The sequence below is a fragment of the Triturus cristatus genome, chromosome 7 (assembly GCF_964204655.1).
Source record: "Triturus cristatus chromosome 7, aTriCri1.1, whole genome shotgun sequence".
Classification (NCBI taxonomy): Eukaryota; Metazoa; Chordata; class Amphibia; order Caudata; family Salamandridae; genus Triturus; species Triturus cristatus.
Genome location: NC_140590.1, coordinates 1,859,158,642 through 1,859,302,820, shown reverse-complemented (window position 1 = coordinate 1,859,302,820; position 144,179 = coordinate 1,859,158,642).

Genomic DNA, 144,179 nt, shown 5'->3' with positions numbered 1-144,179 from the left:
ACCCCTTCAGCGCTGCGCGGATTCCCCCGCGGTGCTGAAGGGTTCGAGCGCGGGCGGGGCCATGACGGAACGGTTCCGTCATGAGCACAGCTCAACCGATGCTCATGACGGAATCGTTCCGTCATGAGCATGGAAGGGGTTAAGGACACAGAGGCGAGAATTATGCTTTTCAATCTTTACTACCCAAAAAACAGCAGCCAATCAAAAAGCAGTAAAACATAGTAAACACTACATTTCCCATGAGGCTTTCAACCACGCCTCCATAAACCACCAATCAACAGTGACCAGTATATACAAAATAGCAAGGCACCATCCTACTGCCTCTTGCTTTGCAACAAGCAGTCCAATCGTAACCGGATACAGTTCCAGCTCTCAATGGAGAGCCAATTCCACAGGGTCTCGGATGAGACCACTTCCATTGATCCGGCTTAGAAAGCCGCCAAAGTAGATATGAATCCTAGAGATTTAATTTTGCTTTGAATCCGCTCCTGAAATCCCAAAAATACATTTGAGTTTGAGCAAATCATTTTTCGTGAACATAACAAGGGAGGGAAGAAACCATGTCAAACATAAGCCATAGGGCGTGGCCAAGCCAAGCATGGAGTAAGACGTGGGCTGTTGGAGCTCCGGGCTGCCGCTGGGTAAACGAGCATCCCACGGCACTTTGGCGGCCGGTATACGGTCTCTTTTGGGGGCGAGAGGCCAGCAGACCGGAGTGGGCTGCCGCTGGATGTCGTGGTGGGCCCGAGGAGTGCAGCTGGAGGCGCCGGAGGCCGGACAGAGGAGAGATCCTGGGTGCAGAGGAGACGGCCGCCATCTTGGGCATCCCGCGCTGGAGGGCGGTGGAGAGTTTCCGCGGACTGCCCGGGTGCCTGAGCCTGCTGGAGGAGCTGCCTGGCCATTCTGGGAGTGATCGGAGGCGTCTGGGAGCGGGGGCCGGAGCTCCCTGGTACCGGCTGGAGGAGGAGGCGCTGGGTGGGCTGCTCCGGTAGGCGGGTCCGCCATTTTGTGACCCTGTGCCTCCGACGCTGCGGCCCCTGCAGTCGAGTGCTGGACGACTTCGCCTGAGGTGAGGAGGTCGGCGGGCGGCATCGGCCCGAGTGGCGGTTCGCCCGGACACCGGCGGGGGAGGATAGCCTGCGGTGGCGGGAGGAGCCCTGGCGGAGGTGGGCCCGACTGCTGGAGTACCCCTGGGAGTGCTGTCCTCGAGGTGGCGGCGACTGCGGTGGAGGCGCCCGGAGGCCTGGTGCGGGGGCTCTCCCTGCAGCCCTGAACTGGAGCCCCGGACCGGGGGCGGCCTGGCTGGTCGATTCTCGCGGGTGGTGGCCGTGTGCCCGAGCGCCGGACTGGTGGCTGCTGACCCCTGACCGTGTTTCAGGCCTGTTAGACGGGGTGTGCCCTTGCCCGGAGTTAGAGGAGTCCTGGGGGATACACTGGGTGCTGGTGGTGTCCCCGGCTGCTGGTTCGCCTCCCCTGCTGGACACTAGAGAGGAGAGGGGCTGAGCGGTGTGGCGTTAGCGGGACCTGGGACAGCGGGACTGCTTGGCCGTCGGGCCCCCCAGCGTGGTCGTTGTGCCTGCCCCTGCCTTCTGACCGGACCGTGTAGGCACACTGGGGGGGTACGTCGGAACTCCCTGGAGGCGCGGGAGGACCGCTGCGGAGACGGCGCGCCCCCCTGTACTGCTGAAGCTGTGCCGTTCGCTGCCTGAGAGAGTGGGGGAGGCCCTGGGTCGGAGCCTGGTGGGTTCAGGGACTGGAGGCATCCGTGCCCTGAGGGCGGACCGTATCGGTGTGGACCGCGGGACCCTGGTCCACCGCTGCACCTGGAACGCCTACACTGCGGCGCTGTGACCGGGCCTGCGGCCTGGAGTGTGGGACAGCCCTACGTTGGACGCGACGCGGCCTGGCTTGTGCGCCCCTCGACGCTGGCTGGCCCCCCGGTGGCCCTGAGTGGACTGCCTGATCTGCGGCCGGGGTCCCCCTGTGGAGGCGGCGTGTGACTGCATAATGACGCGCACCAAGCCGGGAAAAGACTCATCGGCGCCCACGAAAGATGCCACAGTGAAGGACCTTTGGAATAAGTCTGGAGGGGCGCCGACGGGCTCGCAGGCGCTGGGGGCTGTAGTGTCGGCGGAGCCAGTGACGCAGTCCTTTATGGCGCTCTTCATGCAGGACCTCAAGTCTGAAATCGGCTCGCTGCGCACGGAGGTTCAGGCCTGCGTCAAGGAGCTCCGGAGAGACGTGGGAGAGCTCGGGGACCGGGTAGACGATATGGAGAAGACCCTGGACGCTCGCACGGAGGACCAGGAGCGCTTATGGCAGAGAATAGCGGCCCTGGAGGAGCAGAATGTCGAGCTACAGATCAGGCAGGAGGACCTGGAAAATAGGGGGCGCCGCAACAACATCCGCATTCGGGGCGTTCCGATCGGAGCGGAGGGGGCGGATATAATGCCATTTGTGGCGGACCTTCTACATGAACTCCGGGGGGATGATGATGCCTCTCCGCCGACTTTGGATAGGGCCCACCGAGTCTCTGGACCGCCCGGGAGACCAGGCCTAGTTCCCGACATCCTGACGCGGGTCCACTTCTTTGTCGAAAAGGAGGCTATTATCAAGGCGACCAGGGACAGGACAGATATCAAATACAAGGGAGCTACGATCCAACTGTTCCAGGACCTGGCCCCCACGACCCTCCGGCGTAGGCGGGCCTTCCGGCCGGTTACGGACAAGTTGCGAGACCTCCACATTCGCTATCAATGGGGACATCCCTTCGCCCTCATCTTCCACTGGGAGTCCAGACGACGGGTGCTGCGGTCCTACAGGGAGGCCGCGCAGCTGCTTCAGATCCCGGACTCCCCTCCGGCCAGTCCGGTGCGCGGTGCCACGGGGCCTCGCGCCTCGCTCAAGCCTAGCTGGTCCAGGGTGCGCCGGGCGGGGCGATCTCCCTCTCCTGCGGCTAGTCGATCATCGAGGGACAAGCAGGACATCATACGCCACATTCGGTCCCTGGAAGCCGGTTCGTCGCCGGCGGGATCACAGGAGCCCGCTCCCCAGTGAACTTCCATGCTTGCAACTCTGGCTTCCCTTTTTGAGAATGCGAGGTGGCTCTCTCTGGGACTATTAGCCGCTTTTTGGGGAGAGAGAGTGCGGCCTACTCACTGAGGTCGCTGCTGCAGCTCCCGATGCCGGGCGGTAGCCCGGGGCTCCTCCTGACTTGGTGAATGGCGGCAGTGCCGACGGACCCCCACTCCTATTCCTGGGAGAGTGACATCTCCGGGATAGCCTGTGCCGCAGTGCCTGGCCACTCCCTAGACTGGAATAGACCTTGTTGGCCATGTTGGCCGTTCTGTGGTTTTGGTTCTTTTGTTTGCTCCTACTTTATTTCCTTTCTCCCTCTCTACTTCCTAACCCTCTGGCGGGGGGGCTCTGTAGCTGGGCTGGGGGAGGTGGGGGGGACAACTGCGCTTGTTGACCCATGTCTATGACTACAGTACCCTCCTGGAAGGTCGTCTCTTTGAATGTGAAGGGGCTCAACTCACCTAGCAAACGACATCAGATCTGGAGGTATTTGCTCCAACAGGGCGCCGACATAGTATTTCTGCAGGAGACACACCTTCTACGGGCTGATGTAGGTCGAATGGCTCATCCGCGCTTTCCCCATAGGTTTTGGGCATCCGCGGCCACTAAGACAGCGGGGGTTGCAATTTTTTGTCGGGCGGGATTCTGCCATGGGGACACACAGGTGCGTAGAGACACTGCGGGCCGGGTCCTGAGGGTAGAGCTAACGCGGGAACACCGTAGGCTCACGCTTTGTGATCTTTACGCTCCCAACCAGGGGCAGGACGTCTGCCTGCGCGGGGTCATCCGGGAGTATCTTGATCCGGTGAGCTCGGACCTTATAGTGGGGGGGGACTTCAACCTGGTTTGGGACGCGGAGCTGGATCGTTGTGGGGGAGGCTTTCATGGAGTGGGGGCCCTGTCGGCCACTGTGAAAAAATCCCTTACTGCTTTGAATTTGGTAGATGTGTGGCGTTACCACTCCCCGGGGCTGAAAGACTTCACCTTTTACTCACATGCACACCGCTCTTACTCTCGCATCAACATTCTCTTTGTCTCCCACTCCCTGCTCAAAGACACTTTGTCGGCTTCGCACTCGAGCATTTCGGTCTCTGACCATGCCCACGTGGAGGTGTTACTCCATGAGCGCCCCACTCGTACCTTCGGTCCACGCCGCTGGCGGTTCCCGGATCACGCCCTACGGGACCCGGTAGACAGGGAGGAAATAAAGACGGCCATACTGGAATACTTCGAACATAACGAGTTGCCGGAGACTCCCCTTCCCCTCTTATGGGATGCCTTCAAGGCCACGATACGGGGCACCCTCACGGCTATAGCTGCCGCCCGGACGCGGGAAGCCCAACTGTACGAAACCAGACTTACCCGCGAACTCAAGACGCTGGAAAAGATGGATCAGGCACGCCCGTTGGCGGCCCATAAGCGGCGTCTGGCGGTCCTTAGGGGACAGCTACGGGCACATAGGACGAATAAGGCGGAACGGGCGCTCCTTGCGCTCCGGCAGCGCTTTTACATCGGAGGGGATAAGGTGGGAGCAGTACTAGCGCGGCGGTTGCGTACGAGGGCGACCAGGGCCCATATCGCGAAGCTACAGGGGGCGGGGGGCACTTGGGCGACCACGGAAGCTGCGAAGCTCCAGGCGTTTCATGATTACTATTCCTCCCTATACATGAGAGACCCGCCGGACCCTGCATTGATCGCGGAGACCCTGGGAGAATGTGAATGGGAGCCGCTGAGTAAACATCACTCCGAGCTCTTAGAGGAGCCCATTACACTGGAAGAAATAGCGGGCGCCCTGGGCGATCTCCCGCTAGGCAAGACACCTGGGCCAGATGGGCTACCGGTGGCATTCTTCCGTGCCTTTCTGCCGCAGCTGCAGCCCTACCTCCTTTGGCTCTTTAACTCATTCGCGGATTCGGGAGGGCCCTCTCCGGACATGGCGATGGCTGAGATCGCCCTCATCCCAAAGCCGGGGAAGGACCACACCCTCTGCTCATCATACCGACCCATAGCCCTGTTGAATACAGATCTTAAACTGTATACCAAAATTCTTGCCAAACGACTCAGTGCACACCTCCCTCACCTCGTGGATCCAGATCAGGTGGGGTTCATCCACCAACGCCAGGGTGCGGACAATGTCCGTCGCATCGCCCACATTGTGGGTAAGGCCAGGCATTGGGGAATCCCGGCTTGCCTGTTATCCCTAGACGCTGAAAAAGCTTTCGACCGGGTAGATTGGGCGTTCCTTCGAGCGGTTTTACGGAAAATAGGAGTTGGGCCCAAAATGGAAGCGCGCATCATGGCCCCATACGCTGCCCCTGCAGCCCGGGTGCGAGTAAATGGCCAGCTTACACAGCCATTCCCCATCTGCAGGGGCACGCGGCAGGGTTGCCCCCTATCGCCCCTGCTCTTCGCCCTGGTAGCGGAGCCCCTGGCTATTCTCATTCGCCAGTCACCGGATGTCAAGGGCATTTCCCTTCGGGGACGTGACCACAAGGTTGCGCTCTTTGCCGACGATCTCCTTCTCACGCTGTCTGCGCCCTCAACCTCGCTCCCAGCCGCGCAATCGTTGCTCCACGCCTATGAGCGTGCCTCCGGGCTAAAAATTAATCACACTAAGTCTTGGGTGCTTAATCTCACGATTCCGGAGGCGGAGGTGGCGGCGCTGCGGACATGCACCCCATATCAATGGGCGAGCGACTCCGTGAGATACCTCGGCCTTAACTTGACACCGGACCTAGCTACCTGGACGCAGGCCAATTGGCCGGAGTGCAGGCGCTCGGTCCTAGCTGACTTGCGCACCTGGAAGGCACTGCCGCTTTCCTGGCTTGGTCGCCTCAATGCAATCAAGATGTCCGTGCTGCCAAAGATCCTCTACCTGTTTCAGACTCTGCCGACTCCCATACCGGAACATTACATCCAAGGGTTACAACGGGACTTGATCTCCTTTATTTGGGGAGGTAAGAAACCGCGATTCTCTAACAAAATATTAAAGCTCCCTCGGGATAGAGGTGGCCTTGCCTGTCCCAATCTAATGGACTACTACTGGGCGTCGCACCTCCGATATGTTCTGGAGTGGGGGGCGTGGGAAAGCGAAAAAATTTGGTTCCACATGGACAGGGCAGTTACCTGTCGCCCGATCTGGGATCACGCTTGGCTGCCCCGGGCGGCGCGCCACCGTAGTGCGTACATGGCGGTCCCCACTAGGACGGTCTTGGAGATCTGGGATAGGGTGGCGGTCCGCAGGGGCCTCACCACTTTCCCCTCGCCACACACCCCTCTAGCTCGCAACCCCCAGTTTCCGCCGGCCTGCCGCTCGCCATACTTTGAGAACTGGACGGAAAGTGGCTGTCGGACGATCCGAGATCTTTTTGTGGGAGGGAACTTCAAATCCTTCCAGCAATGCCAAAGGGACTTTGGGCTGACGGACAGGGACAAGTTCCAATACGTACAGCTTCGGCACTGGGTGCAGGGCTCTTCGCTGGTGCAGGCGGCCACGAGGCCTCTCACCCCGTTTGAGCACTTAGCGCGCACGTTTGGCACATATAAGGGCCTCGTCTCTCGCGTCTATAAAGTGCTCCAGCACTCCCAGCGTCCAGGACTACATCCGTACCAAGTACGATGGCAGAACCTCTCGGGCTCCGGGATCACCTCCGCGCAGTGGGCAAGGCTCTGGAGCGATATCCCTAAAACCTTCCGTAGCATCCCCCAGCAGGAATCGGCCTACAAGGTGATGACCCAGTGGTACTACACCCCTGTCCGACTGCAGAAGATGTTCCCTAAGGTTTCCCCGTTGTGCTGGCGCTGTGCCCAGGCGCCAGGGGACTTTATCCATGTTTGGTGGACATGCCCGAGTTTGACTACCTATTGGAAGGAAGTCCTCAGCCACATCAAAAGGGTACTAGGCTACCCCCTGCCGGAGGACCCCCTCACGATTATTTTGGGCCTCCGACCAACGTCGCGGCGGGCAATGACAGGTCGAGACTGGCACCTGAGCCTTCACATGCTAGGCGCAGCAAAACAAACAGTGGTGGTGTACTGGAAGAAGGCGGAGCCGCCATCCATCAACGTGTGGTTCGCCCGCCTCTGGCAGGTCTTGGCGATGGAGCTGCTTACAGCCCGCCTCCAGTTCAGGGAAACTAGGTTCAAGACCCTCTGGACTCCCTTGGTGGAACACTTGGGCAGGATAGAGCATGCACGATTGCAACCGCCGAGACTGCGGGCCCTAAAACTGTTCGACGACGAGATTACTCTGACGCGCTCCGAGATTCTCACGCGGCCTGTGGAGCTGACACCCTCATCGTTGGAGGGTCCCTAGCTCCAGGCGAATGCGCCGGGGTCGGATCTTCTCACTGCGCAGGCATACATCCCCACAGGGGTACCAGGGGCGTCGGGGGGCCGCCGGCCCAGCTTAAGCGAGACTAGTTGAATTCATTGGATTTCCCACTATCCCCCACTGCGGCACTTGGCGTTCTGCTTCCCCTCCCCCGCCGCCCTCCCCCGCCACTTCCCCCCGCTCCTTGTTTGTTTAGTTTGTCCTGTTTTCAGGATTTATAGAGGTTAAGCGATGTGATAGTGCCTTGGCGACACAGCAAGGTGGCGCTAAGCCACTCTGTCCAGTCCCTTCAAACACTGCACGTTTGCCTGGGGACACTGCACTGCATTACATGAGCTGTCCGGAGCATTGCATACGAACTTAGCATAGACCTGGCGTGGAGAGTAACACCTACTTGTCCTGGGCAGGGTTACGACACTCACTAGCCCCGGACTTGGGTCCTGTTGGCCTCCTACCGCGGGAACCCCGTTAGAGATTAGATTACACCACCAGCTGCATCTGCCCTATCTGACCCCCCCGCTGGTGCGAACATGGCTTTAGACAGGATGTGGGGCGGCGGGCACGTTGGGTGCGATGCGTTGACGGCAGGGACCTGGAGGGGAGATACATGAGTTATGCTATGCTTTACTGCCTCTGTTTGATGGAATTCGATTCTGTTCGCTGCCGGCCAGGATGGTTGTAGGCACACAGCTGTGTACATTGGCTAACCTCATCTTTCAATAAAAACAAAGTTGGTAAAAAAAAAAAAAAAACATAAGCCATATGACAGCCAGACATTCTAGATACAAATCTTACTTGTCCCAACGGGTGGGATAATCCTCACATCTGTGTCCTTAATAGAATCTAAAATTCTGGTTGTAAAGTTAAAAAAAGTTCTATGGCAGGACCAAAGGCTCCGATTTTGCTGGTTCAAAGCTCACCAACAACAATCAATGCAGCATGCACAATAGGTTTGTAATAAAAAATATTAAACATGGAGTCAGACGACCAATCTGCAGCTCAGAGAATATCTTCCAATCTAGACCCCATCACAAAGGCTTTAGAGGCCATAGCACATCTAGTTGAATGAGCACCATATAAAGAGATATCAATCCCAGCTTCAGCCATGACCCAGCGTACCCAACATGCTAAAGTAGCTGCCGATACAAGTCGGAACGGTTTCTGGATGGCCAGAAGTAGAGGACCCAAAGGAGCAGACATATGTGCCCAAGTACGTTCTTCATAAACCTTTAAACATTTTACAACACAAAGCTTGACAGTGTGAAGGAAAGCAGGATAATCAATGGAATGTGGCATAGTCGTTCGTTTGTAAATAATAAAAGAAACGCCATTTAGAGAAAACAACCTACCTGCTAGATTAACGCATGTACATCCGACACTTGTCGGCAAGAAATCAGACATAAAAGCATGGTTAATTTAGCTGAAAGCTGTTTCAAAGTTAAAACTTTATTTTCAGGCCAAGATTCCAATAATGAGAATACATTAGTAACATCCCATATCTGAGTGTATCTGGGTTACTGTGCCACCCTTATTCCTTTTAATAGCTTGCATACAGCCGGGTGCACACCCACCGGTTTACCGTCTATGGGATTATGTCCTGCTGATAACGCAGATCTAAAGTTGTTTACTGACCTGTAACATAAACCGTATTCAGCACATTCTGAAAGAAAATTTAGGACTTCTTTCAACTCTGATCTCGCGGGGTCCACGTCCCGTTGAAGACACCCACTCACCCATCATTTCCATGCTGAAGAATAACGTTTATGGGTGGAAGGAGCCCAAGCGTGTTGTATAAAGTCGCCACCTGCCGCTGAAATCCCTTCAATTTGGTCATGTCTCCTGAGATTTTCCAAATCATGAGCATCAGTTGGTCTTGAAGAACTAGCGGATGGGGAAACCCGACAGGGTCCAGGAGCATCTGAGGAATAACTGGGAGTCGAATGGGAAGAGCCACAGTCAATTCCAAGAGAGTTGGAAACCACGACTGTCTTCAACAATGGAGTAACTAACACCAATGTCGCTGATTGCCGGTGGACTTGGGCCGCCACTCTCGGGATCTTTGCAAACGGGGGAAAGGTGTAATTCGCCTGAGATACCCAGAAGTGAAGAAAAGTGTCTGTTCCTAACGCCATCGGGTCAGGTATCTAGCTGTAAAATCAAGGAAGCTGGGCACTAAGTCGAGATGCAAACAGGTCTATCTGACACGGGCCTTGAGTATCCATGATCTCTTGAAAGAGCGAAGTATGGAATTCCAATCCGCCACTAGATTTTCCTTGCCCAGAATGTATTCTGCCTTGACTGTGATCTTCTGCAACAGGCAAAATTGCCAGAAGTCTCGGGCTATGTTGGCCAGAAGACGAGATCTCGTACCTCCTAGGCGATTTATATATCAAACTGCTGACACAATGTCCATCGGAAGAAGGATGCAACAGTTGTTCTTTATAAGAGAAATCGACTTGATGGCAAAGGAACACGCCAAGAGTTCCAAACAGTTGAGATGAAGTTTCAACTCTTCGGCTGACCATCGACTGCCTGTAGCAAACTCTCTGCATCTTGCTCCCTAGCCCCAAGGACCGGCATTGGATTCGATGACCACGTCTAGGGATACTCCGAAGATGGCCTTGCTATTCCACACTTCCATATGCAGCAACCACAATTGAAGCTACTCTTGAGCTTCAGCTGTTATAAGGATCATTTGATCGTAGTTGAAGTTCGTTTGAAAATAATGAAATCCACCTGCTGAGACTGAGTCATCATGGGTTTCTTGCAATTTATTATAAAACCCAGATTTTGAGGAAGGGACACTGTCCAACTCCGATGTAGTAACAAGACTGAGCGATCTTGTGCCAGAAGAAGCATTTAGTCTAGGTAAACGATTATGCGGACCCCCATTTCTCTTAAGTGAATTCCTATTGATTTTAACAGTTTGGTGAACACCCATGGAGCTGACGAGAGGCCGATTGATATTGAAACTATTGGCCTTTCCATTGAAATTGAAGATAACATTGATGAGGAGGATAGATCAGGTCTGTCAGGTAAGCGTCTTTGAGATCTAATCAGACCATCCAGTCCTGCAACAAATCTCTCAGAAGATGGATGTCTTCCATCTTGAAATGACAGTAAATCACAAATGGGTTGAACATCCTGAGGCTCAGGACTAGTCTTTGACCACCTCCTTTCTTTTGAACCCAAAAGACATTGCTGCAAAACCCCTCTGGGTGCGGATCCACTGCGGCAATAGCATGTTTTGTTAAAAGCTCTTGCAGAGTCTGTAAAAGGCTTTTCTTGTTGGGAACATTGGAGGGGAGGAGGAATCTTGGACGGGGGGGACAATTCTATCTGATAACCTTGATTAGTATTCAGAGCTCAAGAGTCGGATGTCATTTTTGTCTAAGTGATCACAAAATGTTTCAATCTGCCCTCCAAAGGAAGTGTCAAAAGAACAGGATAAACCATTACCTGTGGACTGGCCAGTCGAGCGTCCTCTGCCACGACCGGCCCTGCCAGAAAGGGGATTAAACACTCTCTTGAGTGAGGTTTGATACTTGTCCAAAGAGGTGAATGTGTTCACAAATTTTGCTATGTCCTTGAAAAAAGCACTCACCAAATAACCGACGTCCTGCCATTGGGCCGGATTCTGCTGAGGCCAGTTGTACTAGCTGTGAATCTATGCGTAAGAGACCAGATTTGCGTCTTTCAGATGAGAGAGAGCAGTTGGAGTTGCCTATGAGGCATATCGCCCTTCAAGTGCAACCTGCTAGGACATCTGGGTGTATTGCCGCTCCCGTTTCCTGGGCTTGAAGGGCTAGTTCTAAGTCTTAGCTAGGGGCCTGGAAACGTCAAGTAGGTTATCTTGACCAGCTCTAAGCACTCTATCTATACTTTTTTTGTGGTCCTTGTTATATTTCTTTAAAAAGGTTTGCATGGAGGTGTAAATATCTGGCGTGATGGCAGTCTTGAGGGAGATCTATGCGGGGACATTCTGACCGAAGTCTCGAACGGACTTCTTTTTCAAAACTTTTGCACAAATTGCGCTGCATATATTCAGCCACAGCTGGGGCTGGGGACCAATCTGAGGACCTAGGGTGGACAATGCTTGTGGGGTCAAAGGTGACAGGGGATTGGAGAGATGGAGAAATGGAGTGCTTGCGCTTCTGGGAATGTTTGTGAGGTTGGGACTCGTGGGAAGAGGAGGTATCTGTGTCAGTATCAGTATGGGGTGCTGTGGCTGGAGGTAGAGCCTGTGGCGGGGGAAAGAGAATCCACACTGTAGGGGATGGTTTGTCGCCCCTTCAGTAACTCTCGCAATGAGTTTAACATGGGGCCAAGCAGGGGCAGAAGGATAGGATGGGGGAGGCTGGTTGGAGGGGTTGGGAAATGGGGCACGCCCTACCAGCTTGCCTAGGCGCTGGGATATGGGAAGGAGGGCTGAATACCAAGCCTTCTCTAATTTCTTAACCACCGTTTTATCAATCATGGATTCCATGCTTTCGTCATAGAAATAATCCTCATCTTCTCCTGGGCCATAGTAGCCATGACCCTGCACATAAGTCTCATATCAGACATGTCTCTCAAGGAGTTATGTACACTCCAATCAAAATCCCCAGAGGGAAGCCAATATTTTGCAGACCTGTTCAGCTCGGAAGCAGGGCATCAAGAGGGAGAAAAGGCCGGTGCAGGGAGGCCAAGGGTACCAACAACGATCACTGCAGGACTTAAGAAGGAGGTAGTTGCCCTTACATCCTGAAGGAGCAGTTTAGTATAATGCTAAATGTTAATTTGCAATATCAATTTATGTGAGAATTTCCAAAAATTATTCCTCTCTGGAGGAATTATATAAAGTTCAAATGGTTTAAATGTTCTAAAAACGGGTGAGGCCCGGTACCAGCACAACTCTGCAGATCCCCTGTTCTTCCAGCTTGGTGAGAGGGCGGCTCCAGTTTTCTCTCATGAAGCTGCTTCGCGTACACTGAAAACGCGTGCAGGGTTCCATACAGGTAGCGCATGTGTAGCCCAATTGGGCTGCACACGTGACCTCGCTCCCCGGAGGGGCTGCTCCCAAGTGGTAGCACGCGTACCTCATTGGCAAAGCCGCGGAGTAAACAATTAGGGAAAAACAAGCAAATAACTCTATACCAAATAAATTCTGTAATAGGGAATAAACTCAAATGAAGGCGCAACACATGCCGATTATCAACGAGACAGAGTGCACAGGGAGACCGCAAAAAGGTCAAAGCGCTGATCGTGCGGGCAGCACGATCCTGAGGATGCAATGAATACAGTAAGCAATACAAAGTGCAAGTTATTTCAAACAATAAAACTATGCGTTTCATGAACAGATATGCAAAATAGAGAGGCACTTATCTTGACGCGGAGCAGCAAAGTAAGATGGTGCCTCGCTATTTTGTATATACTGGTCACTGTTGATTGGTGGTTTATGGCGGCGTGGTTCAAAGCCTCATTGGAAATGTAGTGTTTACAATGTTTTACAGTTTTTTGATTGGCTGCTGTTTTTTGGGTAGTAAAGATTGAGAAGCATCATACCAAGCCTCCGTGGCCTGACATAGGATTGATGCTGCAATTCACACATGAGCGCTCTTGCCATGACTGGCTAGTGTTCCCGAAAACTGGCTCACCTTGAAAAAAACGGACTCGCTATAAGTAGTGGATTTTCCAAGCCTGGGTATTTCCTAAATCAAGGAACGAATCCGGCAAATCCTGTAGGCTAATATCACTTCTAAATTCTAATAGTCAAATTTTCCCAAACATTTAGGCTAAAGCTTACTATCAGGAACCAATCTGGGAAGATGAACGTTGGAACGTGTTCTTCTCTCTGCTGGACACGCAGAGGTAGCTGGACCCCATCAATCCCCAGAAATCATCCGACGAACACTGAACCAGAGACACCAGTGCTCATCCGATAATCTCAAGGGATGGGGGTGTGGGAATAAACTAAAATAAATAGTTAAAATAAAAAGCTAAAATATAGAAAGAAACAACTGGTGCGCGTTCGTGCCGGTGGAGAAGCAAACCCCGGATCACAGACCAATCTGGGACATCTGTCCCAAAGCTAGGAATGAGTAAGGAGACCAGCTCCTACAGCAGTAGTAAAAGACATCAATAAGAACACAAATAATCAATGACATATATCATGCATAAACATGTGCATTGGGTCACGATAAAAGAGGTCTTTTAGAATGATTAGAATAAATCAGAACTGCACTTACCATATGGCGCCAAAGATAAATACACACTCACACAATATTGCGCCAAAAGATACATACACACTCACACACTATTGCGCCAATGAAGATTACACATAAGTACACCATACATTCTTATTTCAATGAGATAAGACATAGGTGCCGATTACGATCCAGGAAAAACCGAGTACGAACCGTCGGTCGGAGCGTTTTCTCCGTCCGACTCGTACCCGGTTGTAAAACTTTACAAACATGGAAGTACGATTCGAACGGAAACACAATTTCTGTACGAATTGTAAAAAACACCCGATGGGGGTACGCACCGTACATACACGGGTGGGGGTACGACTCGAACGTACTCGGGTGTACATACACGGGGGGTTCGACACGTACACGGGTGTACATACACGGGGGGTTTGACACGTACACAGGTGTACATACACGGGTGGGGGTACGACTCAAACGTACACGGGTGTACATACACGGGGGGTTCGACACGTACACGGGTGTACATACACGGGTGGGGGTACAACTCGAACGTACACGGGTGTACATACACGGGGGGGTTCGACACGTACACGGGTGTACATACATGGGGGTTCGACACGTACACGGGTGTACATACACGGGTGGGGGTACGACTCGAACGTACACGGGTGTACATACACGGGGGGGTTCGACACGTACACGGGTGTACATACACGGGGGGGTTAGGCGTGTACGTACGGGGGCTGGGGGGGTGGTTCGGCGCGTATGCGGGCACATGTCTCCATGGTTGCAATGGGAGTTCGGTGCGGACGGTGGTTTTTCCATACGGTTGTGACATCGGACGCACGGGATGGATCGTACTTGCGCGGTCGGACTTCACTTTTCACGTTTGTACGGTAAATCATCCCGGGAAGTGTCGGACACATTTTCCGACCCGAGGACGTGTGGGGAATTATTCCCAATGCGACTCGTATGGAGTTTTTCCCATGCGAATCGTACTTGGCAGTTTGTACGGCACTTGTACGATTCGTACGGTAAAAAGACCGGATACGAGTCGTATGGGGAAAATTTTTCCAGGATCCTAATCGGCACCTTAATCTGTATCCTTCACCTGAAGTATGTCCAAGGCTTCAGAGCGTTACCAAGACCTTCTTTCAGCGAGAAAAAACAGAGACGTAACAGGATAACAATAAACACTGCAATAATAATATACACTTCTATCAGCAAGAACTATGCACGAATTACATAAATGATATGAGGAGGAAGTTACCAAAATCCAGGCAAGTAGCGTAAAGTAAGCTGAGCGGGAACAAAAGGGAACTGTGAAATAGGAAACGAAGTCAGGAAGTCTCTGACTGCGAAGAGTTTCGTATGCAGTTATCCAAGATCTCCCCGATAACCAGAAATTAGCCGTGAGTCAAAACAATGGAATTCCACTGAGCACAAGAGTTAAATGTAGCCCAAAAAGGATTTGAGACTTATCTGCGAGTAGCAGCAGCAAGGATGGAACAGGACTCCTCCGACCAGCCCCTGCAGATAAAAGCCGTCACGCCACAGGATCTTCAACAGGAAACTCAATGCAAAGCACTGAAGACGAGCCTGGGTAAGAGTTAAATACCTTGTGCCAGGCTGAGGAGTCGGATCACTGACATAATATCGATTACCAAAATATCGACTACTTAAAATATCGTTGCCAAATTATCGACTACAATATTATCGACTCACTATACTTATTAAAGAAAATACTAAAATATCGAGTACACAATATCGTCTTTACAAAATATCGTATATCATTATATCGAAATAATAAATATCGTTAACAAAAATATCGTCTACCCTTAAATGACTATGTAAATGACAAAATTATCGAAACCCGAAATATAGACAACCAAAATATAGAATATTTCACAATATCTACTATCTAAAAAACTATGAAGAAAATATACTTTTAGCACAACACCTACATTAGCATTGTAATACATAATAAAACACTTAAATAACATTAAACATTTTTGTTCAAACACATACATTTAAAAATAAACATTCCATAAGCAATAAGAATACATTTCACTACATAAATAATTTTATAATTATTATACATGCATTAAACCACATTTAAAAATATCTTTAAAGCATTTAATACTACAAATAAACAATCACTTACTACTAATAAGTTGCTAATTAGCGTTTCCCTTACATGGAAACAAACAGCCAGAAAAGAAAAGAAAATTCAAGGTGGACCAATGCAATGCTCACATTTCAAATTAAACCAATGAAATGAAGCAACTAATTAATTGCACACTATAAAAACACTACATTTCAACATCTCTTTCACACTACAAACTGAAAAGAACAAATAAGATGAAACTCTACTCAACTGTTTCCTGAAAGAAGATTTACAGTCCAAAAGAAAATTTTACAACTACAGAAAGTAAGTTAAACTCTATTTATAAAGCAACAAATCTAGAATGCTACAGCTGAAACTATTTCTATAAATGAATTTACTACACTTTATTTAATTACATTCATATCTCCTCTACAGATACCTTCTAAACAGACAGAAATATTTTGGACATCCCCACAACTCTAATATTAATCAATGTAAGTATATTTTAAACTTTTCCTACCCACCTAAAAGTTTAATTAAAAAAATAATTCTAAAACATATTTATTACTTATTTCTCTCCTCTACAGAAAACCACAAAACCATCCAAAACTACCTTCTACGCAATCACCTACTGGACCAAAGAAATAAGTAAGTATATAAACCTCAATCATTAAACAGCCTAAAATACGCAGCCAGAATGTTACTTTCCCCTTAAAACAGTATCACATTCCAAAAAATGTATCCAACTATTAACTAATTTTTTTCTCTTACCAACAGAAAATCTATCTCCAAGATTAAACTGAAAGCTTGAAATCAGCTAATTAACATCTTTCAACACATCAAATTAAACATTGTAAGTATATTCACTAAAATTTAAATATATTTAAAATATCTATAACATTGTTTATATTTACAAAATATTTTTCCATCTCCCCTAGCATAAAACAGAACAACATGAATGAAGGTGCAGAATTTATAACGTCTCAAAAAAATAAAATGTTGTTATGTTATATGGGTTATGTATATACACAGGAAAAGCAAAGTGGTCTGAAAATGTTTTAGAAATGTAGCAAATACTACTCAAACAAATGCTGTGGGAGAGCTATTACAAAAGAAACCACTGTTCTTTCTGTAAAAGAACATAATCACCCCCCCAATATAACAGAGATAGAAGTTAGAAATGCTCTTGAAAACATTAAAGAAGCAAGTACTAGCACTGATAAACCCACCACCCAAATACTCAAAGAACAATTATTAAAAATACCACACCATGCATCAGCACAATTACCCTCAATTGATTGTTTAAAAAGAACTATTGCTAAACAAAAAAAAAAAAACTACCAAAACTCTACCTACCCCTAAAACATTTGATACAGTAATCATTCCCCCAGAATTAAGCATAACTCACACTAATGAACCATTTATTTTTTTTGATAACAAATCTCCTGATAAAAGAATAATTATGTTTGCTACTGCAAACAATTTAGTGGAATTACAACAATGTCACACTTGGATGATGGATGGAACTTTTAAAGTTTGTCCAAAACCATTCTACCAGCTGTACACAGTGCATGGATTGTACCAACATTTTAACATTCCATTCATCTATGCCCTCTTACCAAATAAACAGCAAACAACATACATAGAAATGTTAACCAAAATTAAATAAGAAACAAATAATTATTTCCCACAAAAAATAATTATTGATTTCGAATTAGCCATGTTCAATTCAATACTAAAAAATTATCCACACACAGCAATCCAAGGTTGCTATTATCATTTTAACCAGAGTCTATGGAGACATCTGCAAAAGTCCACCCTAGGGGGCCGATTACGATCCTGGAAAAACCCGGTACAAACCGTGGGTCGGAGCTTTTTCTCCGTCCGACTCGTACCGGGTTGTAAAACTTTACAAACATGCAATTACGATTCTTACGGAAACACCATTTCCGTACGAATCGGAAAAAAGACCAACCGACAGAAAAATACATACAAATGTGATCCGGGACACCGCGGACGTGACGTCCGGACGGAGTTAGGCATGTTTTTACGTACCAGCAATTACGATTCGCACCGACTGCAGTCCGGATGGGAAAAATTTTACGGCACCTAAAAAGTGCCGGAAAAGCTAAGTACGCAGCGATGCGAGCTGATTAGGGGGCCCGGTACGCGCCGTACCCCCCCTGCCCCCCGTATGTACGGAGCGTACCCCCGTACCCCCCAGCCCCCGTATGTACGGAGCGTACCCCCCAGTCCCCCGTATGTACGGAGCGTACCCCCACCCCCGTATGTACGGTGCGGACCCCCAGCACGCGCTGGGGGTCCGCACCATACATACGGGGGTGGGGGTACGCTCCGTACATACGGGGGGCTGGGGGGTACGGGGGTACGCTCCGTACATACGGGGGACTGGGGGGTACGCTCCGTACATACGGGGGCTGGGGGCTGGGGGGTACGGGGGTACGCTCCGTACATAGGGGGGGCTGGGGGGTACGCTCCGTACATACGGGGGGCTGGGGGGTACGGGGGTATGCTCCGTACATACGGGGGGCTGGGGGTACGGCGCACCCATCCGCGGGGGGCTGGGGGTAAGGCGCACCCATCCGCGTGGGGGGCTGGGGGTACGGCGCGCCCATCCGCGGGGGGGCTGGGGGTACGGCGCGAACATACGGGGGCGGGGGGGTACGGCGCGTACCGGGCACTTGTTTGGACAGCTCCATGGTTGCTATGGGAGTTCGCTCCGGACGGTCTTTTTTCCATACAGTTGTACAATCGGACGGATGGGACGGATCGTACTTGCGCATTTGGACTTCAGTTTTCCCATTTGTACGTACAAATGTCCGGGGACGTGTCGGAGACTTTTCCCGACCCGAGGATGTGTGGGGGAATTTTCCCAATGCGATTTGTAAGGACTTTTTCCCATACGAATCGTACTTGGCAGTTTGTACGGCGCTTTTACCATTTGTACGGAAAAAAGTCCAGATTCAATTTGGTTGGGGAAATTTTTTCCAGGATCCTAATCGGCACCTAAGTGTACAATACGCTACAGATAGTACTTTTGCCTACCAGGTTAAAAAACTAATAGCACTAGCATACGTACCTGTAACAGATTTAGCAGAACACTATAATATTCTAATAGAAAGTCCCTATTACAAAAAGAACGAAGACAAATTAAGCCAACTCCTAGACTACTTTGAGGACACCTGGGTGGGAAGATTACACCGATCAGGACATAGAAGACAACCAAAGTTCCACATTCCTTGGTGGAATGTATACCTGAGTACCTTAAATAAACATCCAAAACAAACAATAGTGTTGAAGGATGGCATAATGCCTTTCAAGCAACTACAAGCAGAGTGAAACCTACCCTACAAAAACTCCTGGAATCTCTACAAAAAGAACAAAGCTACCAAGAATTACGGATGCAACAATCTGTTACTCAAATAGGTCCTAAATTAACTAAACAAACCAAACAAATGTTTGATCTACTACAAAGTCAAGTAAACCTATACCCATCAACAAGTGGCCTAGACTACCTATCACTAATAGCCAAAAGCATTTTATAATGAACATACCCACAGCTAATAAATGAAATTGGTCAATACAATAAATAATTGCAATCATATATTAATACTATATTTTCCTAAATAATATATAATTGTCAGATACATTTCTTTTTCATATAGGAAATATATATGTACAATTAAATATTATTTCTCTAAATATAATATATATAACAATAAACTATAATAACGTTTCCCACCCACATTATTAAAAAATATAACTTACCATTGATGTAGCCATAGAAGATGAATTCCACCAAGTAAGACTCCTTCCATGTGTATGTCAATCCATAGTAATAATAAAAATTTAGCCCCACCAAAAATGCAAAAAATCAACACATCCAATGTAAATCCATCCTCGACAAATCCAAAAACGTGAAACCCTCAAAAACCCGAAAAATAGGTCAAAATAGTAACAAACGCTCCTGGAAATCCCGGGGGAAAAAAAGTGTGATATCTTTATTAGTTTCATTAACTAAAACACACTTTTGTTAAAAAAAAAAATAACGTCTCTCTTTCCATCATAATATCCAAACCCTAAAAAACCCGAAAATATGTGAAAAATCAAAATAAACGTTCCATGAAATCCCGTGAAAAGTTAAAAAGTGTGTTAACAATATTACTTAAATCAAGTAACACACACTTAAAAAAAAAAAAAAACGTGTCTTGGTCTTCGAGAAAACATCGATCAAAATTTACCTGAAAAAAGAACAAAACATACCCACCCACACAATCACACCCAAATACATGAATTAAATACAATTACATCATTTCAAAACAACACATATTTAATCACAATATTTACTTCAAAAACTACGTCACAACCAGTAAACAACCACACGTAACTAAAACATTACTAACACCTCCAAAACACCCAAAACATTTTAAATTATCAATCAATACACTATAAACATCCTAACTACCCTAAACATAAGTATTTAATAACATTTAATACTTAAAACACCCCTTACCTTGCTCAACGCGACGCAGCTTCCAACCGCGAGCTTCCTCAGTCCAAAATGACCCAAAATAACATGAAGCGGTTACAAAATAATCCCTTTCAAATTAAAATCCCTACTTAAATCAGTGTAAATACATTAAAACAAGAAAAAACATCATTATAATCATATATAAATATAACATAAATTTATCTTAATTTATAAAAAGGAATTTCTAATAAACAATACCTTTAAAAATTATATTCATAATAATTATAAATACATTATTATGATTATAATACAGTAATTTTTTTTTCACAACTATACAAACTATAATCACTTTTATTTTATAATTTAAATTTTTTTTACAAAATTTACATGTTGAATTTTTTTTTTCCATATAATTATAAAATAGAAAAATTAATAATATTAATATTTCCTAAAATAATATTATTAATCATCATTAAAAATACATAGCATAAGAATATACTTTTTGTCATGTAGTAATTATGTACAACAACAACATAAAAATGACACAATATTCTTCAGAAATTAAATATGCTATGATTTATTTTATGTATATATCCAACAAAAACATTATTATATCAATACTGTAAGAATATGTTTATTTGCAAACAATGTAAGAAAGTTATAAATGTTATGTATGTTTTTTTTAATTATCAATACTTCTGTTATAAAATGTGATGATATCAATACATTTTATTTTCCTTAAAACATTGGAAAAATACATAAATGTATGGATATTTGCTGTATCTCTACTAATGTATACTCCATTCTGTAAATAAAAAAAGCAATCATCTCTCTACTTTCTTCAACAAAAATAAAGCTTATGTAAAAATATAAAATGTGTCATTGAATTTCATAATTTATTACTATCAAATATATAATTTAGCTAATTTAATTGTTTAAAAATGTTAATAATCACATTTTTTCCAACATTAAATCCAAAAACATACTTCATTAACACGATACATATACATTCTGCACACTAACCCTATACAAATTACTATTCCCATTTCACCTACATTAAAGTCAGGAAAAGTGCTGGACACTAAGGTGCCGATCACGATCCTGTAAAAACCGGGTACGAACCGTCGGACGGAGCATATTCTCCGTCCGACGCGTACCCGGTCGTAAAAATATACAAACATGGAAGTACGATTCGCACGGAAATACCATTTCCGTACGAATCGTGCAAAACCCCGACCGACGAAAATAAACATACAAATGTAATCCGGGAAAGCGCCGACGTGACGTCGGGATGCACGCAGCCTGCCATTCACGAACCAGGAATTACGATTCGCACCGACGTCATCCCTCACGGACAATATTTTCCGGCAGCCAAAAACTGCCGGGAAATCAGGACGACGCGAATAAGGAGTACCTGCACGCGACGGACAGACATGGACCCGAACCTACGTGTCATCCCGGCCCTCATAGCAGTCGACCTCCTCTACAGGTTACGATGCAGACGCCGCAGAAGGTCAGAACAACAAAGGGAGGGGGGAAAGGGGGGGGCAGGACCAGGGGCAGGCCACAAAACCCCCACCAAAGTCACACAGCACACATGCCCTGGACATACCTGACCCCCAGGCCCTGGTCACTACGAGGGGGTGGGGGCGTGTCCAGCAAAGCCAGCGTCCGCCACAACGGAAGTGCTTGACGACGCAAACCGGAAACACAACAATACAGGTACGTCCCGTACCCACGCCTTAAGAGCGTGGGTACGAGTCGTACCCCGCCCACACCTACGTCACCCCAACAATGGCGGGACGGCTGTACCCACGTGGCAAAGGCCTGGGTACGGCCCGCACAAGCATTACATAGCGTGGGTACGGATATGTACCCCCACCCCCGTATGCATGGAGCATACCCCCCACCCCAACAGTGTAAGTCCGACTCGTACCCTCACCCGTGTACGTATGGAGCGTACCCCCCACCCCAACAGTGTAAGTACGACCCGTACCCTCACCCGCGTACGTATGGAGCGTACTCCCCACCCCAACAGTGTAAGTACGACCCGTACCCTCACCCGCGTATGCATGGAGCGTACCCCCACCCCAACAGTGTATGTATGACCCGTACCCTCACCCGCGTACGTATGGAGCGTACCCCCCACCCCAACAGTGTAAGTACGACCCGTACCCTCACCCGCGTACGTATGGAGCGTACCCCCCACCCCAACAGCGTAAGTACGACCCGTACCCTCACCCGCGTACGTATGGAGCGTACCCCCCACCCCAACAGTGTAAGTACGACCCGTACCCTCACCCGCGTACGTATGGAGCGTACCCCCCACCCCAACAGTGTAAGTACGACCCGTACCCTCACCCGTGTATGCATGGAGCGTACCCCCACCCCAACCGTGTATGTACGACCCGTACCCTCACCTGCGTACGTATGGAGCGTACCCCCACCCCAACAGTGTAAGTACGACCCATACCCTCACCCGCGTACGTATGGAGTGTACCCCCCACCCCAACAGCGTAAGTACGACCCGTACCCTCACCCATGTATGTATGGAGCGTACCCCCCACCCCAACAGTGTAAGTACGACCCGTACCCTCACCTGCGTATGCATGGAGCGTACCCCCACCCCAACCGTGTATGTACGACCCGTACCCTCACCCGCGTACGTATGGAGCGTACCCCCCACCCCAACAGTGTAAGTACGACCCGTACCCTCACCCGCGTACGTATGGAGCGTACCCCCCACACCAACAGCGTAAGTACGACCCGTACCCTCACCCGCGTACGTATGGAGCGTACCCCCCACCCCAACAGTGTAAGTACGACCCGTACCCTCACCCACGTACGTATGGAGCGTACCCCCCACCCCAACAGTGTAAGTACGACCCGTACCCTCACCCGCGTATGCATGGAGCGTACCCCCCATGCCAACAGTGTACGTACGGACCGTACCCCCACCTCGTATGCATGGAGCGAACCCACACCCGTGTATGTTCTAAGCGTACATATCCTGAAATAGGAGGGGTGTGTGCAGAGTCCTCCCAGCAGTGCCCAAACACAGGAGGGGTGTGTGCAGAGTCCTCCCAGCAGTGCCCATACACAGGAGGGGTGTGTGCAGAGTCCTCCCAGCAGTGCCCAGACACAGGAGGGGTGGGTGCAGAGTCCTCCCAGCAGTGCCCAGACACAAGAGTGGTGTGTGCAGAGTCCTCCCAGCAGTGCCCAGACACAAGAGTGGTGTGTGCAGAGTCCTCCCAGCAGTGCCCAGACACAGGAGGGGTGTGTGCAGAGTCCTCCCAGCAGTGCCCAGACACAGGAGGGGTGTGTGCAGAGTCCTCCCAGCAGTGCCCAGTCACAAGAGGGGTGTGTGCAGAGTCCTCCCAGCAGTGCCCAGACACAGGAGGGGTGGGTGCCTAACACTCCCAGCAGTGCCCAGTCACAAGAGGGGTGTGTGCAGAGTCCTCCCAGCAGTGCCCAGTCACAAGAGGGGTGTGTGCAGAGTCCTCCCAGCAGTGCCCAGTCACAAGAGTGGTGTGTGCAGAGTCCTCCCAGCAGTTCCCAGACACAAGAGTGGTGGGTGCAGGGTCATCCCAGCAGTGCCCAGACACAAGAGTGGTGTGTGCAGAGTCCTCCCAGCAGTGCTCAGACACAAGAGTGGTGTGTGCAGAGTCCTCCCAGCAGTGCCCAGACACAGGAGGGGCGGGTGCCTAACACTCACAGCAGTGCCCCTGCAAAGAAAAGGGTGGAGTACCCACAGATCCAATGCCCACAAATGTCAGTCAGGTGCACAAAGATCCTGCAGTACATGTACCACATGTGTGCGAGGCTGGGAGTATACACATGCATAGCGCCAAAAAGAAAACATGTACACATGAAGTCATGGAAACAGTCTACATACACAAGTACAGTGACCACCAAGGATGCCACGAATGATGCAAGTGGAGACATCGCTCAGCATGCATCGCCCAAGTCTAACGAGTCCGTCACACACCCAGCCAATGTAGACACAGCTCAGCACCACATATTGGAAAGACCCTGCAGGGAAGAAGTCAGGTTACACAGAGGAAGGAACACACCTTGGGACGATGTCACCATGCAGTAACTGCTTACATGAATAAAGTTATGTAGCCAACAGCTTGTGATGGCACACAGATACCAGGATCCACCCTATGACCAGCACAAGACTACAATTCCCACACACCCAACACATTACCACCACCCAAAATAATGGGGCAGGTCCACCAACAGCAATACCAGACAGACAGTAGTGTACTAAGGAAAAATAAATTGCTTTAATCAGCATTCAAAAATCTGTTTGTCCCTTGAAAGTTCAAAATGTACAATGCCCATAGGGCAATACAAAGTTCGAATCCAGGTGGGGGACACAGTGGGACGCGTGTCCCCTAGCTTGCCTGCATAGTCAGACTCCTTCGTCTTCCAGAGCGGGGAGGGCATCATGTGGGGGGGAAGGACCAGGCACCGCAGGGACATGAGGGCGAAGGGTAGGCGTCGTGGGTGCAGGGATGGAGGACTCCACCACAGGGGGTTGGGCAGGGCCAAAGGCGGAGGCCAGGATGGCGCTGCACACCTTAGCAAGGTCCTCCAGCGACTCCCCTGCACCCGAAGGAACCACAGGCCCCAAGGAGGGGGGGGGCGGAGGGATGGGTCGCAGCGCCACTGGGGGAGGGTGTGGACAGGGGGGGGGGACTCAACCACCCTGACCGGGGACACCCTTGACCGCTTGCGGGGTGGTGTCACTGTGGGGCTCAGGGACAGAACGGCCATGAAGGAGTCTTTGCCGGATATGTGGCCAGGAGAGCTGAGGGGAGGGGATTTGGAGGGAGTGGATTTGGTGGAATGCGGACTCCCACTCTGGCTGCGTGGCTTACGTTTGCCCCCCAACCCAGTGGGTGTGCCTACTTCACCCTGTGTGTGCGTGCCAGGAGGTGTGCGTTTGACCTTCCCTGCTGGTGTGGTGCCTGTGTCTGTTGTGGTGGGTGCATGCTGACGTCTGGGTGTACGTGGGACAGGCATGGGAGTGGGAAGTGTGGATGGGTCAGGGGTAGGGGGTTGGACGTAGCGCTGCAGGAGACCCACTGCTGCAGTCAGTGTCGAGTCAATGGACCTCAGCAAGTAGCGTTGGTCAGCCTGCGATGAGAAAATGCCCTCCAAGTATGCCTCCATGTTGTTCAGCACTTGGCTGTGGCCATGGAGGACATTAAGCATCGCAGCCTGACCAACCTGCAACTGCCGCTGGATGTCCACAGACTCGGCATTGGCGGCAGCAGTGGAGACAGGGGCAGGGGGTGCGGTGCCTGGCAGGAAGGAGACATGTGGTGACTGGGCACGCTGAGAAGGGACACGAGCAAGTGGGAGGCGGCTGATGGCAATGGAGGGGGCGGGGAGAGATGTTGTGCCGCTGTCAGCTGCTGGTGCAGCCTCCGCCCACTCGGAGAGATCATCCTCGGACCCGTCAGCTTCATATTCTGTCGTGCCAGTGGACAGGTCCTCGGCCTCACTCTCCTCCGCCTCAGTTCCACTCGATGTGCCAGGCACGATGTCACCGCTGGCACTGGTGCTCGGTCCCTCCGCTCCGTCTGTGCTCATGTCTCCCTCCGTGTCCCCCGACGATGCTGTGGGCAAGGTGAAGAGACAGCAATTAATCATACACCTGTATACATATGTCACATGAGTCCAATCTACATAGGTTACAGTGCATAGCCTGAAAAGAAAGATCAGTAACATCTACAAAACAAGGTACAGATGTAGGGCATGCAACACACAGTTGGTTGAGCCACCATGCCACAGAAAAACTATGGAGAGCATGACACAATAGCAAATGACATGAAATGGAGTTTGACAGAGGAGCCAGGCCCTGGGGACAATCCAGCACTGCATCTGCACCACACAGCGTTGCCGAAAATAGGGATGAGCAGGGACCATATCCATGAACTTGAGGCACATGCTGCATAGGTAATACTGAGAACATGCCCACCATGACTGGCTCACTGCACCTTGAGTGTATGTGCAGACAAACATCACACACTGGCCAGACCTAGCAAGGAGATATCAGGTTTTGACATGTATGCTTTGCCCACACCAACCACCCCCTACATGAGACAATTTGTTGAGACACAGGAAGCACTTTCATCTCTTAGTCTGAGTGAGATACACATGGGCTGGATAAATGCAAGATTGGACACAAAATACCCAAGGTGCGCCTGTCCAAATAATCATGTACAAATGGTCATCATCAGATGATTGTAACAAGACACACAGGCAATGGCCACCGTGAGTATGAACAAGGAAAATCAGGTCAGGCTGTACAGTGGACACTTGTACTACATTTTACGTCAATTTACATGGTGCCAGGGGACAATGGCACAGAGCACAACCTATGCTGTAGACACTGAGAGTGTCCACGTTTTGTGATGACACACATGACACCTAGGAAAATATGCCCCAGGGGACAGTAGTGGCCACACAACTCCATGGTCCTGAATGGGAATGACTGCAACACACGCCACCATCCCTGCACTATGCGTATCGCACACTCATGCACAGCATGTCACAGGCCACAACATGGGACATGCGTGCTGTAAGGCATGACACTTGAGAGACTAACTCCCATGTCTGGACTCAGCATCAGTGCCAACTGACATGGAACCCACAAGTACTGAACTGGACAGGGCACAGGCAAGGTCCCAAAACCTGTTACACACCACCCCCACACATGATGCTACAGGCATAGTTCACGTGGAGAAAGTGCCAGCCTACATAACCTTGTGAAGGAGTGACTACACACAGACCAGGGAACACATTGCAAGGAGGGGAAGGGAGGCAGGAGAGCACCGCTATACTGTGGGTAACTGGATCTGCACAGCACCTTTAAACCCTGGCAGTGTATCCATGCAACTGAGCACTTACAAATGCTGGTGACACACAACAAACACACATGTACCTACCCCCTTCCTGCTGCTGCTTCTCCTGTAAGCGCCTGTCCAAGTCTGGAAATACCACCGCCAGCACACGCTTGTGGATGTGGGTCAGACGGCGGCACTCACGGTTCTTCTGGGTCTCAGATGAGTCCCCCAGCAGGACCCGTGCGATCCTCCGCGTCCAGCACCGGATATCCTGCCAGCGTTTCCTCACCTGGGCCAGGCGCTGCTTGCGACCCTCCGTCCTCCTCACGGCACTGACGGCGTTCATCCATATCTGCTTCTTGGCAGAGGCGCCTACCTGTGAGGATGAACAAGTGACATTACATCAATACACCTGGCACATGTCACAGAGACACATATTAGAACAAATTTGCTGTTTACAACAAGGCATAGTATGCATCCAACGCATTGCACCTTTGTCATAGGGACATGATCCTCTGGGGAAGGGCAAAAGCAGTACGTGCCATTGAAAGTACACAGGTGGAATGAGGGCAACGACACAATCAATGATCCAGGCTCACACTGTGCATCACAAGCTACACCAGGATAATGTGCAGCACCTCTAAGCAGTCACATGCCACAGGCCACTGACGCTACCGCAGCAGAGTACACAGACACACACAGGCACAGGACATTCACCTGCCATTGCCAAATGCAGCGACAAACCTCACTCTGCACATGTGCCACTAGACGGGGGTGGCTCACAGGTGTGGGGCTGGCTCTGCACGTCAGACACACAGCACTGCTCCCTGCTCACATCACATGGGCAGGGTATATCCATCCCTCATGCAGCCCGGGTGCCACACTCCACATATGCACCCACCCACATGACAGGGGACTTACACACACACCGATGTCCAGGGTACGAACACATCATGTGGACACTCTCAGCACAGGTACACAGAACTAACACACATCTGTGGGTACAGTCACCTGTCACACTGGGCTGACCACATAATCACATGAGGACTGTAGAGGCTACATTCCCAGGAGGACAAGACAGGCAGAATGTGGCATGCACCATGCAGTGATTGTCACAGTAAACACAATGCAAGTGAGGACGGCAGACATGCACCACAGCATGCACTGGCTGGGAGACATCAGGCATTCCCCCCCCTGGGACCCCCCCTACAGTACACAGCATGTGTGTCACACCTGGACACAATGCCAGAAGTCACAGTCACAAACAAGGGACACAGTCTGTGCTAGTAGACTCTGCACTCACCTGATACCCTGGTCGCCCATACAGCAGGGGGTACTGTGGGAGGATCACATCCAGCAAAGCCAGGTTCTCCTCCAGGGTGAAAGGCTGTGCCCTCTCCACAGACCTTGACATGGTTCCAGGGAATCAGTAGCAGCAGCTGGGTCGTAGAATCCAAAGATGTGCAGGCAAGTGCTCCCTCATGGGACCTGGCTGCCTTATATCTGCCTTGCTGGCCTGTTTCATGCACAGGAGTACAGAGTGATTGGTCACTCACATTTGCATCCTATGTTTCCTCCAATCCCTTCAAACCTAGCACAGTCAGTGGGTTCTTATTGTGTTTTTTTCTTGAGCATGATGTCAACTCCAGAACCACATTGCAACAAAGTAGATTCATTCAAACTGACTACTGCTGTGCACCTGCTGAAAAAAATTCAAACTTTAAACTTGGTCTCCATGACAACCAGCATGCATGTAGGCCTTTATACTTGTCCCTCATGTGTCCCCTATGTAATTTGGAGTTTCACACACAGGTACGGTGCGTACCGGGGCCCTAGGGCACCCCAAATGCATAGCAACGGCCCGTACAGGCGTGTGTATGGTCCGTATCACTATGGGTGTGCTCGCGTATGCGTACCCATAGTGATAGTGAGCCTACGTACGAGTGTACGGTCCGTACCACTATGGGTACGCATACGCGAGAACACCCATGGTGATAGTGAGCGTACGCACGCGTGTACGGTCCGTATCACTATGGGTACGCATACGCGAGAACACCCATAGTGATAGTGAGCGTACGCACGCGTGTACGGTCCGTATCACTATGGGTACGCATACGTGTCGTACATACACGGTTGGGGTGGGGGTACGGTCCGTACATGCACGGTTGGGGTGGGGGTGGGGGTGCGCTTCATACGTACGCGGGTGAGGGTATGGGTCGTACATACACGGTTGGGGTGGGGGTACGCTCCATGCATACGCGGGTGAAGGTACGGGTCGTACATGCACTGTTGGGGTGGGGGTACGCTCCATACGTATGCGGGTGAGGGTACGGGTCGTACATACACGGTTGGGGTGGGGGTACGGTCCGTACATACACGGTTGGGGTGGGGGTACGCTCCATGCATACGCGGGTGAGGGTACGTGTCGTACATACACGGTTGGGGTGGGGGTACAGTCCGTACATACACGGTTGGGGTGGGGGTGCGCTCCATACGTACGCGGGTGAGGGTACGGGTCGTAGATACACGGTTGGGGTGGGGGTACGCTCCATGCATACGCGGGTGAGGGTACGGGTCGTACATACACTGTTGGGGTGGGGGTACGCTCCATACATATGCGGGTGAGGGTACGGGTCGTACATACACTGTTGGGGTGGGGGTACGCTCCATACGTAAGCGGGTGAGGGTCGTACATACACGGTTGGGGTGGGGGTATGCTCCATGCATATGCGGGTGAGGGTACGGGTCGTACATACACTGTTGGGGTGGGGGTACGCTCCATACGTACGCGGGTGAGGGTACGGGTCGTACATACACGGTTGGGGTGGGGGTACGCTCCATACATTCACGGGTGGGGGTACGTCTCGTACATACACGGGTGTACATACACGGTGGGGATTCGACTCGTACATAGGAGGGCTGGGGGGAGTGTTGGGCGCGTATGCGGGCACATGTCTCCATGGTTGCTATGAGAGTTCGGTGCGGACGGTGTTTTTTCCATACGGTTGTAACATCGGATGCACAGGATGGATCGTACTTCCGCGGTCGGACTTCACTTTTCACATTTGTACGGTAAATCGTCCGAGGACGTGTCGGACACATTTTCCGACCCGAGGATGTGTGGGGAATAATTCCCAATGCGATTCGTATGGACTTTTTCCCATGCGAATAGTAGTTGGCAGTTTGTACGGCACTTGTATGATTCGTACGGTAAAAAGACCGGATACGAGTCGTACGGGGAATTTTTTTACAGGATCGTAATCGGCACCTAACCCTATATAATTTACTATTCCCACTCCAGTTAACATAAAGTCAAGGAAGGTGCTGGACAGTAACCCTATATAATTTACTATTCCCACTCCAGTTAACATAAATTCAGAGAAGGTGCTGGACAATAACCCTATATAATTTACTATTCCCACTCCAGTTAACATAAAGTCAGGAAAGGTGTTGGACACTAACCCTATATAATTTACTATTCCCACTCCAGTTAACATAAAGTCAGTAAAGGTGCTGGACACTAACCCTATATAATTTACTATTCCCACTCCAGTTAACATAAAGTCAAGGAAGGTGCTGGACAGTAACCCTATATAATTTACTATTCCCACTCCAGTTAACATAAACTCAGGGAAGATGCTGGACAGTAACCCTATTTAATTTACTATTCCCACTCCAGTTAACATAAAGTCAAGGAAGGTGCTGGACAGTAACCCTATATAATTTACTATTCCCACTCCACTTAACATAAAGTCAGGGAAGATGCTGGACACTAACCCTATATAATTTACTATTCCCACTCCAGTTAACATAAAGTCAGGGAAGGTGCTGGACAGTAACCCTATATAATTTACTATTCCCACTCCAGTTAACATAAATTCAGAGAAGGTGCTGGACACTAACCCTATATAATTTACTATTCCCACTCCAGTTAACATAAAGTCAAGGAAGGTGCTGGACAGTAACCCTATATAATTTACTATTCCCACTCCAGTTAACATAAAGTCAGGAAAGGTGCTGGACACTAACCCTATATAATTTACTATTCCCACTCCAGTTATCATAAAGTCAGGGAAGATGCTGGACACTAACCCTATATAATTTACTATTCCCACTCCAGTTAACATAAAGTCAGGGAAGGTGCTGGACAGTAACCCTATATAATTTACTATTCCCACTCCAGTTAACATAAATTCAGAGAAGGGGCTGGACAGTAACCCTATATAATTTACTATTCCCACTCCAGTTAAAATAAAGTCAATGAAGGTGCTGGACACTAACCCTATATAATTTACTATTCCCACTCCAGTTAACATAAATTCAGAGAAGGGGCTGGACAGTAACCCTATATAATTTACTATTCCCACTCCAGTTAAAATAAAGTCAATGAAGGTGGTGGACACTAACCCTATATAAGTTATTATTCCCACTCCAGTTAACATAAACTCAGGGAAGGTGCTGGACACTAACTATGAAATATAATTTAAAAACTATTGAATGTAACAATAATATAGTTACAACAATACCCACCCCTATCCCATATTAAAACTAATTCCATATAAATGTACAATATTTTTTCCCTAAAAATTGCAAATATATAATTATTTAATTATAATTGTTATTTAAAATGTTAAATTTCACAATATTTACTAATAAATTTAATTGTTTTATGATCTATTTTTAGACTATTATTTTTAAAAATTACTCCCCACCCTTCTCCCCTAATATACCCACATCCCACCCATAAATACAAAATAAAAATAGAAATTAGAATTTCCAATCAAAAGTATATAATTAGGATTTTACATTAAATTTTCACAAATTTAAAATATTTCCAATTAAAAATTTATTTATTAATCTATAATTTTGTAATAATAATTAAAATACACTCCACACCCTTACACCCTAATAACCCAACTTCCCAAACATGAAACAAAAATATAATTTCGAAATTAATTTGAATTTTTTTTTAAAAAAATTGTCAAAATTACATTAAAATGTATGAATTTCTAATTCTTTAATATTAATTTTTATAATTTATTATCTGATTTTACAGTAATATTTTAAAAACACTCCCCACCCTTATACACTAATAACCCTACATCCCACCCATAAAACAAAAATAAAATTTAATTATAATTTTCTAATTTTAAATTATATAATTTCGAATTTACATTAAAATTGAGAAATTTCTAATTCTTCAATATTAAATATTTTTACATTATTATCTGATTTTAAAGTAATATTTTTAAAACACTCCCCACCCTTATTCCCTAAAAACCCAACATCCCGCTGCTAAAACATAAATATAATTTCTACATTATTTACAAAAAAAATATATATAATTTCGAAATTACATTACAATTTAGAAATTTGGAATTATTTACAAATTAAAATTTGTATATTATTATCTGATTTTACACTAACATTTTTAAAACACTCCCCACCCTTATCCCCTAATAACCCAACATCCCGCTCCTAAAATATAAATATAATTTCGAAATTATTTTCTAAATTATAAATATTTAATTTCGAAATTTCATTACAATTTAAAAATCATAATTATTTATTATTTAATATTTTTAAATTATTATCTGATTTTACACTAATATTTTTAAAACACTCCCCACCCTTATCCCCTAATAACCCAACATCCCGCTCCTAAAACATATCATACAATAAATTACTTAACACTATTAATTATATTTTAAAAGATAATAAAAGTATTTTTACATATAATTAAACAATTTACTCATTCAATATACACTAAATAGACATTTTAAACATTATATATATTATATTTCGATATTTCTAACAAAAGTAATCAATCGATATTATCTACAAACGATATTACTACATCGATACTTCATACTTCGATATTTTACTAAACACAAAAAAAACGATATTACTTACCTCGATATTCTACACTTCGATATTAATGTTATATCGATATTTTAACTTTGATATTATTGTTGTTCGATATTAAATTTTCGATATTATGTCTATTTACCGAGGAGTCATGTAGGCTGTTGAGTCACGGAGACTGCTGAGTCATGGAGGTTGCTGAGTCATGGAGGTTGCTGAGTCATGGAGGCTGCTGAGTCATGGGGTTGATGAGTCACGGAGGCTTGTTGAGTCACAGAGGCTGCTGAGTCATGCTCTGGCATGGCCTGGGAAACAAAGATAAGGAAAACACCACCACATACCGGGCAGAGAATTAAAGAAATATGTCAGTTTTTCTTCTTCAGGGAACACGGGGAGTAAAAGAGGGGACGAGCCGAGGGCGAGAGGCATGTGTTGAGAGCCTGCTAGGAGCCCCCATCCTACAGGCAGTCGTCCTAGGTAGGATGTAAGTGAGCGAAATGCACCTAGCACCCTGGGGTTCCCCCACTACTGCTGGAGTGCGGAAGGCTGTAGGTAGTCCGATTGATCCTGACACTTACAAAAGGTTTTGTCAACATTAATTCATATTGTTTCATATTGAACAGCAGAGTTTTTGGTAATTTTATTGAGGAAGAAGTTTTATATTTAGGGCCTTTTAACATGGAATCTTTATCCCTGGCATCCCCCATCCATAAATACCTATCCTTGATGATGCAGAAAAGGCCTTTGACCTTTCAAATCCTATGAGCAATTTAGGGGGATATTCACAAGGACTTATCTCCGATTTATCTCCACCTTAACGCATCAAAGTGGAGATAGATTTAACTCCCCATTCACAAGCCGGTGCAAACTGCAGGCATCGGCAGTATTCCAGCGATAACTGCCCCAAAATTTATCTCCACGGTGGACACCACCAACTAACCTTAATGAGATGCAGAGTAGGCGTTACCATGCAAAAACACACGAAAAAACCACAACACCACTTTCACAACAAACTGCCAGATCTGCGATGTGAATCAAAAACAGGCGATAAGCTGCGGTAGCAGCAGGGAATTAACACCTGTTTTTTGCTGGTGTTAAGCAGGACGACTACCTGCAGCATAAAAGGGAGGCCAACCAAGAGCCATACCTGAAGACTCACAGATGCCATGGAGACAATGATCATGCAACGTGGATACCCATGAGCGCCACAACACCCACCGCAACCACACCAGGCCCGCCACCCCCCCCAGGAACCGTCCCCCCCCGGAACACCACAGAGGCAGCGTACACAAAGCCAGTGGACCCACCTGAAACGCACCTGCCGCCCAGACCCAATGCCAGAGGACACCAGCACCCCCACGTCACCCACACTGCACAGGAACAGCTGGAGATCAAGCAAGGCCCGTACGCCATAGCTGGATTCGCTCACGTGTCAGGGACAATCAACTGCACACATGTACCCCTCGTGCCCCCTGCCCACACTGCACACAACTACCACAATAGAAAGCACATGCATACCATGAATGTGCAGGCAAAAGTGGACCGCCCAGGACTCCTCAACAATGTCGTGGCCAACTCCCCAGGCAGAGTGCATGAAACTCACATCTCCCGGCAGTCCATCATCACCCAGCGCTCCCAGGAAGGTACACATGGAAATGCAGTGCCCGTTGGTAAGTCCAAAATAAACACACCACACACCTCCAGCCCACAGTCATGCAACTCACGACACTGCCAATAGGCACGCAGCACAACTACATTCAACATGACACACAATATGCCAACCGACCAGACACAACAACACGACTCCATTGGGAATACGGCCTTGCCATGCCCACATCCCAGCCACGGCATGGCACCACAGACACACAATAGCAGGATGTGAGGAGAGGCATGGAGCAGGCATGTGCGAGAGTGGCATGTGACTAAGGAAAGTGAATCTACCCAATGCCAGGTGTGGCGTGGAGGTGCCGGACAGACCACAGAGTGCAAACCACGGAAATGGCCATGTGGAGATCAACTGCTGGTGCATGGAGTGCAGTGGCCAGTGGACGCTACCATGTCCCCACAAGCTGTGGGGCTGAACGCTGAAATGTCGCATGTTACGTCCTCCCCTGCATGCACGTGCGTAGTGGGTTGGACCTGCGTACACCAGGCCTGCGTAGAGGTGTGAACAAAAAGCCCGTTGCACTGGTCGTGGTTCCCATTCGGAATGGACAACGCGCCTGCCAGGGTGGCGTCTCTAAGCTTGCCAACGAGTCCTGCGCCGCGCGTGGTGGGGCCTGCGTCCCTGTGCGCCTGCTGCACCCCAGGCGCTGGTCTCCAGACCCATCATGCCTGCCCCTATGCATCAATGAGGCTCCGCTCACCTGCCTATACCGGAACGTGTCAAAGAGGGCCCACCATGTGCCTGTGCAAGCTCCAAGCACCAGTCCCGCGCCCTCTGCAACCTCCGTAGACCATCACTGGCCGCTCCGACGCTGGCCCACATTCCTCCTTTCTCACTGACATACTCCACCTGCGTCCCCTTCGGCTCAGTAGGTCCCACATGTGGAACTGTGTCCTGAGTCCTGAATGGCAGTGACCCCAAGTCCGTGGCAGCGGCCACCGCACCAGACTCCCTTCGATCAGTGAGGCATAATGCCATATCGCAGGCCTGCGACACGTGATGCCACTAATCCTGTTCAACGCAAGCCGGCGACACGTGGTGCCACTAACCCTGTTCAACGCAAGCCGGTGACACGTGGATGAGGGCTCAGGCCTACCCTGAGGATCAGTAGGTCCCACGTCCAGCACTTTGTCTCGAATCAACACAACAGTGAGGAGTAAGAGGAGGATGCAGCTCAGTCCAGACGAAAGCCGGATCAGAGTCACGGAGGTGATCGAACACTATCAACAACTGACCTGGTGCCATCCTCCCTGTTCACCACAAGTCTGCGTCCCGTGGTGCCACTGAATCTGAACTGCGCAGGCCTGTGGGGCCATCCAACCTAAGCCGGCGACACTCGGTGAATGGCCTGTGCTGACCGCTGCCTCAGGCCTACACTGCGGTCCAGTAGATCACACATGTGGAACTGTGTTTTGGTTAAGATGTGGAGCAGTCCACACCATTGGACACGCCTCATCTCAGGTGGCATCCCCAAACAGCACTGGTGCCACTAACTCTGTGCGCAATGAGTCATGGGCACTATCTGGTTGGACCTTAGTGGCGTCTGAGTCCCTTGCCTGGTGGTTTGCTGCATCTTCATCTTGCTGGACCGGACTTGGTGTCAAACATGTGTCTGTTCCATTCATCTCCACCATAGTGACTGTTTCTGCGTGGTCCTGCCCTCTGCATCATGCCCTGGGGGTACACCTTCCACTGTCCACCGAAACACTCCGCGACAAGCCCCTTTGTCATCTACGGAAACCTGCTCTGCACTCGTGTCTCTGCCCCAGTGCCCCGCAAGTCAGCGACCCGTGGCGGTGAGCCTGTGCAGGACACTGTGCATCCGGGGCCACAAACTCTGTGCAGCAAAAGTCATGGGGCCTTTATGGTTGAATGGCTGTGTCCTTTACGATGTACACTGTTGTCGATTTCTGACTGCACCAGGCAGCCCTTGCTGGCTGGTGTGCACACACCCCACACACATCCAACACAGGTGTCACTCAGTATGTGTGCCTGCTAATAAATGTGGCTGTGCGCACGCGCCCTTAGCCATACACACCATCTGAGCAAGTGTGTCTGTGTGGTCATTGTGTCAGCATGATGGGCACGGGCCCTGCATCATCACAGCGTGCTGTCTTCAGAGGACGTTACCATGTCACCTTAGCGTTGGCAGTGATCCTGGACATGTAGCTTCGCTCGCACCCCCCTGCATGCACAAGCGGCGTGTGCTGGTCCAGCGTACGTCAGGTCAGCACAGGGGTGTGCTGATTCGGCAGGGGGAGCAGGGCGTGGCTCGGACCTGGCCTTGGGCAGGAAGTGCGGTAAGTGTGTCTCTGTGTTGAGGTGTAGTCGCCACCAGGCCACAATAGTCGATGTTGCAATGTAGCATGCACCAGGAGGGCGGGCCAGCACGTACAGGGACATGTAGGCGCTCAAGACCGCTCGGGGTCTTGGCACATGCATGCCAAGTGTTATGTGTGTCAGTCCTGCAGATGCATGAGTCAGTTGCCTGGCCTCATTCATTGCACGATCACAGCCAGCCATGGGCTGTACACCTGTGTCCGCCCTGTCCGGAACATTGGCCTACACTCACGTGACCGCACCCCTTCAATGGCCAGCGTCACTGTGTTGTTGGCATGCCGCTGGACATGCGCGAACAGGCATTACAATGGTGTGCCGTAGGAGTGCACATAATGCAACCACGCAGTGCACACAAGTGTGGGGGCTCGTGGGAGGGAGGAGCAGCTGTCTGGCAACGTAACACACAGTGAGGCCGCTCATGTGCCACGTGCTGGGCATATCATCCATGATTCCCAGGGTCGCAGACACCCCACCACACCCACGATAGGCCTCTGTACATCTCCTGTATGCAAGCAGATGGTGAAGTTACTGTAGGGATAAATGGTCCTTTGTCTGAGCTATCAGGCGGTAGCACATCTGCAGCTCCGAGCAGGAACTTGCATGTGGCCAGCACCCCCGACAGATACGATAGCATTTGCTTGAGACTCCCACACTACCCACTGCCCGACGTGAGACCAACATGTACACATCCCACACGCAGTAGTCCTTGGTCGTAGTTGGTGTGCGTGAAATGGCTTTCACGCGTACTCCCACCCCACCCCAGGCCTGCACCCGTTGCACACAGACACTGCTCATTGCACCGAGCTGTGCCATTTCATCCACAGGACTGGCGCAGGGCAAGCCAGTGCCACTTCAAGCAGAGCCACTGATGCAATGGCAGACCTTCCCGGACAGATGCTTGACTCCAGTCACGTGGAGCTGTACCGTGAGCGTCTGCTGCATGTACTGGGGGCACTGCCGTTGGCAGTGCTGCGGATCAGTTACCGGCTGAGCTTCCGCCTTGCGGACGTCACCTGCGTTCAGCCTGTGTTGCATTGTCGCTTGTGCTTATTCGAGTGGTCCATGGATGTCTGCCTTTCCAACGTAACGGTTGCTGACCTGCTGACTTGTGTTGGTGAGGGACTCCCCCGAGGTGGACATGTGGGATTTCCAATGTTCCTCATTCAGACATCCTGCTGCATTGCTCTGCATATTGTGACACTTCACTTGGCCGTACTGACACGCACTTGTTGATAAAGTGTCCGCACTTTCACTTGTCTCCAATTGTGTTGTATCTTGATTTGTATGCCAATGTGTGTGTCACAGACTCTCTGGCTCCCTGCCATACGTGCATTGCTACCCCATCAGGACTGTGGGTTTGTACTTGTGCATTATCATGTCCCTGTTTCATGCTTAGCCAGATGCGTTTGGCCATTTACCGGCCACAGGCGGGTGCACTTGTGTCCTGTGTTCGGTTGTGCAAATGTTGGTGTTTGTTCCACATTGCGTTCAATGTTGGGGGGCTCTGCTTCCTATGTGTGTGTGCTGCATTGTGTGTGAGATGTCCCTTCAGCTCTGATTTGGCTCATCCTTCTCCCATTCAGGCAGTGTGGTTTTCACTTCTGTGCTTGTTCAGTGCTGTGATATTGCCGGGTTGTGTGACTTGTTGTTAGAAAGGGTAGACGGACCGGGAGGGTCGGCCGGGGTCAGGAGGAGAGGTCTCCGGGGAGAGCCGTCTCCAGCGATCGTACAGACAAGTAACTTCCCCCCCCACAGACAGATACCACACACGGATAAGGTTCAGTGTTCTTTATAAGCACTTCTTAAGGTACGGTTGAATGGTACAAGGAGGTCTGGACTCAGGGGTCCCCTCGATTCAAGTCTCTCAAAGCAGGGTAAGGGGTAGCGGGACAGTCTGTTTACCAGTCAGGTAGTTCGGATGAGATGATGACTAGCTCACAATCCTCGAGCTTGGTGGTTTAATTGGTACGGGCCGCGGCAGCGCCAGCAGGTCCCGGTTGAGATGGTCGGTACACGGTCCGCGGCAGCGCCAGCAGGTCCCGGAAAGATGGTCGATGTACGGTCCGCGGCAGCGCCAGCAGGTCCCGGTGAGGATGGTCGTTACAACGGGCCGCGGCAGCGCCAGCAGGTCCCGACGAGGATGGTCGTTACAACGGGCCGCGGCAGCGCCAGCAGGTCCCGACGAGGATGGATGTTTCAGAAGGCCGCGGCAGCGCCAGCAGGCAGGACGATGGTTCACAAGAGCGGGCTACGGCAGCGCCAGTAGTCCGTCAAGGCTGAGTTCTCTCGGTGTCTCTCGACTCCAGGATACAACTGCCTTCCTGCTCCGGAGTTGCCCCAGTTATAGGGCAGGCGCCCTTTGATGTCCGGACCCTCGCACTTGGAGGTCGGAGGGCCCGGGATGAAGGTGTCCAGACACCCAGCAGGGGGTGGAGCCAGCGCCTGGGGGAGCTGGAGGCGATCGGCACCTGGCGGGGGAAGAGCTCTTGACACTTCGTTCTCCCATTGACCTGCCAAGTGGTCCGCTCACCTCCTGGGTGGAGGGTGGTGCCGGGATGTCGGGGCCGGCCAGGCCCGGGGTTAGGGTCGGGCCGAGGCCACGTGGCCTCGTGGTGCAGGGCCCAAGATGGCGGCTTGAACCGGCCGGGGGAGCCGGTGGGGCTGGGCCCCGTGATGAGTAGAGGTCCGAGGGCAGAAGATCCGTCGGGAGACGGGGTACAGGTGCTTTTCGTGGGTTATGCCTGGTGGGCCGGAGCTCGGGCCCTGTCGTGCGGGGAGGGAGCAAGCCCTTCGTGTGGCCTGTCCAACATGCGTCCCCCCAGCTGAAGGCGGGGAGAGTCACCCATCTCCTTGGGGACTCTCTTCGTCGAGGCGGAAAAAGCGGGACAGGCGATCCGCGTTGGCGTGGTCTTGGCCTGGTCGGTGCTCCACAGTGAAGTCCATTCCCTGCAGGGAAATGGACCAGCGCAAGAGTTTTGGGTTCTCCCCCCGCATCTGCATCAGCCACTGCAGGGGTCGATGGTCGGTTTGTACCCGGAAGTGGGTACCGAAGAGATAGGGCCGGAGCTTTTTGAGGGCCCACACCACTGCGAAGGCCTCCCTCTCGATGGTGCTCCAGCGCTGTTCTCGGGCCAGGAGACGTCGACTGATGAAGGCCACCGGCTGGTCATGACCTTCGGGGTTTAACTGAGAAAGGACGGCTCCGATGCCGTGGTCGGAGGCGTCGGTCTGTACCACGAATTCCCGACTGTAATCGGGGGCCTGGAGCACAGGGGCGGTGCACAGGGCGGCCTTCAGCTTCTCGAAGGCCGCTTGACAATCGGGGGTCCAGTTAATCCGCTTCGGCTGGTTCTTGGACGTGAGACCCGTGAGGGGCCCCACGATGCTGCCGTAGTCCTTCACGAACCGCCGGTAGTAGCCGGTGAGCCCCAAGAAGGCTCGGACCTCGGTCTGGGTGACGGGGGGCTGCCAGGACTGGATGGCAGCAATCTTAAGTTGTAGCGGGGCCACCAGCCCGCTTCCCACTTGGTGCCCAAGGTAGGTCACAGACCCTTGGCCAATTTGGCACTTGCCGGCCTTAATTGTGAGGCCGGCCCGCTGGAGGGCCTGTAGGACCTCTTGGAGGTGACGGAGGTGGTCGGGCCAGTGGCGGCTGTATACAGCGATATCGTCCAGGTAGGCAGCGCTGAACTCTTCGAGCCCCGCCAAGACCTGGTTCACGAGGCGTTGAAACGTGGCGGGGGCATTCTTCATGCCGAAGGGCATGACCTTGAATTGGTAGTGGCCATCGGGGGTAGAGAAGGCTGACCGTTCCTGAGCCCTGGGTGTGAGGCCGATCTGCCAGTAGCCCGCTGTTAGGTCGAAGATACTAAGGTAGCGGGCGGCCCCCAGCCGGTCGATCAGCTCGTCTGCTCGGGGGATCGGATGAGCGTCGGTCCGGGTGACAGCGTTCAAGCCCCGGTAGTCGACGCAGAATCTCAGTTCAGGTGCGGTGCCGGGGGCAGCGGCTTGGGGAACCAATACAACCGGACTGGCCCAGGGACTGTCCGAGGGCTCGATGACCCCGATTGTGAGCATCTTGGCCACTTCCTCCTGTATGCAGGCCCGTACCCGATCTGGTACGCGGTAGGCCCGGTGTCGGACAGGGGGACTGTCCCCGGTGTCCACGTCGTGCAAACACCAAGGGGTGACCCCGGGGGTGAGGGAGAACAGGGTAGCGAACTGCAGCAGGAGGTTCCGGCAGCCCTGGCGTTGCTCCGAAGTGAGGGCGTCAGAGAGCCGGACCCCGTCCACGGAGCCGTCATTCTCCTGAGTCTTCAGAGGATCCGGGAGGGGTTCGGAGTCTTCCTCTGCCCCACTGTCCGTAGCCATCAGGAGGCTGAGTTCTGAGCGCACAAAGTGTGGTTTGAGTCGGTTGGTGTGGAGGACCCGAAGGGGGTTCCGGGAGGTCCCCAGGTCGATGAGGTAAGTGACGGGGATTTTGCGCTCGACCACTTTGAAGGGCCCCGTCCACTTATCTTGCAAGGCACATGGTTCGGTGGGGGACATCACCCATACTTGTTGTCCAGGCTCGAACTCAACGGAGGAGGCATTGTGATCATACCACCTCTTCATGTCCTCCTGGCTGGCCTCGAGGTTCGCCTTGGCCATCTCTCTGAAGCGCCGGGTCTGATTGCGTAGGGCCAGGATGTATTTGAAGACGTCTGGAGGGGTCTTTAGGGGGGCCATCTCCCAACCTTCTTTTACTAGGCTGAGGGGCCCTCGCACAGGGTGCCCGTACAGGAGTTCGAAAGGGCTAAAACCGAGGGACTTCTGGGGAACTTCTCGGTAGGCGAAGAGGAGGCACGGGAGTAGTACATCCCACTGGCGACGGAGGGGCTCTTCCAATCCCCCAATCATCCCCTTGAGAGTGCGGTTAAAACGCTCCACTAGTCCGTTCCCTTGGGGGTGATAGGGGGTCGTGAATCTGTAGGTGACCCCGCATTGTTGCCAGAGGGACTTCATGTATTTGGATATAAAGTTCGTGCCTCGGTCGCTGACGACTTCTCGGGGGAAGCCTACCCGGGAGAAGATCCCCATTAGGGCCCGGCCAACCACCGGAGCTGTCACGGTCCGTAGGGGCACCGCCTCGGGGTAGCGGGTGGCATGGTCCACCAGTACTAAGATGAACCTGTGTCCTTGTGCCGTGCGGGGGTCCAGAGGCCCCACAATGTCTATCCCCACCCTCTCGAACGGGGTGGTGACCACAGGGAAGGGTTGCAGAGGGGCTTTCAGCTTCCGACCACTCTTCCCGCTGGCTTGGCATGTGGGGCAAGATCGGCAGTGGTTCAGGACGTCGTTCCTCATTTTCGGCCAGAAAAAGTGGGTCACTAGGCGGCTGTACGTTTTGTCCTGGCCCAGGTGTCCAGCCAGGGGGACATCGTGGGCCAGGTTGAGCAGAAAGTCTCTGAAGCGGAGAGGTACCACCAGTACTCGACCGGCCCCCAGCTCGGCGATTCTTTGCTCGCTGTATAGCAGGTCGTTATCCCAGTAGACCCAGTGAGTTCCGGTGGAGTCCCCTGCGTTCTGGGCGCTGGCTTGTTGGCGGAGTCCCTCGAGGGAGGGACAGGTCTTTTGTTCCTGGCGGAACTGTTCTTGGGTGGGCCCCCCTTCTTGACGCCACTGAGCCAGGTCAGGAAGGTCCTGGGGTTGCGCGTCCCCTTCGGTCGTCGGGTCTGGGAGGCTGGCCTCGTCGTTGTCTTCTACTGGGGCGACCGGGGGCGGAGGTGCTGGCCATTCCGGTTCTTCTGATTGGGGGACGGCACGGGCGGCCATGGACCGGGTGGTTATGCAGGCCCAGTCCGGGAGGCCCAGCATCCCCAGGTGCTCTCTTCTCTCAACGGTGGCCCACGGGGAACTCTCGAGGTCATTCCCCAGGAGGCAGTCCACGGGGGCATCGTCCCGGACCGTCACCTTCAACAGGCCGGAGACCCCTCCCCATTCGAATGGGACGCAGGCCATTTGACACATACTCTCAGAGTTGTCTGCCGAGCGGACGGGGCAGAGAATGTTCGGCAGGATCTGCTCGGGCTTCACCAGGTGACAGCGGACGGCCGTCACACTGGCGCCTGTGTCACGCAAGGCCTCGGCTCGCTGTCCATTAATGGTCACCCACTGACCGTATTTCCTGGTGTTAGCGGGTAGGGGAGCCCGCGGGACCATGTCTCTTCCCCCTAAGCACGCCAGGACCATGGCGGCCGGTTCCCACTCTTGCTGGGCCGGCTCATACTCTTCTGGTTCCTCCGATAATCGCTCTTCCCCCAGGGCGGCGGCAGCTACCTGGCGGGGCTTGGGTGTTTGGTTCTGCGGGCAGCTCGGGTCATTGGCGTAGTGGCCGACTCGCTGGCATCGGTGGCACGTGACGTTGGCTCGGACCCCAGGACGCCACGGGGGGTTGCCCCGGCCGGCCGGAGGCGGGGTGCTGGCCACGGGTGTTGCTGGCAAGGCGTCTCTCCCTCGCCCCTGGCCCCCTCCTCCTCCCCGAGGACGGTGCTGGCCTTGGTTGCTTCTGTTCTGTTCGTGTGGCCCCCTCCGGCCCACTCGGGTGCTTTCCCATCGGTCAGCTTCGGCGGCGAGCTGCCGGGGGTCAGTCAGCTTACTGTCGAGGAGGTGCTGCCTGAGCTCGACGAAACAGTTGTTCGACAGGTGCTCCCATACCATAAGGTTAAAGAGTTGTTCGTAGGTGGTGACATGGGTCCCCTTGATCCAACCCTCGAAGGCACGGCTGAAATAGTTCACGTATTCTACCCAAGTTGTACCTGGGATCCGGGTGCAATCTCTGAACCTCTGGCGGTACATCTCGGGTGTGAGGCCGTAGCGGGTGAGGAGGGCAGCCTTCATGTGGTCGTAGGACGACATTTGGTGATCTGGGAGCTGCAGTAGGGCATCGCGACCCTCGTTGATAAACCTCCCCCAAAGTCCGGCTCCCCAATCACTCCGGTCGATCCGGTGGGAGGTCATGGCGATCTTGTAGGCTTTAAACCACTGTTGTATGTCGTCTTCTCGGACATACTCGCGGACAACATCCTTGGGGATGTGGACTTTTTTCTCGATTGGCCCCGGGGTGTGTGGTCGCTCAGGCACCCCCAGTTCTTTATTCTGTTTCCGAAGTTCTATCTCCGCTAGTTGGCGCTCGTGCTCGAGCGTTATTTTTTTCTCCTCCAGCTCTCTCTGTCTCTGCTTCTCTTCTCGTTCTTCTCGGAGCCGCATATGCTCGAGGTTGAGTTTCTGTTCAGCTAACTTGAGTTCCCCATCCATCTTGAGTCGTGCCATTTCCAACTCGTGCAATCTGGTTCTTTCTCTTTCTCGGATCTCCTCCTGCGAGAGGCCCGTTCCCCGCTCCTCGGGAGCCGTGGCGTTCCCCTCTGGTGTGATGCTGCTTTGGTCGGAGGGTCCGGCGACCCCAGTTTCTGTCCACGACTCTAGGGCGTGCTTTAGATCATCCTTGGTACTCAGGCCGGTGGTAGCAATGCCAAGTTCTATGCAGAATTGTCTCAGTTCGCGGTGGTTGTATTCTTCTAATTTATCCATTTGGAATTTCTCGGTGGAGCTGCTATCTTTGGCTGACATCGTGTTTTTGTCGTGGGGTGAGCTACTCTCTGTACGATTACGCGTTGATTCGGATCGCGCCGCTGGCCACCAATGTTAGAAAGGGTAGACGGACCGGGAGGGTCGGCCGGGGTCAGGAGGAGAGGTCTCCGGGGAGAGCCGTCTCCAGCGATCGTACAGACAAGTAACTTCCCCCCCCACAGACAGATACCACACACGGATAAGGTTCAGTGTTCTTTATAAGCACTTCTTAAGGTACGGTTGAATGGTACAAGGAGGTCTGGACTCAGGGGTCCCCTCGATTCAAGTCTCTCAAAGCAGGGTAAGGGGTAGCGGGACAGTCTGTTTACCAGTCAGGTAGTTCGGATGAGATGATGACTAGCTCACAATCCTCGAGCTTGGTGGTTTAGTTGGTACGGGCCGCGGCAGCGCCAGCAGGTCCCGGTTGAGATGGTCGGTACGCGGTCCGCGGCAGCGCCAGCAGGTCCCGGAAAGATGGTCGATGTACGGTCCGCGGCAGCGCCAGCAGGTCCCGGTGAGGATGGTCGTTACAACGGGCCGCGGCAGCGCCAGCAGGTCCCGACGAGGATGGTCGTTACAACGGGCTGCGGCAGCGCCAGCAGGTCCCGACGAGGATGGATGTTGCAGAAGGCTGCGGCAGCGCCAGCAGGCAGGACGATGGTTCACAAGAGCGGGCTACGGCAGCGCCAGTAGTCCGTCAAGGCTGAGTTCTCTCGGTGTCTCTCGACTCCAGGATACAACTGCCTTCCTGCTCCGGAGTTGCCCCAGTTATAGGGCAGGCGCCCTTTGATGTCCGGACCCTCGCACTTGGAGGTCGGAGGGCCCGGGATGAAGGTGTCCAGACACCCAGCAGGGGGTGGAGCCAGCGCCTGGGGGAGCTGGAGGCGATCGGCACCTGGCGGGGGAAGAGCTCTTGACACTTCGTTCTCCCATTGACCTGCCAAGTGGTCCGCTCACCTCCTGGGTGGAGGGTGGTGCCGGGATGTCGGGGCCGGCCAGGCCCGGGGTTAGGGTCGGGCCGAGGCCACGCGGCCTCGTGGTGCAGGGCCCAAGATGGCGGCTTGAACCGGCCGGGGGAGCCGGTGGGGCTGGGCCCCGTGATGAGTAGAGGTCCGAGGGCAGAAGATCCGTCGGGAGACGGGGTACAGGTGCTTTTCGTGGGTTATGCCTGGTGGGCCGGAGCTCGGGCCCTGTCGTGCGGGGAGGGAGCAAGCCCTTCGTGTGGCCTGTCCAACACTTGTGCTCTTAGTTGGTGCTGTTACTCTTGGGCATGGTTTGTCTGCAGTTGTGCTGTGCTTAATTGTTCTTGTGTGCCAATGTGCCCATCTCCCCCATCCCCCCAGTTCCAGCTGGATCCTCTCCCTGTTGCTGTTGTGTCTGTTGTTTCGGGCAGTTTCCGGTCCCCGAGTCCTGCCACCATCTCCAGACTGATGTGGTGGACACCATTTCCTCCATGTCATCCAGCTCCTGGTGTGGCGCTGAACTCCCACCTCCGGTGTGCATTGCTTCCTTCTTGTTGTTGGCGTGTTTCTGCTTGTTTGTGCGTTTCGCATCATTCCAGATGTTCTGGTTTTCTTCCATTATCCTCCAGGCTGCATTCACCTTGTCCAAGATGGCCTGCCATGTACAATGTTTTGTGGACAATGGGGCTTGTGGGATTGTATACTGGCTCGGTTGCCGCCATTGTGCTTGGCAGTTGTTTTCTGTTTGGTTTGTCTGTTTGTCTTTCTTTTTCAGGTTTTTGTTTTGCTTATTCCCGCCTGCCATGTGTATATTGCAGGCCTGGCTCTGCTTATCGCTGATTTCCTCATCGCACTTTGGCCCATCGCATGTTTTTTCGCGTTGCGGTTTGCGTTTTTATCTCTGTCGAGGTGGTTGTATCGCAGACATTGGCCGCGTTTTTGCCAGACTATCGCATGGTACTGCCGTGTTGTGAATTCCACTTTAGTCAATAAAAGGGGGGGGGGGGCACTGTTCCAAAGGTGAGTAGTGCAAGAAGGCACTGCCTTGTGTGGAAATGTGGATTTTCCTGATCAGTTATGTCCCCTATCTTGGACCCCAACGGTTCTATATGCATGTTACAAGTACATGTATGTTCCCTCCAGTTCCAGTTTCTAAGACGCAAACATATGTGTGTCTACCGTCAACATGTTCTCTGTCAGATCCGCCATCAATGGGCTGGATATTCGATTCCTAAGTATGAAAGGCCACCGACTTTATATGGCTAAGTTACTTCATTTTTACAGTTCAGGCGAGTAGGCCCGATTCTGTCCTCAAAGCCTTTCCCTGCTCTCTGTCTCTGACAGCTTCAGCTTGAGCTCGCATCTGTATCCATGAACTTTGTCCTACTCCCTGTGCAGCGAACGGTGCCTGCCTCGGCCAGTTTTCGCCTGTCTGCCAAGAAGTTGTATTTCACCTTCGAATTATCTATTTTGCTCTTCAGCCGATGCATTCCTGTCCAGTGATTTAGGTAAACATTTCCTTTAGCTCACAAGCAAAGGACTCAGCCTTTCCGTCCTCCTGCAAGTGATTCATAGCCCTGTTGCCATGGAAAGTTTTCTGCCCCTCGCATCTCATATAGACACTTAGACGCTTGTACACGCACACAGTCAGTATAGAATAGATTCTGTCCGAGAGTCCTTCCTTGTGGATAACATAGTTCTTTAAACATAGGATGTTAGATATGATTTGGGATAAGGTTGACTTGACCCCAGACTTCTCGTCTCCACATGTAGAGCTAAATGTCAAGTCCCCTTCACCCCCTAGTTGCACGTCAATTACACGTCATGCTGCCGCGCGCGCATCTATGCCAAGTATTATCTTATAGATCCACCTATGTCTGATAATTCTAACCAATCATGTTTCTTTTATTCCTTATTACGCCTAGTTTCGATTATGTCACTGTTACGTCATTTTTCTTATCAAATGTTACGCCTTCTACATTCGTTTCATTGTAATGTACTTATTATAAAAATACATGTCTGTTAATAAATTATTGTACTTCACTTCCTGAACCTTCGTGGTGACGGAACCTGAGGGCCGCGACTCGAGTCGGCCATTTTGAATGGAATAAAGCCCATTAGAAAACCTCTTATACCACGGATTCTGCCTCTTGTTATTTTGAGCTATTTACTTTAATTTAAGATTCCGCATGAAATTCAGTCCGGTAATATTTATTTTATTTACCACATAATGGCGCCCGAATAGGGACACTTTCTCATCTCACGCGCCGGCGGTGCGTTGCAGGCCCGGTCTCCTGCCACAGCTGGACGGACCATAAACGCGTACCAGCAGGATTTCCTGTAAGCTCCCTCCGGTCAAGCGGGGGCGACTGAGGCTGCGATCAACCCAGACGAGGCGGTGAGAAGTGCGAAGTATCCCGACCAGAGCCTAGCTGAGAGAGCAAGATCCGAGGTATACAGAGGCCCACCAGGTTTTCCGAAATCCCGACGTGCAGAGGGTCCGATGTCCGCAGTTATCGAGTCCTGTCCATTCTCTGAGGCCTTCCGTTTCAAGGAGCTACTCGGTGAGTACCATCGCCGAGGAGGCGTGTTGACGCGCACATAGGTTGTGCCGGTCAAGACGGATTTGGGTACACAAATCCGGTCTGCACTGTTTAGCAGTGTATATGTACTGTTTAGCAGTATATCAAGTATTCCGAAGTATTCAGTTATTGTCAAGAATTCAGCGTGGTGATTAGTTAAGCAGACTGTCATCATTGTCGATCATTGTTATAATGTTTAATGTTTAATGTTTAAAGTATTCAGAAAATGTCTTGCATATTGTGGTATGAATGACTGTTCATTGTTCACTGTTCATTATTGTGTTTCTCGTATTAAGCAAGTTCAAGAGTAAGTATCAGATCAGTTGTCAATATGCCGCTCTTCTCGAAGTTAAGACAGATTACCACCAGAAAAGGGGTGCTTGAAGAAGCAGTTCCTATTCCTCCTAGAGACACTCCAGGACATTTCATGTACCATAAGCATGGCTTAGATGCCATATTGTTTCTTGATCTATGGGTAGATTATACCAAAGGATTACCGGAAAGTCAAAGGTGGCCCATAGCGGGAACCTGGGATGCAGAGTGCATCATGAAAGTGGAGGAAGAGTTATGGAAAAGAAAGGTCAGACAGTCACAGAAAGACGCTGTTGAGTTATGGCGTAAAGAATCTCATAGACGAACAGAAAAAGCACGTAGACAAGAAGAGAGGAGTAAAGAAAGTTCAAATAAAGTTCAAGAAAATCTATTAATTGAGGAAGGTATCCGAGTGAAATCAGAACAAGTGAATAGACAAAGAAATGCTCTTATGAATGGTATGTATCCCCTTCTAGCCGAAGGACTACCTAAGGCTGTTACGGAGGTGCCAAAAGACTTGCCACCCCCGTTATTTCCAATTAAGGTACATCCAAAGGGGCATCCCAGAACCGCAGAAGATGTTTTTCTTTCCTCATATCTAGACGATGCAGCCCCCGAGTATGCTAACGCCACACCACATAGACCGTCTGGCGGAGGGGTTCAACGTCAGGATCAGGTATCTGTCCCCGTGCAACAGCAAGTTCCGATACAAGCTTCGGCAAGCACATCTGTTTCCGCATCTGTCTCCGCAGTCGACTCTACAGGGGTATCGACACCCATAGTTGCTGTGTCACGTTCAACGAACCCATTCACACCCGACGCCCCAGATGGGGCCACGGGAGGTGCTAGCAGTACTTTCACACCACCTAGAATAAATAAACTTGTTTTTCAAGAGTCAGCGCATTCACGTACACCTAAATTCGTAAATGAACGTACGCTTAAGGAACTCCTTGTAAATTGTAGATATGACCCAGTGGTTGGTAAAGAGGACGAAATGGTCCTGGCATCATTACGTATCAGGCGAGCCGCAGAGTATTTAGCAAGGTTACCAGGGATGACTACGCATCTAGATAACATATATCATTTTGTTCAAACAGGACGAGATCCAGGATGTATTAACAGAGCTATGGAATTCCAGAAAGTAGAGATACAGGGGGAACTGTTACGTTTCCTCATAAACTGTGTGATCAGAAATCAAGATCGTCCGGGGGTAGACCGGAATGCAATGCTTATTCTTACAAGATGGAGTCAGAATATATCAGAAGGGAGACACGATAAGCAAAATTGTATAATAGCCATGTGCCGAAAAATACGTAAAGAAATAGAGCGTATTCATGAAGAGAGATTGGGAACAGACGAGTTTGAGCAAGATGAAGTGTCCGAATCAGGGAACTCCGCAAGACAGTCAGAGACCATAGCCTATGTAGGCAGAGGAAGATCTTGTGAAAATACTAGATGTTTTTCTGATCCAATACACTCTGTATGTCCAAATAATAGCAGAACGTATCCGACGCCTGTAATAAATCTGAAATCTCCTGAACATTCGTTTCAAGCCGCAGATAAAATACTACGAGAACGAAGAGGTTACCACCTCCTCGATTCCATGGATGAGCAAGAATTAGCCAGATCAGCCGTTCACTGGATTGTTAGTCCTGAAAAATACGGTGATGAGACCGTAGCACACACGTTTCTCAACCTCAGTACAGATGAACAACGTTTAGCTGGAATCTATATGATTCAGCAACTCCTCATATTATATAAGAGCCAACATGCTGACCCTGGTCCTTTACCTGATATATTAACGGAACTACTTACGGACAGATGGAGAGGTTCTAGTAACAAGCTAATTAAAGAGATATTAGTGTCACGTAAGCAGTACGTCCTTTTTGTAAGTCCAGATTCTCTCTCCTTGCCCCCCAGAGAAAGAGCACCGTACTATATGGATAGACAAAATCCCCTACGAGAAGTGCACCCAATAAAAGGCGAAGACAATGAGTTTCACCGTGTATTTGTTTACACACCCATATCAAAAATGGAATTATTAGAAATGAAGAAAGTAGTACCTAGTCATGACAAAGACCCAGCGGGTTTCCACCGAGAAATTAAAGACATGTTACTGATGGGAGAGTACACCTTTCCTGATATTATGACGATATTAAAGGTGCTTTTGCCTGCTGGCATATATGAAAAACTGAAAGAAAAAGAGTGGGAAGTGGGAGACCAAAAGATAGACTGGACAGCATTAGCAGAGGAAGAAAGGGGCCGAGCCGCAGGTTCAGGGCTCGGGGATAAAGTTAAACTATTACCAGGTTTACTAGTACAGGTACTGCCACGTTTATTAACTACAAAGAAGGAAGATTGGGGTGCAATCACAGCCTGTAAACAAAAGCAAGATGAAGACACAAGCGATTATTATGCTCGATTTGAAAAATGTTTTGGTATAAATAGTGGTATAAAAGCAAGTAGTGACTCATATCCACATCTATTTGTGACAAAATTAGTGGAAAATGCATTGCCTCCAGTGAAGAATAGAATATTGAAATTCGAGAGTACCTGGCAAAGTAACACTCCGTCGCAAATGCTACAAATGTTACAGTATCATCATAATAGAATTAGGGATGAACAAGAACACGAGCATAAACGCATGAAGGATACAAAAATGAAAATGCTAGTTTCTCAGACAGTACCAGCAGATGGTCACAAAAAGGGTGTGACACATTCTGGTGATTCTGCAGTTCCTGTAAAAGGAACCTGCAATTACTGTAAACAACTAGGCCATTATGTACATGATTGTCAAGTCCTGAAACGAAATATAGCTACAGGTATTGCAAAAGAGAGACCACGATTAGTTAGACAAGATCAGAATGAACAAGGAGCTATGCAGCATGGACAGTCCGTGCCAGTTCAGCAACAGTCCATGCCAGCCTCACAGCAACCCATACAGTTTGTGCCAGCTGCACCACCGTTGCCTGCTACTGCCACACAAACCACAACACAACAAATGTATCAGACTGCACAGTATGAATACCCTGAGTATCAGCGTTACGCATGAACCAGCCTAGAGAGGGAAGTTGACTTACCGCTTATCGAGATTCCGGTAGATCAAGAAGGACCTTATGTACATAGTGAATTATTAGGTCAAGATAGAAAATTCTTACTCGATACAGGGGCAAGTCGAACAACCATAAAACGTAGTGAGGTTCCAGGGGCACCCCTCTCAGGCTCTCAAAATGTTTCCCTTGGTTTTTCAGGAAAACCTATTGTTAATGAAGTATCACAGCCTCTACCACTTACGATAGGACCTTTGACACGAACTACAGATTTATTGCTTACTAAATCATGTCCAGAAAATTTGTTAGGAATTAAAACTCTGAAAGCACTAGGAGCCATAATATGTTGTTCTCCGGAAGGAGTAAGGTTGTTTTTGCGTGATTTTAAAGGTCACTATGTGTCTAGAGACATGGATCCCCGACTACAGACTTTACCAGTACATCTATGGGCACAAGGCCCTACGGATGTTGGCTGCATGAACATTACACCCTATCGAGTTACATTGAAAGCAGGAGTGGTACTACCACGAATGCGACAATACAAGTTACCGCATGATGCTGTAGTGGCTTTGTTGAAAATCATTGATGAGCTAATTGCCCAGGGAGTAGTTGTAGAAACAGACTCCAATGTATGTAATTCACCGATAATTCCGATTCTTAAACGAACTGATCCTACTGCTCCACTAGTGTACCGATTGGTTATTGATTTGCGTGAACTAAACAAGTGTATTGTACCACAATTCCCTGTGGTCCCTGATATATCATCATTGTTGACAGCAATTGATTCCGAAGCAACATTTTTTACTGTAATTGATCTCAAGAATGCCTTTTTCAGCGTCCCAATAGATCCGGAAAGCCAATACTTGTTCGGATTCAGTTTAAATGGGCGCAGCTTTAAATTCTCACGCGCTCCCCAAGGATTTACAGAAAGCCCCAGCATCTACAGCCAAGCATTGAAACGAGAACTTGACAGTATACACATGCCAGTCAATACTGCACTGCTTCAATATGTCGATGATCTGCTGATCACCGCGAGAAGCGAGCCAGAATGTGAAAAAGCTTCCCTGACAGTTTTACATTTCCTAGCCGACAAGGGGCACAAGGTGTCCCCTTCTAAGCTGCAATTCTGTGTTCAGCGAGTTATTTATCTTGGTCACTCGCTGTCCAAGGAGGGAAGGCAGCTTACACCAGATCGCATCCAGTTAATTGCTAACATGTCAATACCCCAGACACAAAAGGAGGTGCGGGCTTTCATAGGCCTCACTTCATATTGTAGGCAGTGGATCCCTCAGTACGCATTTCTAGCAAAACCACTCATTCAGTTAACCACACAGGAGGCAGCCACATCGACTGTTCTCCCTTGGACTCAGGAACATACACAAGCTTTTGAAAGCCTAAAGGAAGCTTTATGTCAAGCACCTGTTTTAGCAACACCATGTTATAGCAAACCTTTTACACTCTTTGTTACAGAACGCGAAGGTACTGCCTTGTCAGTACTCACTCAGGATCAAGCAGGATCACGCAAGCCATGTGCTTATTTTTCCAGTACATTAGATCCCGTAGCTCAGGCTTTGCCTGCATGCCTGAAATCAGTGGCAGCGACAGCTTTAGCAATCAGACAAAGCGATGCCATAGTATTAGGACACCCATTGACAGTTCAAGTACCACATGCAGTAGAGGTTCTTGTGAACCGAACACAAACGCAACACTTGACCATAGCAAGACTTACCGGTTATGAACTGACATTGTTTCAACCACACATAGAGATCCGACGGTGTAATACATTGAATCCTGCTACACTATTACCTGTAATTGGAACAGACCCACTAGCTCATGACTGTGTTGAAATCATTGAAATAAAGACGAAACCTAGACAAGACTTGACAGACGTTCCATTGTTAGATCCAGACCTGACGTTGTATGTAGACGGATCATGCATGAGAACAAGTAAAGGAGATTTAGTGGCCGCGTATGCAGTCACAACAGACACTGAAGTTATTGAGACACATTGTATAGATATTCTGTCAGCCCAAGCAGCAGAACTTATTGCTCTAACGCAAGCCTGTATTCAAGCCACAAATAAGAAAGTTAATGTATACACTGACTCACGTTATGCATTCGGAGTTGTACACGACTTCGGCGTGCTATGGCGAGAGAGAGGTTATTTAACGTCCCATGGTGCCCACATTCAGCACGGACCCCTCATTCATGCTTTGTTAGACGCAATACATCTACCCACTGCTATATCGATTATGAAATGTAAAGCACACACGAAGGTTACTGATACCATTTCTCAAGGCAATGATTTAGCTGACAGAACAGCTAAACAGACTGCTCAGAATCGCACATTAGACATGACAAAGCCAATAGTTCAGACACCAACACAGTGTATGACAATTAAGGATCCCACACTTGACGTAATTGACATACAGACACATGCCACAGCAGAAGAAATAAAGAAGTGGACTGAACTAGGAGGGATCCAGACAGATCAAGGATGGATGACGAAGGAGAAATCTGTATGGTTTCTCCCTGATTCCATGGTTCAAGCCATTATAGCTACAGTTCACAGTCCAGCACATTTAGGAGAGAAGGCTATGCTAGACAGCATTCAGCACATTTGGTTCAACAAACATTTACGAGCAGCAGCTAAACAAAAAGTTCGTACCTGTATGATATGTTGTCAGTTTAATCCAGGAAAGAGTGTTCCCGTAGAGCAGGGTGGATTTCAGCCTCCTGACCATCCTTTTGAAGTCCTCCAGATGGATTATATTCAGATGGAACGTTGTCGAGGATTCAAATATGTCCTCGTAGTTGTCTGCGCTCTCTCCCGTTGGACAGAGGCGTATCCCGTATCAGATTACACTGCCCCGACTACTGCCAAGCAGCTAGTTCGAGAATTCTTCCCACGGTACGGTTTACCACGTGTTGTATATTCAGATAACGGTCAGCCTTTCTCATCCGAATTAATGAAACATGTCTCACTCCTGTTGGGATATCAGTGGAAATTCCACTGTGTCCGACACCCCGAAGCAGCAGGTCTCGTAGAAAGACATAACCAGACACTGAAAATCAGACTGTCCAAAATATGTAGAGAGAAAGGTGTCGACTGGATAGTAGCATTACCAGTTGCACTCTTTTACATGAGAATGGTAGCACACTCTAGAACAGGGCTATCCCCGTATGAGGTGATCTTTGGTAGACCACCGAATATGTGGGGGACGCCTATACCACGTAAAATAACTGATGTTGACTGTAATATGCTGACAGATTACCTGGCTTCCTTGATGTCTGCACTACAATCTTCTCGTTCACAGGTAGCTGCAGCCTTTCCCGACAACACTGAGGCGAAACCCCATGACGTTGTTCCGGGTAATCTTGTCTTTGTGAGAAACTTCGACAGGAAAAGTCAATTGGAGCCCAGGTGGAAAGCACCCAAGTTGGTCCTGTTGACCACAAGAACAGCCGTGAAGATCGAGGGACGCAAAGGGTGGATTCACTCAAGTCACGTAAAAAAATTTCATGGACTTCCTCCTGACACAGACAGTACTGCCCGTGTGTCTTCCCCCATTGACTCAAAGCTACCTTTGGCTGAGGCCAGTAGCACCGAACTCTATAAACAGAAACTCAGGTCCAGATCTAAACTGTCGGACGATTTGATTGTTTAAGTCCTCTCCAAGGTGAAGCGGTTGAATCTGTCCCGACATGTACCCCTTAGGTCTGAATCATGTAGAGTCCAGAATCATAATGAAACGACATGCTTATTGTAAATTACTGCGTAACCACTGTATTGTGACATTATTAATTTTGTTTTTATTGAGTATTTTAGTAATTATTACGAGTATGATTTTGCACATGTATTATCCTGTTTCTAAACGTGTTTTCAATATAACTGATGAACATTCTTTTAGTGACCTACCGCCACATGAATTATCCTATAGACTTGCGCTGCGCAATAACACATTCATTAGTATGTTACATCATTCCCATCAGACTAGTAATGCGACCAATTGTTGGGTGTGTGGCCGACTCCCTCCCTATCAGAATAACAAAGGAGTTCTGCCTTTCTTTCCACATCCATTCACACACAATGGCTCCTGTGGAGCATGGTTTAGTTTATTAAATTCCATAGACCCAGACACAGCAGTTTATCAACAACATTGGATATGGGGAAATCTGAATCTAGTTTTATTCAAAGTCTGTCACCCTAATAAGGAGGGTCACCCCAGCAGAACAGGAACTGATTTAGAAAATGAAGTGTATAAATTAGGTAATTTTACGCCTAATCTTATGATTCTGAATGTCAAATCCGAAGTTGAACTAATTCTGCCCACTATGTCAGTATTTCCAGTTAAGGGTGAATTATGCGTAAGAAAAGTTGGTTCCATACATATGGGCCATAGCCAATGCGTTACTACAGTAGAATATAGTGATCAAGGGAAATCTTCATTTAGAGCTTCTCGCCATTCTTACTTCATATGTGGTCAGACGGCATATATGCGTCTGCCTCTAGATTGGGATGGTACCTGTTACATAGCATTCCTTTTGCCACCTGTTTTCCTAGCTCCCCCTGATTATTATCGAGATGTTCATTTAGTACACAATAGAGAGCGGAGAGATCTCCCAGTTGTCGATTATACTGAGACGGCATGGGACAAGTATGTAGATTTCAATAAAGGTATCTTTCCCTATATAGGTACAATATCAAATAGTAAGCTGATACGCAGACTCACCAAGACTCTTGAAGCTGTAGTAAACGAGACTATAGCCGCCCTAGGCAATCTGACAGAGGAACAATCAGTGATGAGAATTGTTGTTCTCCAGAATCGTCTTGTCCTTGACGTCATCCTGGCCGATAGGGGCGGAGCTTGCAGGGTCATCGGATCCAGCTGCTGTATATTCATACCAGAAAATTCGCCATCTGTATATAAAGCTATAACACGCCTTCATAAGATTGTAAGCCAGATACACGAGAATCCAGGCACTTGGACGTGGTCCGGGTGGTTTTGGAGTGTGATATCAGCCTGGGGATGGAGAGTTCTATCCTTCCTAGGTATTGGCCTTCTTATGCTCTTCAGTTGTTGTTTATGCCTACAATGTGGACCAGCGATTTGTGGTCTGTGTGCCACATCATGCATTCCACATCAAGGTTTTCGTTCAAGATCCCGGAAGAAGAAAGAAGAAGAAATGATGCTCCATGAGCAAATCGAAGGATTAATGAAGATTGATGTCTCGTGAAGGGCAAGAAGGGGACAAGGAGGGAATGTGGAAATGTGGATTTTCCTGATCAGTTATGTCCCCTATCTTGGACCCCAACGGTTCTATATGCATGTTACAAGTACATGTATGTTCCCTCCAGTTCCAGTTTCTAAGACGCAAACATATGTGTGTCTACCGTCAACATGTTCTCTGTCAGATCCGCCATCAATGGGCTGGATATTCGATTCCTAAGTATGAAAGGCCACCGACTTTATATGGCTAAGTTACTTCATTTTTACAGTTCAGGCGAGTAGGCCCGATTCTGTCCTCAAAGCCTTTCCCTGCTCTCTGTCTCTGACAGCTTCAGCTTGAGCTCGCATCTGTATCCATGAACTTTGTCCTACTCCCTGTGCAGCGAACGGTGCCTGCCTCGGCCAGTTTTCGCCTGTCTGCCAAGAAGTTGTATTTCACCTTCGAATTATCTATTTTGCTCTTCAGCCGATGCATTCCTGTCCAGTGATTTAGGTAAACATTTCCTTTAGCTCACAAGCAAAGGACTCAGCCTTTCCGTCCTCCTGCAAGTGATTCATAGCCCTGTTGCCATGGAAAGTTTTCTGCCCCTCGCATCTCATATAGACACTTAGACGCTTGTACACGCACACAGTCAGTATAGAATAGATTCTGTCCGAGAGTCCTTCCTTGTGGATAACATAGTTCTTTAAACATAGGATGTTAGATATGATTTGGGATAAGGTTGACTTGACCCCAGACTTCTCGTCTCCACATGTAGAGCTAAATGTCAAGTCCCCTTCACCCCCTAGTTGCACGTCAATTACACGTCATGCTGCCGCGCGCGCATCTATGCCAAGTATTATCTTATAGATCCACCTATGTCTGATAATTCTAACCAATCATGTTTCTTTTATTCCTTATTACGCCTAGTTTCGATTATGTCACTGTTACGTCATTTTTCTTATCAAATGTTACGCCTTCTACATTCGTTTCATTGTAATGTACTTATTATAAAAATACATGTCTGTTAATAAATTATTGTACTTCACTTCCTGAACCTTCGTGGTGACGGAACCTGAGGGCCGCGACTCGAGTCGGCCATTTTGAATGGAATAAAGCCCATTAGAAAACCTCTTATACCACGGATTCTGCCTCTTGTTATTTTGAGCTATTTACTTTAATTTAAGATTCCGCATGAAATTCAGTCCGGTAATATTTATTTTACTTGCTTCATGTATAGTAAGAGAAACAGGGAGGAAAGAGGTGTATCCTAGGTCTAGGACTCAGTGGGGAAGAGCAAGTCTTGTCTCTTGTTGCCCTCACCAACCTTCATCATTGAGTAGTTGCTCCTCGTCGGGCCGGCGGTGCAATGCTCTACGGGTCCCCCGAAAGGTCACTTTACCAGAGATCTTTTGAGAACTGCCGTTTGGTGCATGCGGGTGTGTGAAGTCTGATTAACCCAGATCTCTAGACTGGGGGTGAAAGTTTTGATTTGTTCTGCATTCCGTCCATCAAATTTGTGTCTTTAACTTCTTTAGGTGTGACATATCGAGAAACCTGTGATTGTGACTTGAAATCTTTATGATACCCTGATAATGCCAACACAGAACATGTTATCTCGGGGGAGAATTCCGCATAATCTGGACCAGCTATCTGATTACACTATTTACAGAATTGGGCTGCGATACAGAGGTTCTTGGTCAACATCACAGCTTGAATCAAAATATTACATTTTTTATATGACCAGGAGGGCTTGTTTGTTTCAGTATTTGCCTGTGTATGGCATTGTAGTTTTTCCATGAAGCTTAAATCAAAATTTTCACTTGGCTGCCCTAAACATCTCAGATTTCAGTGAAAAACTGAATGGTAGGGTGGGGCAAGCATGTCTCTTCCTACCGCATTTAAAGTACGTATACTGGCCAGCCACTTTACGCAGTTTTTTTTTTTTTGTTTTTTTTTTTTTGTTTGAAACCGTTTATTGCAATCTCAAATATATACAAGTATGGGCCTACAACCTTCCGGCCGGCCGCTAGAGTGACAGGAGCATATGACATACATACAAAAAAGGGCTCTTGGCGTTGCAGAGAGGTAAATAAGGAGGTATCAACGACGTGGGCCACATGACTCCGAGCCCGCAATACGGTTTCATTTTATAAAAACACAACAACACAAAAGAACCACACCCGCAAGGCAACCCGCAATCCGAAGTGACAGCACGTGCTCCTTAAGTGGGGGACCCCAACCATCCACTAGAATCTAAAGATGGGAACGGGAAGAGAACAAGGACTGGGGGACCCTGTGCCCGGGGCCGGGGGAGGGGGTCAACTAGGGGGACGGAGCTGGCGAGGCAGCCGGCAGCAGTGGTGGCTCACAAATACCCCCGCGGTAGGCGTTCCAGGGGCCCCAAACTTTCACCCACGCCCCAGGCTTACCTCTCGCCACGTACACCACCTTTTCTCGGAACATGCACCAATCCATGTGTTCTTTCCAGGCCGACACCGCCGGGGGCCTCTGGGACCCCCACAGCTGCGCGATGTCACGCTTAGCTATCATATATCCCAGAGTCACCCACCGTGTCTGCGGAACCGAGTAGTCAGTTGGTTCCCACACATTCAGCAAGCATCTCCTCGCTTCAGGCAACAGCGCGACACGCGTAACCACTCGCAGGACCTCATGCACACCACGCCAGAATCGCTCCACCTTCGGGCATTCCCACAGAATATGCAAAAAAGTCGCCAAAGCACCACACCCACGCTTACACAGCCCATCCTCGGCATAGCCCATACGCAGAAGCCTTGGCCCCGTCATGTAAACCCGGTGGAGGATCTTTAGCTGGACGAACCGAAGGCGGGCCGGTATGGCCACCTCCTTCGGAGAGGCCACCGCGGAAATCCAGTCCTCGTCATCCAACTCCAGCCCATCGGCAACCCAGGCCTCGCGGAGGTCAGTCAGCAGGCCCGAGCGATCATTAATCAGTTTTTTGTATATGAGGGAGATCGTGCTGTCCGGAACATGGCCATCCAGCACTCTATCCTCCAGGGGGGATGACTCCGGAATGGAGGCGACGTCTGGGAAGACGGAGCTCAGTGCGTGGCGGACCTGCAAGTACCGAAAGTATTCACTGCCCTGCAGCTGAAACTCCGTCTGCAGCATCTCGAATGTTTTAAATCCCCCCCTCGTCCAGAGGTCCCCCACTGTACTGATGCCGATGTTCCACTTCTCGAAGCCCTTCGAGGTCCACAGGGAGCCCAACCTCTCAGACGCATATAGCGGTGACGCCCGGGTCAAACGGTCCTTCCACCCCATAGCTGCGTTAGCCGCATGCCATACTCGCACCATGACACGCGTGGGTCCCGTCAGGCGGGGGTCGGGCGCGCCAGAGTAGAGCGCTCGATTGTAGTCGCCACCAGGCAGGAGCATCTTGTCCATTTCAAATGCCGGGTTTAAGGCGGGCCCGTAAAGGCCATGATTAATTGCAGCTAGCTGGGAGGCCCAGTAATACCGTTTAATATCCGGGAGGGCAACCCCCCCGTCGTACCACGGGAGCGTCAACTTCGCCAGGGCAATACGCGGCCTCCCGTCCCAGAACAAGCGACGCTGTAGACTCTCCACCTCACGGAAGTAGCGCGCCGGGACCAAGTCCATAGTGTTATGGAGAGCGTACAGGAAGCGTGGCAACGACATCATCATAAACAATGCCGCCCGGCCGAGCGGCGAAAGCGGCAGGCGCCGCCAACGCGCGACGTCCTCCCTCAGGCGCTGGAGGGGGGGAAGCAAATTCCGCTCGTAGCGGGCCTCCGGGTCCAGAGTGATATAGATACCCAGGTACCGGAACCCCTGAGAGGCAATCTGGATCGGACAGTCCCGCGGGAGGACGGGAGCCTCCCCGGAAAGCACATACACACATGATTTAGCCCAGTTGATGACAAGGCCTGAGTTGCGGCCGAATGAGCGCAAAACATCAACCAGGACAATCAATGATTTACGCGGGGAGGCGAGGTACAAAAGGATATCGTCAGCGTATAGGGGCACGCGGTCCTCATACTCGGGGGTCCAACGGAGACCACGGATGGAAGGGTGCCACCGCAGCCACTCCGCCAAGGGTTCCAAGGCCAGCGCAAACAGGAGAGGCGACAAGGGGCAACCCTGTCGCGTGCCTCGTCCCAGCGCGAATGGGGCCGAGACTCGTCCATTCACCACCACCTGCGCCAATGGGCCCGAATACAACAATTTGACCCAGCTGATGAATCCCGGTCCAAATCCAAATTTCGCCAGCATCGCCCAAATGTATGGCCACTCGAGTGTATCAAACGCCATGGTGGCGTCTAAGGACGCCAAGATGGTCGGCTCCCGCACAAACGGAACACGCGCGAGCACCCCGTGCAGGCGCCGCAGATTAAGGGCCGTGTTGCGATGGGGTATAAAGCCGGACTGGTCCTGGTGGACCAGATCGCCCACCACGCCGACCAGCCGGTTGGCGAGCACCTTGGCGAGGATTTTGGGCTCCGCATTCAAGAGCGAGATAGGCCTATAGGATGTGACCCGTTCTCGGGGTCTCCCCTCCTTGTGGATCACTACGATTGTAGCCAGACGCTGGTCCGGCGGGAGGGAGCCCCGCGAGTGGGCCGCCAGGAACATGTCACCTTAGCGTTGGCAGTGATCCTGGACATGTAGCTTCGCTCGCACCCCCCTGCATGCACAAGCGGCGTGTGCTGGTCCAGCGTACGTCAGGTCAGCACAGGGGTGTGCTGATTCGGCAGGGGGAGCAGGGCGTGGCTCGGACCTGGCCTTGGGCAGGAAGTGCGGTAAGTGTGTCTCTGTGTTGAGGTGTAGTCGCCACCAGGCCACAATAGTCGATGTTGCAATGTAGCATGCACCAGGAGGGCGGGCCAGCACGTACAGGGACATGTAGGCGCTCAAGACCGCTCGGGGTCTTGGCACATGCATGCCAAGTGTTATGTGTGTCAGTCCTGCAGATGCATGAGTCAGTTGCCTGGCCTCATTCATTGCACGATCACAGCCAGCCATGGGCTGTACACCTGTGTCCGCCCTGTCCGGAACATTGGCCTACACTCACGTGACCGCACCCCTTCAATGGCCAGCGTCACTGTGTTGTTGGCATGCCGCTGGACATGCGCGAACAGGCATTACAATGGTGTGCCGTAGGAGTGCACATAATGCAACCACGCAGTGCACACAAGTGTGGGGGCTCGTGGGAGGGAGGAGCAGCTGTCTGGCCACGTAACACACAGTGAGGCCGCTCATGTGCCACGTGCTGGGCATATCATCCATGATTCCCAGGGTCGCAGACACCCCACCACACCCACGATAGGCCTCTGTACATCTCCTGTATGCAAGCAGATGGTGAAGTTACTGTAGGGATAAATGGTCCTTTGTCTGAGCTATCAGGCGGTAGCACATCTGCAGCTCCGAGCAGGAACTTGCATGTGGCCAGCACCCCCGACAGATACGATAGCATTTGCTTGAGACTCCCACACTACCCACTGCCCGACGTGAGACCAACATGTACACATCCCACACGCAGTAGTCCTTGGTCGTAGTTGGTGTGCGTGAAATGGCTTTCACGCGTACTCCCACCCCACCCCAGGCCTGCACCCGTTGCACACAGACACTGCTCATTGCACCGAGCTGTGCCATTTCATCCACAGGACTGGCGCAGGGCAAGCCAGTGCCACTTCAAGCAGAGCCACTGATGCAATGGCAGACCTTCCCGGACAGATGCTTGACTCCAGTCACGTGGAGCTGTACCGTGAGCGTCTGCTGCATGTACTGGGGGCACTGCCGTTGGCAGTGCTGCGGATCAGTTACCGGCTGAGCTTCCGCCTTGCGGACGTCACCTGCGTTCAGCCTGTGTTGCATTGTCGCTTGTGCTTATTCGAGTGGTCCATGGATGTCTGCCTTTCCAACGTAACGGTTGCTGACCTGCTGACTTGTGTTGGTGAGGGACTCCCCCGAGGTGGACATGTGGGATTTCCAATGTTCCTCATTCAGACATCCTGCTGCATTGCTCTGCATATTGTGACACTTCACTTGGCCGTACTGACACGCACTTGTTGATAAAGTGTCCGCACTTTCACTTGTCTCCAATTGTGTTGTATCTTGATTTGTATGCCAATGTGTGTGTCACAGACTCTCTGGCTCCCTGCCATACGTGCATTGCTACCCCATCAGGACTGTGGGTTTGTACTTGTGCATTATCATGTCCCTGTTTCATGCTTAGCCAGATGCGTTTGGCCATTTACCGGCCACAGGCGGGTGCACTTGTGTCCTGTGTTCGGTTGTGCAAATGTTGGTGTTTGTTCCACATTGCGTTCAATGTTGGGGGGCTCTGCTTCCTATGTGTGTGTGCTGCATTGTGTGTGAGATGTCCCTTCAGCTCTGATTTGGCTCATCCTTCTCCCATTCAGGCAGTGTGGTTTTCACTTCTGTGCTTGTTCAGTGCTGTGATATTGCCGGGTTGTGTGACTTGTTGTTAGAAAGGGTAGACGGACCGGGAGGGTCGGCCGGGGTCAGGAGGAGAGGTCTCCGGGGAGAGCCGTCTCCAGCGATCGTACAGACAAGTAACTTCCCCCCCCACAGACAGATACCACACACGGATAAGGTTCAGTGTTCTTTATAAGCACTTCTTAAGGTACGGTTGAATGGTACAAGGAGGTCTGGACTCAGGGGTCCCCTCGATTCAAGTCTCTCAAAGCAGGGTAAGGGGTAGCGGGACAGTCTGTTTACCAGTCAGGTAGTTCGGATGAGATGATGACTAGCTCACAATCCTCGAGCTTGGTGGTTTAATTGGTACGGGCCGCGGCAGCGCCAGCAGGTCCCGGTTGAGATGGTCGGTACACGGTCCGCGGCAGCGCCAGCAGGTCCCGGAAAGATGGTCGATGTACGGTCCGCGGCAGCGCCAGCAGGTCCCGGTGAGGATGGTCGTTACAACGGGCCGCGGCAGCGCCAGCAGGTCCCGACGAGGATGGTCGTTACAACGGGCCGCGGCAGCGCCAGCAGGTCCCGACGAGGATGGATGTTGCAGAAGGCCGCGGCAGCGCCAGCAGGCAGGACGATGGTTCACAAGAGCGGGCTACGGCAGCGCCAGTAGTCCGTCAAGGCTGAGTTCTCTCGGTGTCTCTCGACTCCAGGATACAACTGCCTTCCTGCTCCGGAGTTGCCCCAGTTATAGGGCAGGCGCCCTTTGATGTCCGGACCCTCGCACTTGGAGGTCGGAGGGCCCGGGATGAAGGTGTCCAGACACCCAGCAGGGGGTGGAGCCAGCGCCTGGGGGAGCTGGAGGCGATCGGCACCTGGCGGGGGAAGAGCTCTTGACACTTCGTTCTCCCATTGACCTGCCAAGTGGTCCGCTCACCTCCTGGGTGGAGGGTGGTGCCGGGATGTCGGGGCCGGCCAGGCCCGGGGTTAGGGTCGGGCCGAGGCCACGTGGCCTCGTGGTGCAGGGCCCAAGATGGCGGCTTGAACCGGCCGGGGGAGCCGGTGGGGCTGGGCCCCGTGATGAGTAGAGGTCCGAGGGCAGAAGATCCGTCGGGAGACGGGGTACAGGTGCTTTTCGTGGGTTATGCCTGGTGGGCCGGAGCTCGGGCCCTGTCGTGCGGGGAGGGAGCAAGCCCTTCGTGTGGCCTGTCCAACATGCGTCCCCCCAGCTGAAGGCGGGGAGAGTCACCCATCTCCTTGGGGACTCTCTTCGTCGAGGCGGAAAAAGCGGGACAGGCGATCCGCGTTGGCGTGGTCTTGGCCTGGTCGGTGCTCCACAGTGAAGTCCATTCCCTGCAGGGAAATGGACCAGCGCAAGAGTTTTGGGTTCTCCCCCCGCATCTGCATCAGCCACTGCAGGGGTCGATGGTCGGTTTGTACCCGGAAGTGGGTACCGAAGAGATAGGGCCGGAGCTTTTTGAGGGCCCACACCACTGCGAAGGCCTCCCTCTCGATGGTGCTCCAGCGCTGTTCTCGGGCCAGGAGACGTCGACTGATGAAGGCCACCGGCTGGTCATGACCTTCGGGGTTTAACTGAGAAAGGACGGCTCCGATGCCGTGGTCGGAGGCGTCGGTCTGTACCACGAATTCCCGACTGTAATCGGGGGCCTGGAGCACAGGGGCGGTGCACAGGGCGGCCTTCAGCTTCTCGAAGGCCGCTTGACAATCGGGGGTCCAGTTAATCCGCTTCGGCTGGTTCTTGGACGTGAGACCCGTGAGGGGCCCCACGATGCTGCCGTAGTCCTTCACGAACCGCCGGTAGTAGCCGGTGAGCCCCAAGAAGGCTCGGACCTCGGTCTGGGTGACGGGGGGCTGCCAGGACTGGATGGCAGCAATCTTAAGTTGTAGCGGGGCCACCAGCCCGCTTCCCACTTGGTGCCCAAGGTAGGTCACAGACCCTTGGCCAATTTGGCACTTGCCGGCCTTAATTGTGAGGCCGGCCCGCTGGAGGGCCTGTAGGACCTCTTGGAGGTGACGGAGGTGGTCGGGCCAGTGGCGGCTGTATACAGCGATATCGTCCAGGTAGGCAGCGCTGAACTCTTCGAGCCCCGCCAAGACCTGGTTCACGAGGCGTTGAAACGTGGCGGGGGCATTCTTCATGCCGAAGGGCATGACCTTGAATTGGTAGTGGCCATCGGGGGTAGAGAAGGCTGACCGTTCCTGAGCCCTGGGTGTGAGGCCGATCTGCCAGTAGCCCGCTGTTAGGTCGAAGATACTAAGGTAGCGGGCGGCCCCCAGCCGGTCGATCAGCTCGTCTGCTCGGGGGATCGGATGAGCGTCGGTCCGGGTGACAGCGTTCAAGCCCCGGTAGTCGACGCAGAATCTCAGTTCAGGTGCGGTGCCGGGGGCAGCGGCTTGGGGAACCAATACAACCGGACTGGCCCAGGGACTGTCCGAGGGCTCGATGACCCCGATTGTGAGCATCTTGGCCACTTCCTCCTGTATGCAGGCCCGTACCCGATCTGGTACGCGGTAGGCCCGGTGTCGGACAGGGGGACTGTCCCCGGTGTCCACGTCGTGCAAACACCAAGGGGTGACCCCGGGGGTGAGGGAGAACAGGGTAGCGAACTGCAGCAGGAGGTTCCGGCAGCCCTGGCGTTGCTCCGAAGTGAGGGCGTCAGAGAGCCGGACCCCGTCCACGGAGCCGTCATTCTCCTGAGTCTTCAGAGGATCCGGGAGGGGTTCGGAGTCTTCCTCTGCCCCACTGTCCGTAGCCATCAGGAGGCTGAGTTCTGAGCGCACAAAGTGTGGTTTGAGTCGGTTGGTGTGGAGGACCCGAAGGGGGTTCCGGGAGGTCCCCAGGTCGATGAGGTAAGTGACGGGGATTTTGCGCTCGACCACTTTGAAGGGCCCCGTCCACTTATCTTGCAAGGCACATGGTTCGGTGGGGGACATCACCCATACTTGTTGTCCAGGCTCGAACTCAACGGAGGAGGCATTGTGATCATACCACCTCTTCATGTCCTCCTGGCTGGCCTCGAGGTTCGCCTTGGCCATCTCTCTGAAGCGCCGGGTCTGATTGCGTAGGGCCAGGATGTATTTGAAGACGTCTGGAGGGGTCTTTAGGGGGGCCATCTCCCAACCTTCTTTTACTAGGCTGAGGGGCCCTCGCACAGGGTGCCCGTACAGGAGTTCGAAAGGGCTAAAACCGAGGGACTTCTGGGGAACTTCTCGGTAGGCGAAGAGGAGGCACGGGAGTAGTACATCCCACTGGCGACGGAGGGGCTCTTCCAATCCCCCAATCATCCCCTTGAGAGTGCGGTTAAAACGCTCCACTAGTCCGTTCCCTTGGGGGTGATAGGGGGTCGTGAATCTGTAGGTGACCCCGCATTGTTGCCAGAGGGACTTCATGTATTTGGATATAAAGTTCGTGCCTCGGTCGCTGACGACTTCTCGGGGGAAGCCTACCCGGGAGAAGATCCCCATTAGGGCCCGGCCAACCACCGGAGCTGTCACGGTCCGTAGGGGCACCGCCTCGGGGTAGCGGGTGGCATGGTCCACCAGTACTAAGATGAACCTGTGTCCTTGTGCCGTGCGGGGGTCCAGAGGCCCCACAATGTCTATCCCCACCCTCTCGAACGGGGTGGTGACCACAGGGAAGGGTTGCAGAGGGGCTTTCAGCTTCCGACCACTCTTCCCGCTGGCTTGGCATGTGGGGCAAGATCGGCAGTGGTTCAGGACGTCGTTCCTCATTTTCGGCCAGAAAAAGTGGGTCACTAGGCGGCTGTACGTTTTGTCCTGGCCCAGGTGTCCAGCCAGGGGGACATCGTGGGCCAGGTTGAGCAGAAAGTCTCTGAAGCGGAGAGGTACCACCAGTACTCGACCGGCCCCCAGCTCGGCGATTCTTTGCTCGCTGTATAGCAGGTCGTTATCCCAGTAGACCCAGTGAGTTCCGGTGGAGTCCCCTGCGTTCTGGGCGCTGGCTTGTTGGCGGAGTCCCTCGAGGGAGGGACAGGTCTTTTGTTCCTGGCGGAACTGTTCTTGGGTGGGCCCCCCTTCTTGACGCCACTGAGCCAGGTCAGGAAGGTCCTGGGGTTGCGCGTCCCCTTCGGTCGTCGGGTCTGGGAGGCTGGCCTCGTCGTTGTCTTCTACTGGGGCGACCGGGGGCGGAGGTGCTGGCCATTCCGGTTCTTCTGATTGGGGGACGGCACGGGCGGCCATGGACCGGGTGGTTATGCAGGCCCAGTCCGGGAGGCCCAGCATCCCCAGGTGCTCTCTTCTCTCAACGGTGGCCCACGGGGAACTCTCGAGGTCATTCCCCAGGAGGCAGTCCACGGGGGCATCGTCCCGGACCGTCACCTTCAACAGGCCGGAGACCCCTCCCCATTCGAATGGGACGCAGGCCATTTGACACATACTCTCAGTTGTCTGCCGAGCGGACGGGGCAGAGAATGTTCGGCAGGATCTGCTCGGGCTTCACCAGGTGACAGCGGACGGCCGTCACACTGGCGCCTGTGTCACGCAAGGCCTCGGCTCGCTGTCCATTAATGGTCACCCACTGACCGTATTTCCTGGTGTTAGCGGGTAGGGGAGCCCGCGGGACCATGTCTCTTCCCCCTAAGCACGCCAGGACCATGGCGGCCGGTTCCCACTCTTGCTGGGCCGGCTCATACTCTTCTGGTTCCTCCGATAATCGCTCTTCCCCCAGGGCGGCGGCAGCTACCTGGCGGGGCTTGGGTGTTTGGTTCTGCGGGCAGCTCGGGTCATTGGCGTAGTGGCCGACTCGCTGGCATCGGTGGCACGTGACGTTGGCTCGGACCCCAGGACGCCACGGGGGGTTGCCCCGGCCGGCCGGAGGCGGGGTGCTGGCCACGGGTGTTGCTGGCAAGGCGTCTCTCCCTCGCCCCTGGCCCCCTCCTCCTCCCCGAGGACGGTGCTGGCCTTGGTTGCTTCTGTTCTGTTCGTGTGGCCCCCTCCGGCCCACTCGGGTGCTTTCCCATCGGTCAGCTTCGGCGGCGAGCTGCCGGGGGTCAGTCAGCTTACTGTCGAGGAGGTGCTGCCTGAGCTCGACGAAACAGTTGTTCGACAGGTGCTCCCATACCATAAGGTTAAAGAGTTGTTCGTAGGTGGTGACATGGGTCCCCTTGATCCAACCCTCGAAGGCACGGCTGAAATAGTTCACGTATTCTACCCAAGTTGTACCTGGGATCCGGGTGCAATCTCTGAACCTCTGGCGGTACATCTCGGGTGTGAGGCCGTAGCGGGTGAGGAGGGCAGCCTTCATGTGGTCGTAGGACGACATTTGGTGATCTGGGAGCTGCAGTAGGGCATCGCGACCCTCGTTGATAAACCTCCCCCAAAGTCCGGCTCCCCAATCACTCCGGTCGATCCGGTGGGAGGTCATGGCGATCTTGTAGGCTTTAAACCACTGTTGTATGTCGTCTTCTCGGACATACTCGCGGACAACATCCTTGGGGATGTGGACTTTTTTCTCGATTGGCCCCGGGGTGTGTGGTCGCTCAGGCACCCCCAGTTCTTTATTCTGTTTCCGAAGTTCTATCTCCGCTAGTTGGCGCTCGTGCTCGAGCGTTATTTTTTTCTCCTCCAGCTCTCTTTGTCTCTGCTTCTCTTCTCGTTCTTCTCGGAGCCGCATATGCTCGAGGTTGAGTTTCTGTTCAGCTAACTTGAGTTCCCCATCCATCTTGAGTCGTGCCATTTCCAACTCGTGCAATCTGGTTCTTTCTCTTTCTCGGATCTCCTCCTGCGAGAGGCCCGTTCCCCGCTCCTCGGGAGCCGTGGCGTTCCCCTCTGGTGTGATGCTGCTTTGGTCGGAGGGTCCGGCGACCCCAGTTTCTGTCCACGACTCTAGGGCGTGCTTTAGATCATCCTTGGTACTCAGGCCGGTGGTAGCAATGCCAAGTTCTATGCAGAATTGTCTCAGTTCGCGGTGGTTGTATTCTTCTAATTTATCCATTTGGAATTTCTCGGTGGAGCTGCTATCTTTGGCTGACATCGTGTTTTTGTCGTGGGGTGAGCTACTCTCTGTACGATTACGCGTTGATTCGGATCGCGCCGCTGGCCACCAATGTTAGAAAGGGTAGACGGACCGGGAGGGTCGGCCGGGGTCAGGAGGAGAGGTCTCCGGGGAGAGCCGTCTCCAGCGATCGTACAGACAAGTAACTTCCCCCCCCACAGACAGATACCACACACGGATAAGGTTCAGTGTTCTTTATAAGCACTTCTTAAGGTACGGTTGAATGGTACAAGGAGGTCTGGACTCAGGGGTCCCCTCGATTCAAGTCTCTCAAAGCAGGGTAAGGGGTAGCGGGACAGTCTGTTTACCAGTCAGGTAGTTCGGATGAGATGATGACTAGCTCACAATCCTCGAGCTTGGTGGTTTAGTTGGTACGGGCCGCGGCAGCGCCAGCAGGTCCCGGTTGAGATGGTCGGTACGCGGTCCGCGGCAGCGCCAGCAGGTCCCGGAAAGATGGTCGATGTACGGTCCGCGGCAGCGCCAGCAGGTCCCGGTGAGGATGGTCGTTACAACGGGCCGCGGCAGCGCCAGCAGGTCCCGACGAGGATGGTCGTTACAACGGGCTGCGGCAGCGCCAGCAGGTCCCGACGAGGATGGATGTTGCAGAAGGCCGCGGCAGCGCCAGCAGGCAGGACGATGGTTCACAAGAGCGGGCTACGGCAGCGCCAGTAGTCCGTCAAGGCTGAGTTCTCTCGGTGTCTCTCGACTCCAGGATACAACTGCCTTCCTGCTCCGGAGTTGCCCCAGTTATAGGGCAGGCGCCCTTTGATGTCCGGACCCTCGCACTTGGAGGTCGGAGGGCCCGGGATGAAGGTGTCCAGACACCCAGCAGGGGGTGGAGCCAGCGCCTGGGGGAGCTGGAGGCGATCGGCACCTGGCGGGGGAAGAGCTCTTGACACTTCGTTCTCCCATTGACCTGCCAAGTGGTCCGCTCACCTCCTGGGTGGAGGGTGGTGCCGGGATGTCGGGGCCGGCCAGGCCCGGGGTTAGGGTCGGGCCGAGGCCACGCGGCCTCGTGGTGCAGGGCCCAAGATGGCGGCTTGAACCGGCCGGGGGAGCCGGTGGGGCTGGGCCCCGTGATGAGTAGAGGTCCGAGGGCAGAAGATCCGTCGGGAGACGGGGTACAGGTGCTTTTCGTGGGTTATGCCTGGTGGGCCGGAGCTCGGGCCCTGTCGTGCGGGGAGGGAGCAAGCCCTTCGTGTGGCCTGTCCAACACTTGTGCTCTTAGTTGGTGCTGTTACTCTTGGGCATGGTTTGTCTGCAGTTGTGCTGTGCTTAATTGTTCTTGTGTGCCAATGTGCCCATCTCCCCCATCCCCCCAGTTCCAGCTGGATCCTCTCCCTGTTGCTGTTGTGTCTGTTGTTTCGGGCAGTTTCCGGTCCCCGAGTCCTGCCACCATCTCCAGACTGATGTGGTGGACACCATTTCCTCCATGTCATCCAGCTCCTGGTGTGGCGCTGAACTCCCACCTCCGGTGTGCATTGCTTCCTTCTTGTTGTTGGCGTGTTTCTGCTTGTTTGTGCGTTTCGCATCATTCCAGATGTTCTGGTTTTCTTCCATTATCCTCCAGGCTGCATTCACCTTGTCCAAGATGGCCTGCCATGTACAATGTTTTGTGGACAATGGGGCTTGTGGGATTGTATACTGGCTCGGTTGCCGCCATTGTGCTTGGCAGTTGTTTTCTGTTTGGTTTGTCTGTTTGTCTTTCTTTTTCAGGTTTTTGTTTTGCTTATTCCCGCCTGCCATGTGTATATTGCAGGCCTGGCTCTGCTTATCGCTGATTTCCTCATCGCACTTTGGCCCATCGCATGTTTTTTCGCGTTGCGGTTTGCGTTTTTATCTCTGTCGAGGTGGTTGTATCGCAGACATTGGCCGCGTTTTTGCCAGACTATCGCATGGTACTGCCGTGTTGTCAATTCCACTTTAGTCAATAAAAGGGGGGGGGGGGCACTGTTCCAAAGGTGAGTAGTGCAAGAAGGCACTGCCTTGCTTCATGTATAGTAAGAGAAACAGGGAGGAAAGAGGTGTATCCTAGGTCTAGGACTCAGTGGGGAAGAGCAAGTCTTGTCTCTTGTTGCCCTCACCAACCTTCATCATTGAGTAGTTGCTCCTCGTCGGGCCGGCGGTGCAATGCTCTACGGGTCCCCCGAAAGGTCACTTTACCAGAGATCTTTTGAGAACTGCCGTTTGGTGCATGCGGGTGTGTGAAGTCTGATTAACCCAGATCTCTAGACTGGGGGTGAAAGTTTTGATTTGTTCTGCATTCCGTCCATCAAATTTGTGTCTTTAACTTCTTTAGGTGTGACATATCGAGAAACCTGTGATTGTGACTTGAAATCTTTATGATACCCTGATAATGCCAACACAGAACATGTTATCTCGGGGGAGAATTCCGCATAATCTGGACCAGCTATCTGATTACACTATTTACAGAATTGGGCTGCGATACAGAGGTTCTTGGTCAACATCACAGCTTGAATCAAAATATTACATTTTTTATATGACCAGGAGGGCTTGTTTGTTTCAGTATTTGCCTGTGTATGGCATTGTAGTTTTTCCATGAAGCTTAAATCAAAATTTTCACTTGGCTGCCCTAAACATCTCAGATTTCAGTGAAAAACTGAATGGTAGGGTGGGGCAAGCATGTCTCTTCCTACCGCATTTAAAGTACGTATACTGGCCAGCCACTTTACGCAGTTTTTTTTTTTTTGTTTTTTTTTTTTTGTTTGAAACCGTTTATTGCAATCTCAAATATATACAAGTATGGGCCTACAACCTTCCGGCCGGCCGCTAGAGTGACAGGAGCATATGACATACATACAAAAAAGGGCTCTTGGCGTTGCAGAGAGGTAAATAAGGAGGTATCAACGACGTGGGCCACATGACTCCGAGCCCGCAATACGGTTTCATTTTATAAAAACACAACAACACAAAAGAACCACACCCGCAAGGCAACCCGCAATCCGAAGTGACAGCACGTGCTCCTTAAGTGGGGGACCCCAACCATCCACTAGAATCTAAAGATGGGAACGGGAAGAGAACAAGGACTGGGGGACCCTGTGCCCGGGGCCGGGGGAGGGGGTCAACTAGGGGGACGGAGCTGGCGAGGCAGCCGGCAGCAGTGGTGGCTCACAAATACCCCCGCGGTAGGCGTTCCAGGGGCCCCAAACTTTCACCCACGCCCCAGGCTTACCTCTCGCCACGTACACCACCTTTTCTCGGAACATGCACCAATCCATGTGTTCTTTCCAGGCCGACACCGCCGGGGGCCTCTGGGACCCCCACAGCTGCGCGATGTCACGCTTAGCTATCATATATCCCAGAGTCACCCACCGTGTCTGCGGAACCGAGTAGTCAGTTGGTTCCCACACATTCAGCAAGCATCTCCTCGCTTCAGGCAACAGCGCGACACGCGTAACCACTCGCAGGACCTCATGCACACCACGCCAGAATCGCTCCACCTTCGGGCATTCCCACAGAATATGCAAAAAAGTCGCCAAAGCACCACACCCACGCTTACACAGCCCATCCTCGGCATAGCCCATACGCAGAAGCCTTGGCCCCGTCATGTAAACCCGGTGGAGGATCTTTAGCTGGACGAACCGAAGGCGGGCCGGTATGGCCACCTCCTTCGGAGAGGCCACCGCGGAAATCCAGTCCTCGTCATCCAACTCCAGCCCATCGGCAACCCAGGCCTCGCGGAGGTCAGTCAGCAGGCCCGAGCGATCATTAATCAGTTTTTTGTATATGAGGGAGATCGTGCTGTCCGGAACATGGCCATCCAGCACTCTATCCTCCAGGGGGGATGACTCCGGAATGGAGGCGACGTCTGGGAAGACGGAGCTCAGTGCGTGGCGGACCTGCAAGTACCGAAAGTATTCACTGCCCTGCAGCTGAAACTCCGTCTGCAGCATCTCGAATGTTTTAAATCCCCCCCTCGTCCAGAGGTCCCCCACTGTACTGATGCCGATGTTCCACTTCTCGAAGCCCTTCGAGGTCCACAGGGAGCCCAACCTCTCAGACGCATATAGCGGTGACGCCCGGGTCAAACGGTCCTTCCACCCCATAGCTGCGTTAGCCGCATGCCATACTCGCACCATGACACGCGTGGGTCCCGTCAGGCGGGGGTCGGGCGCGCCAGAGTAGAGCGCTCGATTGTAGTCGCCACCAGGCAGGAGCATCTTGTCCATTTCAAATGCCGGGTTTAAGGCGGGCCCGTAAAGGCCATGATTAATTGCAGCTAGCTGGGAGGCCCAGTAATACCGTTTAATATCCGGGAGGGCAACCCCCCCGTCGTACCACGGGAGCGTCAACTTCGCCAGGGCAATACGCGGCCTCCCGTCCCAGAACAAGCGACGCTGTAGACTCTCCACCTCACGGAAGTAGCGCGCCGGGACCAAGTCCATAGTGTTATGGAGAGCGTACAGGAAGCGTGGCAACGACATCATCATAAACAATGCCGCCCGGCCGAGCGGCGAAAGCGGCAGGCGCCGCCAACGCGCGACGTCCTCCCTCAGGCGCTGGAGGGGGGGAAGCAAATTCCGCTCGTAGCGGGCCTCCGGGTCCAGAGTGATATAGATACCCAGGTACCGGAACCCCTGAGAGGCAATCTGGATCGGACAGTCCCGCGGGAGGACGGGAGCCTCCCCGGAAAGCACATACACACATGATTTAGCCCAGTTGATGACAAGGCCTGAGTTGCGGCCGAATGAGCGCAAAACATCAACCAGGACAATCAATGATTTACGCGGGGAGGCGAGGTACAAAAGGATATCGTCAGCGTATAGGGGCACGCGGTCCTCATACTCGGGGGTCCAACGGAGACCACGGATGGAAGGGTGCCACCGCAGCCACTCCGCCAAGGGTTCCAAGGCCAGCGCAAACAGGAGAGGCGACAAGGGGCAACCCTGTCGCGTGCCTCGTCCCAGCGCGAATGGGGCCGAGACTCGTCCATTCACCACCACCTGCGCCAATGGGCCCGAATACAACAATTTGACCCAGCTGATGAATCCCGGTCCAAATCCAAATTTCGCCAGCATCGCCCAAATGTATGGCCACTCGAGTGTATCAAACGCCATGGTGGCGTCTAAGGACGCCAAGATGGTCGGCTCCCGCACAAACGGAACACGCGCGAGCACCCCGTGCAGGCGCCGCAGATTAAGGGCCGTGTTGCGATGGGGTATAAAGCCGGACTGGTCCTGGTGGACCAGATCGCCCACCACGCCGACCAGCCGGTTGGCGAGCACCTTGGCGAGGATTTTGGGCTCCGCATTCAAGAGCGAGATAGGCCTATAGGATGTGACCCGTTCTCGGGGTCTCCCCTCCTTGTGGATCACTACGATTGTAGCCAGACGCTGGTCCGGCGGGAGGGAGCCCCGCGAGTGGGCCGCCAGGAACATCGCGCGAAGGTGGGGTGCCAGCACATCCGGTCGCAGCTTATACAGCTCGATAGGGATACCGTTTGGGCCCATGGCCTTGCCAGATGCGACCGAGCGTATTGCAAGGGCAATTTCATCCGAGGTGGGAGCAGCCTCCAACGACTCCCTGTCCTCCACCGAAAGGGAGGGCAGCGCGATGTCCCGAAGCAGGGCATGGGAATCCTCCTCCGAGCAGGGAGAAACCGGGGAATACACCTCGCGGAAATAATCCGCGAAGCAGGAGACAATGTCTTCTGGCTCGGTGACACGTACACCATCCATTCTCTCGATCAGCGGGACCACACGATTCGCTCTCTCCTTTTTATCCAACCACGCAATCAATTTACCAGCCTTATCACCCACATCATACAGTCGCCCCTGTTGCTCTCTACTGAGGCCCCTGGCCGCCTCCGTGACGAGGGCCCTATAGGCCGCCTGCTTAAGGTGTAGAACATGTAGTGCGGCCTCCGTCACCCCACTCCCCAGGTCACCCTCTAGTTCAGTAATTTCGGCTTCCACCCGGGTCACCTCCTCCTGCTCGCGCCTCCGGGCATGGGAGATAAAGGAGAGGGCCTCCCCTCTAAGAACTGTCTTGAAGGCTTCCCACAGGGAGATAGCCGAAGGGACAGACCCCACATTCTCCTCAAAATACCGCTGCAAGGATTTAATCAAGTCGGCACGAATAGTGGGGTCGCGCAGGTACCATGCATTGATTGGAGCTACCCTGCCCTCCCCCCTCGGGAAGACATCAAAATGCAACAGGAGCGGGGAGTGATCTGAAATACCCCGCGCCAGATGGCGCACCTCTCCCACCCTCCCAGCATAGGCCGCAGGGACAAGGACATGATCAAGCCGCGAGAGGCTACCATGGGTACCCGAATGAAAGGTGTACTGCAGCTGCGCGGGATGTTTTAGTCGCCAGCAGTCTACCAATCCCAATGTATCTAAGAGGCCGGGCAGCCACGCCTGTGCCCGGGGGAGGTCCCTAGGGGGTAACGATCCATAGTCCCAGAAGCCACCGCATTGAAGTCTCCCCCAACCACCAGAAGCCCCCCCGGGAGGTCAAGGAGGAGGCGCCCCAGATCCGCAAAAGTGGTAGATTGTAACCCCGGTGGGACGTACACTGATACAAAAACAACTACTTTGCCCTCCATTCTCCCCACCAAGACCGTGTAACGTCCCCTCTCATCATGGCGCACCTCATCTATTTCCAGCGGGAGCGAGTTCTTAACCATGATGCCCACCCCCCGCGAGCCCGACGTGAAGCCCGAGTGGGCCACCAAGCGATAGCCCCGCCGATTCATGGCATGAAAGGAATTACCAATAAGGTGTGTCTCCTGCAGAAAGACCACATCTGGAGAAATTTGTTTCAGATACTGCAGGACCACACCTCGCTTAATCCTATCCCCCAGTCCATTAACGTTCCACGACAACAGAGTCAAATCCCTACCCCCCATCACATACAGAAGCCATCATTTGTCCCCCCAAGAGCACCTCAAAAACACCAACACAGTAAAGGGTTTGCCTTGCGGTAAAAACGAACAACACCCCACCCCAACCCACCCGTCCCAACAGAACTCCCCCCTCCCTGCACCCCTGCATGAGCCCAGACAGCCCCCCCAAAGTGCAGTGTGCCTGTCGCCCCATAGATGAAAAAAAACTAACTAGTCCCCCAGAGGAGGAGGGAAAGCCCCCAAGAGACCCCGCACGACCTCCACGGGAGGGGAAATACACGAGCAGTCAATGATAACAATAATATTGTCCTGAGCAAGGCCTACTATTTGTCCCTCAGTCCTGATCCGGCGGGCCCTCCCCACCAACCGCACCCCCCCCACCCCCCCGGCCCCGATCCCCGGGCAAAGTGTCCAACCAGTCCCCGGCCGCCTCGGGACGATCAAAAAAATGCGTGCGGCCATCCACCTCTACCCTCAGCTTAGCTGGAAAAAGCATTGCGTACTTGAGGTTCAGGTCCCGTAGACGACGTTTAGCTCCGAGAAAACTCAGTCTCTGCTTTTGGACCGCCGGAGTAAAGTCAGGATAGAAATTGACGTCCATGTTGTCGAGTCTGACCGGTCCTTGTAGCCTAGAAGTCTGCAGGATAGCGTCCCTGTCTCGAAAATTGAAAATCCGGGCAATGAGAGGCCTCGGCGGGGCTCCGGCCTTAGGTCTTCCTCCGGGGACCCTGTGGGCACGTTCCACCGCAAAGAGTTTACTCAGCCCCCGGGGCTGGAGATGGGTGAGAATCAAGTCCTCCACAAACAGATCCGCAGCCTCCTCCTCTCGTCCCTCCGGCACCCCAATAATGCGGACATTGTTCCTCCGGGCCCGACCCTCGGCATCCTCCAGTCGACGATCCATCAGGGCGCTCGCCTGGCCAAGCCGGCGCACCTCCTTTTGGAGGGCCGCCACGTCCGTAGTGAGGCCCGAGGTAGTGTGGGCCAAAGAGTCGACCCGGTCATTCGTTTTGGACAAATCGGCCCTTACCAGGCCCACATCCACGAGGACCGAGTCTATCTTCTGCGCCAGAGTGTCAAAGCGCTGGTCCACCGAGGCCTTCATTTCGGCGATGGCGCCCATGACGTCTCGGAGGGTCAGATCCGCGGGCAGAGCAGGAGCATCAGTCGGGCCCACAGGGGACGTACGCGGCGCCTCAGGAGATCCCTTCTGGAGGGTGTAGCGGTCCATGTTGTTGGACTGGTGGGCCGTGCCACGGCGGGTCGATTTCACCTTTGCCCGGTCGCCATCTTGCTTCGTGGACATGGTTGCAGTCCCCAAATCGTGCCAATCTCCTCGAAGGGGCCGACAAACCGGGCTCCGGGGGGGGGGGGCGACCACAGGTCCGCAGGCCGGATCACAGACGGCGGGTCGGCCGGGCACCCGGGCAAGGCCACACCACCGCACACCGCACACCGCCCCGCAACCCTACCTCGCCCGTCAGCAAGGAGGGCGCAAAAGCGAAAGTGAAAGTGCGGGGTACGCGAGTCGCCCAGCCTTGTCCGCCGCTGTTGTTCACTTTGTCTCCGGATCGCCCCACTACTCCAATCCGGGGGGCCGGCGTGGAGAGGGCCGCAAACCTCAATCGGTGCTCCCGCTGGTGTCCGAGGTCCGATTTGGAAACGGAAAACGGGTGTCACCTCAGCTCGGGCTCACAGACACAGTCCCCTCATCTAGGACAGGATATAGTCAGGATTAATGCAGGAGGTCGCGGAGGTCCTCGGGAGCCTCGCACCTACGCGGCCATCTTGGTTGCGCGCTCCTTTACGCAGTTTTTGTTAGTTCCACACAGACGTGGTAACACAAACATTAAATACTTGGAAGCCTTGTCATCCCTTAATGCTTAGCAAATTCAGCAAATTTAAGGTATTAAAAAATACCCCATGTCACAGCCTGCATCTGGTGCAGCATTCAGAGTGGCTTGCATTCCCTCAAATCTCTGAGTAAGGGCGCTCCTTTGTGCTCTGGTATCATGTCCTGGGGATCTATCCGTTAGATGCAAAAGGTAATATTGTATGTATTGATAACTTTATTTCAGTCTAAAAACCATAAAAGTACAATTAAATATGTACAGGTACAAGAATAAGATCATAAATAGAGAAATATAGTTAAAATTTTTTTATTAAACAATGAGTTATCATGATTGGTTCATTAAAAGGTAAAAGCTCATAAGCCATTACTTCATATTAATAAAACTCATCCTTCTCCGCCACATACCAAATAAAAAGCGGGAAACTGCATAAACAATAAGTGGGTCAGTATCGTAGGTTAGGACTCTGCGAGCTTGTACACATTGTCTGAGACCCAATTTTTTGCACAGAGGGAAAAGTCAGCATTTTCGGATCGTACTATATGCTGGGCAAAAGAACAAAATGTGCACAACATCTTCTTTACATGATTTACAAATTGGACAATTGGCCTCCATCAATTTTCCCCAACTTGATGTGAACGCCCCAATTGGGAGACAACCATATCTCAACTGGGTATAAAGTTTCCTCGCCAAAAGGGGCTGTACTAAGTCCAGGAATACCTCCAGCTTAGATTCAGTTTTCATCAATAGGAATTCAGAGGTCAACCTACCCAGAGAAGTTGAGCAGCTTAATCGATTAGAGTTATAAAGTCTAACAGCTGCCAATATCTCAGACCTCTGGGTCCTCATATTGCTAGTATCCGGGGTGTCCCAGAGTTGAGGCAAACCAATTTGGTAAAGAGAAGACTTTATATGAAGTAGCCAGGGAATTTTCTTACACTTTAGCATCCCCCAAATTGCACTGAATTCTGCTCTAAAGAATTCAAGCTCAGGGACAGACCAGAGCCTTTTCCAAAAAAGTAATGGTCGTGCCGCTGCCAAATCATTAACAGGAACCAGATCCATATCCAGGCGCAATGGTATTAGAGGCGTGCTCTGGGGAGGCCAACCAGACCACGCATGAAGGCTTGTTCTACCTTCTGTAGGTTAGATGTATTAGTATGGCCCCACAATTCTGCAGCATACAGTGCTGCAGACCTAACCTGGGTCTTATAGATCTCTAATACAGGAGTGACAGGTTTGAAAGTAGAAGTTCTATGCAATCTGCCAATACCCCCCGATATCTGAGATAGCCTCAAAGAAGATTTTGCTACTTGGGCATCCCAGGCAAAGTTCTCGGTAAGCGTGACCCCCAGGTATATAAAGGTCTTAACTCTTTCCAGGGTGACACCTCCCAGTACAGGGCTCAAGCGTATGTGCATCGGGGGATTGAAGACCATAAACTTGGTTTTCCCCAGGTTGATCTCCAATCCACGAGAGGCACAAAAATTCGCGAACCCATCCAGTACCCGCTGGATGCCCGATGGTGTCCGCGATAACAACAGTGTGTCGTCCGCGAACATCAAAGCGGGCACCTGACCAGAAGCCAGTCGTGGGGCATCAATATCCCTGATACTATTTAATTCGTCAATCAATCCATTAACATAAAGGCTGAATAATGTAGGGGCCAATACACAGCCCTGTCGTACCCCCCGGGATACAGGGAAGCGAGCTGATAGATCCCCATTCTTCCCACACCTCACCTGAGCAAAGTTCCCTGTATGGAGGCGAATCAACACATCAAGTAGGTAAGGTGGGAGACCAAGTTCCTTCAAAACCATCCAGAGTTTCTCCCTGGGGACCAGATCAAATGCGGCTCGCAGGTCCACAAAAACAAGGTAGAGGCTGCCACCCTCGACTCTTGCTGTTTTCCAGTATAGGACCTGGAGCCGAAAGATCTGGTCAATGGTAGATATGCCTGCTCTAAAGCCAGCTTGTAGGGGAGTCAATACTTTGTTCGCCTCCATCCAATCTAACAATCTGTTCAATAAAATTCGACCCAACAGTTTTTGGGTAGTATCCAATAGACTGATGGGTCTATAATTGGATGGGGCTATTGGGCAGCCCTTCTTAAAGATCGGTACAATCTCGGCCCCAAGCCATGTGTCCGGCAATGCAGAACCTTTCAGTACCGCATTAAACAAAACAGTCAGGTATGGGGCCCAGATTTTAGGTTGAGAGCGGAATAGGTAATATGGATGTATGACGTTACAACGCATGCTATTACAACGCATACCTTTACATCGCATTTTTTACAACGCTAGTACTACTACAACGCATTACTTTACAACGAATTCTGTTACAACGCAAAACCTATTACAATACAGAAAAGAACTGTTACAACGAAGTATATTACAACGCATACCATTACAACGCGATTTTTTTTTTTTTAAATTAAAAGTACAATAAAATCTGGCACGGGATGCAGGGAAATTAGGGGTTTTAGGGTGGGGAAGTGTATTAAAACGTGGAGAACAACTGTACGTAAATCGTCTGAAACGCATTACCAAATTAATACTCGAGTATTAAAATTAATACTCGAGTATTAAAATTAATACTCAAAATTCCCCAAAAAAATCCGTTTTCACACATTACTAAGCTTTTAAAAAATAACGAAACTATAAATAACATAACAAACACATTTTTAACATGATTAGATCGCAAAGTAAGTAAACCAACTGTAACATAACACACATACACATAGGCGCCATTTTACCCATCTCACTTGTAAAACTTGTCCTACCACAGTTTCTATGCAAACAATACCAAAAGACATGTTCCAAAATGGATGCCAAAACGGAGCAAATGAATCAAAACAATATTTGTTAAAAAGCATTTTTAAATTATCATTTTCCACAGTAAAACAAAGCAATAAAAAAAACACATCGAACGCAGTTTTTTAAAAAATTAATAGTGACACAGAGTAAAACTTATAAATACAAGGGAGACACCATTTTGCACTCAGTTGATTATCAACTAGCAGAGAGAGCAGACGTAATAAGCTGACCCTCTGTCACCTGCACTGCGACCTCCTCACAGAGAGCACAGAATTCACTCGTTAAAGCATAACAGCAGAACAACTACTAGTAAGTTATTAATATATTTCTAAACGTTAGTTTTTAGAACAATATATTTTCATAACCCACTAAAAATATAATTTTAATTAATAATAAAAACTTTACAAATGTAATGTTTCCAATATATTATCAACAAAATTAAACTCAAAATTAAAACAAATTTTTAATTTTCCACAACCAGAAAATCGGAAGATTTTGACATTCCACAATAGCAGTACCTATTTTGGCATCCTCACCACGTTAACGATTGACAAACTCAATTATTCAGGTAAATGTTATTTATGTGTAATGGTTTTACTTGTAAAATTTATTTTTAAAAATTTCCTAAAGTCATGTTTGGCAAAGGTGTTTTTTTATTATTACTCAATCTCACCACATAATAAAGGAAAAATTACCATGATACTAGAGTAACAATTTCTAATAAGACTTCAGTTAGTTACCACATCTGCAAAAGCGTTTCATATTACTAGGGCAAATGTTTGTATTCTAAGTCCATGAATGTTCTGCATTTTACTAATTTCGTAATAGTTTCGAAATTACCTGTTATGTTTTAGTTGAAAAATGCTTCAAATGTGTAGTATGTTTACTCTCACCAATTGTTACTCATACTCCTTTTTCATATTACAAAAGTGATTTTTTTTTTCTTTTTTCTAACCAACGTTGACAAAGGAACAAATATTTTTTTTTTTTTTTTCCACCAGTGAACATCTTTTCACCCAAAATATTTCAACCTCCTACAAGCATCAGGTTAAAGGGACGATAACAAAAAAACCACTGGAAAAGGTATGTAACCTTTTCCATTTTTTTAATACTATACATTATTAATCATTCCTTTTGCAATTATTCCTCCTCTAACGGACCTAATTTGAAAACTAATGGATAGTTTAGAGAAACAATATACTATTTCTTCTCTAGGAAGGAGCAACATTAGGGATATTTCTGTGTAGGGTAGGGATACATATCTCTATTTCTACTGCAGTAAGGTGCATTGATTAGGACAGTGTCATGTAGTACTAGTTATATTGTATGTCAGTATAATTATAAAGATACTCAGTTTCAACATTTGTAACCACCGTTAATTATTGTTTTTTCCTCTTTTTTTTTCCCAAAGAAAACAACTTTAAATCACAACTAAAATCTTGAGCCAACAAAGGAAGTCATCTTCAGCCACCTCATCCAGAAAAGCAAGTTCTACGAAACAAGGTATATATTTTCAGCACGGATTCTTAACCTTAAAAATACTACACTAACTATCGCATTGCTAAAGTTTTCCCAAAAAAATCAATGCAGTTATGATTACATTTCCCCATTTCAGAATTATATTTCATGTCTAAAGGATGGTTTAGCATTACGGAAATTGTTATGTGCTGCAACTTATATCACATGTGCGATTTTTACAGGAAATTTTAAAAAAACACATTTCTCAACATCGTTCTGTTTCCAAATTTTTTTCTTTTTTCACTTTTCCAGACATTTATTTATCGATTCCACAACAAATCACCTTGTAAGTGTCTACACAAGCCTACACACCAATACCACTGAACAAGAGTCAGCCGGAAAAGCAATTTCGAAAGAAAAAGGTAATTTCAAGCAACATTGTAAGGTGCAGCAGATTTTAAAATGTACCATGCTTTAGAGGTAACAATTAACTATTCTAACTCCAGGAAGGTGCAGCAGTAGGGAAAGTGTTGGATAGTGTAGGGGTATCAATTTACTATTCTAACTCCAGGAAGGTGCAGCAGTAGAGAAAGTATTGGATAGTGTAGGGGTATCAATTTACTATTCTAACTCCAGGAAGGTGCATCAGTAGGGAAAGTGTTGGATAGTGTAGGGGTATCAATTTACTATTCTAACTCCAGGAAGGTGCATCAGTAGGGAAAGTGTTGGATAGTGTAGGGGTATCAATTTACTATTCTAACTCCAGGAAGGTGCATCAGTAGGGAAAGTGTTGGATAGTGTAGGGGTATCAATTTACTATTCTAACTCCAGGAAGGTGCATCACTAGGGAAAGTGTTGGATAGTGTAGGGGTATCAATTTACTATTCTAACTCCAGGAAGGTGCAACAGTAGGGAAAGTGTTGGATAGTGAAGGGTTATCAATTTACTATTCTAACTCCAGGAAGGTGCAGCAGTAGGGAAAGTGTTTGATAGTGAAGGGTTATTAATTTACTATTCTAACTCCAGGAAGGTGCAGCAGTAGGGTAAGTGTTGGATGGTGTAGGGGTGCAATTTACTATTCTAACTCCAGGAAGGTGCATCAGTAGGGAAAGTGTTGGATAGTGTAGGGGTATCAATTTACTATTCTAACTCCAGGAAGGTGCAGCAGTAGGGAAAGTGTTGGATAGTGTAGGGGTATCAATTTACTATTCTAACTCCTGGAAGGTGCTTCAGTAGGGTAAGTATTGGATAGTGTAGGAGTATCAATTTACCATTCTAACTCCAGGAAGGTGCATCAGTAGGGAAAGTCTTGGATAGTGTAGGGGTATCAATTAACTATTCTAACTCCAGGAAGGTGCAGCATTATTGAAAGTGTTGGATAGTGTAGGGGTATCAATTTACTATTCTAACTCCAGGAAGGTGCTTCAGTAGGGAAAGTGTTGGATAGTGAAGGGTTATCAATTTACTATTCTCACTCCAGGAAGGTGCATCAGTAGGGAAAGTGTTGGATAGTGTAGGGGTATCAATTTACTATTCTAACTCCAGGAAGGTGCAGCAGTAGGGAAAGTGTTGGATAGTGTAGGGGTATCAATTTACTATTCTAACTCCTGGAAGGTGCTTCAGTAGGGAAAGTATTGGATAGTGTAGGAGTATCAATTTACTATTCTAACTCCAGGAAGGTGCATCAGTAGGGAAAGTCTTGGATAGTGTAGGGGTATCAATTAACTATTCTAACTCCAGGAAGGTGCAGCATTATTGAAAGTGTTGGATAGTGTAGGGGTATCAATTTACTATTCTAACTCCAGGAAGGTGCTTCAGTAGGGAAAGTGTTGGATAGTGTAGGGGTATCAATTTACTATTCTAACTCCAGGAAGGTGCATCAGTAGGAAAAGTGTTGGATAGTGTAGGGGTATCAATTTACTATTCTAACTCCAGGAAGGTGCATCAGTAGGGAAAGTGTTGGATAGTGTAGGGGTATCAATTTACTATTCTAACTCCAGGAAGGTGCATCAGTAGGGAACGTCTTGGATAGTGTAGGGGTATCAATTAACTATTCTAACTCCAGGAAGGTGCAGCATTATTGAAAGTGTTGGATAGTGTAGGGGTAACAATTTACTATTCTAACTCCAGGAAGGTGCATCAGTAGGGAAAGTGTTGGATAGTGTAGGGGTATCAATTTACTATTCTAACTCCAGGAAGGTACTGCAGTAGGGAAAGTGTTGGATAGTGTAGGGGTATCAATTTACTATTCTAACTCCTGGAAGGTGCTTCAGTAGGGAAAGTATTGGATAGTGTAGGAGTATCAATTTACTATTCTCACTCCAGGAAGGTGCATCAGTAGGGAAAGTGTTGGATAGTGTAGGGGTATCAATTTACTATTCTAACTCCAGGAAGGTACATCAGTAGGGAAAATGTTGGATAGTGTAGGGGTATTAATTTACTATTCTTACTCCAGGAAGGTGCAGCAGTAGGGAAAGTGTTGGATAGTGTACATGTTATGTTTTGTATACATATATTTTAAAATATCAGGCTAAATTTTTTAACTTTTCTCCTTTTTCAGAAAATGTCTAGCCTTGCAGCAGCAAACTTCATTAAATCCAGGAAGGGCAAAAATTTGTTAAACCATGGTGGATACATATATAGTAAGGAAAGAATAAGTTTAACTAGAAATCATTGGAGGTGCGTGCAATACTACACTACCCATTGCAGTGGCAGAGCGGTTACTGTTGATAATTTGGTTGTGAAAACCACAGAACATAACCACTCTGCCTCTGCAATGGATGTAGAAATCAGAGAGACAATTAATGAGATGAAAGCTATTGCAAGCACCTCCAATGATTCTACAGGATCCATTTTAAGGGAGGTTGCACAGCATGTCCCCAGTCATGTTGCTAGCAACATGCCTATAATACCCAATTTGAGAAGAATTATTCAGAGACAAAAGCAGGCAAGTAATATTCAATTGTCTACACCACATACATTTTCTGACATTAGAATTCCTCATGATCTTTCTATTTCTTTTTCTGATGAACCTTTCCTTCTGCATGACAATGAAAACCCTCAGAAAAGAATTTTAATTTTTAGTACCCCCCGTAACCTTGCTAAGTTAGAAAGTAGTGAAATTTGGATGATGGATGGGACGTTTAAAAGTACACCCCATCCTTTCACTCAAATTTACACTATACATGCGAAAATTAACAATAGTGTAATTCCCTTAGTGTATAGTTTGCTACCTGATAAGACTTCTGCAACATACACTGAACTTTTATCAGTGATTAAAAGCAAAACATCTGCAAGTCCTCGAAAAATAATTATTGATTTCGAATTGAGCATGATCAATGTGATCACTAAAACGTACACGGATACCCAAATTCAGGGATGTTTCTTCCATTTTTCGCAGGCATTTTGGCGTAAACTACAGAAAACATCCCTAGTTGCAGAATATTCTCGGGATAGCAAATTACAGTTTGAACTAAAAAAATTAACGGCACTTTGTTTTGTTCCTCCCGATAGTGTGGACGAGTACTACACTGCAATTATAGAATCTGTTTATTATACGAGTAACGAGGAAAAATTGGCACCCATTCTAAATTATTTTGAGGACACATGGATTGGACACCTAAGCAGATCGGGTCGCAGGAGGAAGCCACGATTCCATGTGGAGTGGTGGAACTGCTACACGAGTTGTTTAGAGGGAGAGGCCAAAACAAACAATGCCATTGAGGGGTGGCATAACTCCTTCAATCATACAATTGGAAAACCACATCCTAACTTCTACTCATTTTTGGAAACTTTGAAGAAGGAGCAAAGTTTCCAAGAAATGAGATTAGCACAAACACTCGCAGGTAGTCTAAACCCACGAGTAACAGTCAAAACAAGGGAAATGTCTGAGAGACTATTGGCAATTCTACAACAGTTTTCGTTGTGTGTGGCTATAGACTACCTGGAAAATCTTTCTAACATTCTTTCTTTTTAAAACAATGAATTTGCTTACTTTCCTGCTTTGCCAAAAATTATACTAATTACAATAATTCAATTTGCATATAAAGTTTTTTTTTTAAAATTTTTTTTACAAATTAACAAGTCGGGTTTTTTCCTTTTTTTTAAAACAAATCTTCATTTCATCCAAAATAAACAAATGATGACAAATTTACTGTTCCATAGTATTTGAACCATTTATCATTATCGGTACACCATTTTTCAAATTACCGAAAAAATCCAATTTAAATTCCGTCAAAATCAATTTCCAAAACACAATCCGATGTATAAAATACAAATAAAACCATATTCCTTAATGCACATTGCAGCTGAATCATCATTTGTATTTCAACGTTAGATATTCAAAATATAAAAGTACGCACAATTTTTGAACAAAGAAATGAAGATCGACAGTACATTTTTTTCTTCGAAAACAAACAAATCAACTGTCTGAACCGTAACTTTTAATTTAGAAAGAGTTACATACTTTTTTAAAATAACTAACTTACTTTTAATAACCCGACATAGGCCTGTATTAATGACATTAATGTGGACATGTTTTCCAACTTTTAAAACATCTATTAGTTTTCCAGCAACCTCCCCTTATTCTTTCCTTACTATATATCTATCCCTTTAAAAGGTTTAATCTATAATATCAACTGAAAATATTTCCTACCTGGACGCAGATCAGCTTCCTGCTGCTTCCTCCTCCGATGCTCTGCAAAATGGCGCATTACGTCGACGCACACGTCCTTACGTCATCGCGTGCTTCTCTATTTATGGCGGACTACTTTTTTACATTCAACTGTAAATAAATGTTAATATATGTTTTTAAAATATTTTTATTTTGTTATAAAAATGAAACTTACTTTGCAAAATTAATTTAAAAATATGTTTATTTTTTTCATGTTTTTTAAATAAAATAAAATTGTAAAATAAATAATTGTTTGCTGTCATTATTTTTAATTAAGTTTTATAAACTCCAATATTGTAATTTAATAAAAGTAAAATTACTAAATATGTTCCTTACCTTGGCTCTATTGTCTTTTCCTTTCAAAACTTCCTCTTACTTCACTTTCTGTACCTTCTTTTCTTGTTCCGCGGGTTGCATATACTGAGGCTGCCAAAATAAATGAAGGACAAACACGCTCATAGACTTAAATGGAAAACCGTGGGAAATAAATTAAAACAGTCAGTTATAATTATTATTTCTTATTTTAAAATTTTAATAATGTTATATTGTTATATTTATTACTGTAAATATTTTTAAATGTTTGTGTAAATATTTGTAATATATTATTATTGTATTTATATATTAAATAATTCAAAAATTCAATTCCATTTCTATATAAAAGGACACTTTCTTTACAACATATAAATACTCTTGTCTTTTCATATGTGTTAAAAATACTATAGTATTTAAAATTAGGTACTCAAACATTTTTCTTAAAATTTTAATATTATATACTCTTTAATGTTTTTATAAACTTATTTTTTAGTAGATAAAACCAAACTAAAAATTCTAAAGTATTAATTTATCAGCAAACAAACCAAACTTTTCTACTAGTCACAATACTCAAGTATTAATATTTTAATAAACTACTCACTTATTTAAAAACAATATTGCATTTTTTAAAAATATTTTAATACTCAAGTATTTATTTAACTGCTAACCAACAAAACACTTCTACCAGACAAAATACTCAAGTATTAATATTTTTATTAACTACTCACCTTTTTTAAATTAGAATTGCCAACCAAACATTTCTACCACACAAAATACTCAAGTATTAATATTTTTATTAACTACTCACCTTTTTTTAATTAGAATTGCTATATTAAAAAAATAATAATACTCTAGTATTAATTTTACTGCTACCCAAGTAATAAACAAGATAAATATTTTGCAAAAAAAATGCGTTGTAATAGTATATGCGTTGTAAAAGTACTTACCATATAACATCTTGCGTTGTAAATGCATGCGTTGTAAATGCATGCGTTGTAAATGCATTTTCAAATAATGCGTTGTAAAAGTATATGCGTTGTAACAGTACTTACCATATAATGGAACGCGTTGTAAAAGCATGCGTTGTAAAAGATTTTGCGTTGTAAAAAATGCGTTGTAATAGCACAGCGTTGTAAAAGTTGCGTTGTAAAGGTATTTCCCCAGGTAATATTATATCCTCAATAAATCTGGGGAAGCCTCAACACCCACCACCACGCCCATGGAACGCCTTCTGACCACACAGCGATTTGTAGTGGCTCGCCTTACTCCATATCTTGGAGGCCATTTCAAGCCTGGCAGAGTGGCTTTGCCTGGCCTCATAGATATGATTTGGTGGTTTACCCCACTGGAGTGTGACAAAAAGTGATGCTACGGCAGTGCAAAGGGCTCATAAATAAATGCGTTTGAATGTTTGGTGAAGTTAGCCACAGGGCTAACATGGCTGATGAAAGGTGGGACATGGAAAACATTTACTTTTCATAGAAACAATACTAATTAAAATGTATTTAAAAAACAATGTAGTCGTAATCAGCAGCAGCTCTCAGGCTCCTCAGGTCGCTCCTCCATTTTGTATTTCTTCTTCGGAACCCCGGTCCAGATCACCGGTATTTCACTAAACACATTCATCTCCCTGTCCCTCTTCCTTGACAATCCGATCCTGCACTTTGCTTTCTTCAATCCTTTGTATCTCCCTCTTACATGTCTCCAACTCTGTAACACCATATCACCAGCGTGGGCGCAGATGCAAACATGCCTTTAAGAGGCGCACTGAAAGCGTGCTAAAGGCAGCCCTTGAAGGATGGGGTTATGGTAGAAAGAGGGGGGTGGTTCCATTGACCACCCCCACACATCTCTATGCAGCCAGGTGCAGTCACTCACTGCACCCGCCTGCAGGGGATCTCTAATTCCTTTTAAAACTGCAGGCGCGCTGCAGCCTGTACAATGAAACATGTAGCGGCTTTTGAAAAGCTTCTCCGTATTTCACTTGAATGCGCTGCTCCCAAGACAGCACAATTTTGAGTCTACCCTGGGGGACAGCGCATTCATTCTAATACGCCACAGTTTCCTTGTTTGCGCAAGGCGCACCTTTTGAAAGTTGCGCCTTGGCACACACAAGGAACGTGCGCCATATTCGTAATGCGGCCCCAGGTAGTTTTCAAATACTTTGATCCCATCTTCCCTTTCAATGGATAGAGTGTTAGCACAGGGGAGAAAACTTGGTGGAACTAGAACTACTTAAGTAGTATCCATATTGTTGCTCCCACACTATGAGCAGCAAGGTGAAGGGTCAAGTTATTTCCCTATTGTTCTTATGTAAGTAGTCATAACATATGGGCAAGGAACAACTTTGTGGAGAAGCTAGTGAGGAACAGGCAGCCCAAGGCATAAAATAGTCGTGCTGTGTCTCTGGCCTGGAGTACGGCGATGCACTCAATCGAACACAAGCTCTTGACCAGGGTGACACAAGCTTCTGCCCAGGGTGACACAAGCCCTTGCCCAGGGTGACACAAATCCCTAACTGGCTGTTAGACTTGGCATCTTTTGGCTTGTTTCCCCGGAGTTTTTGCTTTCTGACCTACCGGTTTGGACTTCGTTTTTGCTGGCGTAGTGTCTATGCACACTCTCTCACTGCCGATCAGTGGTTAAGTGCAAGTGCTCCTGTTGTAAATTGTGTTATGGATTGGTGTTTCAATGATTGGCGTATGTGATTTACGTGTCAGTCCCTAGTAAAGTGCACTGAGCATGCCAGGGCCTGTCAATCAAATGCAGTTAGTGGGCTGCAGCACTGGATTGTGCCACCCACTGAAAAAGCCTGTAAATGTAACTCTGGCGTCCATGTTTATTTATTTATTTATTTTGAAGGTTTTATATAGCACGAACATGACCCTTGCGGGTATCAGAGCGCTTTACAAGAGAAGTAGTTAGCAAAGGAGACAATATACATGGGTAACATAGTGTTTCGGAATAAAGTCTTAAGTTCCACCTGGTTATTCTAAGAGTCCGCATCAATATTTAAGTAAATTTCGACATGAGAAGAGATTTGACTTCTTTTTTGAAATAGACAGTTGAGGGGTTGAGTCTGATTTCTGGTGGTAGTGCATTCCAGATCCTTGGACCAATACCAGAGAAGGCGCGGTTGTATGTTTTCTTCTTGGCAAACCTTTGAGGCTTCAGAAGAAGGTTACTGGCGCTCCTGGATGATCTGTTTCCGCACGAAAGTTCCAGTTTCTGGGCTAGATAACTTGGTGTGTTGTGATGGATGGCCGTATGCGTCAAGCAGGCGATTTTTAGTTGAATTTTTGCTTCGAAGGGTAGCCAATTGAGCGCTTTGAAGTCAGGAGAGATGTGGCTATTTCTTTTAGAGCCTGTGATGAGCCTGGCCGCTGAGTTGAGAGATGCTCTTAGGGGGGCAGTTGTAGATCTAGGTAGTCCACAGAGAGTTGAACTACCATAATCTAGTCTGGGAATTACTAGTGCTTGGACTGCTATCTTGAAGTCATTTACTGGGAGGAAGGGTTTTAATTTTCTCAGAGTGCTCATCTGAAAGCTTGCTCCTTTTGCTGCGGCATTGATGTGTTTTGCATGTTTAAATTACCATCCAGAGTTACTCCCAGAGACTTTGCTGAGTCAATTTTAAGAGGTTGGCAGTTGAATGCTGTAAGTTGTTTAAGCCATTCGTGTATGTTGGATGGTTGATTAGGTGGGCTGATTAGTAAGAATTCAGTTTTCAGGGCGTTTAGTTTGAGGTGGTTTTCAGTCAACCATGACTGAGTATTTTGTAAAGTTAGATTGAGAGATTTGATGTCATCTGGAGAATGTATCTTTAAGTATAGTTGCGTGTCGTCTGCGTACATGTGAAAGTGGATATTTGATGAGCCGAGAATCTCCGTGAGTGGCTCCATGAATAGATTGAACAGTGTAGGTGAGAGGGAGGATCCCTGCGGAACTCCTAATGTGACTGGGACGGTCGAGGACAGAGATTGGTTGACCTTGAACCTTTGGGATCTATTCAGGAGGAAAGAGGTAAATCAATTTAGTACTGACCCCGATAAACCCATTCTGTATTGCAGGAGAGCTAGAAGATTTTCATGTTTGACGGTGTCGAAGGCGGAGGATAAGTCAAGCAGGATAAGTTGGCAGGTTTCGTTCTGGTCTAGGATTCTTAGTGCGTCCTCTACTATGTGGGTCATAGCCGACTCCGTACTATGACCTGCCCGGAAGCCAGATTGGAATTTGTTGAGCAGGTGGAAGTGAGTGATGTGGTTATCTAACTGGCTGAGAACACATTTTTCTAGGAGTTTAGCCAGAGTTGGGATGTTGGAAATTGGTCGGTAGTTATTTAGGTCCGTGGGGTCAGCTGTCGTTTTTTTTAGGATGGGGGAGACTTGTCCCGCTTTGAGAAGTTCGGGAATGGATCCTTGAATTAAGGAGGCATTGATAATCTTTGTCCAGAGTGGCAGTAGCGCCGGTATGAGACCTTTGAGGTACTTTGCGGGAAGAGGGTCTGAGAAGTGATTGGAGGGGTTCAAGGACGTGAGTGTATTTAGAATAGCTTCTTCGCTATAGGTTGTGAAGGTGGCCCAGGATGCGTTATTTTTGAGGGCGAGTTTAGATGAGCCAAGGAGTGGGGTTGCTGGAATATGGGATGACAAATCCTTCGGAGTGGAAGATTGAGCCAAGGAGGCCATAAGGAGATCCATTTTCAGGAGTTCGGCTTTTTTCGTGAAGAAGGAGGAAAATTCTTCAGAGCTGGGTGGAGAGCCTTGACCAACTTGATGAGGGCGGGCTAAGCCGCTGGATTGAGATTTGTGAGACCGGCCTCACGGCGTGGCCCTCTCCATCATCCCGCCAACCTGCAACCACCCTCAAGACCCGACATCCCCGACTCCGGCCGCCCCAGCCACCCCCGATCCACGGGCCGGCCAGAGACCTGACAGACTCAACACCCTACCACGCATGCCCAACCGAGGGAGCGGGAACCCTCGAGCCAGACCCAGAGGCGCCAGCCCAGTCACACCTCGGGTCGCCTTCCCCGGGAGGACTCAATCGGCCACCAGGCCCCTGGGGAGCAGGCGCCTCCCCTACCGAGCGTCTGGGGTCCCTCCCAGACCCACCTGAAAAGACCAAGAAGTGAGCGGCAGGAAATCCCGCCGAACCCCCTCCGTCACCCCAGTCCCCCCTCTGCGAGCACTCCGGACTTCAAAGAACCAGCGGAGTATAACAAGGGGTGCCGGAGAAGCATGGACAGAGAATACCTGGAACCATCTGAGCCTGCTGACGCTGTCGCGGCTCCTGAACGCTGAAGTCACCTGGGCCTGCTGAGTGACTCGCGGCCCCTTGCTATTGAACCATCTGAGCCCTGCGGACGAGGTCGCGGCTCCCGAACACTGAACCACCTGGGCCTGCTGAGTGACTCGCGGCCTCTTGCTATTGAACCATCTGAGCCCTGCGGACGAGGTCGCGGCTCCCGAACACTGAACCACCTAGGCCTGCTGAGCGACTCGCGGCCCCCAGCATTGAACCATCTGAGCCTGCTGACGGAATCGCGGCTCCTGAACTCCGACCACCTGTGCCTGCTGAGAGACTCGCGCCGCTCCCCTTGAGGACGACTCGATAAGAGATCGCCCAGAGACCCGACACCCTCCAGCTCGAGGATTGTGAGCTTCCGCAGGGTATTTCGCAGAGACACTATCTTGAAAGACTGTCCCGCTACCCCCATTCCCCACGACTGAATTGTGGTACGTTGTGCCACTGCTGTACTATTTGCCTTTTGGGTCATAAAGATCCCTGAAATCATCGATAAAAGAACTTATCATCCTACAAAGAATACGTGTGGTGTCCCTCTGTTCACAGTGCAGCTCAGGGTGTGCGCGCCTGGTTCGGCTTACTTGGGAGAGGTGGGTCAAAGGGGTGGGCAAGACGTGTTCGAACCCCCTTCCGGCGGACGCCTTTCCAACAAGATTTGACTAGTTCAAATAGTCTTTTGGGTCGGTTCTTGGCTAGATCTAGCTGATTTTTGAAAAAGTTTGCTTTTGAGAGTCTGATCTTTCTATAGTACGAGTTCCTGGTGGAGCGGAGCAGATTGAGATGAGCCATGGAGGGCGAAGACCTCCAGCGCCTTTCGGCTAATCTCAGGGTTCGTCTGTCCTCATTGAGTCTGCCATCATACCAGGGTTTCGAGTCTTTTGTGGACATCCTTTTCAGTTGTAGAGGTGCGGTTGTATCTAAGATCGAGGAAATGGAGTTAAGGTAGTGTTGTGTCAAAGCTTGAACATCCGTTAGGCCTTCCGGGGGGAGCAGGATGTTGACGCTGGCGGATGTGGAAAGGTCTGTGTGGGGCTTTTTCAGAATCCTCTTCCATATTTTAGGTCACGCAGGTTGTACTGAGCGTAATTTGACTGATTCCTTGATGAAGAAGGTGATGGCATGGTGATCGGACCAGTCACAGGGGAGGATTGTGCTAAGCTGTATAGCTTCTGGTTTGGCCATAACCAGGTCAAGGGTTGAACCCTTGACATGAGTGGGGCTCTTGCAGATTTGGGTGAGGTCAAGGGCGGAGAGGAATGTTTTGAGGCTATTTACTGCCGGGTCGTTAGTGTCGTTCCAATGCAGATTGAAATCGCCAAGGTATATTTGGGTGTTGTGTTGACCAGTGTGAGTGGTCACAATATCCATAAATTGCTCGATGAAGGTGATGTTATCTCCTGGCGGGTGGTAGAATATGGGCACTGAACAGATTGGTTTGTTATTACTTGTGACCTCTAGGCGAAGGTATTCACAGGAGGATAGATCCAGAGAGAGTGAGCTGTTCACTGAAAGAGTGGTCCGGTGAATGCAGGCGATGCCGCCTCCTGGTATATCGGGTCTATCTAATCTGGTGATGTCATGATCGGGGGAACCAGAATGTCTAGGATCGGCGTGGAGGACTCATTTAGCCATGTTTCAGTTAGGAATAGGAGGTCGGGGTCATGAGTGAGTATTAGGTCCGCTATGTCAGCTGCGTGTTTTGAGGCTGATCTGCAGTTTAGTAGAATGCATTTGAGACGCGGCTTTGTGGTGGAGGGAGGATCGAGTGTTAATGGAACTAGGAGCAGATTCTCCAGGGTTACCCCTCTGTTGTTGTGGGTAGGGCCTCTATGTGTCGTGTGATGTATGGTTTCAATTTGGGAGGGTTTAATCATATTGAGCGGTTTAGTCAGATTGGACGAGTCAGCAGTGGATTGGCAGGGTTTGGAGGGGTCGTAAGAAAGAATTAGGGAATGTATGTCCTTAGCAGTTAGAGTATTTATCCTGCGGCACGGTAGGGTATTGGAATTGTGGTTGGGTACTGTTCTCCATCTTAGGGATGGATATTTAGGGGATCGTGGATGCCTCTGGTGTTGGAGAGTGGGGGTGTTGCTGTGATGGTTCAAGGTCTTATCTTCGGCATATCGTCTAATCATGTGTTGTTGCTCGATCAAGTTCCGTAACTTTTGGAGGTCATCCTTGATGATTTGTAGTGAGAGAAGGATTACATCAATTCTAGGGTCTGATGTAGGAGGCATGTTACTTGTTTGGTCTAGGGGGAGGGTAAGGGTGGATGGGTTTGTGGTGTAGATTGGAGGGTGGCAGAGATCTGAGGCTGCGAGGCGGGGTCTAAAGGTAGGGCTGTCGTGGGGAAGGGGAGGGGAGAGTAGCCAAATTGGGAGGGGGGGAGGTATGTGCCGGAGGGGTGTGCTTCGAGAATAGCGTTATGGATGGGATAGGGTTGTAGATGGGAGGGTTGCATTGATCTGAGACTTCGTAGTGTGATCTAGCTATAAGGCTGTCCGGGGAGGAGGAGGGTGCCATAGCCAAAGGGGGAGAGGTGTGTGTCAGAGGGCTGTCTCCTGGCATTGGGGTGGGGGTATAGAGGGATAGGTTCGTAGGAACATGCCTTGGGGGTGTTATCGGCGTGGACATGGGGGGGCGTGTTCGGCCTGGGCATGGGGGGAGTTAAGGAAATAGGGGTGTCTGTGGCAGGGGGAGAGGGATTGTGTTGACTTAATCTTCCCTTTTCTTACATGTCAGTCACCCCTAAGGTAGGCCCAAGGTACCCCTGTGGGCAGGGTGCAGTGTATGGGAAAGGTAGGACATGCCCTGGTGTGTGTAGCATGTCCTGAGTGAATTACTGCCAATTTCGTTTTTCACTGTTGAAAGGCTACCTGTTCCCATAGGATAGAATGGGGAGTATGTTTATAACATCTTATAAATATAACTGGCCCTGGGAACTAGGTTGAAAAATAAAGTTTAGGACGCCTGGACTCAGAATCTAAAGATGCATCTTTTAGTGAAGGTGATCTTTACATTGTGTTTGAAAATACCACTTTTAGAAAGTACATATTTTCTTGCTCCACCACCCAGTGTGCCTCTGCTAGGATGTGTATTGACTGTCTGGCTTTGGAGTGACAGGGGCTGGGGAGGAGAAGTGGCTCCAGAGAGTCTAGATGGGTCAGGGATGGGCTGAATAGACCTGGGCTGCATTTAGAGTAGTGGGAGGAGTTGTCACTAGCACCTGAATAGGCCCGGTCTGCATTTAGAGTGGTGAGAGGAGATTTCCATTGTACCTGAATAGGCCCTGTCTTCGCCTCCTGATTGGAAGCTGGGCCAGAGAGGGCAGAACTGGTTCTGGTTGGGCACAGACACTCGCTGCCTGAGAGGACAAAGGATTTCGGGCTTTAAAAAAATGGAGTTCAAACCCCTGAACTTTAGAACTCTTTTGGACTACGGAGACTGTCAAGAAGAAGAGCTGGAGAAGCTGTGAGGAGGATCTACAACTTTGCTGAGTGCTTGGCTGTGTTGGCCTGCAGTGGCTGCTGCTTTTGTCTTGGACAGTGAAAGGACTGGACTGAACTTTCTACAACTTCTTTCTTTGAGCATCTCCAAGGGCTTGAGGTAGAGCGTGCCCCCTGTTCAAGTATTCTCAGGAAAAGCAAAGACTTCATGTTCTTCTGCCCTCAGCACTGGGGACTGTATGTTTTGTGCTGCAACAGAAGAAAAAGCAGCCCGACGCAGTCTACGACGCCGCTGCCGACTCATGTCCAAAGGCACCACCGCAATGCCTCACCATGACCCTGGTCTCACCGATGCCTGCTGACGCTGCCACTGAGCCGCTGCTCGCACCCCGACCTGTGGACACTGCATTCCGCATCCCCTCGCTTTATGATGACGCCTCAGTATCTCCGCCGATGCCGCTCAATGCCAAAATTAACGCCCCAGCTTGCACCGTGGTTCTAGGGCACCGCTCGTAAAGTTACACAATTCACCGCCCTCATCCCGCACCGCAGCCTTGGCCTGCCGGCGCCATCGACTCCAGTTTTTTCAGTCGACTACAGTGCTTCAGAAACGATGGCGCCACTGCTTGCACCCTGACCTGCCAGCACCGCAACGAGAACCACATCACTTCGCACCGCTACCCTGGTCTCACCGACTACACCCTCTGACGTCACCACCGAGCAGCTACTCGCACCACGACCTGAGGGCATCGCACGCCGCACCACTGCACTTCGCACCGCAGCACCCGACGCCTGCCTATGCCAGTGCTCCATACTTCAACCGCGAGGAGTTCGATCTGCAACACGTGTGACTTCAAGGGCCCGACGACTCCTGCCCCGACCTCCAGAACAGACGCCTGCAGACACCGTGCTTTCGAAAGCTCAACGAAGAGGTTGCCGATGCCCTGCATCTCTAAAGGTACTGTTTTGCGGGTCTTCCCGACACCGTAGCTGGCCCGCGAAGCCGCGTTCAGCCAGAACTGTTTGGATTTGTTGTTCACAACGCCATGATAGCCCCAAACAGAGATACCAACTTCAAGGACCTATTTTTCAAGTTTATTCTGATAACTGAAGATTTCTGAATACTGTATTGTGGATTTCTATCATTTTGGGTCTTAAGTTTATAAAAATATTGGATATTTTTCTAAACTGACATGGTGCCCTTTTGTAGTGCTTACACTGTATTACTGTTGGCTATGTGCAAATGCTTTACACACTGCCTCCAAGATAAGCCTGACTGCTCGTCCCAAGCTACCAAGGGGGTGAGCAGGGGTTATTTTAGGAGTGTAACTCCCTTATCCTGACTAGGAAGAAGGGTCCCTACTTGGACAAAGGTGCAAGCCCTTGCCAACTAGAGACCCCCATTTCTAACATTGGTTGTTAGCGGTGAGAATAGGACTTGTGTTTGCACTTGACTTACAGTGATTGGTGTGCACTACTACCATATCGCAGACCCTTACGTGCCACATACTGGTTCTTTTTTTTTGGCCTATTTTTGAGTTGCTTTTGAGGAGGATAGGTTGGAATCCTACAATGTGAAAGAGTTGAAAGCGATTTGCAAAAACCTAAAAGTCCAGGTCAGAGGCCTCACTAGGAAGGAGGAGCTACAAACGGGGTTGAGGGCCTGGGTAGAAGCCAGAAATACCAGTGGGCAATCTGGAGATCTCAGTGGAGAGGCGGCGGAGCCTACTCCTAGGGTGGATGTGCTTTGGGGAGCAGGGGAACCCTCCAGACCAGGCAGTAGTGGCCTGTCCCCAGAGGAGCTCAAGGACAGGCGGGAAGCAAGGAAGTTCAAATTGGAGAAACTCAGGATAGAAAATGAGAGTGAAGAGAAAAGAATAGCCATGGAAGAAAGGAAGATGATCTTAGATCATGAGAGAAGTCTTAAGGAGCTGGAACTAAGGAGTAGGCCCAGCTCAGATGGTGGCAGCAATTCATCAGTGCAGGCAGACAGAATTGTGCACATCCCCAAGAATGTAGGCAAGGATTTCAAGAAGGGAGTTGACATACAGAGGTGGTTCCAAGGGTACGGGTCTTCCATTCACATGAATGGTGTCCCTGAAAGGATTTGGGGGGCAGGGGTTGTGGCCACTCTTTCCAGAGGACGCAAGGGATACCCTGATAGCTTTGGGTAAGGGGCAGAACCTCACCTAGGCTGACATGAAGGACGCTCTCCTCACTAGGTATGGTCTCACTCCTGAAAAGTACAGGGATCAGTTTAGGTCCAAGAAGACTGATGCCAACATTTGTTTGGAATGTGTAGATTCGTTTTGCAGGTCACTGGATGGCTGGGTGAAAGGCAGTAATTAGACAGATTATCAGGGGCTCTACAATTTGATTGCATGGGAGCAATTGTCTGGTCTATGTTTTGCAGATCTGCGCCAGCACCTGGTCGATAGTAACCTGACTATAGGAAGCTTGCTAAGGAGGCAGACCGTTGGGTGAGTACCTGGGTCCACAAGAAAACGTTTGGGGGAGACTCAGCCAAAGGTGGGCAGGGTCCCCAGCAGAAAAGTGGGGGGGGGGACAAGGGTAAAGCACAAGAGTTCTCTACAGGGCCACAAACTAACACCCAGGGTAAAGGTTCCCATCCCCCAGGATATAAGAAAGCAGTGGTCTCTTCAGGAAAGCCTGCTGAGACCGGCCCCCGTAAGTGTTTTGCATGTGATCAGGTGGGTCACTTGAAAGGGAACCCCAAGTGTCCCAAGAGGACACAGCCACCCACTGGTGGGCAGGCCAAGGTGTTGGCTAGTGTAGCGCTTGGGGAGGAGAGGTGAGGAGGGGTGCCCACAGGAGGTTGGGGATCCTGCAGAAATGACCCTCGTCTCACTAGGGGACAGTGAGATGGTCCCAAGAAACTATGTGCCTCCCTAACACAAAGAAATACAGCACCTGGGTGACCATCAATGGGAAAAGGGTAGAGGCTCTCAGAGATACTGGAGCCAGTGTGACCTCAGTCACCATTGTTGTCCCCTTAACAGAGCTGACTTCCAGGAAGTAGCCCAAGCAGGTGATCTCCTGTCAGAAGGCTTTTGATGCCCTGAAGCCCGCCATGTGCATTGTGACCGTGCTCAAGGCACCCGACTTCTCCAAGGAATTTGTCGTGCAGACGGATGCTTCAGAGCATGGAGTGGGAGCGGTGCTCTCACATCTGAACGAAGAGGGCCTAGACCAGCCTGCAGTCTTCCTTAGCAGGGGACTACTCCCCAGGGAACAGAGGTGAAGTGCCATAGAAAGGGAAGCTTTTGCTGTGGTCTGGGCACTGAAGAAGCTGAGGCCCTACCTGTTTGGGACTCACTTCCGGTTTCAAACAGACCACAGGCCCCTGAGATGGTTGATGCAAATGAGGGGTGAGAATCCAAAACTGTTAAGGTGGTCCATCTCCCTACAGGGAATGGACTTCACGGTGGAACACCGCCCTGGCATAGAACATGCCAACGCAGATGGTCTGTCCAGGTTCTTAAGCCTTAGTGGAGAGAACTCCCAGGAGGTCAGGTAGTTCTCCCTACTTTCAGCTGGAGGAGACATGTGTTAGACTTGGCATCTTTTGGCGTGTTTCCCCTGAGTTTTGCTTTCTGACCTCCCGGTTTGGACTCTGTTTTTGCTGGATTAGTATCTCTGTGCACTTTCTCACTGCTGATCAGTGTTAAAGTTTAAGTGCTCCTGTGGTAAATTGTGTTATGGATTGGTGCTTCCATGATTGGCGTATTTGATTTACGTGTCAGTCCCTAGTAAAGTGCACTGAGTGTGCCAGGCCCTGTAAATCAAATGCTGTTATTGGGCTGCAGCACTGGATTGTGCCATCCATCGAAACAGCCTGTAAATGTACCTCTGGCCTGCCATTGCAGAGCCTGTGTGCAGTCTGAGACTGCCATGTCGACTTGGCAAGTGTACCCACTTGCCAGGCCTTCTCTTCTCTTCTCTTTTCTAACATATCAGTCACCCCTAAGGTAGGCCCAAGGTACCCCTGTGGGCAGCATGCAGTGTATGGGAAAGGTAGTAAATGCCCTGGTGTGTGTGGCATGTCCCGATAGTGAATTACTTCCAATTTCGTTTTTCGCTATTGCAAGGCTACCTGTTCCCATAGGACAGAATGGGGAGTTTGTTTATAACATCTTATAAACATAACTGGCCCTGGGAACTAGGTATAAAAATAAAGTTTAGTACGCCTGGACTCAGAATCTTAAGATGCATCTTTTAGTGAAGGTGATTTTTACATTCTGTGTTTGAAAATACCACTTTTAGAAAGTAGGTATTTTCTTGCTCAGCCATCCAGTGTGACTCTGCTAGGATGTGTATTGACTGTCTGCCTTTGGGATGACAGGGGCTGGGGAGGAGCCGTGGCTCCAGAGTGTCTAGGTGGGTCAGGGATGGGGTGAATAGACCTGGGCTCAATTCAGAGTAGTGGGAGGAGTTGTCTCTAGCACCTGAATAGACCCGGTCTGCATTTAGAGTGGTGGGAGGAGATTTCCATTGCACCTGAATAGGCCTTGTCTGCCTTGGACAATGCTGTCTCCGCCTCCTGCTGGGAAGCTGGGCCAGAGAGGGCAGAACTGGTTCTGGCTGGGCACAGACACTCTCTGCCTGAGAGAACAAAAGATTTTGGACTATAAAAAGTGGAGCCCAAACCCCTGAACCTTAAAACTCTTTTGGACCAAGAAGACTGCCAGGAAGAAGAGCTGGAGAAGCGGAGGAGGATCTACCACTTTGCTGAGTGCTTTGCTGTGTTGGCCTGCAGTGGCTGCTTTTGTCTTGAGCAGTGATAGGACTGGAGTGAACTTTCTACAACTTCTTTCTTTGAGTATTTCCAAGGGCTTGAGTTAGAGCTTGCTCCCTGTTCAAGAAGTCTCAGGAACAGCAAAGACTTCAAGTTTTTCTGCCCTCTGCACTGGACACTGTATGTTTTGTGCTGCAACAGAAGAATAAGCAACCAACTCCGTGTCCTAAAGGCACCGCAGAGGGCACCGCCACAATGCGACCCTGGTCTCACCGACGACACCTGCTGACGTCGCCACGAGCCGCTGCTCGCACCGCAATCTGTGGGCACCGCACTCCGCATCGCCTCGCTTTACGACACCGCCTCGGTATCCCCGCCGCCACTGCTCCCTGCCTCTGCTTGCACAGTGGTTCGAGGGCACCGCTCGTAAAGTTACTGTCCTGTTCCCCACAAGTTATACCTTTTTCTTGCAGAGAGATCTCGCAGAGATGACATGAGCTATCGCCCCCGTCCCCACCTTACCCCAATCGAGACTTGAAAATAAAGATAAAGATGGGATTGGGGAAGGAAGCTAAAGATGGCAGGCCGATGTCCGGAAGACCAGTAGAGGACGTCCCTCTGTTCGGAATAACCGTGGACACCAACTAGACAGGGAGACAAGGGAATACCTATTACAATCAATACAGACAAACCCTCTTTCGGTCACTAGCATACACTCATGCGGAAAGCAGCGGTTACCTTATAACTGGACATCATATGTTCTGAAGCCATCAATCGCATGAACAGAATAGCGCTCCTGCGCAATGTACAACAAAGTAACTAGCGCTCCTGCGAAATGTACAACAAAGTAACTAGCGCTCCTGTGCAATTAAAGAAGAACCCAAAAACAAGCACTCCAGCGCGGTGCAGAGAAACCCAAAAACAAGCGCTCCAGCGCGGGATGGCTAAAGCAAAAGGTAAACACAAACAAGCGCTCCAGCGCGGTGTGGCTTTATCAAAAATAGTAAATACAAAACAAGCGCTCCAGCGCGATGTGGGCAAAGGGAAAGTTTCCTGTGTAACCAGGCGCCTACTGACTGGCCCCCCCAGGGAACGTAGCTATCTCCACAATGCTTTAAGAGGCACTACCAGTGCGCACGCACAGGCAGAGAGCGAGATCCAGAAGGGTGTTAGCACGAGCTGCAAGCCAAAGCCAAAGGCACAAGGAATAATGGGCAGCGCTCCTGCGCGGCCCCGAATACCTGATAATGCGTCCTGCAGGCGAAGAAGGCGTCTGTTTAGGTACGGACGTCAATACGAAGCGCCGAGCCGGTGGGAACCTCTGAGGTTATGCGGATTCCCCCGGAAGCGCTGAGTGACATTGCGGCAGTTCCAGCAATGGAGACTGAACCGCTAACCGCCAGCAACACGGAAGTGAGGAGACTCGCTTCCGCATGAGTAATGGTTCAAGCGCGCACACAGACACACCAGGTGATCGGGGAAGGGTAGCCTCCTACCGAACCATGACAGTTACATGACGCACCGCCCTCATCCCGCACCGCAGCCTTGGCCTACCGACGCCGGCGACTCCAGTTCGTCAATCGACAACAGCGATTCAGCAACGACGACGCCGCTGCTTGCACCGTGACCTGCCAGCACTGCAATGAGCACCGCATCACTTCGCACCCCGACCCTGGTCTCACTGACGACGCCATCTGACTCCGCCACCGAGCGACTGTTTGCACCACGACCTGAGGGCATCGCACACCACACTGCTGCACTTCGCACCACAGCACCCGATGCCTGCCGACTCCAGCGCTCCTGACTTCAACCGCAAGGAGTTCGATCTGCAATGCGTGTGACTTCAAGGGCCCGATGACTCCTTCACCGACCTCCGGAACCGACACCTGCAGAAGCCGTCCTTTCGGAAGCTCAATGAAGAGATCGCCGATGCCCTACATTTCTAAAAGTCCTGTTTTGCGGGACACCGTAGCTGGCCCGCAACGACCCGGTCAGCCAGAACTGTTTGGATTTGTTGTTCACAACGCCGTGATAGCCCCAGACAGAGCTACCAACTGCAAGGAACTGTTTTTCAAGTTTATTTTGATAACTGAAGATTTCTGAATACTGTATTGTGGATTTTTATCGTTTTTGGTCTTGTCTTAAGTATTTCAAAATATTTGGTATTTTTCTAAACTGGTGTGGTGTCCTTTTGTAGTGCTTACACTGTATTACTGTTGGTTATGTGCAAACGCTTTATGTGCAAACGCTTTACACACTGCCTGTAAGATTAACCTGACTGCTCTTGCCAAGCTACCAAGGGGGTGAGCAGAGGTTATCTTAGGAGTGTAACTCCCTTATCCTGACTAGGAAGAAGGGTCCCTACTTGGACAAAGGTGCACGCCCTTGCCAACTAGAGACCCCCATTTCTAACACTGGGTGACACAAGCTCCTGCCCGGGGTGACACAAGCTCCTGCCTGGGGGTGACATAAGCTCCTGCCTGGGGGTGACACAAGCTCCTGCCCAGGGTGACACAAGCTCCTTCTTGCCCGGAGTGACACAAGTTCCTGCCCGGAGTGACACAAGCTCCTGCCCGGGGGTGACACAAGTTCCTGCCCGGAGTGACACAAGCTCCTGCCCGGGGGTGACACAAGCTCCTGCCCGGGGGTGACACAAGCTCCTGCCCGGAGTGACACAAGCTCCAGCCCGGGGGTGACGCAGTGCAAGTAGTGCGTCGAGCGAAGTATGGCAGTTCCATGCAGGCATAAGCCGCCTTGGATGATATACTGTCGCGGGCTGACCGCCGGTCCATCTTTGTTCCAGTGATTCACGATCAGTAAAAATGTCGTGAAACACTCACCATAGTCCTTGTAGTGAAGTGATCACACCCCAAATATTTGGATGGGGAACTGAAGTGTTGTCACTGAAGGGTACAGTGTCATATAGGGATGGGTTATTCTATCAGGATCCTGTCCTGTAGAGCCGCTGGCCTGAATTTGACCCGAATATGTTGTGTCAATAACGTTATGAGCCAGTAGTGAAGCAACAGGAAAGTTTAATGCTGCCAGGATTCTGTGGCCTAACAGAAGGGCAGCTGCTGTCTAACTGCCTCCGCCAGAGCACCACAGAAGACAGAATTTGGAACACACCTAAGCCTATAACAGAGCACAGAGATTTCGCATCCCTGAAAGGTTTAAATAAAAATGCTGCTTGCGCACAGCATGTGCTCTGCAACCCTTGCTGCAGACCTGACTGGTTCATCACAACCGACATTCTCAAGAATTGTAGTATCGAGTGCACTGGCGTGTGGGCTGGGCAACGCGACTGGTGGAGGCGAAGCCTCTGGGACCTCACCACCAATGTCCTGGCTGATGGAACTGCAGATCTATTTCTGATGGCTCCCAGAGCAGTAAGGGCTCAGATCTGCTAACAGACTCAAGTCAAGGACTGGGGGATGGTACAAATGCTAAAAGAAGCACTACAGCCAATGCTCTAAGAAAATATAAATGAAAGCATCCAGAATGGTACCACAGAGTGCAGATGTTTGTGGGCTGCCGGGGGACACGAGGCAGCATTCTGTCCCTCCGGGTAACTTGTTAAACAGCAGACATCATCTTGGTTGCAATGTTTCTCCATATAAGATTGTTCTGTGTGAGCCACTGTGTGCAGGTTTAGTTCATTCCTCACTTGTAGATCGGACGTTTGCTCTAGTCTCTTTTCTGTTGGGACAAATACTTATCCTATAATCAGGGGAAAAGTGCACAAGGTAAAGGACAACAGATGTCATTAAACATAAAGTGCAACACAAACAGTGTCATGCTTAAATCCCCCCAAAGGGATCACAAGCAACAACAGACCGGTTTTTGCTTGCTTAGGTCTCATCAGTGGGGCGCAGCTTGATTCCAGTGACGCAGGGAGCACCGGACCCATGCTTGGGCATTCCCGTCACACTTCAACTGCACCAAAGGGATCACAAGCAACAACAGACCGGTTTTTGCTTGCTTAGGTCTCATCAGTGGGGCGCAGCTTGATTCCAGTGACGCAGGGAGCACCGGACCCATGCTTGGGCATTCCCGTCACACTTAGGGCGTCAACTGCACCAACAACAACGTCATGTTTAGAATTGTTGAATTAATCTCAGCCACTGGCCATCGCTCGAGCCGCATTCCACGTCATCATATTTTATTTTAATTTTTTTAAAGCAAAAACAGACAAGTGACCCTGCAAGGCTTATTTGTATTTGAGGCAAACACATATTCTTGGTTTTAAAACAATGAAAGCATGCACACTTTGTCTCCATACATGAATAACCTCTGTTAACAAAATAATCAAACTCCAAGCTTGAGACTGACTTTCTTCTGTCAGAGACCTCATACAATAGATTCAAATGTAGGTTATGATTCATTTTACATCAGTGATAACAGCTACCAAGTGTTTTACTCTATCGAATGTTTCTATTCCTTCCTTTTTCAAAGCTGTTAGGGACCCAGCATGTTAATGAGAATTACAGAAATACCAAATATTTGCTAATATTTTTGAAGCCATAGTTTCATACCGTTAATTTCACAATATCTTAAATTCCGGATTTTGTTTTAAAAAGTACTACACTGTACTTTGTAACCAAAGACATTTATAAGGGCTTTTGGGGAGGATGCAAATCAGGAGAGTGAAAGTACAACGCAGCATTTCCTTGAAATAATCTGTGCATTGTCTTTATGTTCGGAATTATAATATATCCTCTTCCATGACACTTGCAGATCTTCATTTGAAGGGTTTTGTTGCAATGAAAATAAATTGTATGAACACTGGTTGAAGTGAGTGTAATGTTCGTCATTTCAGATTTCAGAATGGGGGTAACTTCAAGTCCTTTTTGAAAGGCAATCCATGCTAAGCGGAGTCTGTACCTTGTTGCAGTTGTCTGTGATGACCTTTATTCCATATTAGCCAATTGTGGTTACATATTAATCGTCTGCGAACCTTTGCATGTGGTCAAGATGCTGTTAGCCAGTGGACCCACACAACCTGTCAGAAGCTATCCATGTGAACAAACTGAAGACAAGGAAGAAGTAGAGGTTTTTGATTTAACAATCAAAAGAGTCCATAGTGTGAACAGCCATGCTGTTTTTAATGATTCCTGAATTTTATATAAATGTTCGTTTCTGGTTGATGTGTGGATTCGTTCACGGTATAGAAAGTCTGAGAGTTTATCTTTGCCAAATATGTGCACAGGACGGAGCTGAAGCCTGTGTGGCTTTTCAGGTGTTATATTTATTTCAGAATAAAACTTTTCGAACAATCGATAAGTGATAACTGCTGATGTGTTGGGGTACACTGGTGATTTTCAAGCCCAGCCTTTGATTTAAACCTCTTCGGACACTTGGTGCAAGTGTAGGGCTTTAATCCTTTGTGGGTTCTCAGGTGTAGTACAAGATCTGACTTCCGAATAAAGTTCTTTTCACATTCTGTACATTGAAATGGCCTCACTCCAGAGTGAATTCTCATGTGCCGTAAAAGGGTTGCTTTCACAGTGAAACTCCACTCACACTCAGTGCACTGATACGGCCTTGTTCCTGCGTGTATACGTTGGTGATTTAAAAGACTTGACTTCTGAGTAAAGCGTTTCTCACAACTAGCGCACTGAAAGGGCTTGACGCCAGTGTGGATTCTTTGGTGATTTATAAGGCTTGCCTTTTGTGAAAAACATTTCTCACACTCATTGCAGTGAAAGGGCCTTTCGTCTGTGTGTATTCTTTGGTGACTTAGAAGATTTCCCTTTTGAGTAAAGCTTTTTTCACACTCATTGCAGTGAAAAGGCCTCGCTCCTGTGTGGATTCGTTGGTGATTTATGAGGTTTGATTTCTGAGTAAAGCTTTTCTCACACTCACTGCAATGGTAGACTCTTGCTCTAATGTGCACTCGTTTGTGGTTCACAAGATGTGGCAAGTCACTGGGGCTCGTTTCACAGGCACCCCTCACCCTGACGTGCATTCGCTGGTGATCGTCAAGATCGGACTTTTTAGCAAAGCTCTTGTCCTGCTCAGGGCAAGAGAAGGCTTGAGCACTTTTCTGGGTTCCTTGACGGTTTTTTATGAGAAGCTTCTTTGTAAATGTCTTCTTCCGAGCTCTCTCTTTCACACTTCCTGTCTGTGATTGGTTTGCTGCAGAATGAAAAGAAAAGTTAAAGGATATTAGAAAACTTCCCAACAATTAAGCATCAAATTGTTATACATCAAAGTCTGACTGCCCAGGACAGGAACTTGTTCTATGTTATTATGAGAGGAGCTTGCCATGCCCCCCCTTGAGCGACAAACATCAGGAATACCTGTTGTGCAGGTGGAATAGTTTATTCCTGCATAGAGAAAATCCCGGGAATCCCAGTGGTAGACATGAGTCACTCAGCATAGTGACTGACTGTTGACATACAGTTATGAGATTTGGGAGTTTCCCCCAGCAAAGCAAACAGAAGTGTCAGGGTGTACAGTGCTAGACATGTCCATCAGCTGTGTGGTAGGTTGGTTTGCAGAATTTCTAATACTAATGTTTCAGTTAGTTTAGTGAATCACAAATGAAATCCCAAGGAATTCTGAAAGTCAAGCCGGCCTGTGAGGTTTGGGTATCAGGTGTTTCAACCGTTGGCAAGGGTTCAGCATTCAGTGATGCCAAACACTTGTGTAATAGGTTATGTTATGTTAAAAAAACTTGTGATGCGCAACGTATACCTGGAGGTGTCTTGGCTCTAGGTAAGCATCAATCAGTCAAGTTAATGATCGGTGTCAGGCTATCGGAGGGTCATTTATTGACTACAAAGAGTTTGTTGTTCCATACTGACCCCTGCCATTCATAGGGTCGATTTGTAATCCCTGGGGGTAACTGTGCCATCCCAAGCGGTTCTTTCATTTGAACAGTGTCATTGCTTCATTATGTAGCTTCAGAGCCATCAGAAATAAAAGCACTTTTGTTCTCCAGGCCCAACCTCTGTAAACCATTAACACTCATTTAACAAACGTGCACAGTTACTTCTGTGATATAAGCAGTTGTTCTGCTGTGTATGCTGGCTTCTACTGAGTGGAGGCTGTTTGAAACCCCTATAATGTTCACGAAACAGCCAGTATTGACTGTCCATAAACAGAGGTCCCCAGTGATGAACCCTCTATGACCTACATCAGTGGTTCTCAATCTTTTGACTTCTGTGGACCTCACAAAATCATCACTGGAATCCGGGGACCCCCGCATAATTATTGCTGAATTCCGGGGAACCCCACTGAAACATTATTGGAATACGCACTGTGAGTGCGTATTTCAATAAGTCAAAATTGTTGGCACATGGGGACCCCGCCGTAAGCAATTTCGATACAGTCAGTCATTAAACAAATACTCAAATGATGAAATGTTTTATTTCATTCACAAACACATATATTTTTTTTTAATTTTAATGGGAAGGTTGGAGTTTTTCTAAATTCAACTCCGGTCATCCCTCATCCATACTATATTCCGTTCGATGCACCTGCCCTGCTCCCACGAACCGCTCTGAGGATACAACTTACTTTTTAGCCTCCATTTTCAAATTCCTTCACATTTACAGACCCTTTTTAAAATTTCACCTTTACATTTTGCTTCTTTATTCCTGTAAACTTTACTAATCTGTCAGTGTTCTTGTACTTTCGAAGCAGCTGCGGAACTCCAGAGTCGGCGTCACAGACCCCCGGGGGTCCCCGGACCACAGGTTAAGACCCGCTGCTTTACAGAGGTTCAGGATGTCACACATGGAGCGAAGATATCACCCAACTTAAATTAAGCCACACACAAGGGGAAATGTAAGAGATCTTGTTCCATTAAAAATGCTGGCAGTGGGCGCAGCAGCTGTGACGAACTAAGCCCTGGTGCATGTTTTTTATAACAGGCCCAGTATCCATCTGAGCAGATGCCACTGCCCCCCTGCAGCTCCGGATACGACTGATGAACCTATAAGCAGTCGGCCCATTAGAGGTTCATTGTCAGCTTGCAGGTGGCACGTCCGAGACGGCTATGACAGATGGGCAGTCACTGTTTCTGCCATTTTATTGTACCAACTGAGTAGATCTCGATTTCAGTGCCCTTTGGCAACATCCTGCATCTGCCTGTTTTATGTGCCCACTGAACAAGCTGTTCCTCACTGTCAAAATATTCCTATCAAATGTGTACTACTCAGATAATGCTAGCGGCAGATATAACTATTTCTTAAAGGCTCTCGTTCATGTATGTTCCTAAAATGCAGGAAATCTTGACAGACCAAGAGTGGTCCTCCACACATCATTCTAAATGTGTCAGTATCTAACGGGAACAGTGGCACTTCACAGCGATCATTGGACTGTTTGCCAAAATGACAGCGACAGATCAAGACATCACTGCTGTAGTGAGGCCCCTTGTACACAGTACCCAGGCTGGACTCTGCTGTATAAAGAGGTCGCTTCTTTATTGATTAGGATAGGTTGAGGAAACACCAGATTTGGGTACAGATCATATCAACCTCACAGCAGGACAATGGGGCTTCCATGCTCACCCTCTGGTTTCAACTAATGTAACTGTTTTAACATCACACCAAGAGACATTTCCACGCGTTCGATGGGTTTGTGCCCTCACTATCATATGGGTTTGTAGGGTAATCCTAGTCTCCGTATAGAGCGTGGTAGGTACAAGGAGTAGAGTACTCTGTGGAGTGGTCTTTTCTTCGAAAAATAATTGTGAAAATTAAAGCACAGCCGACACGTGTTTCGCCCAAAGGCAAAATCGAGCTGCTGCACGGAAATCGGGCCGCAGTCTTTTCACTTTGCGCATCCCGCTAGAATCAGCCTGCCTAACCTGCCCACCTTAATCGACTGTATACCTGACAAGGGATAATCTGCCTTGAGAGAGCCCTGGCCTGCTGGCTCCTTGGGCGAAACATGTGTCGGCTGTGCTTTACTTTTCACGACTATTTTTCGCATAAAGAAGAAAAGACCATCCAACAGGGTGCTCCACTCCTTGTACCTACCACGCGCTATACAGAATCTAGGATTACCCTGCAACACCATATGATAGTGAGGGCACAAACCCACTGAACACGTGAAAATTTACCTCATACTAGGTGGTTTCTGGGTGAAACCGCCAGATTGGCATGTGCCACAGCCCTAATTTGGGTCATGACAAAGTTGGTATGAACCCTGGTAGCACCCATCAACGGAAAACGCCACACACCAAGAGATGTAACAATATTCCATGCTTTGTTGTGGTGCAGGAACACAAAAACAAAGAGAATGCAAAGTACAACACGCCTGCGTCCTGTGCACATACAACTGTGACAAAACATAAGATCCTGGACTAGGTATGAGTGCTGAAACATGTCGCAAGAGTCAGGAATCAATGTGGAACATGCAGAACCCTCTATAAAGATTACAACTATCAAGATGTCATCGAATCGCATCAACAATACATGACACGCACGGTAACAAGGATACATGTATGAGGGACATTACGAGGTGATACCATTGCCACGTAGAATATTATAGCTCCAAGAGGACACTGACTGTCGCTGGTGGGCCTGACTCCCTTGATTTACACATTCTTCACCCCCTACGTGTGCGGTATTTACATAGTGTAAATCTAGCCCCAGAATGCAGTGCTGTACTGTACAGTGGTCCCAGACAAACAGAGTCAGAGTGTGATTGGATGTAAAGCTGCTTTCTTTTTGTGTTCAAATAGTTGCTTTTGAAAGAGGAAAAGGCATACAATCAGACATGCATGCGAGACAAACAAAATGTATGCGCTAGAGGATGCTTATGAGAGAACAATTGAGTTCACGTCGTATTTGATACGGCAAAGAGTCTAAAAGCCAAGCAGATGGGCAATGGCACAACGGAGGGTTGTGTCCACGGTGTAACTAACACGGCACATGTGTTCAAGAGCACAAAATGATCCGTAAATTGTTTGAGTCTAAGTCGAGCTGCCGTTCAGTACCAAGTAGTATGGCATTATTTGTATCACCTATATTTCAAAAGTCGCCAGTAAAAAGGAGAAACAGGAAAGTATGGGAGGAGGGATGGGTGAGGGTGTAAGTCGGGATGTCTGCTTCATGACCCCAGTGTTAACCTTTAAGCGTCAGGCCCAGTGGCGGGGTAAGTCATAGGATGCTGTGAGCCTAATTCCATGTACCTATCCAGGGACCGCCAAACCATGTTAGAGATTAGTGGTGCGGAGTGCCTACCTGAAAGTGTCCTGTGAGCCTCACGGAGATATGACACCCAAGCCCACCAGGTGTGGTAGGACAGGTGTTGGGAATACGTCCACTCTGTAAGGAAGATTTGAGCTGCAATGGTTAAGAGTGAGTCAGGCAGAGCAGCATCTGTAGAGTCTAAGTGCAGCGGAGATGGTGAAGCCCAGGGACCCATCATTACCATAGAGAAGGGCAGGGCTATGGGTGTGTTAAGGATTGCTGACACGTGTCTGTATTGATGTGCAGTATGAGTTTAATAGGTGGCACCCAAAAAACATGTGTTGGTGTGTTCCAGGTTCAAGATTACAGTTCCAGCATTTGTCATGATCTCATAATTTTGGTTTATGTAGGTGATCTGGTATCCAATGTAAAAGATTTGTTGTAAAGAAATTTGACTGAATGAGAGATGGGCAATTTTGTTGCACAGGCGAGGTTTGCCAATCATGTGCCAGGAGTCAGGTGTAATATGCTCAAACGCCCCTTTGTCAAAATGTTTGGTCCATTCAGTACAGATAATTGATTCTTTAGGGGTACTATGCCTATGTGCTGAATTCCGATTGAAGGCAGGGTCCAGAGAGAGATTAACATCTCCCCCTACCGCCATGGCCAGCACAGAAAAAGACCGCCGGGTAATATGTTGACCATGGGAGGTGGGAAACACCAGTTGTAATCACAGCCATCCACAAGTGGGATATTCATAGAGAGAATAATCAACCAAGATTGATATCCAAACCGTAAACCATTATAGAATCATCAATGTGTAGAAAGGAGTATCATAAACAAATAATCCTCAATGACTATGGGATCTATTCTAAACATTACATACATAAAACACATTCCAAGTATGTTCCTATCCAAGTTATGTCCCAAACATAGACATACATTTTGAGAGAAAAATACCATACAAATATGACCATATCCAAGTGGAAATAGAGGCAATCAATACCAAATAAACATAAGCATAGATGTGGATTCTGAACATATATCCTGCATTGAGATTGAATCACAAATTTGATTAGTTAAGCAAGTTGCAAAGCTAGTACTAGTGAATACAATCACATCAACATGACTGGAGCAGTATAACAAGGATATGTGTATGAGGGACATTACGAAGTGATACCATTGCTGCGTTGAATGTGATCGCTCTAAGAGGACACGGAATGTCGCAGGTGGGCCTCACTCGCTTGATTTACACATTCTTCTCCCCTACGCGTGTGTTATTTACATGGGGCAACCCTAGCCAAAAGGCACTGATGTGCTGTACAGTGGTCCAAGGCAAACACAGTCAGAGAGTGATTGTAGGCAAAGCTGTTTTCATAGATCAAAAGTGGTCTTTTTTGCCATCATGATGGAGCATTCTTTCAAAGAGTTATTTCCTCAGCTTTTTTCTAACTCTACACCTGTTAGCATGTGTTCATTTTCAAAAAGACTGTGGTGCTCATTGACCCTGAGAGTAGCCAGTGATGGATGGCTAGCGCGATTTTCAGTGGTTGATCTAAAGGTCCTGAGTGTAAGCCTATTGATGTGTCTGGTTAAGGTGGTCGTCAGCGGGTCTTCAATGGGTACACACCAATGCTGTGTATGTGTGGGGGGGTTTGATTTGGGGAGCATGAACTAGACAGGTGGTTCTGCATCACAAACCTCCACTCCCTCCCCCCAAGGAAAGTTAGTGAAAGGAGAAGGATGGACATGGACGGTTTGAGTCACTGAAGACTCGGTGCCGTCTGGCCAGGCTCTCAGCCACTCGACTGTAAATAGTCCTGCTATTCCACTGTGTAGGGGCAACACCCATGGTTAGACTCCTTCCTCACTGCTAAAGGCTTGGTTGTGCTGGTCTCAAATGTTGAATATTTGTCGGATCACAACCTGTTGTGTCTGTCTGCTGCCTGGGACCAACCCCTTATGTACCTACCCTCTTTGCGATACCCGGTCTTGGCGCTGCAGAAAGCTCAAGGGACCTTTTGCAGTATTCCAGGGAGAAGGAGGGCTCTTTTGGGAACATGTTCTGAATGGGAGGCCTTTAAGGCTGTGGTCTGGGGAGCCTGCATAAAGATCATCAGTGGTGCTCTGGAATAACTGCTGAAGGACCTTAGTCTCTTGGATAATTATGAGCAAGACATGAAACTAATGAGCCATGACCCCACTAATTGACAAACAACTTTGGGAAAAAAGGGCTAGACATTCTGCAAGCTTGAGAAATTGAGGAACCCTGATTACTGCCTCTTGAGAGCCAGGAAATATCAAATGAGACAAGTGACATGGTGCCTATCTGATTGGTTTAAGAGGCTACCCTGAGGTAGGAACTGACAGCAGGGAGGGTATGAGATGAAGGTATACATTATAGCCAGGAGGTCATGAAGGCCAATGTAATGTTTGGAAGGGGTTGGGAGGGCGGGAGGGGGTTTGTTGGGTGTTCATTGCACAGGGACACCAGGTGGGATTAGGGCTGATAGCGTGCACTGACACACACTGCAGGGTACAGAGACGAGGGCTGGCACTGGCCTCCGATGTGCATTGCCTTATTACCCCAACAGATGGACTGACACTAGATACTGAAGGATTATTCTGCACTTATTGTGTTCAACTGTGTTGAATTTTGAGATGGACATCATGTCTTTCCACAACGCCCTGCGGGCTGTTTTCTATGTCTTCTTGCGAATTATTAAAATTTGTTTACAAAAAAAAATGAAGGCCAATTTAATAGAATAATATTCCCAATTTTACTCACAGACCCTGAGCTCCCTGTGGACCTATTGAAAAAGCTTTAAGCTGGAGCTGGTCTTTCAAACCTCACCCCTGGGCACAGAGAATCATTGGACACTGCGATCCTCTGCTCTGAAGTCAGAGCAGCCGTCAAACTGGAGGCTGTGGGCACATGTACAGGGTCAGATGGGCTTCCAGCAGAGGTTTAGAGCCAGGTGGGCTGTGCCTGTCCCGAGGCTTCTGGGCCTGTACACCTTTGCTTGGAAGCTAGGTAGGTTCCCACCTCTCACGCGACAGCTATGGCCGGTACGCTAGTACCGGTCTCTAAATCCCATCACGACCATTTGGAACACGTGCAGTGCTGCCCTGCTGATGCTGAACCGTGGTACACCGGGACAGCACGTTTTGCCGTGGGCCACAGCACTTCTCTAAAGCACCGACGGCTAGTTCAACTGTTTACAAATGTGCCAATCACAGATCCTGGCCATTGGCCGGTTCACTGGACATGGAGAAGGCTTTTGCCGTCCTAAAGGCAGAGTATGCTGAATTGGGGATTATGGATTTCGGGCTGGAACTCGTTGGCTGAACTACTTTCTTATGTTTATGTTTATAGGTTTCTAAAGCGCTCGAATGCCGAGGCGTCTTGGTGCTGAGGTGTAGTAGCAGGGAACATAAGAGAATCACTCATATGGTTTCAAAAAGGCGAGTTTTTAATCCTTTCCTGAAGGCCTGGAGGTCGGGTTGCAGTCTCATGGCCTGAGGCAGATTATTCCACAATCTGGCCGCACAATATGTGATCATCCGACCCCCCCCAGCGTGACCTTCTGATTTTTGGGACTCTAACACGACCCTGCATAGCTGATCTAAGGGGGCGTTCAGGGACATAGGGTACAAAAAAGTTCTCTAGATCCTCTGTGGCGCCACCATATATTGCCTTGTGCACATAAGTACGCGCCTTAAATTCTACACGTTGTTTTATGGGTAACCAATGCAGAGATCTTAGTCCTACTAAAGTTGGTTGTCCTCTATTAAGACCCAGCAGCAGCCTAGCCGCTGCGTTCTGTAGTGATTGCAGCTTCAGCAGCTGACACTTATCGATCCCCAAGAATAAAGCATTGGAGTAGTCCAATTTAGAAAGAAATAGGGCCACCATCACTGTTTTTTGGGGTTCTAATGGTATGAAAAGAAAAACCTTTCTCAAGGTTTTCAAGAGATAATAGCATGAAGATACAAGACTGTTCACCTGGGCTCCCAGATTAAGTTTATTATCAAAGAGGACGCCCAGATTTCTGACTTTCTCTACTGGAGCCGGACATATACCTGCCTCTGACGGCCACCATGATTTATTCCACAGGGGCAAACCTGGCCCAAACTCCATCACCTCTGTTTTATTCGTGTTTATCTTTAGATAATTCTGACCCATCCAGGACATGATCTCTGTGAGGCAAGAATGGAATCTGCCTGCTATAGCTCCACACTGATTGTTGGTGGCTAGGACAAGTTGTGAGTCGTCGGCATACGAAACCAGGACAAAGCCATGTTTCCTGACGAGATCAGCCAAAGGTGTCATGTATATATTAAACAGAGTGGGAGACAAGGCTGACCCCTGTGGAACTCCACAGGAAGGAAGAAGTCATCTGATGTCATACCTTCCCAGAACAGCTTCTGCTCCCTGCTACTGAGAAAGGATACCAGAAGGGTCAGGGCTGTTCCTCCTATCCCAATTTCCCTCAGCCGCTGTGCAAGGGCCAGGTGATTGACGGTATCAAAGGCAGCCGACAGATCAAGGAGCAGCAGAATTGCCTTTCCACCACTGTCGACTGCCCTACGGATCTCTTCAGCTGTCTTAACCAGAGCTGATTCCGTCGAATGTCGTGGCCGAAAGCCGTGTTGGGAAGAGTCTAACAAACTGTTAAGAGTCTAAGTAGGCTGTAAGCACTTTGTTTAGCTATTTCTCCAAAACCTTAGCTGCAAAAGGGAGGCCTGCGATGGGGCGATAGTTATTAACATTGGCTGGGTTTTTTTTAAAAGGGGAGTGTTGGCCGCACGTTTCCAAATAACAGGGTACTGACCAGATGTTATAATTTGATATTTGCAAATCGGATCAGCTGCTCGATGCATGAAAGAGGGTGGACATGGGTCAGTCGGGACTCCGGATTTCAGAGAAAGCAGGATGTCATTAGCCTCATCTTTGCTCATCGGCTGAAAACTACTCAGCCCACTTGAAAGCTGTGTGAGGGACACCGGCATAACCTGAGATTGTATTGTGTTAGAAAATTTATCGTAAGTTCCCTTAACCTTATTTTATTTATTTATTTATTTATAAATTTATACCGCGCTAGAATCGACTCTTGCTTAAGAGTATCTCTGCGCACAGAAAAACAGAGGAAGAGAAGTTGGCAGCTACAGGTGACGGGAGAAAAGAAGGCACACCGCAAATCAGCGAGATTCCAGCTAACGTAGTGAGGGATTACTAAAATAAAAACGTTTTGAGTTTTTTTCGAAAACTCAAGAATTCGGAACATTGCCTTAACTCATGAGGAAGATTGTTCCATAGGGTCGGGCCTGCCACAGATAGAGCTTTCCCCCCTTGTCTACTTTTCTTAATGGTTGGTACTTTAAGGTGAAGTTTACTGCTAGATCTGAGGAGTCGAGTAGGAATGTAAGGGATGAATTTATCTTTCCAGCAAGGAGGACCAGTGCCATATATGGTTCTATGGATAAGACAGCATGTCTTGAACTTGATCCTTTTATGGACTGGGAGCCAATGTAGTGTGTCGAGAAGAGGTTTAGAAGGAGTTCTTGGGGGGGCATTCATCACCAATCTTGCCGCAGTGTTTTGTATCACTTGGAGCTTAGCTAGGACTCCCTGATTGGCCGATAGCAGGAGTCCGTTGCAATAGTCCAAGCGACTCAGCACTAGAGCCTGGACCAGAGTTTTTCTCTTGAAAGTGTTCCGCAAGAGCGTTGCAGAAAGTCTGGTCTGGCTTAAAAGTATTGGTTTGCTGAGGTTTCATCAGTGAATTAACTGTTTTGAACAGTTCTCTGGAGGAGTTACCCGCCTCCTTAATTTTGACTGACAAAAAGTCTTTTTTGTACAGACTCAGCAACAGAGGGGTGCACAGGAAGGGTAGTATCTTTTCAGTGGTCTGCTGGGAGGGACTAGGCAGGGATGGCCCCTGTTGCTTCTACTTCTTCCCCTGGAGATGAAACCCTTAGCCAGCCATGTTAAAAGGGAGGGTCGTAGCAGAGGGCTACATATAGCGGGTGATCTTAAAAAATCATCATGATTTAAGCCGATGATGTGTTACTTTACATGATACATAACGCTGGCCTGCTCTCTAGATTTATGGTCAAGTGGAGTAAATCGTAGCTGAGGGTTTGCAGTACCCCAAGCTGGTTTACCACAGAAAAGTCCAAAACGGCAGCCCCACTCAGATGTGATTCGGAATCCCTGACTCGCCTGTGCTTGCACTGAGTGAGGAGGCCGGAGAGGTCATGGGGCCAAGCCTCAGGACCCTGGGAGTTGCCTTGAGGTGCAGCAGCGAAGGGTAGCTGGGGAAGCAACAGAAGACCAAAGAGGAGCGACTTCCCCCCATTATCGGACGAACGGACTGGGCCATGTCAGAGACGTCATTCTACAGTTTGCATTCTCGCGTCAAAGTGTCCCATAAAGAGCGCAAAGAATGAGGAGTAAAACATAAGGAGAACTCCTTCACGCTGCGGGCCCGTTCTTTGGGTGGCTCATGTGTGGGGGGCACTGATCCCCCCACGGGAGGGTCGCAGCCATGGACATCTTGAAGGATTAAACCAATATTACTGGTGGCGTTGATGAGCACTGGAAGATGCTATGAAGACAGAAGTATCTCTGTGGCCGAGCGTGGGGTGGGAGCCGTCGCTGGAAGAAGGGCAGAGACGGATATAGAGAATCAGCCCAGGGGCTGAATGTTTTAAAACTGCCCCTTTGCTTGAATCAAGCATTTGGAATACAGAGGGGAACTCCTAGGAAATGAGGCCCAGTCTGAGGAAGCCTGGCTCTTGGACCCCCGGTGATGCACCGAACACTGGCGTGCACAGTTCCTATGCAAGGGTCTCCTGGAAGGCGGGGCTGCCACCAATATGCAAGGCCGGGAAGTCTCTCTTTCACCTCCTAGAGAATCAGTGGGTAGGAAGGTGAACATGGAGACAGTGGTGGCCGAACTGGCAGACACTGGACCACGAGACTTTGCAAGCAGAGCAGCCGCCGCAGCTCAGGCTTTCGCAGAACCCAGCCTGTGTTTTTGTGAACCCTCAGACAACGCTAGAGCTGCAGGCTTTGAGGAAGGAGGGCGCTACTCACCCAGAGGGAGAGAAAGAGACTGTACATGCGTGACACCCAGAGCCCTGTGATGGGGGGACCTTAGAACAGGTCTGGGGTCATTTCTCTGACGTTAGCCATCAGGGAGTGAACACCAAGCTGCCTCTCCTGGAAGTATATGTGCGAGGGTGAAGCAGAGTTTATGTCTCAAGTGGCGTTACCACTAGGATGTTTCTCTCCCTCCTCCTCTTCACGGTCGTAAGGAACGAAGCTGCCATTGTTTTCTACTGACCATTGTATCTGGGATCAGCGTTTATCTTTGAGGGAGCGTGCGCTCCCGCACCCTGGGCCCGGTGCTTCCGGGTTATGAGACTGGTGCGCTTCATGTCCACGAGGATTCACAAGACAACATAAACATGTTCCTGATATGCAAAGAGTGTTCTCCCGGTGACTTGGCCAGGAATGTCATGCTTTGGATGGTGGTCCTGAACAAGAAACAGGAGAGGGGTGTAGAGAGGAGAGAGAGAGAGAGAGGGACAGGGAGAGAGAGAGAGAGTGAGAAAGAGAGAGAGGGACAGGGGGAGAGAGAGAGAGTGAGAGAGAGAGAGAGAGAGAGAGAGAGAGAGAGAGAGAGAGAGAGAGAGAGAGAGACAGGGAGAGAGAGAGAGAGGGAGGGACAGGGAGAGAGAGAGGGGAGAGTGAGAGAGAGGGGAGAGAGAGAGAGAGAGAGAGGGACAGGGAGAGAGAGAGAGGGAGAGACGGGAGAGAGAGAGAGAGAGAGAGAGAGAGACAGAGACAGAGAGGTAGGGACAGGGAGAGAGAGAGACGGGAGAGAGAGAGAGAGAGAGGGACGGGGAGAGAGAGAGAGGGGAGACTGAGAGAGGGGAGAGCGAGAGGATGAGAGTGAGAGAGCGAGACAGAGAGAGTGAGAGAGAGAGAGAGGGAGGGTCGGGGGGAAAGAGAGAGGGAGGGAGAGGGGGGAGAGAGGGAGAGAGGGAGAGAGGGGAGAGTGAGAGAGAGAGGGAGAGGGGGAGAGGGAGAGAGGGAGGGACAGGGAGAGAGAGAGGGGAGAGTGAGAGAGAGGGGAGAGAGAGAGAGAGGGACAGGGAGAGAGAGAGAGGGAGGGACAGGGAGAGAGAGAGACGGGAGAGAGAGAGCGAGAGAGAGAGAGAGAGAGAGAGAGACAGAGACAGAGAGAGAGAGGTAGGGACAGGGAGAGAGAGAGACGGGACAAAGAGAGAGAGAGAGAGAGAGAGGGACGGGGAAAGAGAGAGAGGGGAGACAGAGAGGGGAGAGCGAGAGGATGAGAGTGAGAGCGAGACAGAGAGAGTGAGAGTGAGAGAGAGAGAGAGGGAGGGTCGGGGGGAGAGAGAGAGGGAGGGAGAGGGAGGGAGAGGGGGGAGAGGGAGTGGGGGAGAGGGAGAGCGAGAGCGAGAGGGAGAGGGGGAGAGGGAGAGAGGGAGGGAGAGCGAGACAGAGAGAGTGAGACAGAGAGAAACAGAGAGGGCGAGAGAGAGAGAGGGGGGGGAGAGAGAGAGAAAGAGAGAGAGAGAGGGGGAGAGAGAGAGATATCCGATCCTGACATTTGCACCCGCACTACCGATTTCCCTTGTGTAATAATGAAGGAACAGCTCTCATTTGGCTGAGAGGAGATTAGAGGAGCCATTTTCTCCATCACGTGACCACAATAAAGAAACGTTTACTTGGACTCAGATGGGAGAAACAAGTAACAGGGAAATCTTGAAATTTGGAATACTGGGCCAGATGTAGAAAAAAGTCAGTTTGCGATTTCCTAATTGCAAATTTTTGTGATTCGCAATTAGGAAACCGAAAAAATCTCTGTACAGCAGTGTCTCTGACACTGTTTGCGATTCCCACAGGGTCACAAATGGATCTGCATCATGAATATTCATGAGACCGATCGCTATTTGCGACCCACTGGGAACGGCTACAATCAAAGGGATGAGGCCTGTTGGGGTCAGAAGACCACCATGTCTGCGACTGCTTTTAAATAAAGCAAAATATATGTTAATGCAACCCGGGCAGTTATCCTTAAAGGAAAATGGGCTGCATTATAAAAGTAAAAATTACAAGTTTTTTACATTTTTTAAGAGTAGGCAGTGGTCCCTGTGACCACTGCCTGCTCTTACAAACATGTTTTCACCAAAATTCACAAAGGGAAAGGGGTCTCTTGGGGACCCCTTTCCCTTTGTATATGAGCTACCACCTCCTCTATGGAGTCAGTAAATTATTCATACAGAACAGAGCTATTTGGTATTAAGAAGGGACGCCATAAACACTTCCCCTTCTAACACTGAATCGGAAAAGCAAAATGCGTAACAAGTTACTGAGTCGCATTTTGTCTTTTGTACATGGCAAAATGCATATTTTTGCCAATGGGCTGTTTACGGACGGTAAAATGCTTCATACATTTGGCCCTACGTTTGTTTGTCATTTTCTGAAAGGTGATTCAGAATTTGGGGTATGTAAGGCATCTGCAAAAAATGGCGTCTGCCACCCTATAGTTGGGAGAAGTGGACGGTTTCTGATGGCAAAGCCTGGCTAAGATTCCATCCTCGGAAACCCGTAACCTAGGATCCACAGATCACAGTGACAGGCCCCACGTTCTATGTAAGACTGGGCACCCCTCACTGATGTCACTTCCAAGGGCTGACATGCAACCAAATCTTTGCTGAGGGAAACAAAAGAAGACACTCTCTATGGCTAATTCCCAAACTTAAGTGCACTGGCCACTGCAGACTTACAGATGCCCGCCAGCAGAACATTGTGTGGCCAGTCCTCCAGGAGGGCAGGAGAGGCCATAGCCTCTGTTGACTAGCCAAGCAGCCCACCAGTCTTTAAATTCCCTCTAAGTTTGACTTGATGTCGCTTTCCACATAGCTTGAGGTGTTTCACTTTTGAAGTATTAAGAAGGAATAACATCTGTCTGTGTACAAAACATCTTGTTTTTGTTTATTTTTAGCGGTAGCGCAGTCGGGCCAATTCTAACTAAACTGAATCCTAAAATAATCTCTTGGAGGAATATATTGCATTCTAAAATGTTCAGGATCAAGAAATGTGCTTAAAGGCACAGCAGAAGAACCCAGAGTGAAGAACAGAGGGTTGCAAACATCAGGGGGTGCCGCTCTATTTTACAGAAGAGGACTTACCCACAGGACACTGGAGATTTTCTACTTCATGTGGGTTTTGGTCAGCCAAAGGATCATTCTCTTCCTCATCTTTAATAATGGTGGAGATCACTTCTGAGGGGAACTCTTCTTCTGGAATAAAATAAAAATCAAAGGATGGTTTACCATAACTCTACACCTGTGCCATGTTTCTCGAAAGAGATTCGTCCAGTCTCGGCATTTGATATATGACAGTGCTAATGACATCAGTGGTCGTCTAGGGTGTGGGAGTTTTGGCCATATACACTATCAATAAACAAATGCCCACCCTCTGACATCTTTTGACACAGTCAGTGCAGCCAATACACAGGGATAGAGGAGAAGGGATAGGACAAGACAATCTTTTTATGTGCAGAGTTCTCCGCCCTGACTGCAGACTCTCTGCAGCCCTGAAATTACTATTAACTCGTAGTTTGTGAATATTATAAAATATAGTAAGCTTAGGCTCAGTCATACAAATGGCGACGAGGCCTCTTCGCTTGCCTCCTTCATGAGGTGCGATTTACAGCAAGAGGCACAGCAGGTCAGGATATGTCCATTTTGTTTTGCTTTCATTCATGTCAATTGATCTCTTATTGCTTTTGTCAGACTATATAATCCTAAGAGGCAAGAGTTTTAGTGCAGCTGCATGGAACATGTTTACTTGCACAGCTAAAATAATTTAATTTCTGGCTATTAAGCTAAACTGATTGTGCCAGAAATTCTACTAAATGCCCCCCACATAACAATCCATGTTACTTCAGCATTTCCATGAGTGTAGCACACAGTATTTCTCTACACATTCTCATGTGATAAGAACTTCAATAAATTTGGAATAAATGCTGAGAATGTCTGCGTTTGGAATGCATGAGTCCACGAGGTGAGGTGAGGTGAACACCCATGGTGGAGCATGGCACCACCTCGAGAAGCCATCTCTAAGCTCCACCCTTGGCACCCAGGTTGGAGCAGCCTGCAGTTTGGCACTTGGACCCCTTCATATTTTTGGGACTAGAATGGGCATGTGCAGAGGAGTGGCCGCCACACGCCGGACACTTTGGTCCCACTGCACAAAGAGTCAAACATAACAAGTCTGCCTTTGCACTAAGAGTCCACTTGCTGCCAAGTTCTGGGTTGGTAAACAGCAAACAGTGATGCTTATGAACTTGTTCACAGAAATTTTAGAATGGTTCAGGCTAGCATAAAAGCTGTGGTACATGTAGAAAATGTATGTTATCAGACGCATGGTGAAAGAACAGTATATTTTGGAAGTGACATTAATTTAAAGGAGTTGGAATATATAACAATGTTGAAACAATGTAGTGCTGAATTGCGCAGAACTGTTGATACTAAAATGTGTAAAATCAAATCGTGCGAAGCGCTGTAATACATCTGAGTGTATTGGGAGTCATTTGACAGCAGTCTGTGGACACACATCATATGGGAATATCAGGTTCGAAGTCAGTGAATGTCTGTAGTGTGCCGTCCACACAAGCGAGTGCTCGACATGTTGCATCTGTGTATTTAATAGGTGACGTCTTCATCAACTATCAGCCCACAAAAAGATAAGGCTCCTTGTCATGCAGAAGGAGGGAGGGGAAGCATTCAGCATTGCATGGTCTTACAGAAAGGGGCAGTCTCACCACATTTTACAGGCGGCAGGAATGGATAATCCGGTCCCCTGCACAACAATTTGTGATCTGTTAAATTTCTGTCTGTAAAGGCTGCACATTGTGCAATGCACCAATCTCCACGCCAGGGGGCAGTGTACACACAGCCTATTCTGGGCTCCGCACATTGCATGATGCACCATTCTCAACACCAGGGGGCAGGGTACACACAGCCTATTCTGGGCTCCGCACATTGCGTGATGCACCATTCTCAACACCAGGGGTCAGTGTACACACAGCCTATTCTGGGCTCTGCACATTGTGCAATGCACCAATCTCCACGCCAGGGGGCAGTGTACACACAGCCTTCCAGGGCTCCACACATTGTGCAATGCACCAATCTCCACGCCAGGGGGCAGTGCACACACAGCCTATTCTGGGCTCCGCACATTGTGAAATCCACCAATCTCCACGCCAGGGGGCAGTGTACACACAGCCTTCCAGGGCTCCGCACATTGCATGATGTACCATTCTCAACACCAGGGGTCAGTGTACACACAGTCTATTCTGGGCTCCGCACATTGCGTGATGTACCATTCTCAACACCAGGGGGCAGTGTACACACAGCCTTTCAGGGCTCCGCACATTGTGCAATGCACCAATCTCCACGCCAGGGGGCAGAGTACACACAGCCTAGTCTGGGCTCTGCACATTGCATGATGTAACTTCTCATGCCAGAGGGCAGTGTACACACAGCCTATTCTGGGCTCCGCACATTGCATGATGCACCATTCTCAACACCAGGGGGCAGGGTACACACAGCCTATTCTGGGCTCCGCACATTGCGTGATGCACCATTCTCAACACCAGGGGTCAGTGTACACACAGCCTATTCTGGGCTCCGCACATTGTGCAATGCACCATTCTCAACACCAGGGGGCAGTGTACACACAGCCTATTCTGGGCTCTGCACATTGCATGATGCACCGTTCTCAACACCAGGGGGCAGGGTACACACAGCCTATTCTGGGCTCCGCACATTGCGTGATGCACCATTGTCCACGACAGGGGGCAGTGCACACACAGCCTATTCTGGGCTCCGCACATTGTGCAATGCACCAATCTCCACGCCAGGGGGCAGTGTACACCCAGCCTTCCAGGGCTCCGCACATTGTGCAATGCACCAATCTCCACGCCAGGGGGCAGTGTACACACAGCCTATTCTGGGCTCCGCACATTGCATGATGCACCATTCTCCACGACAGGGGGCAGTGCACACACAGCCTATTCTGGGCTCCGCACATTGTGCAATGCACCAATCTCCACGCCAGGGGGCAGTGTACACATAGCCTTCCAGGGCTCCACACATTGTGCAATGCACCAATCTTCACGCCAGGGGGCAGTGCACACACAGCCTATTCTGGGCTCCGCACACTGCATGATGCACCATTCTTCACGACAGGGGGCAGTGTGCACACAGCCTATTCTGGTCTCCGCACATTGCGTGATGTACCATTCTCAACACCAGGGGTCAGTGTACACACAGCCTTCCAGGGCTCCGCACATTGTGCAATGCACCAATCTCCACGCCAGGGGGCAGTGTACACACAGCCTATTCTGGGCTCCGCACATTGCATGATGCACCATTCGGATGTATGATGTTACAACGCATGCTTTTACAACGCATGCTGTTACAACGAAATTTTTACAACGCAAATGCAGTGACAACGCAAGTCTTTACAACGCAAGTCTTTACATCGACTTGCACTAGATGGCGTGCTAACATTAAAAAAGTTTAATTTACTATTCTAACTCCAGTCCACGTAACAGTAGGGAAGGTGTTTGGATAGTAAACTACACTATTTTTAATGTTAGCACGCCATCTAGTGCAAGTCGATGTAAAGACTTGCGTTGTAATGGCATGCGTTGTCAAAGCATTTGCGTTGTAACAGTTTCGTTGTAATGGTAGTGCGTTGTAAAAGTTGCGTTGTAAAGGTTGCTCCCCCACCATTCTCCACGACAGGGGGCAGTGCACACACAGCCTATTCTGGGCTCCGCACATGTGTACACACAGCCTTACAGGGCTCCGCACATTGTGCAATGCACCAATCTTCACGCCAGGGGGCAGTGCACACACAGCCTCTTCTGGTCTCTGCACATTGCATGATGTACCATTCTCAACACCAGGGGGCAGTGCACACACAGCCTCTTCTGGTCTCTGCACATTGCGTGATGTACCATTCTCAACACCAGGGGGCAGTGTACACACAGCCTTCCAGGGCTCCGCACATTGTGCAATGCACCAATCTCCACGCCAGGGGGCAGTGTACACACAGCCTATTCTGGGCTCTGCACATTGCATGATGTACCATTCTCAACACCAGGGGGCAGTGTCCATACAGCCTATTCTGGGCTCTGCACATTGCGTGATGCACCATTCCCAACACCAGGGGGCAGTGTACACACAGCCTATTCTGGGCTCCGCACATTGCATGATGCACCATTCTCCACCCCAGGGGGCAGTGTACAAACAGCCTATTCTGGGCTCCGCACATTGTGCAATGCACCAATCTCCACGCCAGGGGGCAGTGCACACACAGCCTATTCTGGGCTCCGCACATTGCATGATGCACCATCCTCATGCCAGGGGGCAGTGCACGCACAGCCTATTCTGGGCTCTGCACATTGCGTGATGCACCATTCTGAACACAGAGGGTAGTGTATGTATACACAGCCTATTCTGGGCTCCGCACATTATGCAATGCACCAATCTCCACGCCAGGGGGCAGTGTACACACAGCCTTCCAGGGCTCTGCACATTGTGCAATGCACCAATCTCCACGCCAGGGGGCAGTGCACACACAGCCTATTCTGGGCTCTGCACATTGCATGATGTACCATTCTCAACACCAGGGGGCAGTGTACACACAGCCTATTCTGGGCTCCGCACATTGCGTGATGTACCATTCTCTACACAGGGGCCAGTGTACACACAGCCTATTCTGGGCTCTGCACATTGTGCAATGCACCAATCTCCACGCCAGGGGGCAGTGTACACACAGCCTTCCAGGGCTCCGCACATTGTGCAATGCACCAATCTCCACGCCAGGGGACAGTGCACACACAGCCTATTCTGGGGTCCGCACATTGCATGATGCACCATCCTCATGCCAGGGGGCAGTGCACACACAGCCTATTCTGGGCTCTGCACATTGCATGATACACCATTCTCAACACCAGGGGGCAGTGCACACACAGCCTATTCTGGGCTTTGACCAGGCGGGGGTGCCTGAGGGCTGGAGGCTTGGCCAAGTGCAAGAGCTCTTAAATGTGTGCCAATGCAAATCTGCCCGTTTCAAGGGAGTGTTTCCGAATAATGGCTCCACGTAGGTCGCTGGGCTCTACTATGACTTTGTGGTAAACACTTAATGAACAATCTGTGGTCCATCCCCGCAGAGCCTGGAGTAGAACAACCTCGGAGCGGGGGTCTCTACTCAAGTGCCAGCTCTTCGTATATTTATTTTTAAGGACGGAGCCAGGCTCAGTCTGTGATACTTTAGGGCACAATGGACTCCTTTACATGTGCACAAGTCTTTTACACGCTTCCTGAGGGCGGCGTATTGATTACAAACAACACAACTTGTTTTACTGCAATTATAAAAATACTGAGGCCCAGGGATCCCAACTTGTTTTACTATTTGTGCTGTTGCCTCTCACCTGGGCAGCAAACAACAAGCACTTGGAAGAACTCTCCTATTATCATTAGGAGGAAGAACTGCAGTACGTCCCTCGTTACGAAGGTTTACTAGAGCTGGTAGAGTCCACAGTCAAAAAAGTGCTGTTGTGGCACTGGTGCCTTTGGAGAAGAAAATCATGCAGTTGTTGGTGGCTCCTTTTCAGGCATTGATGGGCCATCCTGGCAGAGAAGGGCCCAGATCGTTGTCCAGGAGGCTCTAATGAAGCCATGAGGTATCTGTATCATGGCGTCTGAAGGTGCAATGCAAGCCTCGGGACCCTGCAGAGGAGGAACTGCGTAGAGGCCCACCTCCTTCTGAGATGTTTCAATCAATCAAGATACTTATAAAGCACACTACATACCCGTGAGGGTCTCAAGGCGCTGTTCGACCCTGAAGATCTCCATGATCCCTGAACCATGGAATGGCTACCGGCAAATAAAATAACAGTCTATGTGGCTAGTCGCCTTCACAACCTCTAGACAACAATGTGCTCAATAGGCTAAGAGCGGGGTGCCCTAGACCCCCCTTGAAGGGCAAGGTAGCTGTGACCTGAGAGACAGACTCCAAGATGGCTTCCTTCCTAGCGAAGTATGTCAAGGACCCAGAGAAGGGTATGAACTGGTCCTCGCGATCCTGCCAGGACAAGTGATGGGCCTGCTTACTAAAGCCCTACACATGGCAGAAGTGGCCAGAAAGTCAGGATGTTATATTTCTATCGACATCCTTTCAGTCTGGGCCACAAGCCATAATTTTTTGGTAATGTAAACTGTGCCATTTCAACTAAAGGACAAAGATATCTCCTAATTAAGGTGGATCCAAAGCTGGGTGACTTGACCTCCTCTGAGGCGGAAGCAATAGCCATGGGCAGCTTTTTCTGCGACCCTTCTATTCAGGAACTAGCTAAATCTGCTTCCATGTTCACATTCCTGGACAAAGCTTGGGCCTCCATTAAAAAAGTCTTATCTCCCAAGGTTGGAAGGGGTACTCTCCCGGCCACTTACTGCACCAATGCTCCCAGCAGGGACAGTATCCCAGGAGATGCATCTGCCCGGATCCCAATAGATTTGGGAGGTTCTTTCCCTCCCATGGTGCAGGCGGAGCTAGAGGAACTAGTGGCTCCAATAAGGGCTCTTTCAACACCAGAAACTGTACTATACTGGGTGCTTCCCGTTCTTCTGTTGCAAGGGTAGGGGGCAGGTTGGCAACTGTTAGACGGACCGGGAGGGTCGGCCGAGGACAAGGGGAGAGGTCTCCGGGGAGAGCCGTCTCCAGCGATCGTACAGATGAGTAACTTCCCCCCCACAGATACACACCACACAAGGATAGGATTTAACGTTCTTTATAGGCGATTTCTTGAGGTACGATGAAATGGTACAAGGAGGTCTGGACTCAGGGGTCCCCTCGATTCTAGTCTCTTGGTTTGGGAAAAGGGGGTAGCGGGACAGTCTGGTTACCAATCTGGTAGCTGAGATGGTATGGTGGGTAGCTCACAATCCTCGAGCTCGGTGTTCTAGCTTGGACGGGCCGCGGCAGCGCCAGCAGGTCCCGGTGAAGGTGGTCGTTACACGGTCCGCGGCAGCGCCAGCAGGTCCCGATGAAGGTGGTCGTTACACGGTCCGCGGCAGCGCCAGCAGGTCCCGATGAAGGTGGTCGTTACAACGGTCCGCGGCAGCGCCAGCAGGTCCCGACGAGGATGGATGATGCAGAAAGCCGCGGCAGCGCCAGCAGGCAGGACGATAATTCACAAGGCAGGGCTACGGCAGCGCCAGTAGTCCGTCAAGGCTGAGTTCTTCTCGGTGTCTCTCGACTCCAGGATACAACTGCCTTCCTGCTCTGGAGCTGCCCTAGTTATAGGTCTGGCGCCCTTTGATGTCCGGACCCTCGCACTTGGAGGTCGGGGGTCCGGGATGAAGGAGTCCAGACACCCAGCAGGGGGTGGAGCCAGCGCCCGGGGGAGCTGGAGGGCGATCGGCACCTGGCGGGGGAGAGCCATCGACACTTCTTTCTCCCATTGACCTGCCAAGTGGTCCGTTCACCTCCTGGGTGGATGGTGGTGCCGGGATGTCGGGGCCGGGCCAGGCCCAGGGTTAGGGTCGAGCTGAGGCCACGCGGCCTCGTGGCGCAGTGTCCAAGATGGCGGCTGATCCGGCCGGGGGAGCCGGTAGTGGTTCGGCCCCATGATACATGGATGTCCGGGGGCAGGAGTTCCGTCGGGAGACGGGGTGCGGGTTGCCCTTGTGGGTAACACCTGGGAGTCCGGGGCTTGGGCCTTGTCATGCGGGGAGGGAGCAAGCCCTTCATGTGGCCTGTCCAACAGCAACCTTCACACAGAAAGGGCAATTCCTAACCAATGACTCCTGGGCCTTGCAGACAGCACAAGGGTTCCACATAGATTCCTTAGGTTCCCCCATTCCACATGACAGAGCTGGTCTTCTATCCTTTTCCAATGCACAAGCACGACTGATAGACCAGGAGGCAGAGGTATTACAGGCGTAAAGAGCCATTGTCAAAATAACCATTCACTCCCCCAAGCAGTTGTACCAGCAACCTCTTCTTGGGGAAGAAGAAAAACAAAGCGGTTTGGCCCATGATCAAATTTCAGAGAGTTCAAGGAATGGCTGGTTTTTAGCCACTTCAAAATGGAGCCTTTCACCGCCTCGGGGATGTCCTCAGACCAGAGTACTGGATGGTGCGTCTGAACCGTCAGAAAGCTTGCCTCTCTATTCCCATTTTCAAACCACATCACAGATTCTTGCAATTGCTCTGGAAGGGACAGGTGTGCAAGTTCAGGTTGCCCCCTTTCGGACTGTGCTTGCCTCCCGGTGCTTCCCCAAGGTCCTGGGACCAGTGATGGAGGCACTCTGGACACAAGGCATCTGGCTGTCTACTTGGACATCATTCCATTGGAAATCATTCCAGTGGGAGATTTTAAAAACATAATCATGAGAATGTATTTCCCCCACTGACTTTTATTGAAGCAGAGACAATTTCAGGAGGGAGATAGCCAAAATAAAGTCATTCCACTGCTGAAGCAATGCCTGAAGTGGATTTTGAAGCATCTAGAAAAAGCAACTTTTTGGGGGGGAAACCTGGGTTTCATTATCAATGCAAAGACGTTAGCTAAGGTAACAGCTCGACAGATCACTTTCTTGGGTTTTGTCAAGTTGTCCCTCAGCCTTCCACCAAAGAAGGCTGCTCTGATACAAAAGGAGTTAAGGAGGACACTCTCCAAGACCAGCATGTCCCCGTGTCAAATAGTGAGAGTGGTGGGACAACTCTGTCAACTATCTTATCCTGGGCCTTCCTCTAAAGGGCTCTTTAGAGGCTATAGGCCTCAGAAGTGAAGAAGGGTCTTATCTATTCGGAAGTACTGCTGCTCTCCGAGAAGGTGAAGGAAGAAATCCGATTGTGGCTATCCCACATGGAAGCATGGAACAGGAGAGCCAACTTCGGAACATATCCAGACTTGGTTATATAATCGGTTGATAGCAGAACAGGCTGGGTTGCAAGATGTGTCCACGGGGGGAATCCCATATTTGCGCCCACCTTGACTGTTTGCAAGACATCATATTTGAGTTATTCTGAGAAAAAAAAGAGGGCTTACCTTTGGACTGGGGAATGTTTTCGATTTCCGTGGGCATCGGCTCACTAACTGGATGGGACTCCTCCTCTTCTTTGATGATGACCGAGATCATTGTTGAAGTGAACTTATCTCCTGTAATGACATAAACATCAAAGTGTTAATTAATGGGGAGTAACAGGCAGATGGCTAGCAGAAGTGTCCGTCATCTCCCCTGATATATTCCCAAATCTATAATCTATGGATTCACTTTGCATAACATATTTGTGGTTTCCCAAGCACATCTATGACTAGCAATAAACTCATCTGAGATGCGAGTGGACAAGATTATATTTCCGTGTTGGTTAATATGTGTGTTTGGACGATTAAATTATGGATTCTTCATTGCCATAAATGTATACAAAAAACAAGATTATTTCTTTAATTTATGAATGCTGGGACAAGATAGACTGCGTCCATCTCAGCGCCCTAAGGACAGGATTGATGTTTCTCAAAGACCGGAAAGTGCACGTGGCACCAACTATGTAATTCACAAATGAAACAACTTTCAATCTTTTACTGCAACAGCAGCTAACTTCTGGAATAGCTGCCTTTTAACTTATCTTTACAGGGCCTATTCACAAACTGCATTTTGTACCAGGTTTAGCAGTACTATAATAAATGGTATTCACAAACCTGCGTACGGCCTACGCCTTCCCTCTCTCATTCCTGTACAGAGACTGATCAGCCACCGCTGCTGCTGTACAGATGCACTGGGTCATGACCAAACCCCTATCGCAGACGCAATCTGGGACATAACAGATATACATCTGCTTTGTTCGACAAATTCTCTTCTGTCTCATTTGCTGAAGATATGATGAATTGGATTAGGGCGAGGGGCATTCGGGTTCACTGGAACTGCCAATATGACATTTCTATCAGCAGAGAGTACAGGAAATAAACTAAGGGCGTGATTTAGATCTTGACGGGACCGGTTATTCTGGCACAATGGTGATGGATCTCCCACCCTCCAAAGTATAAGTGCCGTAGGATACAACGGGATTTATATTTCAGCAGACGGGATATCCGTCACCGTTGGGATATATATTTCAGCAGACGGGATAGCCGTCACCGTTGTGACGGAGTAACCCGTTAGCAGGGATTTAAATCTGAACCTCAATTATAAAAAGGTCCAATTTTGCTAAAAATCCGGAAGACATTGTAGCCCATTCATTGATCACCCGTCAAACAGGAGCTGTTCGTGTATTCTGAAACGAACAGACATGGGGTGTAATTACGCAGAGCCATAAGCATTCCACTGACCATGAACAGGGGGCACTCACTCTCTTGTCGCTGCCATGCCACTGGGAGGAATGTATCTCATTTACTGGAACAGACACCCACATCCCTGCCGTCTCCACCTCAGCAACTTGATCTAGAAATGCGGCCTGAGACTCGGCTGTGAGGGATGGAGCTCACGACCAAGAAACGCAAACTGCAATAAGTTGTTCAATGAAACCCCAACTGAAGCGTGATCGATTATACCTGTTCAGAGAAGATAATGATTCTATGGCTGGTACAAGTGCAGAGGTGCGGCGACAATGCTTCTACACACATAAAGGGTGGCGTTTACTGTTTGCGTAGAGAAGTGCGGGCAATGGTGAATCAGGATAAATTTAACCAAGTATCTCTGCAAAGAAGACGGTTGTCCCTGTCTGGCAGCATGTAGGCTCCAGTCCTGCGCTGCAGACATGCTACAGCTATGACCCTTCCATACATGCCAACATTTGGGAAGAGGGAGATTTTACCAAAATAATCATGAGAATGTGTTTCTCCCTTTGACTTTTATTGAAGCAGAGGCACTTTCAGGCGGGAGATCGCCAGAATAAAGTTGCTGTTGGCTTGAAAAGCATAAGCCTCCCACCTGAATCGGGTCTACTGGCATGTATGCCCTTCTGAGCTGCAGAATCAATCACAAATAAACCCATACAGGGGCAGGTTAACTTGGCGTTGTACCCTGGGGTCTCAAGTAGGAACAAGGACTTACTCTGAGAGCAGTGAAGATCTGTGACCTCCTTGGACTTCTGGTCTGCCATGCCCTTCTGAGCTGCAGAATCCATCACAAATAAACCCATACAGGGGCAGGTTAACTTGGCGTTGGACCCTGGGGTTCCAAGTAGGAACAAGGACTTACTCTGAGAGCAGTGAAGATCTGTGACCTCCTTGGACTTCTGGTCTGCCATGCCCTTCTGAGCTGCAGAATCCATCACAAATAAACCCATAGAGGGGCAGGTTAACTTGGCGTTGTACCCTGGGGTTCCACGTATGAACAAGGACTTACTCTGAGAGCAGTGAAGATCTGTGACCTCCTTGGAGTTCTGGTCTGCCATGCCCTTCGTCTCTTTGTCTTTACTGGTGACCGAGATCATCAATGTGGTAAACTCTTCTCCTGTAAAAGCACAAACATCAAAGGGTGGTTTAAATATGAGTTACAGCAGCTGGGCCTCCATCTTGGCCGATACACCAGCCTTTCATCTCTGCATTTATTTCATATGTTCAAATCATTTGGACTACTCACAGGTATGTGCACGATCAGCAACACAGAGATATGAGATGCCATTGGGCACGATGTAACATTTCCCCCGTGTCCTAATGATGTGTTTTTATTTCTCAATCTATCCTTTCGTAGCTTCTCAGACGAGTAGAAATTAGAACTTATTGCCAGGGGTCTGCTCTGTTCCACTTTGTTTCTGTTAAGAGCGCACACTGACCCTTTAACTGGATGCATCTTACAGAAGATATGAAGCAGAGATTTAGGCTCTGGTGTACAAAATGTGCATACTTTGCAAATCATTGGCAAGCTGATTTGTGACCAGCAAAGCTTTCTATTGTACAGAAGGGTTTGGTAAGCAGAGCAATGCAAGAGACAGCAAATGAGCGCAATGCGACTGACGATGCTGACTCTTGAAAGAGATTCTCATAGAGTGATTCACTAGCCTTATACTAGGCAGCTGCAAACAGCAAAGTCCTGTGTTACTTACACCTGCCTGTGTCCTGGAGTATCAGGGTCCAGGTGAGGGGGCCAGCTGACAACCCCCATCGTCCTTTAACTACTAAGCAGGCGGATAAGTGTAACAACGCGAATGTAGTGGGAACCATGGAAAAGGGTAAGAGAGAAGCACTGGACTGGAATCTCCCTCGATGGATTCATCCCAGGCATGGGTGGGTAACTGGGCTTCAGGGACCACAGGACCAGCTATGAGGAAGTAGCTACATATATTCAGGGCCGGCTTTAGGGCAGTGCGACTGGTGCGGTCGCACTGGGCGCCACCAGCACTAAAGCCGGCCCTGCATGTATTGACTGAATACCATGCACCACTAACAATGAGAACAGCATTTTGAGAGGTCGAATCCTGATTACCAGCACTATCTGTGCAAGTCGCTGTAATGAGTACACAAAAGCCCATGGATACCAGTCCAGAACCCCAGAAACCAAGAAGACCAGTGGAGAGGAGCGGAGAAGGCAAATGGTAAGAAGATACCCAAAGGTACTGGGACACATAGTAGTGTAAACCTTTATTTAGGCCAAAAGGCCATAAAAGTACAGAAGAAAAACAAAGTACACATGCATAGCAGTAAATAAAAAACAGGCATTAATCACAGTATCCACATATAATGAAATAATACATATAAAGTGCATTGATAGCAAAGACAGTTGGCATTCAGATAAGTTGCGTAATAGTATGCCATTGTGTGATAATAAGGTGCACACGAAGTTAACAATCTGGTAAAGGGCATAAAGGAAGGGCACTAAATTCAGCTGTGTTTCTATTACTTCCTACTAAAAATAAAAGGTAGTTGCAAGGGTCTGACAGTTTAGAGTTTCATCAAGAGTGCAGAGTAGTGGGTAAGGAAAGTCTAGCGTATAGCCTGAGCCACAAAACTATATCTGCTGATGGTGAACACTATACTTCTGGAGGGATCAGAAGTAAAAATCCTACGAGCAAGCAAAAATCTGTCAAAGCCCAAATTGCCTGGCTTGGCAGTTCGGGCTGGACTGTTCCAAAGAGAAGCAGGGTCAAGACTGATTTGCATATGGTCAGGTCTAAACTGGGGTGGCATGGTGAGCAAAAGAATGATGAATTTAACCCAGATCTTTTGACTGGGGGTGAATGCTTCATTTGTTCCGCATTCCATCCATCATTTGTGTGTCTTATACTTTCTCACCCTAAGTGCGCCGGGTATGCCCAGACGTGGGTCCCGGGCTCACTGTGGCACTGGATTGAAGCTATCCCGGCTAATGAGGGGTGAAAACTCGAAACAGGTCCCAGGATGCATGTTTCTGGTCCAGGGAGGACCTGGCTTGGCAGTTCGGGGTGGACTGTTCCCATGAGGCACAGGGTCAAGACTGATTTGCATATGGCCAGGTCTAAACTGGGGTGGCATGGTGAGCAAAAGAACAATGGATTTAACCCAGATTGCTTGACTGGGGTGAATGTTTGATTTGTTCTGCATTCCGTCCATCAATTGTGTGTCTTTTGCTTTAAGGCCCAAATTGAGGCACAAAGGCCAAAACCATTTGCACCTAGGCCCGGTGTAATATGGGCAGAAAAAAAAAGTGGATAATTGCCTCAGATTTATACCCACACAAATTACACTCATTCATCATAAGAGAGCCTAGAGACCATTTCCTAGTAAAAGCCCTTAATAGTAAGATGCCAAAACGAAATTTATGGGTGATCTCGATGTAAGCCTCGTATTTAGGGAATGGTTTACGATACAAAATTTGGGAAGATAAAGAACCCAGATTAAGTTGATTGCTGCCACAGAAAGTCCCAATAGTTTTTTTTTAAACCTTGGAGATAGAATTAATACACTCTGGGGAGGCCTAGTTTTGGAAACCATTCCTTCAAGTGGATAAGCCATGTGATTGTATTGCCTAAATCTCTACTCTTGATTTTTGGGCGATCCCTTCTGTACAGCTACAGTTGCCAATTAGAGCATAGTCTAACCCTGTAAAGGAGGGTCCTTGGAGCAGCGAGATGTTCAATACCTTTGTGAGCAGTGTCTTAGATTATAGGTACGGATGGGGGAGACTGGGGCAGTTTGAGCAAAGCTTAGAGGAACTTAAGCTCCTTCGCCTTTAGCAAGTTAAGATTTGTGTTTCCCCATAAATCGGTGCCATAGAATGCAGCCGTTTGTGTTTTGGCCTCACAGACCTTCAATGCTGGGGAGATAGCCTGCAGTTGGGATGCTTTATGCATTTTTAGGATACCAGCCGAAGTGTGGGGGATACTCAATCTACTTTCGAGGATCTGGGGCAAGCATGAGAGAGAATTAGTGATCCTTACCCCAAGATAATCAAAAGTTTGAACCAAAAGGGAGTGGTGCCTAAAGTGAATTGGTACTTAAAGTTTCTATGGGGTCTAAAGGCCATGAGTTTTGCCTTTTGGAAGTTAATTTCAAGCCTTCTAGAAAGACAGAATTCAGGTTTTGTAGGCGAGTTGGCGTCCTACAGAGGAGAAGAGTATCGTCCGCAAAGAGGTTCACAGGAATCTTAATTCCGCTCAACTTTGGGATGTCTGCTTTCTCTACGTTAAGGTGATCCACCACCACATTGATAAAGAGAAAATAAAGTAGGTGCCACTATGCACCCCTGCATACAGGAATGGGGTCTGTCAGTTCACCCCCAGAGCCCCATCTTACCCTTGCATATTAGATTGGTGGAGCCAGATGAGAGTTTCTAAAATATCATGAGGAACTCCCAAATCACCAATAACCTCCCAAAATATGTGTCTAGGAACCCGATCGAACATTGCCCTAAGGTCACCAAAGGCCACATAAAGCACAGATACAAAGTGAGAAGGGGAAATCCATAACCGTCAGAGAACTGAAAAATGAAAACAAACAGAAGTGGGGGAATGCAATGATGGGTGTGAATTGTTACGAAGTGATGAGTCATAACAATGTCATGATGTTGGGTATCTCTGTGTTGTTGCGGCCTTAAATACTAGCTTTGCTTATCCTGACCTGGAAGTCTACCGGTAATCTAGAAGTGTGTCAGCCACACACATGCCAAATACAAGTAATGCCAACATGGTTGATGAACCGGAGAAATGAACCATAGCCAACCACCCTCATGCCCAGCCACACACATGACAAAATCAAGTAATACCAACATTGGTGATGAAAACAACATGAATCCAGCTGGAGGAGCAGAGAGAGACATCGATCGTTGTTTTTCTAGTGTGGGGCAGAATAACGTCGAATTAAGACCCTGGAACACTAGTCTGACATGTATGTATGTATGCAAGGGATTTGTAAAGAGCTGGAATCACCTCCGTAGGGGTATCTCCGCGCTATCGAAGAGAGGGTACCGGAGATGCAAAGATAAGACCTCGAATAATTCCGTCTTCAGGAGTTTCCTGAAGCGCTGAAAACTGGAGCATTTTCGCAATTCCTCCGGCAAGGTGTTCCAGTATTTCAGGGCAAGATAGGTGACAGTTTTGCCGCCTGTTCGTTTTTTCTTGAAGCGGGGAACCACTAGCAAACTTTTACCTTCAGATCTAAGTAGACGGTTCGGGCAGTAGACTTTAAACTTATCCGCCAGGTAGCTAGGGCTCGTACCATAAAGCGATTTATGGGCGAGACAACAGAGCTTGAATTTAATTCTCTGGCAGATAGGGAGCCAGTGGAGTAGTTTTAACAACAAACCCGGGGAGGAGCGAGGCAGCATTTTGAGAGCTAAGCGTGCGGCAACATTCTGTACAGTCTGTAACCTGCTCAGAAGGGATTCATTAGCAGATGTAAGTTGAGCATTACAGTAGTCCAGGCGCCCAATGATCAAAGCCTGAGTCAAAGTTCTACGAACAGACGGAGGCAGCCACTGGAGCACTCTGCGTAATAGCCTCAGAGTGTGGTAGCAAGTCCCTGCAGTAGTCATAATTTGATCCCTCATTGATAGCATAACATCCAAACGGACCCCTAGATTTTTCGCCACAGTAGAAGTAGAAAGGCTGCCATGCAAGTACTGCCAATGGCAGGGCAGATGGCCGGGGGTTTGCAAGCTATCTGCCGCTTGCCGTGCTAGTCCACTTCTGCTACCACTACAAGTCATGGTCATGATCATAGTCATGGGACTTTATTAAGTGCACATATCACCCGTGGGTCTCAGAGCGCTGGCCAAGAAAAACCCTGGAGATGGAAGGAGAGACAACGCTGGCATGAAGAAAGGGGATCAGAACAGCCAGGCTTTTAGATTTCTCCGAAACGGTCTATGGTCCGTTTCCATACGTAGGTGTAGTGGAAGTGAATTCCACAGAGTGGGGGCAAGGTAAGAAAATAATCTTCCACTATTCCTGGTGGTGCGAATCTTAAAGGGGGTGAGGAGGTGTTTGGTTGAGGACCTAAGGGTTCGGGTGGGTTGGTACCAGATAAGCTTTTTGGCAAGATAGCATGGCCCGTTCCCATGAATGGTTTTGTGGACAAGACAGTTGATCCTAAAACTGATACATTTTCTGATGGGGAGCCAATGGGGAGCTCTCAGACTTGGAGCTGACAGAGATCATGAAGGTAGATTTAATACAAGTCTGGCGGCAGTGTTCTGTAACACTTGCAGTTTGGTGAGGAGCTCTTCAGAGCGTTTCCGTAGTCGAGCCGGCTGATAATTAGGCCTTGGACCAGCAGCATCCTGGCTGCAACTGGGATCCATCGGAAGATCTTCCGAAGACTACGCATTAGACTATAGCAGATGCCCGTCACATGATTAACATGGTCTTTCATGGACAGGTTGCTGTCGATCTGCACTCCAAGGTTACAGACCACCAGTTTGGGAGGACAGGGGCCAAGTAATGGCTCCGCCCTCAACCACCAAGCACTGCTAACGCTACAGCCTTCCTCACTCTACTGGAGGGAGTGCAATCATAAAGGCCACCAAGGGCTGCTAATGCCAGAACCTTCCTCACTCTGCTGGTGTGAGTGTAGCCATAAAGGCCACCAAGATACTGCTAATGCTAGAGCCATCCTCACTCTGCTGGAGGGACTGCGGTCATAAAGGCCACCAAGGGCTGCTAATGCCAGAGCTTTCCTCACTCTGTTGGTCGGAGTGCAGCCGTAAGGTCCACAAAGCGCTGCTAATGCCAGACCCTGCCTCACTCTGCTGGAGGGGGTGATTTTACTGATCTGATTTTATTAACAGTTCCATATCGTGCCAATATGGCAACACAAACATTTCAATAAATATAGATAAAAAATACACAATACTACTTACAATAAATACCCAATTCATCTAAAAACATGGCATTGATCTTAAGCAAAATAACATTACCTTTATAGAGAATAAAACCATAAAAATTACAGCATACAAATATATTTATTCAAAAATACTACTATCTAAAAAGAGCAACCGAGATATACCTTTCCATTTAAACAAGATAAACCCCTAAGCATACAACATGTAGATATATGTGTGCAAAAAGACAATAATTGCTCCGGGATGAAGGGGTCAGAGACTGTTGCCGGCTATGCGTCACTGTGCTGGTCTGGGATCCACTTATGTATTGCCAAATGGTGTATGTTATTGACAGACATGATGGGAAGTGTGCTGTTCCAAGTGTCTTGTTGGTTTGCTTACAAGAAAATTAATAAAAATGTTTTTTAAAAAAAGACAATAATTGTGCAAATAATACCAGTGTTTTTGTGCCAAGTAAACCATGGTCATTCAACATATAAGTATATTTGTGAAAAAAATGCTATTATAACATAAGAGTCCCTAAACAAATCACTATATATTATGCCATGGGTCCAATTTGAATACAAGGATGGTCATCGAAGATCCTGTATCATCCTTCTAATGAAATAGTCCTCTGCTCAATTGACCATTCATCAACTATAGACACGTTTCCATACCGCATAGCACAATATAGGATTATCACGTCTTAAGATTTCTAGCAATAAACCCCTCGTACGGCAAACCTGCAGCATTCTAAAAACCAGAAACTGGAATATTCTTCGACCATTATCAAAACATTTGCAAATTATAAGTGCAAAAAGGATAGTGATGCTTTTCGACACAAGGGGCACTTTCCTCTCCCCACTCCCCCTGCCTGTCTAGGCCACTTCCATATTATAAAGGCTGGGACCTGCCCCAATCTAACCTTCAGGGTCCACCTTCTGATACGACCACTTTTTATGTCCCGCAGGTAAGGCTGAAAATGCCCTCCATAGTCCTGAAGGTGAGACAGATAATCTCTATCGCACACATCCTCGATATCCCTCCTCCTAGAGCATTCTTTCACTAGGGTTGTTAATGTTTGTTTCTGCTGTGCTCTAGACAGTTTTTGAAGCTCTACCCCTACAGGGACATCCAGGGAAACCTTACTGTCGAGTAGATTAACGGCCCATAACCCAGTCTAGCAGGAGTGCAGTCATAAGGACCACCAAACACTGCTAATGCCAGAGCCTTCAACACTATGCTTGTTGGAGAGGAGTCATAAAGGCCACCAAGCATTCCTCCCTCTGCTGGTGGGCGTGCAGTCATAAAGGCCACCAAGCACTGCTACCTCCAGAGCATTCCTCCCTCTGCTGGTGGGAGTGCAGTCATAAAGGCCACCAAGCACTGCTAGCTCCAGCGCATTCCTCCCTCTGCTGGTGGGAGTGCAGTCATAAAGGCCTCCAAGCACTGCTAGCTCCACAGCATTCCTCCCTCTGCTGGTGGGAGTGCAGTCATAAAGGCCACCAAGCACTGCTAGCTCCAGCGCATTCCTCCCTCTGCTGGTGGGAGTGCAGTCATAAGGCCACCAAGCACTGCTAGCTCCAGAGCATTCCTCCCTCTGCTGGTGGGAGTGCAGTCATAAGGCCACCAAGCACTGCTAGCTCCAGAGCATTCCTCCCTCTGCTGGTGGGAGTGCAGTCATAAAGGCCTCCAAGCACTGCTAGCTCCACAGCATTCCTCCCTCTGCAGGTGGGAGTGCAGTCATAAAGGCCACCAAGCACTGCTAGCTCCAGCGCATTCCTCCCTCTGCTGGTGGGAGTGCAGTCATAAGGCCACCAAGCACTGCTAGCTCCAGAGCATTCCTCTCTCTGCTGGTGGGAGCGCAGTCATAAAGGCCACCAAGCGCTGCTAGCTCCAGAGCATTCCTCCCTCTGCTGGTGGGAGTGCAGTCATAAAGGCCACCAAGCACTGCTAGCTCCAGCGCATTCCTCCCTCTGCTGGTGGGAGTGCAGTCATAAAGGCCACCAAGCACTGCTAGCTCCAGAGCATTCCTCCCTCTGCTGGTGGGAGTGCAGTCATAAAGGCCACCAAGCACTGCTAGCTCCAGCGCATTCCTCCCTCTGCTGGTGGGAGTGCAGTCATAAAGGCCACCAAGCACTGCTAGCTCCAGAGCATTCCTCCCTCTGCTGGTGGGAGTGCAGTCATAAAGGCCACCAAGCACTGCTAGCTCCAGCGCATTCCTCCCTCTGCTCGTGGGATGGCAGTCATAAAGGCCACCAAGCACTGGTAGCTCCAGCGCATTCCTCCCTCTGCTGGTGGGAGTGCAGTCATAAAGGCCTCCAAGCACTGCTAGCTCCAGCGCATTCCTCCCTCTGCTGGTGGGAGTGCAGTCATAAAGGCCACCAAGCACAGCTAGCTCCAGAGCATTCCTCCCTCTGCTGGTGGGAGTGCAGTCATAAAGGCCACCAAGCACTGCTAGCTCCACAGCATTCCTCCCTCTGCTGGTGGGAGTGCAGTCATAAAGGCCACCAAGCACAGCTAGCTCCAGAGCATTCCTCCCTCTGCTGGTGGGCGTGCAGTCATAAAGGCCACCAAGCACTGCTAGCTCCAGCGCATTCCTCCCTCTGCTGGTGGGAGTGCAGTCATAAAGGCCACCAAGCACAGCTACCTCCAGAGCATTCCTCCCTCTGCTGGTGGGAGTGCAGCCATAAAGGCCACCAAGCACTGCTAGCTCCAGAGCATTCCTCCCTCTGCTGGTGGGAGTGCAGTCATAAAGGCCACCAAGCACTGCTAGCTCCAGCGCATTCCTCCCTCTGCTGGTGGGAGCGCAGTCATAAAGGCCACCAAGCACTGCTAGCTCCAGCGCATTCCTCCCTCTGCTGGTGGGAGTGCAGTCATAAAGGCCTCCAAGCACTGCTAGCTCCACAGCATTCCTCCCTCTGCTGGTGGGAGGGCAGTCATAAAGGCCACCAAGCACTGCTAGCTCCAGAGCATCCCTCCCTCTGCTGGTGGGAGTGCAGTCATAAAGGCCTCCAAGCACTGCTAGCTCCACAGCATTCCTCCCTCTGCTGGTGGGAGGGCAGTCATAAAGGCCACCAAGCACTGCTAGCTCCAGCGCATTCCTCCCTCTGCTCGTGGGATGGCAGTCATAAAGGCCACCAAGCACTGGTAGCTCCAGCGCATTCCTCCCTCTGCTGGTGGGAGTGCAGTCATAAAGGCCTCCAAGCACTGCTAGCTCCAGCGCATTCCTCCCTCTGCTGGTGGGAGTGCAGTCATAAAGGCCACCAAGCACAGCTAGCTCCAGAGCATTCCTCCCTCTGCTGGTGGGAGTGCAGTCATAAAGGCCTCCAAGCACTGCTAGCTCCAGCGCATTCCTCCCTCTGCTGGTGGGAGTGCAGTCATAAAGGCCACCAAGCGCTGCTAGCTCCAGAGCATTCCTCCCTCTGCTGGTGGGAGTGCAGTCATAAAGGCCACCAAGCACTGCTAGCTCCAGAGCATTCCTCCCTCTGCTGGTGGGAGTGCAGTCATAAAGGCCACCAAGCACTGCTAGCTCCAGAGCATTCCTCCCTCTGCTGGTGGGAGTGCAGTCATAAAGGCCACCAAGCACTGCTAGCTCCAGCGCATTCCTCCCTCTGCTGGTGGGAGTGCAGTCATAAAGGCCACCAAGCACTGCTAGCTCCAGAGCATTCCTCCCTCTGCTGGTGGGAGTGCAGTCATAAAGGCCTCCAAGCACTGCTAGCTCCAGCGCATTCCTCCCTCTGCTGGTGGGAGTGCAGTCATAAAGGCCACCAAGCACAGCTAGCTCCAGAGCATTCCTCCCTCTGCTGGGAGTGCAGTCATAAAGGCCACCAAGCACTGCTAGCTCCAGAGCATTCCTCCCTCTGCTGGTGGGAGTGCAGTCATAAAGGCCTCCAAGCACTGCTAGCTCCAGCGCATTCCTCCCTCTGCTGGTGGGAGCGCAGTCATAAAGGCCACCAAGCACTGCTAGCTCCACAGCATTCCTCCCTCTGCTGGTGGGAGTGCAGTCATAAAGGCCACCAAGCACAGCTAGCTCCAGAGCATTCCTCCCTCTGCTGGTGGGCGTGCAGTCATAAAGGCCACCAAGCACTGCTAGCTCCAGCGCATTCCTCCCTCTGCTGGTGGGAGTGCAGTCATAAAGGCCACCAAGCACTGCTAGCTCCAGAGCATTCCTCCCTCTGCTGGTGGGAGTGCAGTCATAAAGGCCACCAAGCACTGCTAGCTCCAGCGCATTCCTCCCTCTGCTGGTGGGAGCGCAGTCATAAAGGCCACCAAGCACTGCTAGCTCCAGCGCATTCCTCCCTCTGCTGGTGGGAGTGCAGTCATAAAGGCCTCCAAGCACTGCTAGCTCCACAGCATTCCTCCCTCTGCTGGTGGGAGGGCAGTCATAAAGGCCACCAAGCACTGCTAGCTCCAGAGCATCCCTCCCTCTGCTGGTGGGAGTGCAGTCATAAAGGCCTCCAAGCACTGCTAGCTCCACAGCATTCCTCCCTCTGCTGGTGGGAGGGCAGTCATAAAGGCCACCAAGCACTGCTAGCTCCAGCGCATTCCTCCCTCTGCTCGTGGGATGGCAGTCATAAAGGCCACCAAGCACTGGTAGCTCCAGCGCATTCCTCCCTCTGCTGGTGGGAGTGCAGTCATAAAGGCCTCCAAGCACTGCTAGCTCCAGCGCATTCCTCCCTCTGCTGGTGGGAGTGCAGTCATAAAGGCCACCAAGCACAGCTAGCTCCAGAGCATTCCTCCCTCTGCTGGTGGGAGTGCAGTCATAAAGGCCTCCAAGCACTGCTAGCTCCAGAGCATTCCTCTCTCTGCTGGTGGGAGCGCAGTCATAAAGGCCACCAAGCGCTGCTAGCTCCAGCGCATTCCTCTATCTGCTGGTGGGAGTGCAGTCATAAAGGCCACCAAGCGCTGCTAGCTCCAGCGCATTCCTCTATCTGCTGGTGGGAGTGCAGTCATAAAGGCCACCAAGCACTGCTAGCTCCAGAGCATTCCTCCCTCTGCTGGTGGGAGTGCAGTCATAAAGGCCACCAAGCACTGGTAGCTCCACAGCATTCCTCCCTCTGCTGGTGGGAGTGCAGTCATAAAGGCCACCAAGCACTGCTAGCTCCACAGCATTCCTCCCTCTGCTGGTGGGAGAGCAGTCATAAAGGCCACCAAGCACAGCTAGCTCCAGCGCATTCCTCCCTCTGCTGGTGGGAGTGCAGTCATAAAGGCCACCAAGCACTGCTAGCTCCAGCGCATTCCTCCCTCTGCTGGTGGGAGTGCAGTCATAAAGGCCACCAAGCACTGCTAGCTCCAGCGCATTCCTCCCTCTGCTGGTGGGAGTGCAGCCATAAAGGCCACCAAGCACTGCTAGCTCCAGCGCATTCCTCCCTCTGCTGGTGGGAGTGCAGCCATAAAGGCCACCAAGCACTGCTAGCTCCACAGCATTCCTCCCTCTGCTGGTGGGAGTGCAGTCATAAAGGCCACCAAGCACTGCTAGCTCCACAGCATTCCTCCCTCTGCTGGTGGGAGTGCAGTCATAAAGGCCACCAAGCACTGGTAGCTCCAGAGCATTCCTCCCTCTGCTGGTGGGAGTGCAGTCATAAGGCCACCAAGCACTGCTAGCTCCAGAGCATTCCTCCCTCTGCTGGTGGGAGTGCAGTCATAAAGGCCACCAAGCACTGCTAGCTCCAGAGCATTCCTCCCTCTGCTGGTGGGAGTGCAGTCATAAAGGCCACCAAGCACTGCTAGCTCCAGCGCATTCCTCCCTCTGCAGGTGGGAGTGCAGTCATAAAGGCCACCAAGCACTGGTAGCTCCAGCGCATTCCTCCCTCTGCTGGTGGGAGTGCAGTCATAAAGGCCACCAAGCACTGCTAGCTCCAGCGCATTCCTCCCTCTGCTGGTGGAGGTGCAGTCATAAAGGCCACCAAGCACTGCTAGCTCCAGAGCATTCCTCCCTCTGCTGGTGGGAGTGCAGTCAAAAAGGCTACCAAGCACTGCTAGCTCCAGCGCATTCCTCCCTCTGCTGGTGGGAGTGCAGTCATAAAGGCCACCAAGCACTGCTAGCTCCAC